General features: G+C 47.1%; 1 protein-coding gene and 1 long non-coding RNA gene across 4 annotated transcripts; one reads left to right on the top strand and one right to left on the bottom strand.

The window, feature by feature from the left end:
* Positions 1-25,018: 25,018 nt before the first annotated feature.
* LOC121137082 lies at positions 25,019-51,577 on the bottom strand. 2 transcript variants are annotated; one of them, XR_005874304.1, is made up of 3 exons: positions 51,499-51,577; positions 44,034-44,096; positions 25,019-25,479 (listed from the first exon to the last, which is right to left on the bottom strand). It is a non-coding gene; the product is annotated as an uncharacterized LOC121137082 (long non-coding RNA). The 2 variants fall into 2 exon arrangements; XR_005874303.1 differs by lacking the exon at positions 51,499-51,577 and having other exon boundaries at positions 44,034-44,569.
* Positions 50,795-101,117, top strand: Lpgat1 (lysophosphatidylglycerol acyltransferase 1). Of its 2 annotated transcripts, none has more exons than XM_040738922.1 (8): positions 50,795-50,893; positions 52,163-52,430; positions 75,374-75,492; positions 79,942-80,037; positions 85,452-85,725; positions 89,012-89,138; positions 93,490-93,596; positions 95,325-101,117. In XM_040738922.1, exons 2-8 carry the CDS (start codon positions 52,193-52,195, stop codon positions 95,474-95,476), a joined length of 1,113 nt encoding a protein of 370 aa, XP_040594856.1. In that variant the 5' UTR covers positions 50,795-50,893; positions 52,163-52,192; the 3' UTR covers positions 95,477-101,117. The 2 variants fall into 2 exon arrangements, with proteins under 2 accessions (XP_040594856.1, XP_005082921.1); XM_005082864.4 differs by lacking the exon at positions 50,795-50,893 and adding an exon at positions 51,180-51,321.
* The last annotated feature ends 36,820 nt before the right edge of the window (positions 101,118-137,937 follow it).

The raw sequence follows: 137,937 nt of genomic DNA, 5'->3' as shown, positions 1-137,937 counted from the left end.
GCTTTAAAAATATTCTCTAAATGTATTTTATGTGTGCGGGTATTCTGTCATCATGTGTGTCTGAGTACCATGTGCATTCAGCGTCTGCAGAGACCAGAAGAAGACACTGGTCCCCTGGACCTTCATCTCAGAGGCTTGTGACTGCCACGTGGGTGCTGGGAACTGAATCTGGGACCTCCGTAAGAACAGCTAGTGCTCTTCACTGCTGGGCCATCTCTCCAGCCTCTTTATGGGTTCCTGAGAGAGGAGTCAGCAGTCACTGGGGTGCTGTGATTTAGAACACAGATTCTCGATTCTAATGAACTGCCTGGGTTAAAATCCCCGCCCGCCACTCACTCACTACGCGGCGCCAGTAAAATTACTCGCTTCCCTATGTCTTAGGTTCCTCACCGGTAAACTGAGGGTCCTGGTATACAGTCAAGGTCAAGTGTTCACGTGAAAACATGCTTGGTGCACGCTGAACACACTCAGCTCTGTACCGACATCCATGTGTTGTTTGTGGTTGTAAGAACGTCCCTCGATCTTAACAGCCTGAAATGCGGTGGCTCTGGTGGTTCTTGTGTTGTTCGAATTTTTTGGTATTAACCATGCCCCGGGGCAGCTGGCAGGCCCCAGGGGCCCTCATTCGCAGGGTGATGCTTGCCTCTGGTCACCTGACATGGGCGAGGCTGAGTGCCCGTCTAGCTGAGTCCTCCGTGTGGGACCCCCTATGTGGCTGCAGGCCTCCTCGCGTGGTGTTTGGGTTCCACGAAGAGTTCCACGGCTGCTTCCACTGTCTTCTGTGGAGCCAAACAAGCTTCAGACCTTGCCCAGATAAAACTGGGGTGGAAGTGTCTCACCCTCCATTGGCAGGGGTGGTAAAGCATGCTGCCATCTGTCATCTGTCACAACTTGTAGAAGTGTGTGTAGGGATGTGTCTACATTTCCTGAGTGTCACAACTTGTAGAAGTGTGTGTAGGGATGTGTCTACATTTCCTGAGTGTCACAACTTGTAGAAGTGTGTGTAGGGATGTGTCTACATTTCCTGAGTGTCACAACTTGTAGAAGTGTGTGTAGGGATGTGTCTACATTTCCTGAGTGTCACAACTTGTAGAAGTGTGTGTAGGGATGTGTCTACATTTCCTGAGTGTCACAACTTGTAGAAGTGTGTGTAGGGATGTGTCTACATTTCCTGAGTGTCACAACTTGTAGAAGTGTGTGTAGGGATGTGTCTACATTTCCTGAGTGTCACAACTTGTAGAAGTGTGTGTAGGGATGTGTCTACATTTCCTGAGTGTCACAACTTGTAGAAGTGTGTGTAGGGATGTGTCTACATTTCCTGAGTGTCACAACTTGTAGAAGTGTGTGTAGGGATGTGTCTACATTTCCTGAGTGTCACAACTTGTAGAAGTGTGTGTAGGGATGTGTCTACATTTCCTGAGTGTCACAACTTGTAGAAGTGTGTGTAGGGATGTGTCTACATTTCCTGAGTGTCACAACTTGTAGAAGTGTGTGTAGGGATGTGTCTACATTTCCTGAGTGTCACAACTTGTAGAAGTGTGTGTAGGGATGTGTCTACATTTCCTGAGTGTCACAACTTGTAGAAGTGTGTGTAGGGATGTGTCTACATTTCCTGAGTGTCACAACTTGTAGAAGTGTGTGTAGGGATGTGTCTACATTTCCTGAGTGTCACAACTTGTAGAAGTGTGTGTAGGGATGTGTCTACATTTCCTGAGTGTCACAACTTGTAGAAGTGTGTGTAGGGATGTGTCTACATTTCCTGAGTGTCACAACTTGTAGAAGTGTGTGTAGGGATGTGTCTACATTTCCTGAGTGTCACAACTTGTAGAAGTGTGTGTAGGGATGTGTCTACATTTCCTGAGTGTCACAACTTGTAGAAGTGTGTGTAGGGATGTGTCTACATTTCCTGAGTGTCACAACTTGTAGAAGTGTGTGTAGGGATGTGTCTACATTTCCTGAGTGTCACAACTTGTAGAAGTGTGTGTAGGGATGTGTCTACATTTCCTGAGTGTCACAACTTGTAGAAGTGTGTGTAGGGATGTGTCTACATTTCCTGAGTGTCACAACTTGTAGAAGTGTGTGTAGGGATGTGTCTACATTTCCTGAGTGTCACAACTTGTAGAAGTGTGTGTAGGGATGTGTCTACATTTCCTGAGTGTCACAACTTGTAGAAGTGTGTGTAGGGATGTGTCTACATTTCCTGAGTGTCACAACTTGTAGAAGTGTGTGTAGGGATGTGTCTACATTTCCTGAGTGTCACAACTTGTAGAAGTGTGTGTAGGGATGTGTCTACATTTCCTGAGTGTCACAACTTGTAGAAGTGTGTGTAGGGATGTGTCTACATTTCCTGAGTGTCACAACTTGTAGAAGTGTGTGTAGGGATGTGTCTACATTTCCTGAGTGTCACAACTTGTAGAAGTGTGTGTAGGGATGTGTCTACATTTCCTGAGTGTCACAACTTGTAGAAGTGTGTGTAGGGATGTGTCTACATTTCCTGAGTGTCACAACTTGTAGAAGTGTGTGTAGGGATGTGTCTACATTTCCTGAGTGTCACAACTTGTAGAAGTGTGTGTAGGGATGTGTCTACATTTCCTGAGTGTCACAACTTGTAGAAGTGTGTGTAGGGATGTGTCTACATTTCCTGAGTGTCACAACTTGTAGAAGTGTGTGTAGGGATGTGTCTACATTTCCTGAGTGTCACAACTTGTAGAAGTGTGTGTAGGGATGTGTCTACATTTCCTGAGTGTCACAACTTGTAGAAGTGTGTGTAGGGATGTGTCTACATTTCCTGAGTGTCACAACTTGTAGAAGTGTGTGTAGGGATGTGTCTACATTTCCTGAGTGTCACAACTTGTAGAAGTGTGTGTAGGGATGTGTCTACATTTCCTGAGTGTCACAACTTGTAGAAGTGTGTGTAGGGATGTGTCTACATTTCCTGAGTGTCACAACTTGTAGAAGTGTGTGTAGGGATGTGTCTACATTTCCTGAGTGTCACAACTTGTAGAAGTGTGTGTAGGGATGTGTCTACATTTCCTGAGTGTCACAACTTGTAGAAGTGTGTGTAGGGATGTGTCTACATTTCCTGAGTGTCACAACTTGTAGAAGTGTGTGTAGGGATGTGTCTACATTTCCTGAGTGTCACAACTTGTAGAAGTGTGTGTAGGGATGTGTCTACATTTCCTGAGTGTCACAACTTGTAGAAGTGTGTGTAGGGATGTGTCTACATTTCCTGAGTGTCACAACTTGTAGAAGTGTGTGTAGGGATGTGTCTACATTTCCTGAGTGTCACAACTTGTAGAAGTGTGTGTAGGGATGTGTCTACATTTCCTGAGTGTCACAACTTGTAGAAGTGTGTGTAGGGATGTGTCTACATTTCCTGAGTGTCACAACTTGTAGAAGTGTGTGTAGGGATGTGTCTACATTTCCTGAGTGTCCATGCTCAGTCTAGTGATTTTCTTATTTTGAAATATTACAAGAAGATTAAAAACTCTTGGGAGGCAGAGGCAGGTAGATCCCTGTGAGTTCCAGGCCAGCCTGGTCTACAGAGTGAGCTCTAGAACAGCCAGGGCTACACAGAGAAACCCTCTTGAAAAAAACGAAAAACCAAAACGACAACAAAAAACAGTATGTTAAGTTTTTTTTTAACTTAAGTGGTAGTTCTACCAAAATAGAAAGAGTGAGTGAGTGAGTGAGAGGGAGACAGAACACACATGTAAATATAATAGGTAAGTGAACCTAAAAAAAAGAGAAGTTGGAGTATTCTATCTAACAGGAAGCAGGAAAGAAAACAGTGACATCGCTGGCGCAGCCCGCTCGCTCCAGATTCTGAATGCCGAGAATCACAGAGGGTGGCAGGACACATCAACACACAAGTGGCTCTGTAAACTGCCTCCCAGGGAGAAGGCTCCAAGGACGGCTGAGACAAAGAGGCTCCACGCAAGGAATACATCCCTGGTTCCATCGCAAGAAGGGCTGCCGCGGGACAGAGGCATGTGTTCTGCTGAAAGGAGAGCGTCTGAGTCACTTCATACAAAGAAATTATAAATCACAATCTAAATTATAAATCAAAGCTGGAGTATGCTTCCCTGAGAGGCCGCAGGTCACCGGAATACCCACGTCTCAGAGATCTGGGCGAGCAGGACCCCACCCCGAGGAGGTCACTGGCCCAGATAGCATTGCCAAGTTCTTTCCAAAGCCCAGGATGTATCACGTTGGCTTATGTGGGTGTAGAAATAAAACACATGGTCATTTGCTTAATGAACCCCTGCCTTTATCTGGCTAAAGGCAGTGACCTGAGCTAAATGAGTTCTTCCTATTCCTTTGACGATTCTACGCTTGGATATTGCCCTTCCGGTGAAGAGCTAATAAATAACAAATGTCCTTGGTAGAACTCTAGGCACACGCGATGTCCTGGGTGTTCACAGCCTTACAGTTTGAGAGCGCAGATATATCCTCACCATATGGATGTGTCCTACTTAGCTTTGCCGACCTGCCACAGCCTGCATTCATCCGATGAGACAGCTGAGGTTGGGGAACTGCCAAGATCAGATTGGCCTGTGGGCATGTATAGGGGAGATTACCCTAACTGTTAATTATGCAGGAGGGCCCAGCCCACTGTGGGCTGCACCATCCATAGGTGGTCGTAAGCCGTACCAGAAAGCTAGCCGGGCATGAGCCTGTGACCGAGCCAGAGAGCGAGCCGGAGGGCAGCATTCCTCCATGGCTCCTTCCCTGACTTCCCTCGCTGGTGGACTGTGACCTGGAAATGTAAGCAGATAAACCCTCTCTTTTCCTAAGTTGCTTTGAGTCGCAGTGTTTTATTACAACAGAAAGAAAACGAGAACAAGACGTAACCTTCCTAGATCCGGTCGTCGCCATGGATGGGCGCCTGTGGATATGGCAAGGCCCCAGAGTGTAAACAGCAGATTCTTGACAGCAATAGCTGGGAAGAAGGTGGGAGTGTGAGCTTTCGGTGTTAAGAGGTGAGAACTGGAGTGATGGGAGGAAGGGGTCGCCCCACACCCCGTTTCTGTGCCCAGCTTGTCTGGGGGACGAGGGCTGAGTGCCAGTCTTAGGAGTTGAGCGTTCCTAAAAATAAATCATATTGTATCTTTACTGGTGACTGTAATAACTGCAATCGTCTCTACCCGGGAACTCCGGGGACCAGGGTCCAGAGATAGGGAGAGCTGTGCCTGATGCCCTGTGCCTTATCTAACCCTGCACCTTGTCCACAGTTCCTAGCGGCTGTCCGTCCAGCACGAACCCTGTTCTCTAGCTCTCAGCTGGGGCAGAGATCACCTAGGAAATTGTGCTCACAGAGAGACCCAGGCTTCCCATGGTATGGGAGCTGTCGTGTGGAAACGGTGTGTGGTATAACTGTGCTGTGACAGAGGTGGGGAGAGGTGAGGGAAAGGAGCAGAGATTGGGAGGGGCACCTTGGCTGGCACTGGTGAGCTGCCCACCGCCCTGGTTTCCATTGTTTCTGGGATCCGACGCCTTCCTGCCCCCTGACATTAAGGGGAAGCCCTGTATCTTTATATTCAGTGGCTCCTTGACAAAGGGGAGCCTGTGTGACTGACTGCACCCAAATTCTCACTAACAGCGTCTAACCTCTGTTCAAGAAGGGGAGGCTTCTGTGTTTGCCGGAAAAGACTGGCTCAGGGCCCTCAGCTCCCTCCTGTCTGCCCTGTGGCAGCTTTGGGGATGTGTCCCCCAGGGGGGTGTGGTGGAAGTTGCTCTCCTTGCCTCTTCAAAGCAGTTTCAGACCCAGTGCTGTGCTGAAGGTGTGTGGAGCCCCCCACCCGCCCCATTCTCTCTCCTCCATAAGAGGGCGGGTGGAGGCCTCTCAGCTGTTCCCACGTTGTCACAGAAGCAGTTCCTTGAACGGCTGGGGCTCAGGCTCTGGCAGTGACCCCAGTCCTGCCTTCTACACCTCAGTCCCCATTACTGCTCTGGGGGCAGAGTCGCCTCACCATCCTCTTCTACAACTCCTCTTGACCTCTGTGCATAGGGTCTCCAGCTGCCAGAATCACCAAGAACCGCCTAACAATGTCTGGGAGAGCCCTTGTGTCATAGACCTTCCTTCGTTTGCTCGGGAGTCTGATCCCATGTCTACCAGAGAGCCTGGACGCCTCTGTTCCCTACCATCGTGGATAGCATGGTTGTTCCTAATAGACTTCTGTGGAATGAGTGACTGAGCGAGCAAGCGAATGATGAAACCAACCCCATTCCCTTCTCAACTCCATTTCCTTTGCTGTTTCTCCAGTCTGACACAGTGAATGCTGGCTTTCTTTAGTAATGTTTGTGGGGAACGAGTGTATGCATGGATGTGGGTGTATGTGTGGGCGCAGGTGTGGACGCAGGTGTGGGCACAGGTGTGGACGCAGGTGTGGGTGCAGGTGTGGGCGCAGGTGTGGGTGCAGGTGTAGGCACAGGTGTGGGCACAGGTGTGGGTGCAGGTGTAGACGCAGGTGTGGGCACAGGTGTAGACGCAGGTGTGGGCACAGGTGTAGACGCAGGTGTGGGTGCAGGTGTGGGCACAGGTGTGGGCACAGGTGTGGGTGCAGGTGTGGGCACAGGTGTGGGCACAGGTGTGGGCACAGGTGTAGGCACAGGTGTGGGCACAGGTGTGGGCACAGGTGTGGGTGCAGGTGTAGGCACAGGTGTGGGTGCAGGTGTGGGCACAGGTGTGGGCACAGGTGTAGGCACAGGTGTGGGCACAGGTGTGGGCACAGGTGTGGGTGCAGGTGTAGACGCAGGTGTGGGTGCAGGTGTGGGCACAGGTGTGGGTGCAGGTGTGGGTGCAGGTGTAGGCACAGGTGTGGGCACAGGTGCACACACTGTGGACATGCATGTGGAAGCCAAAGATTGATCTTATCCTATTGCTTCTTAGCTTTTGAAACAGTCTCTTACTGAGCCTGGAGCTCACAGCTGGTTCAGATTGTCAGGTCAGTGAGCCTGCGGGACTCGCCTGCCTCTGTCCGTTAGCTCCAGAGTTACAGACACCTGTTGCCAAGCTCGGCTTTACACCGGTGCTGGAGATCTGAACTCAGGAGATCTGATTTTTGTCACAAGCACTTTGCCCACTGGGTCATCTCTCCAGCCCCTGGTGTGTCTCTTCCCTCTTTGCATTTTAAATGGTATTTATTGTGTGTTTGAATGATGCGGTATCTTGTGGAGGTCAGAGGACAGTTTCTCTGTTTCTCTCGCTCTGATTTTATGTGTGGTTCAGAGGTCAGACTCCTCAGGCTTCATGGCAAGCGCCTTTATCCACTTAGTCATCTCCCTGACCCCTAACGTTTCTTTTAGGGTCATTGTATCTTTTGCCTTCCTTACGGGGAAGACTATGAAACAAAGGCCTTCCTTTTGAAACCTACTAGCACCACCAGGCTGCACATGCCGGGCGGCCACTCTTAGGTATGTGTAACAGTGTGTAAGTGTGCGTGTACATATATGTGTGTAAGATTATATGTATTGTGACACTGTGTATGTGGGTGAGTGTGTACACTGGTGTTTTTGTGTGTGAATGGGTATAGGAGTGTGTGTGTGTGTGTGTGGAGAGAGAGAGAGAGAGAGAGAGAGAGAGAGAGAGAGAGAGAGAGAGAGAGCTGTTTTGCTCACAAAGCTTTAAATAGCAAACCTCCTTGCATTCCTTCTCCAGCAGGGAATTTCTCAAATGGGGATTACTCTTTGCCCTGTCCTTGTCCCTTCTCTCCTGTGGCCTGTGGTCGCCACCTCCTATCAGGGGACACAGTTCAACACCAGGCTTTAGATTCGACTCAAATGACCTTTGGCTTGGACAATCCAGAGAGGAATTTGCTCAAACGGCAGCTGCACACAGGAAGTCCTCTAGGACACATTCCTGAACTTTCTCACTTGCTGAGAGGAGCAAACGAGGCCTGAAGTGGCTGCTGGGATCTCACCAGTGTCCTGGCCAGTGAGGCAACAGGTGCACTCGGTGCTGTGGTGACCCCTGCCATCGCTGTCTCTGAGGCTGCAGGCTGCTTTTCCTTCCCACAAGGCATTGCGGCTGGGCCCTGGCACCGGACACAAGGCTGTGGAGGATCGAGGGAGGAGGAGAGGGAGTCTGACAGGAGAAGCTATAGAGAGGAGCCCTCCCTGCAGGTTTGTAAGGTCACCACATCACTCAGGGTTCTCCCAGAAACACCACGGGTCGTGTTCCCAGGCAAACCCACACTAAGGTGCTTTCAGGCCGCTGGGCTGTCTGGGCGGCAACAGCCCTGCATGCATCCGGGGCCACATCTCCTCCTTCAGGTGAGTCAGGATGGCTCCCGGAGGGGAACGGATGTGTAGGAAGAGAGTTCACAGGGAGGGGAGTTAACGGGTAAGTGCCCGTGTTAAGTCGGCAGCCCGTCTTTCTCTCCTCCTGTCCTCTCTGTTCTCTCTTGCTGTCCACTAACAAGCATAACTAAGGAATTTCACATACTCTAGACTAGTACTAACCCTCCCTAAACAACCTCCCTCTCTCACGTCTGGTTTGCTGTGGGTTGTTTAATCTCTCAATCTCCCACCCACTCAGCAAGATGTGGGATTGATGGAATATCATCCAGACTTAGAAAAAGGAGGAAATTGTCAGGTGTGGCGGCACACACATTTAGTCCCAGCACTCAGGAGGCAGCAGCAGGTAGATCAAGAGTTCAAGACCAGCCTGGCCTACATAGAGAGTTCCAGGACAGTCAGGGCTGCAGAGAGGAAACCCTGTCATTTGCAATCGCACCTGCCAAGTAAGGCGTACCAGGTGTAGCAGTGCTAACTCTCCGCATGGCTTCTCCTACACGCAGAATTTAAAACACTGGAAAGGTGAAACTCACAGAAGAAGGGTGGAGTCAGGAAGGGCGGGTGATGCCAAGAGGATGCAGACTTACTGCTTGCGAGTAAGCTGTAGATGTGACGTACAGCATGTGATTATAGGAGATGTCTGTCACACTTGAGACTCTCAAAGAAAGTAGTTCAGCTTTCTTTGGTTTTGGTTTTTCAAGACAGGGTTTCTCTGTGTAACCGTCCTGGAACTCTCTTTGTAGACCAGGCTGGCCTCGAACTCGCGGAGATCCGCCTGACTCTGCCTCCCTAGTGCTGGGATGCACCACTACCACCTGGGCAGTAGTTCAGTATTGTTAATAGACAGAGAGAGATAGAGAGAGAGATAAAGATAGAGGGAGGGAGAGGGAGAGAGAGCAAGAGAGAGGAGGCAGGGGAAAGGAACTCTGTGAGAAGGTGATTGTGTTAAGTGTCTGGCTGTGATAAGCATGTCCTAGTGTACACACGTATGGAGAGCCCCCTGTCTGTGTCTGTCCTAGTGTACACACGTATGGAGAGCTCTCTGTCTGTGTCTGTCCTAGTGTACACACGTATGGAGAGCTCTCTGTCTGTGTCTGTCCTAGTGTACACATGTATGGAGAGCTCTCTGTCTGTCCACTGTGCTGAGCTGTAACCTGCCCCCTGTGTCTCCTGTCGCCAGATCAACCTGTTCCCCGCTTTCCTTGTCACACGGACTGTGCCCTCTAGACTATGATCCAAAATGAAACTCTCTCCTTTAAATAGACGTTTAAAATATATCTAATTCTTATTGGTCAGTTAAACCTCCATAAAGCCTTGCGAACACCGACTGTGACGGCACATGGCCATAGTCCCAACTCTTGAGAGGCTGAGGCAAGAGGGTCAGGGATTTGAGACAGCCTCATCTGCACGTTGAGTTTGAGGCTAACCTGGGCTGCATGGCACCCTGCCAAAACACAGAAAGTAAAACAAGAGCAGTAAAACCTCTTCCCCCTTCACCTTGACTCAGTGGATAATAAACATCATAGACAACACAGCAACATTTTAAAATGAAAATAAATACATTGGCTCAATCATTTAAAAATATATGAAGTTGCTTACATTTTGTAGATAAAGCACATGACAGAATTTCTTCTGTTACATTTCTGGTTGTCTCTCTAGCTCTGAGCTTCTGGTGACAAAGTCTCACCCTATTCTCAGAGCTGCAAAAGAACTTGAAACACGAGACAGAAAAGTTGGGGGTGAATAGGACCTGGCGGTCCAGGTCTGTAACCCCGGCTACCAGGGATTTGGGGCAGGAAGACCATAGCATAAAGGCCAACCTGTCCAACCTAGTGGGACCCTGTCTCAAAATAAAGAGTGAACAGCTGGGGTTGCGGCTCAGTGGCAGAGCGCTTGGCCAGCAGGCCCGAAGCTGTGCCCTCCCCACCCCCGCAGCCTGTGGATTAACCAATTAAAAAGGCATTGGGGGATGGATAATCTAGCTCTGACTGATCCATCACACCCCCTTCCCTGCAGTCAGATGTGGTGGACTTCCACTCATGGAATGTGCGTGCATACGAGCGTCGCCTCTTGGCTACATCCTCCTGCCTGTGTCTCCTCCCCAGTCTCCTTCCCCTTCCCACACACTGGGGCTCAGCCGTGGAGGTGGCTCAGCCTTGACTGCATGGAGGAACCACACGTTGGAAGAACTATGGTTCCTTCTGTAACTAGGTCTGACAGAGCACCTCAGGGCCTGGAGGGCTTATCTCGGATGAGCCCGTGAGGAAGAGGTGGCCTTCTTAAGGTGTGGGACTGTTGATGGGACTCTGTCAGAGCCATCAGTCTTACTCTTGTGATTGTGGAAGATCATGGAAATGTTGCTGTTGCTGTTCTACAGTATGTGACATTATCTTAAAGCTGGGAGACGAGAAAACGGGTGATGTTTACGGGAAAGCTGGGGTCATTTTTCTGTGGCAAAAACATTGGCAAGGAAGCCACTTGCAGACAAGTGAAGGACATCTCACTTGCCTGTTACTCTCTTAGCTCTAAAGGAAGCATTTACATAAAAAAACCACATCGTTAATGTGTGCTAGCTGTTCCGGCCAACATTTTTTTTTTTTTTTGGCCAAGGTATCACAGAAAGAGTGCACATTAAAACTGATCAGACTGCAGCATACACAGATAACATATTCAGGATGCAGGTCTCCTAAGGGTTAGACAAGTCAGTTACTTCTATTTCCCTAAACAAGAAATCAACCAGGGCTGCCCAGAGCATTTTCCAAAGGCCACTGAAGCTTCCCAGTCAAACTAACTCTTTAGATAAAGGTGAGACTAAGGGCCTAAGAATTTGCAATGAAACTTGACATTCCAGATGGGGTCCCGACAATCCACTCTTGTGGTAGTTGCTTAAGAACCGGGCCTGTGAGAGACATGGCCTGTTGACTGAAGGCTTTCAAGGGAATTGTGCTGTCAAAGAAATTGTACGTCTCATCAATTTGAAAAAGTCTATACATGTTCAAGCCTTAAGGTGTCTGGGGGACCTTCCCATTGTCACCAGAAAGCAGTGTGAATTCCTCACAACTCCCGGGCACAGGACTCAAAGCTGGCTTTGCATGATGCAAGAGGGGACAGCGGCAGAGGAGGCAGACTGTCGGCCATGGGGGACAGCAGACACACCTCTTCCACGTTCCCCATATCCGCAGTCCCATGACCACTCAGCTGGCCGTGCCGTTAATGCCATTGCTGGCCATTTGTATTCACTGACAGAAAGGTCCCATGCTCCGACTACCGCTGCGTGGACTTCTCGGGCACAGAGGGCTCGGTTCCCTGGGTCTCTTCTGCTGAGTGCAATGATGAGTCACGAGATACTTCCTTCGGAATGCCAGCCCTCCCCCCCCGTTCCTCCTCGACTCTCAGTGCATCCGAAGCCTTGGTTTCAGCCTTGTCCATACTTATCTCCAGATGTTTTGATTCTTTCCAGTCTGTGGCTATCCACTGGTACACAGCTGGAATTGAATTTACACAGTATTACCAATTTGAGCCAAATATCTTTTCAGGCTGTTTATTGGCCACTTGGAATTTCTTTTGTGTGTCATTCAAAGCTTTTGTAGAACTGTTGTTGCATCACTTGATATCATTTTCTTCTCCACGGCTTGTTTTCCTACTGTCTGGTTCCTGGGAGGAGTGCCGCCACACAGCCTAATTAGCTCTATAAATAGCTTCATCAACCCCCCCCCTCGTCTTAAACCCTTCCTGTCAGCAGTTCACGTATGGCCTATGAAAGTGCATCTAGTTGGTTCCAGACACAGGATAGGGACAATGTAGTTGGGTAATACTTTCATATCAAGGAGTTTCCAACATCAAGGCTACCTACAGATGTCTGCACTGGGGTAAATACCAGACTGGCCCTATTGACTATGACTAAGAAAGTCACAAAAGACCAAATGGTGGCAAGAGAAATCAGACAAAACAGATGATACCCAAGCCAAGAGAAGCACTCTTAGATAAAGGGTGTGGCATGTGCACAAAGTTAGATGTTATTAAGCCTTTGCGCAGAGGAAATCCTGTCATTTGTGACAGCACAAATAAGTCTGGAAGACAAGAAAGTGACATCAGAAGGTATAGAAACAAAGCTGTCACATGACCTCATTTAGATGTGGAATTTAAGCTAGCTAAACTCATAGAAATGGAGGAAAACGGTATCATAGCTGGGGTAGGACTGAGGTAATGCTGGGATGGGAGAGAGACAGGAGGGGAAGGGGAGGGAGGGGAGAAGGGAGGAACAAAGCCCTTACTCCCCATTGGGAAAAGAGTATAATCAGCAGAAACTGTGGGCAGTGGCATCATTCCGTCCTGTCATTCCATTCCGGGATGACACTTTTCATCTCAAGTATCTGAATGAAAATACTTAACAGGTATGAGCCACACTACATGGAAATCACAGTTTATTGATTAAGGTGATTGCAAACATCACCAGGAAGCAATAAACTTCAAACTCCGTGAGATCATTCTGATTGGCAGTCCAAAGTCTGGGGAAAGGAGGGTTAGGATGTCCCAAGGTTCACCAAGAGTCCTTAGATCTGATCTGGCAGACGTGAGCATTCCTGTCACTCAGGGAGCTGTTTCCACCCTGACTAGAGATGTGGAACTGGAGTGGGTGGACAGGGAGCAGATGGGAACCTGGGTTGGATCGCAAGCAGAGAAACTCTGAGGGAAAGCCAGAGAACCAGGAAAGACCTGTGCCAGAGCCATGGCCTCATCAACCCAGCAGACATTCCGTGACGGCCTGCTGTGTGCCAGCCACTGTGGTGGAGGCAGAATTGAAGACAGTAGAGAGAAAACCGGGCCCTTCTGGGTGCTGGTCTCCTCTTTAGGCTGAGCTAGCAACACGTCTGGACACCAGTGTTTACAAATGGAACGGACACCTTTTATCCGAAAACATCTAGCCATGTCTGGCTTGTGCATCCCTGATGCACACGGAATGCTGTAGTTTGGGGGCGTTTTGTTCCCCAATAGTTCATGTCAGGAGGCGTTGGTAAGAGTGGTAAAGTCTGGCTGGGCGGTGGTGGCGCACGCCTTTAATCCCAGCACTCAGGAGCGAGTTCCAGGACAGCCTCCAAAACAATACAGAGAAACCCTGTCTCAATAAACAAAACAAAACAAAACAAAAAGAGGGGTAGAGTCTAGTGGTTAGAGTGTCTGTCGTGCAAGGTGCAAGATGGGGACATCATCTTTGGAAGGAATTGTTGTAGTTCTTTTAGGACTCTGAGTATTAGGAAAAAGAAAAGACTGTGATGTGGGAATGATAGGCCTATTTGCCTTGCACTCAAAAGGAAGAACTAGGAGGATCAGGAGTTCAAGGCCAGCTTGGGCTACATGAGACCTTGTCTCAAAACAAAGTCAAAAGGACCATGGTCCAGTGGATAAAATGCTTGGTGCGCAAGTACAAGGACCTGAGTTCAGATCCCTGACACCCGTGTAGAAACCTGGGCATGACTGTGCCCATTTGCAATACCCACGGGACCAAGTCGCTGGGCTATTACAGATGGATTTGGGTTTTTTGTTTGGTTGTTGGTTTGTTTTGTTTTTGGTTTTTCAAGACAGGGTTTCCTGTGTAGCCTCAGCTGTCCTGGAATTCCCTCTGTAGACCAGGCCTCTGCCTTCTAAGTGCTGGCATTAAGGACATGAACCAGCACAGACAGCCAACAGCTGGAGTTTTGAAAAACACAGATGTTGAGGGTGGCTTTGAACTCATCATCTTGCCACCATTTCCCAGGTACTAGGATTGCAGGTGTGTAGTGGTATTCCCTACTTTGGTATCAATATTTCTATCACAGCTTTATTAAAAAGAAAATAGATACACACAAAGGAAGTTATTTCCCGAGGCTATCCAGCCAATCCGTGTGAATCAAGCCTGGCTCTGTAGAGCCTGGATTCTGGAGAGTTGGGCACGGGAAAGCTGGTTCAGGCATAGAGAAAGTCAGTTCCCAGTCAACAGCTCCAAAATGCAGCAGTCCTCTGGCCAGTGCTTGCTCAAAATGTGTTTGCTGTGCGAAGCCTTTTTTCTTATGTCACCTGGGGTCCTTTTGGTTACAAAGTACCTGGAAGCTAAAACCACAATGAAAAAAACCATAATGAAAAAATAAATGCCACCATGTAACAGGAGCGCCAAAGCGGGCATCTCTAGAGTTAATAATCCTGTGGCTCCAGGTCTTCAAGAACTTTGTCACCTCATCTACTCCGCATCTTCAGTTGGTCTCTTCTCACAGCTGTTCTCCCGACGGACAAAACAAACAAACAAACAAACAAACAAACAAAACAGCCGAGCCAGTTCAAGTTCCAGCCAACCCACAAGGAACTGACAACACCCACCGGGAAAAGGCTGGCCGTCTCTGCCATGTCTTTCTTTTATTCATGAAGAAACCTAGAAGACCCACTCCGCATCTTGCTGCCTGCAACTGTATCGCACACCCATCCGCAGCCAGCCACTAGCAAAACCACCAGCAAAAGGAATGGGGTTGCCTGATTGGCTTAGCGCAGTCCACGGCCACCGCGCAGAAGACAACAAACCAACAGTAACAAAGTCAGAGTTCTCTTGGGGACGAGGAAGCTGTGGCGGAGCTTAGACTGGAGCAGCAAGGGCCGAGCAGCGGGCGCGGGAGAGGTTTGGGGTGAGGTCACCCTGTCGAGGGCCGTCCGTCTGTCTGTCCATTTGCTGGCTCCTGCTAGCTGTGTTCTCTGTCACAGCGCCGTCCCCCCCCCGAGGGTAGAATAGTGATGGAGAGGACTCACTCTCTTCGTGTGCTTGGTGGCTTGAGTGAGAGTGGCCACTTTGGGCTCGTATATGTGAAAGCTTATTCACCAGAGAGTGGCATTATTTATTTGAGAGGATTAGGAAGCACGGTCTTACTGGAGTGGGCGTGGTCTTACCGGAGCGGGCGTGGCCTTGTTGACGGAAGCGTGTCGCTGGGGTGGGTTCTTTCTTTCAGCCTGCTGATCAGGGTGGAGCTCTAGGATACTGCTTCAGTTCCCTGCCTGCTGCCATGTTCCCTGCCGCGATGACCGTGAACTAAAAGTTCAGCTCTCTGAAACCTGAAGCAAGCCCCCAGTTAAGTGCTTTTCTTTGTAAAAGTCACCTTGGCCATGGTGTCTCTTCGTCGTAACAGACAGTACAGTGACAAAACAGTGTGTGAGACACAAAGACGTACAGAATTTGTGAACAAACTTGCAGTATATCTATAGCGCCAACATTTCACAGGAGGGCTGGAGAGATGGCTTAGTGGTTAACAGCACCGACTGATCTTCCAGAGGATTGGAGTCTGATTCCCAGCAACCACACGGTGGTTCACAGCTATCCGTAATTCCAGTTTCAGGGGAAACTGACACCCATGACAAAAACGCCAATTCACGTTAAATAAAAATAAATAAAGTTTTTCTCATAGGAAAGTGGTTGCAGAGCAATATCTAAATAAGATCTCTGGAGTCAGGAGAGCTAATGGAAAAAAGAAGGTTAAGGAACTCTGACATACATCCACGCATTTCTCAGGTAGTGGGGTACCAAGCAGACGTGACCTGTGACCTGCACTGCAGGGAGCTGTGCTGAGCTCAGGGCAGCACTCTAAGGACACATAAGAACCACCCTCCGACTACGGTCTCCTCATGGCTCCACGCAGTGTGCCCATGTCCATCCAATGCTCTGTCTCTGTCACTCACCCCGCCGAGTGTGTGGCAGGCGCCAACTGCTAACTCTTCACAAGTGCCCAGGACGCAATGACTGTCTTTCTTCGCCAAGTGACAGGAAGGTCAGCTGTGTCTTGTAGGGAAGGGGTTGAATGGAACTTAGGGGGAAAAAAGAACAAGCCTAGTGTTGAGGATTTCAGCGATGGGAGTCTTTACTTCCCACAGGAGAACAAGACCGTAAGGATGGCTGGAGCCAGCCACGCCGGGACCAAAAGCAGGACACACTGCTTTTTAACTCTTCACCTTTCTTTTTGTTCAAGGCGCAAACATTCCTCTAGTACTGGTTATAAAAGTGCAGGGAGACAAAGAGAACAGTTCAAAACCTAGTGCTAACTTAATTCACTGTAGTTTAAATAGTTATAAGTGCTGAAAGGAAACAGCTTTGTTTGTTAAAAACAAAACAAGATGAACAAACAAAAACTTCTCCAAAGCAGCTTGAACAGTGCGGTCCTGCTTAGTGACACGGAACGAGTGTTTTCTCATCCTCGCACTTGGGGCGCTGTGAATTATCGCCAGGGACACCTGCAACGTGAGGGTTCACTTTGGTGTCACTTCCTCTGGGAGCTTCATCCTGCGAGACAAAATGCTTTCCCCTATTGAGTGAGCGTGTGGCCCCCCTGAGCTCCTGGACTGCGTAGATAAGCCTCGGCTCCGTGGCAAGGTCTGCATTCCGTAGCCCCTCGTGCGTGGGACAGTTCACTTCTAACGTTACGCTTTGCCTTAGCACACTGCTGTTTTCAGAAGACTGACTCCACCTTTTAGATTAGCTGTTTCTGTCAAACGTCACATGGATTCGTCGTGAGGAGACAACACGGCAGGTTTCCTGTGTGTGGGAGCTGACAGGTGATAGTGAGCCTCTTCAGCTGGCACACTGTGCAAGAAGACCGCAGCTAACATCGGGGGGCATCTGGTATTTATGCAGTGATCGGTACGCTGAAGAGCCCCGTGTGCCCGGAGCAGTTAGTTCCCCAAGCTGACATGCTCCAGAGGCTGAAATGGAGACACAACACTGCACCACCAGGTTGCTGTTATTATTAACAAAACCATGGGGACTGAAATCCACGCATTCTAAAACCATGCAAATTGAGGATTGCGTGCATAGAAACAGGCAAATTAGTGTAATAACCACACACACCCTGTCTGTGCCAGACATCCAGCTCCAACCCTCCTGTGTTTCAGTCATTTTTGCAGTCCTCCACCCTCTCCACCCTTCCTATAGTTCAAATCAAACCCCTGGTGTCTCATGTATAAATATATCTGTCCTCAGTTCAAAAACTAGGACCAAACTCAACTCTGTCAAATTTAAGACTCTGAGTTCTTAACATTATGCTCTGTAGCTAGTCAGAAGTGGTAACAAGGTGCCCTGGTGACAATGTACTCTGGTGACAATGTACTCTGGTGACAATGTACTCTGGTGACAATGTACTCTGGTGACAATGTGCTCTGGTGACAATGTACTCTGGTGACAATGTACTCTGGTGACAATGTACTCTGGTGACAATGTGCTCTGGTGACAATGTACTCTGGTGACAATGTACTCTGGTGACAATGTGCTCTGGTGACAATGTACTCTGGTGACAATGTACTCTGGTGACGGGTGTCCAGGTGACAGCTGCATTGACAAGTCTGACAACGACCCTGTAAGTTATTATTGACTCTTTTTTTTTTCAGATGAGGTAACTGAGGCACTAATAGGGCTAAGTGGTTTAATTATGGTCACACAAGAGGAAAATAATTGTTAGAGGCATCAAACTCAGATCTCCAGATTCCACGTCCAGGTGTCTGCTGTAAACGTCACTGCACAGAAGGGGCTTCTTGTCCATTGTTGTCCATTTTGCTTGGCCTGCCCTTGGGCTCCAGCACGTGTGGATCCACCCTTCCCTTCACCCCCAGCCTTTTTTTTTTTTTTTTTTTTTTTTTTTTTTGGTTTTTCGAGACAGGGTTTCTCTGTGGCTTTGGAGGCTGTCCTGGAACTCACTTGGTAGTCCAGGCTGGTCTCGAACTTACAGAGATCCGCCTGCCCCTGCCTCCCGAGTGCTGGGATTAAAGGCGTGCGCCACCAACGCCCGGCTCACCCCCAGCCTTACTACATGGAACGTGCTTTAAAACGAGGGGAAAATGCAAAAGCAAGGACTCGGTACAAATCCTTGCCCGGGTCTTACCTTCTCCCTTACCATGGGGTACTATGGTTCAGAGGAGCTGCCCCACTGTAAGCCCCACCCCAGAAGGCGTCTCTGTGTCACCAGCTCAGAGAAAAGCTCTATTGAGCGGATCATTGCCTTGAAACCTGCCGGGCCTCCGGCTTGGCCCCGGCTTCACTTAGACCAAATTATTCTGCCCCTCTCTGGATGCAGCCTGCAGGGGTGAACATCTGGGCTGAGAAGGAATGTTGCTGCAGAGCAGGGGCACTGTGAAAACAGCAGGAGAGGATGTGCAGCGGGTGGGGATTGGGGGCTGGGGAGAGAGCAGGAGGAAGACCCAGCCTTCCTCTGTGGTATTCCTCTGCATAGCTAGAGGCAGACCTTCTGTGAAAGCCCTTTTTTTCTAGACAGATTCTCAAATAATGAGCGGATTTGTGCATTGGAAGCCGTTGGTGCTGGGGTAGGTCATCTACCTGTCTGGCCTGGATGAGTCTGCTCGCAGAAGCTGTGAATGCATGCAGCAGAGACTTAAGGGTGGAAGTGTGACTTGAGCAGCAGGGAAACAGCAGGGTCCCCACACCTGGAAGAGGGCAGAAGGGATTTATTTACACGCTAAGGTGGACAAAGGTGGATTGGGATCAATTGGAATGTGGCACGGCTTTCCTGCGTCTGTATGAGATACTTGGCTCTGTCAATGACTGTGTTATCCTACAGAGTTTGGAATATGTGCCAGGGTTACCTGATGCCCAAAATGGCAGTATTGGCTGGCAAGATGATTTAGTAGGTGAAGGTACTTGCCACCAAACTGGACAAGCTGAGCTCGGTCCCCAGGACTCTCGTGGTAGAAAGAACCGACTCCCTAAAGCTGCCCTCTCAACTCCACATGGGTGCAATGCCAGCATGTGCATGCACACGTACACGTCTCCTCATGAATGAGCTAAAAATGTGGTTTTGATACGACAGCATAGACATGGTGTGTATGGTTGGCTCAAGCTAGGCCCCTGCTGTGGTAACAGAGTTTGGTGCCATACTCAAAGTTCATGCATTCAAAACAGCTTCTCTTCGGAAGGTGAACCCGAGTCCCTTTCCGTGGCTCACCTTTTCTCTGCAAAACATTTATTGACCTCTAGTGGTCTCCACAGTTTGCTGTTCGTGTCTGTCCTCTAGAAGGGAGCAGCTCAGCGAGGTCAAGGGTTAGGGTTTTGTTCGCTGCTGCCTCATCAGCACCTGCCTGGCCCATGCTGGTTGGCTAGGGCTGAGTCACGCTCGCACACCCGCATCAGGCCGCACCTACTCATCCTCTTAGACCTAGACCTGCTCCGCCCGTCTTCTCCCAAAGGAGACCTCCGGCTACCCCAGTTAGGAAACCTTCTTCCATCCTTTGCTGTTGTTGTTTCTTAGTTTTTCAAGACAGGGCTTCTCCTGTAGCCCTGGCTGTCCTGGAACTCACTCTGTAGACGGGACTGACCTCGAACTCACAGAGATCTGACTGCCTCTGCCTCTCGAGTGCTGGGATTGAAGGCGTGCGCCGCCACCACCCAGCTCTTTCTCCATTCTTTTGCAAGGGTGTTTCCATCACTCTGCTGAGCACACCACAATTCCATAGCGCTTTCTCTCTGTTTCTTGTTCTCCCTCTCATTTTCCCTCCCTCCCTCCCTCCCTCCCTCCCTCCCTCCCTCCCTCCCTCCCTCCCTCCCTCCCTCCCTCCCTCCCTTCCCTCTTTTCCTTTGTGGTGTTGGAGACTGAACCCAGGACCTCATGCATGCTAGACAAGTGATCTACGTTTCCAGCCTGTTATTCTTTGCTATAATGAAATACCAGAGGCTGGGTTGTTCTATAAAGAAAGAGTTGTGTGTTTGTCTCTGAATTCTGGGGGCTTAAGAGCATGGAGCCTGCATTGGCTCAGCTCTGTGAGGGCTTTGGCAGGAACTCATCCCAGCGAGTGGGCCGTGGAAGAGGCAGACCACAGGACAAGACAGGGAGCCAGGTTCCAGGGTCAAGTTTGCGCTTTCGCAAGAACTCTCGCTGTCAAGAAAGCCACTCACTAAGGACCCCACGTGAATATTGGTTCCTCCGGGAAGCATAACCCCAATGACTCCAGAACTTCTCGCTAGGCTCCACCTCTCGAAGGTCCCACTACTTCTTACACTGTCACACCGGTACTGAACTTTAAACACACACAACTTGATGGACAAACCATGGCAACCAGAAACCAGGGAGCAAGTGCAGGGTGTGGATCCTACGTGGCTCCCCGTGATGTAGGCACTGACCTTATTATGAAAGTCCAGTCCACGAGCTGAACTAGCCAGCCATGAGCATGTTGCAGGGAGCCCTACCGCAGGTCCCCTGAGCAGGGCAATGGCCAGCTTGACTCGATACCCGTAAATCAGGGCAGAGACATGCAAAGCCTCTTACAGATGGAAATGAAGGTCTCCTGGACTTGCACAGTGGGAGTGTCACCTGATGGGTATGTGAATACCCTGGACTGTGACGTGGCAACTGTCATTTCAGAAACCCTGCTAGGAAATGGAGGACTGATACCCTCAGAGTGCAAAGTGGCTGGACTTGGGACACAGGCACCAGGCCTTCCGGGGAACAGGCTGATGGCAGGGGAAAGGCCCACTGGGTAGCGGAAGTGCTGTGAGGCAGGTAAAATGGACGCGGGACTCAAATACAACAGACTGATTCAGCTCCAGCCTTTTTCCGTCCCCCGAAGCATGATAGCATTTACATTTTAGAGAGAAAAAGCAGAGGAGAGGCAAAGGATGCCTCTCTTCCAAGGGAAGAGGTCAGGCTCTCTGATTGACGCTTCCCATGCGGAAAGAATGAGGACAGGCTCTGCTTGGAGGCCAGAGCCATGAGCCTTTACGGTTTCATAATCCTGGGGCGGGGGAGGGGCAAAGGATAACATCCTTCCTGTTCGCCCACTCATTCACTGAGACGTTTCTGAGACAAACACTAGATTCTGAGGATGCAAAAGTAAATGTTCACAGACTGTCCAACTGAAAACTGTAGCATCCTGGATCTGTGTAATCCACAATGCAGTTGAACAGTGTTCCCTGGCAGCCTCCCTGGGCAGGAAGTGCTTACGGAAGATGCCAAGGCACAGCCATGGCAAGGCTGACCATGCTGAACCAGAGACTGGGAAGAGAGCAGAGCTCCAGCCATGGGGGCAGTCTGGAACCTCAGCAACACAGGTTCTTGACAGAGACTATTAGAGCGAAAAAATAGCCCCGGTTAGGCTACAGGTGCAGCCAGAATAGTCACTTAGCTGAAGATATCATTGAGCTTAAGCTAGGTAAGACCTCATTAGTCGGACGTCTGAGATGCCCGCAGAGGCGTGAGAAATTGCCTTAGACCACACCTCTCTGGACTATGGACCACTGCCCTCCAGCAGCAGAAAGATGAGCCCAGCCTGAGCCACAAAATTTGGTGTTAAAAATACAAAGTATGGCCGGACGGTAGTGGCGCACGCCTTTAATCCCAGCACTCGGGAGGCAGAGGCAGGCAGATCTATGTGAGTTCAAGACCTGTCTGGTCTGCATGAGCTAGTTCCAGGACAGCCTCCAAAGAACCAGAGAAACCCTGTCTCGGAAACCAAAAAACGAATGAATACCCAAGAGGTAGTGATCCAGGTCAGAGGTAGAGGCCCTAGGTTCAATCCTTAGTAACCATCCCACATACACACAATGGGGACCAGTCCAACATGCTGTACCTTCCCAGGACAACCCTGCTCCTGTGTCTTTGTGCTGATGGCAGCAGCTGAGTACAGGAAAGCCCCTTCCCTCAGTCTCTGCTCACATCCTGCACTGGGACCACAGATCCAGGCCAGAATCTTCCTTCCTCACTAAGTGAGCACTGTTCCCTCAGGGGAGGGGACACCTATGCATCTACTCCATTGAACTACCTCCCATCCCAGGTACACAGCAGGATCCAACCAGTTTCCTAGAGTCCGAGCCTCTTTGGATAGTTGCATCCCCACTTAGATCTCTCTAGTTGATGTTTGCCCAAAGGTGTTGGGATTTGAGCACAAACCGGCCAGAGCCAGCCTTGCCTGGCTTTGCTTCCCACATGCGTCCATTCTTTCAGACACGAGCGTCCATTCTTTCTTTCAGAAGGCAATAGTGAGATGCTGATGACGGCTGCTTTTGAGGGAATTCAGTATCAGCTTTCCATATCTCTGAATGCGACTCTTGACCAACATGCTGTTAATAATTTATACAGCAATATCCCATAAATATCCATAATTGCTACAGCACAAGGTTGCAGTGAGCTCTAAAGATAATTGTGTATCAAGTCCCTGACACATTAGTGATATTTATGAAATAGTGATTACTATTGATGCTGTGAATTTGCTCCAACTCTGGACTCAGACAGCCTGGAGTTGAAGTTGTAGCCCTGGATTTGCGAGACTGAGTAACTCAGGTCAATTACAGGCCCTCAGTGTCCACATCTACAAATGGTAGGAGATGGTTCCAGCCTCTCACTGCTGTGAAGGTCGGCTGTGGTAATGCCGACAGTTATCACTTAGCCCTCTGCCCATCAGAGTGTACGATGGGCAGGCTCTGGTGTCACAATGACTGTTATTCTGGGGCCCTTACCATTATGCTAGTCCTGGATGTCTTGCTAATGTCCTCCACATCCTTTTCTCCCTTTTGAGACATGTACGCTTTTGAAGTTAAGAAGTCTATTTGGGAGAACTCCATTGGATTCCTTCCCTCTGGTCCTCGGCATGTCTACTGATTGCTTTTCATTCCCCTTAAGTTCTCTAGGTCACGGTCTTTGCCGTTACTCTAATTCAGCGCATCCGTGCTGCAGGCCTGTGATGCAGATGCGGGACGCTCAGTGACTTGGAAGCTCTTTGCCCAAGAACAGCCATACCCTTGATTATGGCCGTGATGCTTGAGTCACATCTGCGGTTGTGTTTTCCAGGAGTCCATTCCCTGCTCTGGGGCACTGTTAGTGTCGGTGGCAGGCCACCTACTTCTGCATTCTCTCAACAGCGCCCTTTCGGGTACCTGGTCTCCTCTCCTCTGCCGCCTGTCTGGTCTCTATCTGTTGCCCAAGGGCCCTTTCTTCCGCTGTGTTTCCTCCCTTTCTTTGTAGTTCCCCTTATTTCTGAAGCTGTTATAACATGATTTAAATTTTATACTATTTCTCACACTCCAGTTTCTAAAATAAGACTATGCTAAATGGCATGGCTAGCAGAAATATCTAAGTATATTGTTTATATACAAATACACAATGACTCTGTTTTTATAACCCAGAGATTGATGACCCCCCACCCCCATTTTGCTTTGTTTTTGCTGTTGCTTTACAGGCAGGGACTCGATTTTTAGATCAAGTGGACCTTGAACTTGTGGCCCCTCTGCCTCAGCTTCCCGGGCATGGGGATTACAAGTATGCACCACTATGCCCAGTTTAGTTGAGCTTTCAGAAGTTGTATTTGGCTTCAAATATGCCAGGAGAGTTAACTAGGTCCCATAGTAAACCCCTTTGTAAAAGAGGCTCGCTCACTATCTCTGCTGGTGCATAAAATCGCGAGAGTGTTGACGCATCCGGTTTATAAGCCACTTGGGAGTCTCTCTAGGAAGGGTTTATGAAGGTCAGGACTACAGACTCAAAAGTAAAACAAAAGGAAAGAACTTCCAGGTTTCTGGTCTGCTGGTCATAGTTTTTACAACGGCGATGTAGGTTTATGAACAGTGCTTAAGTCGAAGAGTGCTTGCCTAGCGTGTGTGAGGTCCTGGCGCGTGTGAGGTCCTGGCGTGTGAGGTCCTGGCGTGTGAGGTCCTGGCGTGTGAGGTCCTGGCGCGTGTGAGGTCCTGGCGCGTGTGAGGTCCTGGCGCGTGTGAGGTCCTAGCGTGTGTTGGCGCGTGTGAGGTCCTGGCGCGTGTGAGGTCCTGGCGCGTGTGAGGTCCTAGCGTGTGTTGGCGTGTGTGAGGTCCTGGCGTGTGTGAGGTCCTAGCATGTGTGAGGTCCTAGCATGTGTGAGGTCCTAGTGTGTGTTGGCGTGTGTGAGGTCCTGGCGCGTGTGAGGTCCTAGTGTGTGAGGTCCTAGTGTGTGTTGGCGTGTGTGAGGTCCTGGTGCGTGTGAGGTCCCGGCATGTATGAGGTCCTAGTGTGTGTTGGCGCGTGTGAGGTCCTGGCGCGTGTGAGGTCCTAGTGTGTGTTGGCGCATGTGAGGTCCTGGCGTGTGTCTCTAGCACCACCCACCACACACCCTGAAATGTATAGGTGAAAATATAGGTGACCTTGGGTTTGGTAAAGTATTTTTAAGCACAACATCAAAGCCGTAATTTATGAAATAAATAAATAATTAAAATTTAAAAAGTCTGCTTTCATATAGACGTTATAAAATGAGAAGACATTTGCAGAAAATGTCTGTAGAATGCATTTGTGACTAATGTGCTCTCTATATAGTTGTTGAAAGCATCAAAAATCTTCCAATAAGAAAGTGACAGCCTGACTAGCAAAAGAGCAGCAGACGCTGTGAATGTGAAGAAGACGTGGTCCTTCCTCACCAGGACAGCAATGACAGCAAGCACTGTGACAGCCACGCTGCAGCTGCCATGGAAACACCACCCCCAAATACACACATTCTGGATTTACTGGTATTACAATGGAAATGACATTTACCTTTAGTGGGCTTTAGTTAATGCCTCCCTCTGAGTTTCTTTGAAGCTAATGATAGTAAGTATAAAAGATTATACCTTAAGTTGGTTAGTTATTTATACACAGTATCATCTTGTGAAAAGCTGTTATTAAATAATAATTATCAGACAAATAAGTAATAAAGAGAAAAAAAGAGCAGAAGGCCTGTTGCCAACCTTATCTAAAGGACATACATATAGAAAATATTCACACAAAACTTTTATTAAACACTAGAAATTCACACTCTGTCACTCTAGTTTCAGAATGGCCATTATCCCAAACACTGGTAACACCAAACCCATGGGAGTGTGGAGTAACAGGAACTCCTTACTGGAGCGAGTACAAAGAAAATATCCTATTAGAAGATAGTATGGCCATTTCTTGTGAAACAAAACATATCCTTACCACAAAAATCCAGCAAATAAGTGCCTTGGTATTAACTAAAGTAATTCAAAGTTTATCCCTCCCCCCCAAAAAAACCTGCCCATAGATATTAATAGCAGCGTTACTTATAATTGCTGTAGGCTCACCTGTGCTAACAAATGTGCCACTCCAGGGTGGGGCGTACAGTGTGTGAGAGTTTACTTATTCATATATGTATGGGGCTTTAGTACACGGAGTCCCCAACGTCAGCTTCATCCCATATTTGCTGGGACCTTAAAATTGCCTTTAAAAGACCAGAGAGGAGACTCAGGGTTAAGAGCGCTTTCTGCTCTTGCAAGGAACCAACGTTTCATTCACAGAACCCATGCTAGGTGCATGTGTACAATATATCTTATATTCCGTATCTATGAACATGACTATTGACCACTGATTGCAATGGGAATTATAAAAAAAAAAGTGGCTGGAGCCAGGTGTTGGTGGTGCATGCCTTTAATCCCAGCACTCCGGAGGCAGAGGCAGGCGGATCTCTGTGAGTTCGAGGCCAGCCTGGTCATCGAGTTCTAGGATAGGCTCCAAAACAATACAGAGAAACCCTGTCTCGAAAAACCAAAAAAAAAAAAAAAAAAAAAAAAAAAGAAAAGAAAAGAAAAGTCTAAAATGTTTAAAAAGCAATAGGGTCTAACTTCAGGCCCATTTTGAGATCCTGATGTGCAAACTCCAGGTCCCTTGACCTGTTTGTTAGGAAGTTTTTCCACAATGCTTATCTCAAAAGTTGGAGGTGCCTTCCATTCAATTCTACTTTTCCTAAGAACACATCATAAGCCCAAATGGTTTCATTCAGGAAGAACATTGCAGAATTTATGCCATCTAATAATGAATCTAATATGAAATAGTTTATGACTGTCATATACTACTTGTCATGACTAATATTCATGAAAACAGATGTATTTAGAGATGTGTTTGAACATTCTACATTAGACCAAAGCTTCTTAAACATATGGGATCATATAACTAGTGTGGGGACCAAAAAAATTTGCAACAGTGGAAGGTTCCTGACCATGCAATACCCCCAAATTACTTGAAAATCAAAAGCACAATTAACCTGAGGTGTTTCTGAAGTACTTGTCTCTGTGGGCTCGTGGGGGTTACTGCAGCTCTTGCTCTGAAAGTACATTGTGTGCCCTCTGCACTGAGACCACGTAACACATTGTGTGCCCTCTGCACTGAGACCACGTAACACATTGTGTGCCCTCTGCACTGAGACCACATAACACATTGGCTCACCTTGAGTCTGCTATATGCGATTCCAAAAGCAAAGTTCTTGGCTCTTAGAGAAACAATGGTTTAATTATGGAAAAACCAAGACTTTTATATTTTCCTACTTTTATTCATTAGAATGTATAAAGTTAGTTTATCTTTGTATTGTATTATGTTAGAATGTTTGATTTATTTAAAAAGAAATCTAGAGTTTCTAAGTCAAATTCATTTAATTAATTTTGGCTCAGGTTTAGAACCAAGTTTCCAACAATTTCTGAAATGGCCCTAAATACATTTCTGCCATTTTGTACTATATATTTATGTAAAAAGCAGTGTCCTCAGAATTGATGACATAAAACCAAATACCAATCAACTCTGAAAAAAATAAAGATACTTTGTGTCCTTGTAAGATGAAATATTAGGTCAATATAAAACAAGCACAAGTTTGTCCTGTGGGGTAGGCTTGTAAGTCCAGCTGCTTGGGAGACTGAGGCAGGGAGATCACAGAGATTTCCTTTGAGTGCAGAATGAATTCAAGGCAACTTAGTGAGACCTTGACTCAAAAAGTAAAAGATCTCAATGGCAGAGTGCCTGCCTCTCACACATGAGGCCCTGAATTTAACACCTGGTACCACGACAAATAACTAACAAATACATAAGCACATCTAATTTTGTAGGTAGAGCTTCTTTTGGCTTCAATAAATGATAAAGTTATATGCATACCAAATAATTGTTTAAAATACATTCCTCTATGAGTCACTATAAATAATAACTGTTTGATGTGTATGCCATTATTATGCCCTGGACCTCAGATGGAAAGGGGTCAGGAGGTTTGTCTCAGAAGCCCTGTGTGAGGCAACGAAAACAGAAGAGCTAGAACTCAAAACGCCTGTTCCATGACAACGTCAGGTTGTCTAATGCTGTATTTTGCTACCGTTTGCACGTTTATTTGTATTTTAGTGACATTATTCAGAGTGTAACTGCATGAAAATGGTAGCCCAGGGACAGAAGAGTGAGAAACGGAAGAGGGAATGGAAGGATTTTATCTTTATTTTCAGTGATTTCAAAGAACTCTTAGGAAATGATTTCGGGCTTCCTCCTGAAGGGCTGAAAGGTCTTCAGGTTTCCCAGCCCTCTCGTTAGACCGAGCCTCCCTTCGCCTTCCAGCAGCACGCACGTGAGTCAGTGCAGGTGCCCAAGCCAGCGCGCTGAAACTGAGGAGCCTCACTCTCCCCGCGTTCTCGCAGCTTATCAGTGACACCCAGAGAGGGCTATTTCTAGTTCATCAAGCACCGAGTTAGGCCCTCGTTTCATCAGTTATTTGGTGTCAAGGGGACATTTACTTCTGTCCACTCATCTATAGGGCAGCAGAGTTCTCTGGCTGTTGTGAGGGTATGCACCGCACAGGGACTGAAAGGGAGCTAGAATTCCGTGTGAGTGGTGGCCTCTATGAACGGACAAACGAATAAATGATGAGAGAACCGTACGGTCTGTCATGTAGGAGGGCACCAGGACAGCGCTTAGAACCTTTTTATGGAAAATAATAAAGCGAATCATCAGCTCTAGCTCATGGATACTCTGAAGTATAGGCCAAAAACCGATGAGCCATTCAAGCACCCAAAAGGGAGCTTATGTATCCCTGCAATAACGGTGCAAGACGCAAATCACCTTGTCTCTGCTAACTTTGAAATACCATGAACAGTATGTCACATGACGCAGCTCACAGATGGATGACGTCACAGCACCACAGATGGATGACGTCATAGCAGCGGCAGCTAGAATGTGGTCACCTTCTGAAGCACATAAGCAGCAGGGGGGTAGGTGACCTCACAGACTAGCACAAGACCACACAGTTCCGGAGAATTCCAAGGCCTCACAGGTCACAACGTGTCTAGTCCAATATTTCTCAAAGTAGTCAAGTATTTGCTGAAGCAAGTGGCTGTCATGGCCCCAGGGATGACACTCGGAAAAGGACACGGCATTTACATAGGATTCCAGACAAAATCACACAACCAAAATCTAGTCACAAGACATCAGCCAAACCTGCACTAAGGGATGGGCTATAAAAGAATGGCTTGTATTCTTGTATTTTTTCTTTTTTGAGACAGGGTTTCTCTATGTAACAGTCCTGGCTGACCTGTAATTCGCTCTGTAGGCCAGGAACTCAGAAATCTGCCTGTCTCTGCCTACTGAGCGCTGGGATTAAAGGTGTGTGCTACCACTGCCCATGGTATTCTCTTTTTATAAAAATGCTAATGTCATGAAAGGGACAAAGATAGGTTGAGGCACTGTTCCAGAATGCAGGAGACAAAAGGATGTCACTCTCTGAAGACAGCTCGTGCACCTGGGCTGGACCCCGTTGGGGAGGAGAGGTGCTACAAAGGCATTGTTGAATCTGCTGATAATTACGTATTGTGCGGACATAAAAGTACCGTTTCAATGTTAAACTTCCTGAATAACTTAACAGTAGTCATTCAGGGAGATTATCCTTATTCTTAGGGAACACCAAAGTTTTTAAGGTATAGAGATATGATGTACAATATATTCTCAAATTATACAGAAAAATACTTTGAGACAGAAAAAGAAACGGATAAAGTAATAATTAATACCCCTAATTTGTACTTCTTTTGTAATTTTTCTAGAATGTGATATTATATAAAAATGAAAGCACTCACTATTGAATAAGAAATTCTATCTGGGAAGGGCCTGTGGGCGGGTGATTCAGTGGTGGAGTGCCTGACTAGCATGCACAAGACCTGGGTTCAATACTCAGCACAGCAAAAACCTGGGGAAAAGTCTAGGAGCTTTCATTAAAAATATATCCCTGGCTAGGTGGCCACGCCTTTAATCCCAGCACTCGGGAGGCAGAGGCAGGCGGATCTCTGTGAGTTCAAGGCCAGCCTGGTCTACAGAGCTAATTCCAGGACAGCCAGGGCTACACAGAGAGACCCTGTCTCAAAAAACAACCACAACACTCTCTCTCTCTCTCTCTCTCTCTCTCTCTCTCTCTCTCTCTCTCTCTCTCTCTCTCTCTCTCACACACACACACACACACAGTGGAATGGACTTGAAACTATGCTTACACTTTATTTTAGCGGCTTATACGTCTTCTTAGTAAAGTGACTGCTTTGAAGTCCACCATGACTGGTTAAAATGCATCTTGTAGTTAATGATATTTACTTATTCAGTTCTCACAATAATTTCTGTGATCATGTACTCCTTACAGGAAATATGGGAACAGGAAGATCTAAAAAACCAGCCAACTCCTAGTGAATAAAGGCCACAGCAAGGGCAGGAATTCGAGGACAGACTGACTCTTGGGCCTCTTGGGCTAGAGGACACTGACCCTCTCTAGGAAGCTGTGTGCTGACATCACTGGCTTTGGTTATCATAAACTGCCATGCTGCTTAGCTCATACAATCCATCTTGAGATACGCATTAAGGAAGGAGGTAATTGAGCAGCTGATCCAATGTGCACTGTGATAAGGGGTGGGGTCCCCCTGCTAATCCTTACCCTGGTTACAGAGCCTTGGATCTGTGATGAAGAGAAGGCCACCATCTGTCTTTCCCTCCTGAGCTCTACTGTGATTTTGCTTGTTTTTATGTTTATTTTTATGTGCACGAGTATGTGTCTTGAAAGCATGTCTGTGCACCATGAACATGCCTGGTGCCTGTAGCAGCTAGAATAGGGTGCTGGATCCCGGGCACTGGACTGACAGATGGCTGTGAGCCTCCATCTGGATGCCGCATAGAGCCTCTGCAAGAGCAGCCAGCGCCCTCGACCGCAGAGCTCGCCCTCCAGCCCCTCGACTGCAATTTCCCCATCACAGACCTCTTGATCCCCTTCAGCTTGCAGGATCAAGCTGGGTGAGGTCTGGATGCACTTTCACCCAAGACAGCCCTACCCTGGGCACCAGAGGGTCACCTCTCGGAGGTGGAAGCCAAAGTGTTTTAAATGAGGAAAAGAACTGTCCCTGATAAAAACAAGGAAATTACTTGACTGCAGCTAAGGCACTGCCTTAGGGCACAACTCAGCTAGTTCTGCAGGAAACACTGCTCTTGTGAGGCATCTGCAGAGACAGCCAGTCCACACAGACAGCCTAAAGCTGCATCTCACGGCACTCTGAACAGGAACCCTGGGAAGTAAGCTAGGTAGGCACTGCTCTCAATAATGTCTCTACTACTGCGATTTTATTTGTCTATTCTTACATTTTTATGTGCATGAGTGTTTATCTTGCATGTATGCCTGTACACTGTGTCTATACCTGGTGCCTGCAGAAACCAAAAAAAAGGGCATTGAATCCCTCTTTTGCAATGGGAGTTATAGAAGGTTGTGAGCTGGGACAGAGCTGGGCTGATTTCTTCCAGTTCCCAACGCCAAGATCTTTTGCTTAAGAGGCTGCCTTCGAGTAAAGCACATCAGTACTGATTGTTAGAATTGTAGAACTGTTAGACTTATAATCTGTGTTTACGCCGATTGCTGAGCGTAAGCTTGAAGTAAAAAGTAAAAATGTGTTTTCATTTGTACCCAGGTGAGAGGCAATGTAAAAAATTAGCAATGGTTTTTCCTTGAGAGACCATTCCCTGTGCCAGCTTCCTGCCTGTGCTTTCCGCTTTGCTAGAGATCAAACTTGTGCATTAAGCGAACGTTCTAAACATTTGCTTTTCTCTAGCCCCAGGACTCAGCTGAGTCAAGTTTCTAACGAGGGTAGTCAACAGCTTTCAGCAAGAAACCACACTGTTTTGAAAGGGCCACCTCCAGTGCAACGCTCTGAACACGCCCCCACCCCACCCCGGGCAGCTGTTGTCCTTCTCAAGAACACCCAGGGCACATTTGACACCATTTGATATAGAGAGCAGCCGAGAGAAATGATTAGAAATAGGTGAGTTCGGCAAAGTTGGAGCATAAAAGATTAATATTTTAAAAATCAATTGTAAATAACTGGGTAAACAATTATATTAACAATAGCATAAAGATAAAGTGTTTAGAAGTCACTGGGCAGGGGTGGTACATACCTTTAATTACAGTACTTTGGAGGCAGAGGCAGAGGCAGGTAGATTTATGAGTCTGAGGACAGCCTGGTCTACATACAGCGTGAGTTCCAGGACAGCCAGGGCTACTGGGAGAAACCTTGTCTCATTCATATCTATCTATATGTATCTATATCTATATCTATATCTATCTCAAAAGACATGCATAAGCTTTTCTCTGAATACATAAAATACTACCATCATAATTTCATCTGATTATAAAATCCTTATGGGAATTCAAGATTCATATTCATAAAGGATAGCTAAAACAATCTTGATAAAAATAACACTGGGGGCTGGAGAGGGGCTCAAGGTAAAGGAGCACTGGCTGCCCTTCTAGAGGTCCTGAGTTCAACGCCCAGCACCCACGTGGCAGCTCACAACTGCCTGCAACTCCAGTTCCAAGGGATCTGACACCCTCACTAGACGCACACAGCAATGTGCATAAAATAAAAGCAAATCATTAAAAAATAAAATAGCGTCAGAAGATGCATATGCTCTACTATTAAACATACTGCAAAGTAACAGACATCAAAGCAGCACAGCACTGGCACAGGAAAGACAGAGTTCAGAGCTCCCCTCATAGCTGTGATCCGTTGGCAGATCAGCTTGCTAAGACTATGCAACGGAAAGAGAATGTGTGTTAGCTGAGTATGGTGGCACACATATTTAATCCTAAACTTGAGAGAGAGGCAGGAGGAACTCTGTGAGTTCCAGGCCAGCCTGGTCTACATAGTGTGTTCCAGGACAGCCAAGGCGACACACAGAGAAACACTGTCTCAAAAAGTTTTTGTGATATACCATCAAAAAGTGAAAAATGGCAAAGTGTTGGTAATGTGCAGCTAAAGACAGAAAAAAATTCCGAATGGACATTTTGCCAAAGAAAATATGCAAAGTGCTCATGGGCACATGAAAGGATACTCATCATTAACCGCGAGAGGAACACGGGTCAAAAGGAGGAGCCTATAGTCTCACATCCACTAGGAATGTGTGGTAGTTACTTCTGCATCACTGTGACAAAATAGGAGTAAAAACTGTCCTTGCGTTCATGGTTTTGGAGGCGCCATCCATCATGGTAAGGAAGCATGGTTGAACAGAAAGGGAATACAAGAAGGGTCCGGGAAGACACAGCCCAAGGATATGTCCCTAAGTGGTCTACTCCCTACAACTAGGCCCCGCCTCCTACTGTAACCACCAAAATGCCACCACATTCTGAAACTCCCCTTGGGTTAACTCATTGATTAGTTTAGTGCCCTTGTGTATAACTGTCTCTGGAAACTCCAACCTGATGAGGTGTGCTGCACTAATCCCTTAGGCTTGTCTTAATCCCATCAAGTTGACAGTTAAAAGTCCCCACCCCAGATGCCTGTAACAAGAGAAAGGACATAAGAGTCAGGAGAACCTAAGTCATCACACTTTGCTGGGGGTGTTAAAGAGTTCAGCCACACTCTGTCTTGGAAAACGCTCTCAGTAGGTTAAACACAGCGTCAGCCTGTGACCCACAATTTCACACCTAGGTGTGCATTTAAAAGTATTGAAGACATGGGTCCACAAGCAACTAGTTCACTGATGTCCAGAGTAATGTTTTCATAACAGCTACGAGGTAGAAACAATCCAAACATCTATCAGTTGATTCACACGATGTTGTATAGCCAGACAATGAAATATTTAACGCTACAAGCAGGTGACAGTCCAATGCAAAGGGAAGGGAGCCAAACACAGAAGGCTGTAAATTCTATGATTCAAATTATTTCACATGTCAAAATAGGTCAGTCTTTTTTTTTAAAGATTTATTTATTCATTACATATACACTGTACTACCTACATGCCAGAAGAGGATACCAGATTGAATTGTAGATGGTTGTGAGCCACCATGTGGTTGCTGGGAATTGAACTCAGGACCCCTGGAAGAGCAGTCAGTGCTTTTAACCTCTGAGCCATCTCTCCAGCCCAATAGGTCAGTCTTTAGAGGCAGAAAATAGTAACTTTCCCCCAGCAAAGGAATTCAAAGAAAGATAGTGAATGATCACTAATGGACTCAGGTCTTGTTGGATTGATAACAATACTTTTAAGACTGATTGTGGTGATAATTGCCCAACTCCGTGAACGTACTGAAAAAGCATGTTTTATTTACTTTAAATGAGGGAATCATGTGCGATGTGAATCACATCTCAATAAGGCTGAGATATGTGTTGTATATACTTCCATGTATATTTGGGTTTTAGATATCATATGTAACTATGTCACCATCTTGGTACATCTGTACGATCCAGGTATATATATGTATAATGTACACCATATGTGTATCTATACATATCAGGACTGGGTGTTTCCTCCTTTCCTCTCAGCTGACCAGTAGCTATTCTAGAAATTTGGTAGTATATCTATTTTTTCTTTCTGCTCCTCCTCCTTCTTTTTCTTTGAGACAGGGTCTTGCCTGTGTTGCTCGCTAGCCTGGAACTCACTGTGTAGCCCAGACTAGCCTTCAACTTTCTGTAACCTCCTGTCTCACCCCCAGCCTCAGTGATAGAGTTAGAGTCACGTGCCACCACACACAGCCATCTAACGGGTTCTAGATGGAAACACAAATTGTTTAAAGAGTCTTGAGAAACAGGGACTATCACTTCTTTAGGTGAGGAGAAGCACATAAAGATGGATGTAATGAGATCCTACTTGAGGCTAGGAAGACTGGGGTTTAAAGAGCAGATGCTGTCAACCCATATAGTAACACTATCCTTTGAGTCGGAAACACACGCACTATACTTCACCTGCAGAAAACTGTGGCTTTGGCAACACAGTCATCTGTGGCTGACTAGGGGCACCCTGACTGCCCAGCATCCAGAGCAGCGTACTACACACACTTATCTAGGAAAAAACCAGACTCAGAACCAGAAGCAGTTCCCACCTATGGAACACCCCGTGTCGTGGGTAATGAGATGCTTCCTTCAGCATTCAGGGGAGCATCCTGAAGTCATGTTTCTGTGCTCCAGACAGAAGAATGCGCATGTGTACACAGGGGGGCAGGTGTGTTCCGAGCAGTCAGGTAAACAAAAGCCAAGTCATCCAGCCAGTGGAGTGGGCGATGAAGTCCGGAGGGCGGCTTGGCCCGCTCTATCATCTGACAAGTCTTGCTCTACCATCTCTCTTCAGGCAATCTAGGGTGGTTTCCTTCCTGGAATAGGCACAGGTTTTCTTAGAAAATGCCCTTACCCCAGGGACTGGTGGTGGAGCACACCTTTAATCCCAGCACTTGAGAGGCAGAGGCAGGTATTTCCCTGTGAGTTCGAGACCGGCCTCATCTATAGAGGGAGTTTCAGGACATCCAAGGCTAAACAGAGAAACCCTGTCTCAAAAAACCAAAATAACAAAACAAAACAAAAACATGTCCTTACACACAATTCAGTCTGTGACAATTAGATACAAGAACATGTATAAATGTGTAATTGCTCATAAGGCTGAGAAGCTTACTAGGGGAAAGGGCAACTATACCTTGCAGGTGCTCTTGGGGGTGGGGCAGGGCTTCATGGGAGTTGGCCAGACCCTACCCAACCTGGGTTGCTATTTTTGCATAGAGCCTTGCCCTCCTCTTCCCTGGTCACTGTGACTTTCTTCATACCCAGCTACACCGCTTATTCATCTTCTTCAGCATTCCTGCCATTTTAAACCTAATATTTGTTTTAGCCATAGCGACTTCTGCAACACTGTAAACTTTCTAAGCTAAATCGCTGTAAGTTGAGGGTGTCGAGAAGACATTAAATGTGACGTGAGACACAGGGAGTGAAAAGCTGGTCAGAGAGCTATGAAAGGATCCCCAAGTGACTCAGCGTGCTGGGTGAGCCCGGAGGCCGTGTTGTACCGTGTGTATATGACGCTGAGAGACTTCCTCGGTTTGACCCAAGAGTTTCATGTTGGTACGGTAACTCTGCTGGCGAGGTACAAGATGAGTAGCAAGAAGTGGGCGCTGCATCTTGGGGGACAAAACGAGAGGTGAGAGGAGGCCCCGGAAGTGAAGGGCAGAAGGAAAGGAAGCGAGGGTTCAAAGCCGCGGCGGTGGGGGAGGTGGAAGCTGTGGTCAGAGGCGGCAGCAGAGCTGGGCCTCATGCTCAGAGCTGTGATGGCTGCAACCAGCTCCAAGAGGACTCTGGGTCGTCCGTGTGTGGGTACCACACACCCCTAAATCTGCTTCTAGATACAGAGGCAGCACTTAGGGCATTTTGTTGTTTGTTTTCACTAAGTCAGTTATCCCCAGGGAAGGAAGCAGCATTTATTGCTCTAAAAAGTGGAGAAGCTGGGAATAGTGGCACATGCTTGTAATTCCACAACTAGAGAGGTTGAGGCAGGAGGATTACGTATGGGAAGCCTGGTCTGCAGAGTGAAAGCCTGTCAGAGGACACTGAACCTAAGACCCGGGCAGAGCGCACAGGCCTGCACACCCTCCCTTCTTGTGCCAGCATTTGATTCCCAGTCACCGGAACTTACCCTAGTCAAATCCAGGCCTTTCTGTATTCCATCGTAGTATTTTATAACAAGTCAATGAATTCAGGTTAGAAACATTAAATGCTACAAGGGTGTAATTAGGCCCTCCTACAATAAAAATAGTAATATTATACAAAGAAAGCATGTACACTTTAAGATTTTCTCAGTAGGTGTTCACTGTGCTGTGCTGACATTCATAAAAACAACTTCTTTTAAGTATGTCACATATTTTTTTTACCACATTTACACCCCTAGACTAGCCCTTTCTCCCTCCTTCCTCTTCTCTACATTCTTGTACTTTATTGCTAGTCTGCTTATAATTTATTGGTCAAAAACAAAACATAAAAAAATTGAAAGTTCCCAGAAGGTTATTAGAGACTTTAAATATAACCAGAGAAAAACAAGGCACAAAGGGATTACATGTGCCTTTTGATTTTTTTTTCCAAGACAGGGTTTCTCTGTGTAGCCCTGGCTGTCCTAGAACTCACTTAACTAGGAAAGTGGACTGTTTTACGAAGGATGTTAATGTGATCACAAACAACACTGACAATCCTAAGTAGGTGACAGTTTCCTTAACTGTCTTCAACACATGAGTTCTGAAGCATGACGGAAACAAGCAATTAGTTTGAAGCACGGCTCTCCAAACAATAAACCTTAGGTGAGGAACTCAGAAACCACTGAAGCACTTTCTGGTGGGAGGAGGGGCCTAGTGTGGATGGATCCGGGCTAGAGAGTTCTTGGCTTCGTTTCCAGTGAATCTGCTTCGGTTAGGTGTAGGGTCAGGCTATAAAGATCATTTTCCTTCTGGGACACACTGATCTGAGGTGGTTTAAATGACCCTTGCCCAAGGCAGTCGTTAGACAACCATAATTATTTCCTTTATGGCCTTTGACTCTTAAGCCTGGGTACTAAGATAGTTTATGATTTGCCTGGAATCACCCCTCAAGTTTTGATGATCATGATAATATCGAGTAGCCCCGTATGGTGGATACAGACTTCATTCCCATGTTTCAGTTTCTCCATGTGGCCTTGGGAGTGCCTTCTCCCACCTCTCATCGTGTCCTGCCCACCTTTACGTCCCAAATTTCTGTCCATCTTCTCAGCTCCTCTGTCCCCATCCCAGCAGGAGCTGCTGTGTCCTCCCATTCTCTCAGCCGGATGCTCCTAGAAAATCTAGACGGTCTATGTCTCACTAACTGCACCCCTGCCTTCATGCTGTCAGTCCTCACCAGTCGTGGGGGAGGGGGTGCTAGGAACAGAGAGCAGGGACAGCGTGATGGGACAGACCTGCAGAGGTGGCAACAGACAGAATCTCCGCACTCTGAAGGCAGAACCCACGGATCCTTCGCTTGAGGCTCGCACTAGTTCCACAACAAGATGTCGACTACCCCAGTCTGGCTCAAGCTCCCTGTCATGCTTGGATACAGCCCTCCTACTGGTCTTTCAGGCCCCCAGGGTGTGCCTCTTGCCCACCCCTCCAGGCTGTTCTTGCTCTCACAACTCTGGTCTATCCTAGTGGAAGAAGTGTACATTCTGTCTCCCTTCACTTACTTAACTCATCCTCCGTGAGCTGGCTTCATTCCACCCCAGGAGGTTAGATTCCTGATAGAGCTTCTCAGAACATGATGCCCTTTCTCTTAAGGGCATTTATTCAATTTGCCATTACATTGCTACTCATCAGTAGTTTAACTTCTAAGCCAAGTGTTTGGTTAGGATTTCTGTTGCTGTGATAAAATGCCATGGCCAAAAGCAACTTGGGGAGGAAAGGGTTTATTTCATCTAGCTGACCGTCTGCTATCCAGGGAAGTCAGGGCAGGAGTTCAAGGCAGGAACCCGAAATGAGGGGAGCTGCTTACTCACATGCTCCTCAGGGCAATGAGGGGAGCTGCTCACTCACATGCTCCTCAGGGCAATGAGGGGAGCTGCTCACTCACATGCTCCTCAGGGCAATGAGGGGAGCTGCTCACTCACATGCTCCTCAGGGCTTGTCCAGCCTGCGTTCTCATAGCAAGCATTCAGGACTAACAGTTCAGGGATGACATCGTCCACAGTCATCGGGGCCCTCCCACAACAGTCATCAGTCAAGAAAATGCACCTCAGGCCAATAGAGTGGGGACATTTGAGGGTCCCTCTTCTCAAATGACTCTGACTTGTGTCAGGTGGACATAATACTAGCCAGTACACCAGGCCATGGACTCTACATGACTTTTTTGTGTGACACCACTTAGCAACACGCCCATCTCCTGTCAACTCAGTGTAAGAGTCAAGCACGCTCTTGTTAATCACTGTGGATACAAGTCCTAGAATGTGCCTGGAGTACAAGGGGCTAAATTAGCACCTCTGTTGGTTCTACTTCAAATGCCATTCACTGTGTGAATACCGTGTATAAACCATAAACAAGAGCGCTCACTCCTCACTTGTTCCCTGAGAGCAGACAAGGATTTAGTGAGATTAATAATGCACGAGGACCATAGGGCTTGTAGGAGAGCACCCAGGGTGCTTTTTAGCTTTAGAACCTGAACCCAGGTAAATCAGCTTACAGAAAGAAAAGGTTGGCTTTGCTCTGCAGTTCTGAAGCTTTTGGCCCACGGTCTTGTTACTGTGGTGAGATCATGACGAGCTGAAGCTGGGAAAAGCTACTCGTTACATGATCGGGATAGGACGCTTAAGAGAAGACGAGGAAAGCGCACCACCTGTGATTCAAGGGCCTCCTGCGTGGGCTGCATCTCTTTCCCCATAACGCTACATGTTAGGGGCCTTGGGGGAACATGTACCATAAACTATAGCAATATCTAATGACATGTTTTATTAGTTTGAATTATGTTTGCCTGTGCATGGCAGAAAAGCCCAAAATGCAGCATTAATGGCTTAAGTAAATTGCAGGCCATTCATGGTCTCTCTCACTGTAAGGGCCTGAGTTAGGTACCTGGTCGTTAGGGACAAGACATGTATAATTTTCTTCCTTAGTTTGTAACTTCCACCTTGAAGTCCAAGATGCCTACCTGGACCCCAATAATGCTCAACCTGTCAGCCATGGCCAAGCCATCTTGTAAAGCTCCCCTGTGTTGGCCAAACAATGACAATTCCCTAAACTAAAGTAACTTAGTTCCCAGAACTAAAGCAACTTGTTTTTCTAGTTCTTGCCCTCCTGCCCTATTGATCCCCTGTAATAGCTGGCCAGGAGAGATGCTTATCAGTCACCTGGCATTACCTATCAGTTACCGTATTTCCCTAACTACACTTACCAATGGCCAACCAAAGGCCCAAAAGGAAAATTTTAGTAGCTTTCTCACTCCCCACCCCGCCCTGCCCTTCATCACTATAACTACACCACTCTGAGCAGGTCCAGGACTGGAGGGTCCTCTGCAGGCCTCCTCCTGACTTGAGCCTGTGAGGTCATGAATAGCTTGTCCCTTTGCCTTCACACTGACCTTACAGCTTCTGCTTCATTAACAGGAGGGACAGGCACCAGCAAAGGCATGTCTCCATGCTCCAGAGCTACCTGAGAGAAGTCACAGGGCTCTGCTTGCAGGTCCCGGGCAGGGACACTATCACATTGTTCCACCTCACCACTGGAGAGGCTGGAAATGTAGTCTGCGTTTTGTTTTGTTTTAAATTTTTTGCTGACGATTCCTTTCCTTGGTGTTTTGCTTGCATGTGTGTCTGTGTGAAGCTGTCGGATCTCCTGGAACTGGACAGACAGCTGTGAGCCGCCGTGTGGGTACTGGGAATTGAACCCAGGTCCTCTAGGAGAGCAACCAATACTCTTAACCCCTGAGTCATCTCTCTAGCCTCAAGTCTGTGCTTTTGTAAGCTAGGAGCCCCAGGATTGATTGATTGATTGATTATTTATTTATTTATTTATGAGACAGGGTTTCATAACCCATGGTTTTTGTTTTGTCTTCTTATTTCAAGAAAAAAAGAGGAAGAAGGGATGTTGGTGAAACAGTCAGCATCTGCTAACCCTCATCAAGCCTCTGTTACTGCACGGTGAACTTTTCTGCTTGTGCAGAAACCTGACTTTCAGAACTATCTACAACTCAGCTACATCCTACATAACCTTCCAGTTATCTAGCCCTGGTCACATTAAACTTTGCCACAGACAAATCAAGATCACCCCTTCTCTTCCACGGAGGCTCTTTGAACTATTCCAGTTAGCTTCTTCCTTAAAACCCAGCTGTAGGCCAGACCTGGTGGAGAGCACACCTTTAACCCAGCTACAAACTTCAGAGAGCCAGAGGCAGAGGGGCATTTCATTAGCTCTCTGTGTTAGCTTTCTGTCCCCCATTGGAATGGGAGCAGAGACATCTAGATACATAGCAAACACCTACTAAGCACTTACTGGTTAATGTGTAAAGCCTCTTCTACTGCTTGTCAATCTATTTGTTCTGGAGATTCTGTCAACACAAGTTAGTCCACACTGTGGGACCTCTACACTCCCTCTCATACAAAAATACACTCATCTAACAGTATTTATCTAGTGCTTGTTACAAGCTCCATGAAAGAGGCTTCCTCTAGGTTAGCTGTACACCTTTCACTTGGTCTCACTAGAGTGGCTCTGAGCTTTAGAAATAACTCACTTGGGGCTACAGTGAGGCTCAGTGGGTAAGAATGCCTACTGCTCATTTGGTCTCAGCACCCACGATGGGTGGCTCACAACCACGTGTAATTCCAGCTCCAGGGAATCCTCTAGTCTCTGAGGGTATGTGAAAATGAGACAGACAGAAGGATGATGGATAGACAGACAGGCAGACACACACACACACACACACACACACACACACACACTTAAACTTAAAAACTAAGTGCCTGGTATGGTGGTTCATTCTAGCACCTAGGAAACAGGCAAGTGAATCTCTATGAGTCTGAGGACAGCCTGGTCTACATAGTGACATATTTTCTAAACAAATAATTTTTTTAAAGTCCACACTTGAATTCCATACTTTAAGACCTTTCTTTTACCCAGAACTTAATTCTTAGCACTTAAAATAGGAGCTAACCTAGGGTACCTCAATTCCAACAGGTGGCTTCTCAAGGTTTTTGGGCTGCCAGTGGCTGATTTAAATAATTTAGATCTCTACTTTAGTTGATGTTTTGAAGAGAAATAAAGTATTTGGAAATCTGTTTCCTAAACTATTTCCACAAGGCATCTCAAGAGCAAACCACCTCTGCCGTCATCTCTCCTTCCCTTTCTTCTTTTCACCAGCAAACACTTACCAACTATTAGCACCCAGCAAAATTGTATGTGTGCAAATGAGATTTGCTGCTTGCAAAGCTCTGGAGAAACTCAATGTGAAGTGAGAGTTATGATGACGGCCTCTCCACAGGCTCAGCCCCTACCACGATAAACACTCCTTAGGCAGAGCTGAGGCGGGACCAGAAGGACGCATCTGTCTGTAGAGGAGAACCTCAGAAGTCACATTGCACTCCACAGGGCTTGGATTGCAGGGAAGTGCAACCCAGATAGGGACAACAGCTCCAGAGGAGCCTCAAGTTGCTTGCTAGCCGTGGTGTATCAGATCCTCAGACAGCAGTGTGGGAGGGGGAGGGGGCACAGAGAAAGGCTGGACTTCTGTAGCCTGTTCAGGAGCTGCACAAACACCTATGTCAACTTGACAGGAGCTGGGGTTGTCTGAGAGGAGAAACTAAGAAAATGCCTCTGTAAGATCCAGCTGTAAGGCATTTTCTAATTATCTATTGGTGGGGGAGGGCCCAGCCCATTATGGATAGTGCCATCCTGGGTTCTGTTAGAAAGCAGACTGACTAAGGGGTCAAGGACACCACAAGAATACCCACAGAATCAACTAACCAGGGCTGACAGGGACTCCCAGAGACTGAACCTACAGCCAGGGAGCCTGCATCAGACTGACCTCTAGGCACTCTGCATACATGTGACAGCTGTGTAGCTTGGTCCTCTTGTGGGACTTCTGGCAGTGGAAGCAGGAGCTGTCTCTGACTCTTTTACTGGTTTTTGAACCCCTCTCCTTATACTGGGTCTCCTTGTCCAGCCTTAGTACATGGGGAGGTGCTTAGACTTATTGCAACTTGTTATGCCATGTTTGGTTGGTACTGATGAGAGACCTGTTCTTTCCTGAACAGAAATGGAGGAGGGGTGGATGTGGAGATGGGAACAGAGTGGGGATGGGGAAGAGGGACTGGGAGGAGAGGAGGATGGGGAACTGTAGCCAGAATGAGGGGGGAGGGGGAGGGGGAGGGGGAGGGAGGGAGGGGGAAGGAAGGAAGGAAGGAAGGAAGGAAGGAAGGAAGGAAGGAAGGAAGGAGGAAGGAAAGCAGGAGTTGAGTAAGCCATGAGGGACAATACAGGAAGCAGCTCCCTCACCACCACCACGGCCTCTGCATCAGCTCCTGTCTCCAGCTTCCTGCCCTGAACGAGTTCCTGCTTCACGCTTTTGATGATGAACTGTGAGCTTTTGATTTGGAACTGTCCTCCCCAAGTTGCTTTTGGCCACGATGTTTCATCACAGCAAGAGTAAGCTTAACTGTGACAGGCCATAGGAGGTGACCGTTTCCTGGATTTGAGACTAACCCTGTAAAGGTCAGAGTAAAGTAGGGTGTGTCATTCACTTTAAGATCACTCTGTCCAGTTCTGATACATTCTGTGATGATCTAGCCCCCAATGTCTCCACATCTGAATCCCCCATTCGTAAGTGGAATTATTATATATTCTGATACATTCTGTGATGATCTAGCCCCCAATGTCTCCACATCTGAATCCCCCATTCGTAAGTGGAATTATTATATAACCCAGGTATGCTGACGGAGGCTTGTCATCTTAACAGTGGACAGGCAGAGGCAGGAGAATCAAGAGTCCAGACCAGCTGGCTTCGTGGTGCAATCCTTTAATCTCAGCACTCAGGGGGCAGAGATAGTGGAACTCTGTGAGTTCAAGGCCAGCCTGGTCAACAGAATGAGACCCTGTCTCAAAGAGTCAAAATAAAAAAAGAGTTCCAGGCCAGCCTAGGTTACATAGGGAGACCCTGTACTCCCACCAAATTAGAATTACCGTGTGCATTCCTTTAGTTTAGAATTTATTTCTATCATTAAATATCACTAAATTCTTACACTTGAATACCAGAATAAGGGTGGTCTGGTATGTTTTTTCATCTTTGTAATAAACTTGGAGACATGGGGGATACCTGTAAATAAAGAGCTTCAGAAGCTAGGGGGTCATTTGTGCTGGACTTGCTGCTGTGAGAGGAAGCCTTAGATGACACTCTGAGTCTTTTGGAGGAACGCAGGTCGAAGTAAGGGAAATAAGGAGGGCATAAATTAGTTCAAATCCAGTCAAGGAACTATTTATAGAAAGAAGTCTGCTTTGGAAACTTCTGTGGCCAGAGTTCAGGGACATTACCAAGTTGGAATTTAGGTGACTCTGAACAAACTCAAGAGAGCCCGGGAACTTGACAAAAACCAGCTTTCCCAGAGGCTAGAGGGACCAAGCAAGATTTGGCTTTAAGCAGGAAGATGGAGTGTAGGACAGAAGACAATGACTGGATGGATCAAGGCTCTGAACAGCCGTTAGACAGAGAAGCCAGACGGGGAAAGAGGGCAAGAAATAATATGACCATGGGCCAAGACGGGAGACTGTGGAGGAGAAAGCACACTAGCAAAGGAGCTGGAGAGGAGGAGAGGCCACCGAGGAGAAGGGTGACAGCACAAACGTTCTATAACCCCACACCGGGCGGTGGTGGCACACAACTTTAATCCCAGCACTCAGGAGGCAGAGGCAGGGGGATTCTGAGAGTTTGAGACCAGCCTGGTCTACAGAATGAGTTCCAGGACAGGCTCCAAAGCTACACAGAGAAATCATGTCTCAAAAACCAAAATACAAAAAAATAAATGATATATCTTAATGAAACCCAGTGTTTGGTACGCTGACTCCAAGGGCAAGGCCACTTGCCATCAAGTCCAGTGATGGAGCGCCATCCCTCAGACCCGCGTGGAGAAGGAGAACCGACTCCTCTAGCTGTTCTCTGACCTACACATACACAGGTACACACAGATAAATAAATACATAATAGTAGATGAAAGACATTTTAAAAAGTGAATTACCTGAAGAGTGCAGCATGGGGGAGCTGGGCCAGATGTAGTGATGAACCCGTGTAATCCCCAGCACTGGGAAGCAAAGGCAGAAAGACCTTATATAGCAAAATCCTGTCTCGAAAAAAATCCAAAACAAAACAAAGACGGGGAAGCTGGAATCTGTTTGCAGCCTGAGTAGAGCGCTGTGAAGCTATGTGTCCTGGGTGGCTTTTGGTCGCCTTGAGTAAGTAGAGTTATCTGGGAAAGGATCCTCAGTTGAGAAATTACCTCCATCCAGATTGCCTGTAGGCAAGTCTATGGGGCATTTTCTTTATTAATGGTTGATGGGAGGATAGCAAGTTGAGTGAGTGAGACCATTCCTCCATGGTCTCTGTGTCAGTTTCTGCCTCTAGACTCCTGCCTCGGGCTTCTGCAACGGCTTCCCTTCATGAAATCCCTTTCTTCCCCAAGTGGCTTTTGGCCGTTGTCTTAGGGTGCCTGTTGCTGTGAAGAGACACCAGGACCATGACCACCAGCAACTCTTATAAAGGAAAACATTTAGTTGGGGCTGGCTTAAGGTTTCAGAGGTTTAGTCCATTATCATCACATCTCCCAGCATGGCGGTGTGCAGGCAGACGTGGTGCTGGAGAAGGAGCTGAGAGTTCCACATCTTGATCTGCAGTCAGCAGCAGGAGACTGACACACTGGGCATAGCTTGAGCATATGAGACCTCAAGTCCCGCCTCCACAGTGATGCACTTCCTCCAACGAGGCCACACCTCCTAGCAGTGCCCCTCCCTATGGGCCAAGCGTTCGCACACATGAGTCTATGGGGGCCACGCCTGTTCAGCCACCACAGCCACGGAGTCTATCACAGCAGGACACACCCTAACTCAGACACCATGCACTTGGAGCGTCTCAAACATGTGTCGGATTATAGGTGACAGGTTTGCTGTAGCTGTAGGTTACAGGAAACACCAGAAGGAATGTGGGAAGAATCAGTGAGGCGAGGGAAACTTGGCGCTCTGTGTGAATGCAGTAGCTGGTTAGGAAGGACGTGGGTCCTGACGAGGAGACAGGCTTTCTCTGGTGTTCAAAATACAGTCAGGAAGAAAGAGGGTGGCATCCCAAGTGAGGTTTTTTATAAGCAGAGCTTCAGGAATGTACCTGTCAGACGAAGGGGCTGGTTGTGGAGTAAGAATTAAAGTAGAAACTGGCAGTGACCTCCAGTGACTTCATGGTGCTCACTAGAATGGTAACACTAGATTGTCAGGGGTTGAGATAAACTTCTAAAGATATATGAGCATCATGACTGCTCCTGGCCACATACTGGAAGTCACTGTTTAATATGCCCAACTGCTAATGCTAGGAAGTGGAAACAAATACTTAAAGTAAACTAAATAAACAATGAATTTTTAAAAAAATCTATTTCTTATTCCCATACAACAGTGGTTCTCAACCTTCCTAATGCTTCGACCCTTTAATACAGCTCCTCAAGCTGTGGTGACCTCAACCATAAAATGATTTTCATTGCTACTTCATAACTCTAATTTTGCTACTGTTATGAATTGTGTGTGTGTGTGTGTAAGAGAGAGAGAGAGAGAGAGACAGAGAGACAGAGAGAGAGAGAGAGAGAGAGAGAGAGAGAGAGAGAGAGAGAGAGAGAGAGAGAGTGCCAGCAGTTCCCAGAGGAGCTAAATGTTGTCGGGAGCATTGCCATGGATTGGAGGCAGGGAACTGAGAATTCAATTCAGACTCCTCCCCTTCCTAAGTGACCTAGGGCAAATTGCTTAATCTCCCCATTTGTAAAATGTGGGTAACAATGAACCTTACAAAGTTGTTATGAGATTGGAATGCTAAATGCGGGGTGTGGTGTGGTGATGTACACCTGTAATACCAAGCATTCCAGGTTTGAAGTTTGTGAATTCCAGGCCAGCCTGGGCTACACAGTGGGAAGTTACCCCAACAAAAATAAGTATCCAAGGAAATAAATGCTGAAAGAATGAGGGTCAGTGAAATGGCTTATTGGGCAAGCCTGAGTGTAATCCCCGGAGCCCTCTTCAAGGGGAAGCAAAGAACAACTCCACAGAGAGGTCCTCTGAACTCCACACACGCGCGTGCACGCACTGCGGCCCTCAGCCTCACCCCCACCGTTTGCACAACAATAAACGGACAGCACAGCACCGGGAAGGTGACTTGGAGGGACTGCAGAGTGCTCAGTCAGTGCCAGGGCCAACACAGTGCTCTTTCGTTTCCTGCCTCAGGAAAACACACTTTTAAATTTGCATTTGCTTTATTCACAGCTATACTATGCACTTTTGTGGGTTCTGGAAGACAAAGATCTTGGTGAATTTTTTTTTCTGGAATACCTTACCCACTGTAGCCCCTAAGAAGCCACCTGGAGAAATAGTCTGCAGCTTTGGGGTTGTAGGAGATCTCTTAGAAAACGTTAACACTGCAGATACGGGGAACACGTTCACAGACAGAAGCTATGCGTTGCTTTACCGCAGGAGGCAGGACAGAGACGTGAGGCTGGGCAGAAGATCCTAGTTTAGGATGCTGTCTGTCGGTGGGACCATGTTCTTAGATGGATAGGAAAGGAGCCCAGAGAAGACAGCCATGCTTGTCATAACATTGTTTAGGGACAATCCTGATGAAATGTTTGCAGCCTAGACTTGAGGGTGTGACCCTCCTCGTCCAGAGGTTTTATGTGAAACACTATGGATATCTTTCTGTCCCATCTGAGGTTGAAGCTGACAGCAATCATAATGCCAGATCCTCTGGGGCGGCCGACTTATAGGCTGCTGCCGCCATTTCCTAGGGATCCAGGCCTGTGCCAAGTCACTGCACAGACGCAAAAACTGCTGGTGGGTTCCCCCAGGGAGGAAATAGTTCATTGGAGTCTCACTGCAGAAACCAGCACAGGTAGGTAAAATGTTTTTATAATTGCCACTAGGAAAACAGAGAGGACCCAGGGGGAATCTTCTGCCCAAGGGGCCCCTCTCTAGTTATAACCTAATTTGTTGTGCGTATGTGGATCATGTGGGTGGAATTTATCCTTCCCAGGTATTAGGTTAGATTGTTTTCATAATGTGTGGAGACTCCAAGAAATGGAAGTTATTGCATTTTCCCGCCATGCTATGTGGTTCAGATGGAAACTGACCCCTGTCACTGTAAGGTGCGGTGTGTGTCCTCTTTTCACTGCTGGGGCTGTACACGAAGGCTCTGCAATTCTGGAATTGAAAAACGGGACTGGAAGCTGCTTGTCACTGAAGAAGCTGATCTTCCTGTGAGGGTCATTCTGGGAATGTATGCTCACTTGCATGTGGTAGACCACTGCAAACAAACCACAGGAAACCCTCAGGAAGTTACCCATGGTGTTAAAAGGTGTCAAGGCAAAAGAGTTTTCTGGCAAGAGGAAGGTATTATATGCAGGGTGGGGAAAAATGAATCCAACATGTATAACTAAAATGAACTTTGAAATACAAGAAATAGGTATAAACACCATTTGAAATGGTTTCCTGGGATCCGGCCAAACACTATTTCTCATGCTTTATGGGGTTTAATTAACTTGAGTAAGATTTTGCAGTCAGAAAGCTAAATAAGACTCTGCCATGCATCGCTGGCATACTTGTACCTGCAGTATGGGGTGCTGCATGGTTTGTTGCATTTCAAGAAAAGTTTAAGGGCAGGCTGGGGTATAGCTAGAGTTGTAAAGAGCCTGCTTAGCAGGTACAAGGCCCTAGGTTCAAATCCAGAAATTCCCCACTAAACAACAAACAAAAAAGTCGTCCTGGGGTTGAAATTAGTTAGCAGAAATGTCTGAGATGAGTAAGGAGATTGGGGCTTCTGGGTCCTTTGCAGGGGGAGCTAGTAAAAATGACAATGTTTGCAGGGTAAAGAATGGGCTGATATGGTTCAACTGCACCCCAAAAATGCACACAGTGAAGCTCAACCCCGCTTCTTCAGAGTGCAAACAGGCACAGGGCCTTTAAAGAGATAACTGTCTTGAAATGCAGCCATCTGTATGGGCCCCAATCCAATCAGACTGGTTATCTTATAAGAAGTTTGGCTGGGTGTGGTGGCACATGCCTCTAATCTCAGCATTTGGAAATCGGATACTCCAGTAGAGCATAGTCTGGGCCGAATAATGAGTTGAAGGCTGGCCTGCTGGGTTCTATAGAAACCCTGTCTCTCAGTAGTGTGAACCAGCAGTAACGGAAGAGCTCTGGGCCGAGCTGGAGAGAGGAAGCAGCCGAGAGTCATGACTGCGTGAGCACTGGGTAAAGGGTGACTGTCTGCAGGCAAGGGGGCCGACCAGGAGGAGCCACACCTGTCCACACACCGTCATCTTCAGCTTTCCTCTCCAGAGGCTGATGAGAACTAGTGTCTGTTATTTGGGCAGCAGTCTGGCATTTTGTACAGTGAACAGATGTGGTCCCATAGGGGCCTGCAGTTAACAGGGTCTAGAAAAGGTTGTGATCATCCCAGGGTACTCATAAGATTCAGGTTTCCTGAGGTCTATAAACTATCAGCTTCAGAGTCTCTTAGAATTTTTGTTTGTCTGGGTGATTGCTTGGCTTTTGAGGAAGGGTCTCTCTCTCTCTCCATGGCTGTCTTAGAACTCATTGCAGAGTCCAGGCTGGCCTCTGACTCACAGAGATCCAGCAGCCACTGCCTCTGCCTCTGAGTACTAGGACTAAAGCTGTGCTCCGCCATGCCTAACATTCCTATAATGCTTTGAAAAATGCTGGTCCCCAGGATCTAGTGATGCTGTGTTCTCTGCATCTGGGTTCTTGTTGTGGTGAAATGCCCCAGATGATGCTTTGGAGAACCGGAGCCTGAGTCCCAGTGCTTGGCCATCGAGTGCTAACTATCCCGAGAGCTGGTGTATCCAGTGTTCAGATAGACGTTCTGCCATCTGGGAAGCACACATAAACCTCACCGCTAGTCGTCAGCGTCTGTGGGTACCGCAGCTTGTGGGAAAGCTGAATGGGGTGTAACCAATAGAACCCCTGAAGGAATTTACATTCGATTCTGTAAATGGGCTCCTCACCATCTTCCTTAAGAGTATCATGATGGGGTCTCTCTGTGTAACAGTCCTGGCTGTCCTAGAACTCGCTCTGTAGACCAGGCTGGCATCGAACTCACTGAGAACTGCCTGCCCTAGTGCTGGGATTAAAGGCGTGGCCACCACCACCCGGCTGCTGTGCTTTGATCCATACTCTGAGCCTTGAAACTGCAAGTGAGCTGCATCCCTAGCATGCCCTGTCAAGTAGCGTGTTTGTGAAATAGATCAATGATAATAGCAGCTAGAAAGGCTAAACATTCATGGAAAGAATAAATATCCCACACGGGTTCTGTGCAGAATGGAAATAAAAAAGTTCCGTCTGACAGAAGGCAGATTTTCTTACTTTCGTTTCTGGGTCAAAGAGGGAAGGAGAAGGGAGGAGGGCTGATGAAGCAAGAACATTTTTTTGGTTTGATTTCTTTTTTTTAGGACAAGTCTGATTATGTAGCCCTGGCTGGCCCGGGACTCCAGCTTCTCCTGCCATAGCCTCTAGGGCTGGGATTACAGACGTGTACCACACCGGGTTACACACTTTCAAAGTAGGTAAAATAAATGATACTCCTTAGAGAGGTGGAAATTGCCATCCTCGCCGGGCACTGTGGTTCAAACCTATAATCCCGGGACTGGAGAGGCGGGAAGGTTGCTGTGTGCCTGAGCTATGCTGTGAATTCCACATCAGCCAGGACTCAGAAAGCAAGGCCTGGTCTTCAGAAGGAACAAACTGCTGCCCTATTCACAAGGTTTTACTTATTATAGACGGGGTCTCGCTCTGCAGCCTAGAGTGTTCGGGAACTTGTGTGGGAACTCATTCCGTATCCCAGGCTAGCCCCTCAAGGGTGGAGATTACAGACATGAGCTACCACACCCAACAAGAGACACGGGGTCTGTAAGGACTCTTGGTTTTTTTGGTGGTTTGTTTTAGGAATTTGTCCTAAAACAGAACTTGAGGCACACCATCGGGCTGCTCTCCTTATGGCATCCAGCCTCTGAATCCAACTCAGCTAAGGTCCTAGTAGTGACCAGGCCTGGCTAGGAGTTCCTACGGCCATTGTACTCGGTACAGGGCTAATTGGTTGTTTTTTTTCTTCCTAGATTAACCCAGTTCAGTTTCTCTGTGCAGCCCACTGGGTTCTCAGTGGGCGGTGTCCCCACTGTGCGTGTGTGTGTGTGTGTGTGTGTGTGTGTGTGTGTGTGTGTGTCCGCGTGTAGCGGGATTGAAAACCTTGTCATTCAGGTTCCAGGTGCTTTCCAGAAACCAGACTTCTGGCATTTAAAAGAATTGATTTAAAACGCCAGACCGTAATACCTCGGGGAGGTTCTGAAGCAAAGCCCTGAGCGCAAGCGCGTTTCTTTAGGAATGAAAGGGAGAAAGCGTGCCAGCCCGGGGCGGGCGGCGGCGGAGCCTCAACAATGCAGCTCCGGGGGACCCTTTGGCTGAGCGGGGTCCAGGCGGGCCGGTGCGCTCGGAGGGCCGGCCTTCTTTCCAGACCTTTCGGTGCAGCCTTCCGCCCGGCTCGGGGCTCGCACAGCGAGGTCCGGGCCTAGGCCGGGCGGCCCGGGCGCCCTGAACGGCGGCGGACTCGGGGGTCGGCGGAGCGGGCGGCGCCGCGCCTTCGTTAGAGGGCGCTCGGGGGCGCCGCCGCTTCCTCCCGCCGCCCCTCCCCGCCGGCCGGGGCGCACGCAGCCGCCGGGCCCTGGGGACCGAGTCTCCACGCCGCCCGGGACCCGGAGCGGGGAGGGCCGCGCCGCCGCCGCCTCCTTCCGCTGGCCATGCAGTCTTCCGGCTCCCGCGGCCCCGGCCCGGCCCCGGCCTGCCCCAGGTAACCCGGGGCGCGGCGGCCGGGCCGGGGTCGGGCCGAGTCGGGCCCGGGAGGCGCTGGGGGGGTGGTGGTGGTGGTGGCGGGGAAGGTGCCGTTGGTCGCGTGGCCTGCGAAGGAGGAGGAGGCGGCGGCGTCCCGAGGGCCGAGGGCGCGGTAGGCCCCGGGGAGGAGGCGGGGGCGCGGGGCATCGCCCGCCTCCCCGGGACCCGCCCCGGTGACAGGTCCGGCCTCTGAGTCCCCGCCGCGCCTCTGTCCGCAGGCAGCCGCGAGGGGACTAGGGCGCCCGCGCGCCCGCTCGCGCCGCGCCTCGGGCCGCCTGGGCCGCCGCTGCCGCGTCCATGACCGCGACCCCCGGGCCGGGGACTCCTGCCGCCGCCGCCACCACCGGCCCTCGGCCCTGTCGCCGCTCGCCGCCCGCGCCCATTGAGGTGAGCTCGCCGAGGAGATTCGGCTGAGGGAACCGGGATGAGGGGAGCCCGGGCTGAGGAGACTCGGCGCCGCCTGAGGGGTGAGGGCTGCGGGGAACGGGCTGAGGGGAGCCCCCCGGGCTGAGGAGACTCAGCTGCGGCGACCCCGAGGCCGCTCAGCCCCCTCCCCATCCTCACCTGGCGAAACCGCTGCCGGAGCCTCAGCTGGGCGTCGCGCGGGCGGGCGCCCTCCGCATCCCTCGCCCCCGGGGCTTCACCTTCTGGGTCCCGCTCCCCTCCCCCTCCCGCTGGCTTCCTCTCACCTTCCTCCTCCTTCCTGGGCCCCTGTGCTCTCTCCTCTCCTCTCTCCCCTTAGAGACGAGGGGAAGCACACCCCTCGCTGCTGCGGGCGAGCCGCCTCCCCCCCCACTCACACACCCCGGGGGGCGAGCAGGAGCGGCGGCCGCGGGAGGGACCCCGTGCTCCGGCCGGCAGACGCGGTGCGGGGCCGCTTAGCGGGACGGCTTCGCGGTGGCTAAATATACTCCGCCGTGGCCCGGGCCCCGCGGAGCGGCTCCCTTGACCTTGTGCGCCTCCTCCTCCTCCTCCTCCTCCTCTCTGTCCCCCTCGCTCCGTCCCCCTCTGGAATTTGACCTCGAGATCGCCGCACCGGGCGGGCGCTGCACCGGGAGGGAAGGAGGGAGCCTTAGACACCCCCACCCCGCACCCCCCGAGTTTTCCTATTCTGTGTGTGTGTGCGCGCCGGGAGGAGACGGCTGTGCTGCCTGCCAACCGCGCTGTGGATGTGTTGCATCCATTTTGCCTTTTGAGACGAGGATCTCCCCTCCCTTTTCGTCCCCAGAAAGACGGGACCGACGCCGGTGTGGTGACAATGGCCGTGACCGTGGAGGGAGCTCCGTGGCTGGGCTGGACGGTCGCGAAGGCGCTGATGAGGTTTGCCTTCATGGTGGCCAACAACCTGGTGGCCATCCCGTCCTACATCTGCTATGTGATCATGCTGCAGCCCCTCCGCGTGCTGGACAGGAAGCGCTTCTGGTACATCGAAGGACTCATGTACAAATGGCTCTTAGGGATGGTGGCTTCCTGGGGATGGTATGCCGGGTACACAGGTAAGAGCGGCCAGCGCTGACCACTAGCCAGGGGCGGTGATTTGCATCTGTGCCTGGGTTGGGGTTTGGGGTTGAGGTTGCTTTGGCTATGGGGAGCAGCCGCCACAATAAATAAATAAATAAGTCTTGTTGGGTTTCTCATGAGAACCTCAGCCAGGACGGACGCCTGATGCTTTTCACAAGTTTAATCTTATAAGTAAATATTGTTGATAGCTTCCTTGGAGAGTGTGTTTTTAATGCGACTGACACTGGCTTGTCAGCCACGGCCGCAAAGGCTCTCCTAGAGGGATGGGAGTGCTTCACGCAGGGCTTTGAGGGCTAGGAGGTGAAGATGTGAGACACTCAGCGGCGAGGAAGGCCAGAGGGCCGGATTTCTGCTAAGACAATTCAGCGAGTTTTTTCCATGGAATATGATGCTTCAGGGTTACTATTTTAAGACAAGCCTCCCCCCCACCTCTGTTATGTTTCTTTTTTTCTAGAATTTACATTTTATCTCATAAATCTGGCGTTATTAAAATTTTAAAAATTGGTATGTGTGTTAATTTGCCGTGAGTATCTTTAAGTGGATTTCTATGTTTGCTTTTTACCCTGCACTTTAGGGAGAAGGAGTAACACTATGCTGGAGTGGGCTTTTAGAGTAGTAATGAGATGTGTTTGTCTTCTGCTGTAAACCTTACATAGTAGAGAACTTCCATTTCTGCCCCACATGCTGTGTCCTTTTCCTCCCTCTCGGTTAAAGCGGTGCAGGAGAGGTGGGGTTCCTAGCTCTTGAGACACGTTATGGACATATAAAACTGGTGGCCAGGTTCCCCGGCAGCTCTGCTGCAGTTGACAGCTAAGAAGAGTAGAGGGTACCGGAAGGGTCAGGGAGCAGGCCGGTTCTCCATTCTAAATGGTCTCACCCTCCTGCCTGCACAGCCTGCATCCGCAGGGTTTCCCCGTGCACACAGAAAAGGACCCGCAGCACACGGGGGTCTGGCAGACCTCGGCTGTGTGAGAAAGTGTTCTCTGTTGCCCCTCCCGTCAGTGTGGTCTACTACCCTGTGAGCCCCTGGGGTAGTATATGTGTTGCTTCTTTGTAATGAGCTGTTGAGAGTCCAGCTTTCTGGGGCACAGTGGTGAGCACCTCCTCCTCCTCAGCGCCGGGTAGCGACAGTAGAGGTAGAGGGAAGCGAAGGTCCTGCCGTGATGTTGAATCTCATCTTAATTGCATCGCTGGGTTACAGGTGCCTTTGCTTAATGTCCTTGGCTTCCCCAAATACGCCACTTATTGGGATTTATTGTTTGCACAGCACACTTAGGTTTGCTTGTTTTAAACGACGAGCCTGTAGGCCTTCAGAAACAGCTATCTTCATACTTAATGAAATAGCTGAAATATTTGTACTTGTGTATAACGCACATCTGTGTCAGGCTGGTGACCTTGAGAGAGTGACAGATACAGCACTGCTGCTGAACTTAGTCACCTACGGACACAGCTTGGCAGCGGCAGTGTCCTGTTTGTTTTTTCCTGAGAGAAGGTTGTGTTTCTGTATCCGAGGCCACCCCTAAACTCAGCCTCCCAAGTGCTGGGATCTCTGTGCCTGCCTCCAGTGTGCTTAAGCAAAGCTTCTTGGGGCATCTTCTTTACAGATGTATGAGTTTATTTGGCATCCAGCTTGGTGGTCATGGTGTGACCTCTGTATTTGAGTCCCTTTGAGACATTTGCTCTTCTTCAGGCTACTGAATGTTGGCAATTTGTCAGTTTCTCATCAGATTTTAGTTTGCGTGTTTTCATTGAGTTTTCTTAACTTGATTATGGAGAGTCTGGCCACAGTCTGATCGTAACAGAACAGCTAAGAAGTCAACCAAAGTAAGGATGACTTTTGTTGAAAGCCTGAGTAAGGCTTAAGGAAGCTAACCTACATAGGAGCCAGTGAACATGTTTCTTTGCATTATGTATCTCATCTCTCCCCTTTCTATCAAGAGGACAGTAGGCATTTCCTTTTCCTCTCTCCATGCTTAAGTTTCACAGATGGAAAACTGAACAATGTCAAAGGAGTTCTCAGGCGATCTGCTCAGTAGCTTGGTATTGGAACACTTGCCTAACAAGCATACATTTCTGGCACTGCAAACAAACAAAAATAAGGTTCCTTGTTAGTATATGGGAAGATTTATTGGAACTCCTTGAAGAGGCAAACATCATAAAACAAATCCTTCAACACCTGTGATTCTCTCCCCTTCCTGTCTTTGGTTTCCTTGGAGGTCGTTTGGTTAGTCACCTGCTCATCAACTCCCGTGCAGGTCAGCTTCTTTAAGCTTGATGTGGTGTCTCAGAGGTCATTCCTACACTGTTCTCCTGACTGTCCTGCTATGATACCAGCAAGTCTAGTGTGTTCATGTTTCAGAATAAAAATGGCCAAAATTCTGTTGAAAACCCACTTAGAAGGAAGTTTTAAGTATCAGATAGCTGAAAAGTGAACACTGGTCTAGAATAACAAATGTTCAAATTGTGGCATTTCAGTGTCAGGCAAGATGACTGTCCAGCAGAGGACTGTGCTGACGATGTAGCCTACCCTGCCCTCTGTGGTGACAGCTAGCTGTGTGTGAATACTTAAACCAACATCAGATTGAGATTCACTTTGGTTACTAAGGGGCTCCTGACTGACTGGTGCAGACACAGCACTGTCATCACAGAAAATCCACTGGACAGACTCAGTACGTAGCCCTTGTGCCTTTCCCCTTCCTTAGGAAAACTATGTCCTATTTTTATCAGAGAACATCTTTTTCTTGATCTGACAGGCTTCTGGGCTGGGCACATGGCAGAGTACTTGCAGCACGTGTCAGTAAACAGGTTCCTTTGGGATACACAGGAAGATCCATTACAGTTCTGTGAAGAGGCGAACAAAATGAACCCTTCAAACACACCTGTGGTTCTTGGATGAGGAATGATAAGACCCATAAGCCAGGAACCTTTATTGTGATTGTTGATTGGTTTTTGAGACGGGGTCTCATGTTGGCATGTAACCCGGAACTCACTATACGTACGTAGTCCAAGCTGGCCTTGAACTCATGGCCATCTTCCAGCTACAGCCTCTGGCATGCAAGCTGGATTACAAGCATAAACGACCATGCCTGGCTTCCCAGAATTTTGTATTTAGTTTCTCTTCTCAGAGATGGAGAACTACTTATAGACACAAAAGATAGCAAGGGCCTTTTCCGCTCTGTCCACCTGTTTCTGACTGTCCTGTCAGATGAACACATTTATTGAAGGGACTAGTTTGTGCAGGCTCACTTGGTAACAGGCAGTAATGAAAATTGCTACCACTAGCTCAAATGATGTATACACATTTCATCCTGGGGACAAGTGTCATGCTGTTTTGCCCCGATACTTTGAAGGCAGTCTGAAAATGATACTAGCTTAACTAGTGGTCTTCTGTGTGCATTACTTGGACCTATAAGTCAACCTATCTCTCCTCTTAATTTAAGTGAAGATTGTGGCAAATTTCAGAGACAGCGTATTTGTAAAAATAAAATATGCTTATTTAAGGTCATTTGTTTTGACTTTCATACACTTATTTTGGTAAAGTTATCACTATCCAAACACATTTAATTAAAGTCTCAGTACATTAGACAATTTAATTTAACAGATATTCATTGTAAGTGGAAGCCCCAGAGTTCCTACAAGAGTCTGGCTGGTAGGAGTGTGGGGACTTGCTGCCAGGCTGGCTTTGCTTAGCAAATGCTGTTTTCCTTAGGTGGATTTTACTTACCTGTGTTGGCTTTAGGGAAAACTGATGCAGATGAGGCATAGTTAGCTTCCTCCTGAGCCAGGCCTTGTGGCTCTATGTGCTCATCTTCTGGTTTTTGACTGTTTGGTTTGTTGGCTGAGCTGTGCTAAGAACGTGTGGAGTATTTTGTTGTTGTTATTTTAATTTTATTTTATTATTTCACTGTGAGTGCAGATAGTATCTGGACAGCATTCTTCTGATGGGAATGAGCTCAGGACTCTTGAGTCAGTGATAATGATCCATCTCACCTCACTGGTGGGGTAAGATGCTTGCCTGTGTCTTACCCACAGGGTCTTCATTATAATCCTAGAGCCTGGTTCATTGCCTAATGTTGGTGGGGTGCTTGGTAAGTGTGTTTGTATGTATATTTGAGGTAGGGTCTTGTGTTCCAGGCTAGCCCAATTCACTGTGTGGGTGAGGTTGGCCTTAAACTTCTGACTCTACTGTCTGCTAAGATTATAGGTTTAAGCCACTCCATGACTCCACGGGCACTGGCTTTTGGTTTTGGTTTTTGTTTTTTTTGTTTTTGTTTTTGTTGTTTTTTTTAGGAGATGGAAGCTAGGACCATATGCATTCGACTTTGAAGCCCTGTAGCCTAGAATTACACCCCCGTCCAGCTCTCTTAAGTAACGTCTTTCCTTTTTTTTCTGAAGAAAAAAATAATCCTTTACTGATTGCCTTCCTGCTATCAAGGGGACTATAGTCTACAAAATATGAACCCCAAACAAGATCATATGAAATTAGTACTTTTTATTTAATATGTTTGTTTTTAAACAGTGTGTTGCTCTGTAGCTTTGCCTGGCCTGGAACTCACCGTGTAGATGTGCCTGCCTCTGCTTCCCAGGTGTCTGGGATTAAAGGTGTATACCACCATGCCCCACCTCATGTAATGTTTTTATTGAGCTTGTACCTGTGTGTAGGAACAGGTGCCTGGAAGTGTTTGGATAAATCAGGCATGATTGGTGGCTTTCAGGACGGCTCAGCAGCACTGGTAGGAGATAATGAGCAAAGAGGACATGCACTGATGATGGCCTCTCATGGGGATGTCCTGCTGCCTGGTGAGTGGCAGCGAGAGGGCCTGAAGGAGAGAGGTTCCACTTTCCTGCTTTGGGGGCTTACCACTGTCCTGCTAGGGAAGTCTTTCTCTATAGAGTTTTCCCCTAATTCTATCATCAGCACTTAGAATAAATTTAAAATATTTGGATAATTTGTCAGGTTGAAGTTTGTTATTTTTGTGGCAACGAAATGGTATTAGTTAATACTTAGTGAAGCATAAGCTGAACATTCCGTTTAATGAGTTTACCATTTGATTTCATCACTTCCCTATTGAGTCATTTCAAACTGACAGCAGTTGTATTAGTTTGGTATTATGTTTTAATTTATTAATTTTTATATGCACTGGTTCTTTGCCATGGATGTCAGGTCCTCTGGAACTAGAATTACAGACAGCTGTGAGCCGCCGTGTGGGTGCTGGGAATTGAACCCAGGTCCTCTGGAAGAGCAGTCAGTGCTCTTAACCGCTGAACTGTCTCTCCAGCCCCTGTTTGGTACTATTATTATCCCCTCTCCTTTTGTTATTGATGTTGAAGTAGAAATAAAGGTCTTACAGTTACAGCATTACCCGAATTGATGTTTGCCACAGTTTATTTTTATATTCAAAGATCCAATATTGATCTTAAGATCATGTTCCTAGAGTGTTTCTTAGTTTACTATCCTCTGTGCCCTTGGTTTCAGAGGTGTGAGCTCTCCAAAATAACATCTGAAAGCAAAGCCACAACTGTGGATTTCTGTAAAAAGCCAAAGCACTGCTACTTTATAATGTATTAGACATTTATAAAATCGCACTTCCTCTCTGTTTTACGATTTTGTTGTTGTTCAGATATTTAAGAAGCTTTGTATTTTTGTTTTATTTCTTTACATCATATTTTTAGTTTGGAGAAAAGTAGCGTTCTTTCCAGCCCTCCTCCTTCTCCTCTCCCATCTCCATCACTGGTTTCAGTCATTTTCTGCACAGCAGGATACAGGATACAGAATACACATTTGTGCTCTGTGTGCACTTGTATTTACTCTGACTCGTGAGCTTCAGGGCTGAGACATTCAGGAATCCCTCTTCAATTGTAAGGAGTGTTATGGCCTGTAGTTTGTTTTATTTTATCAATCTTATCTTTATCTGTTTTTGTCTTTTTTTAAAGGTTCATTTATTTATTATGTCTAAAGTGTTCTGCCTGCATGTATGCCTGCACCAGATCTCATTTCAGATGGTTGTGAGCCACCATGTGGTTGCTAGGAATTGAACTCAGGACCTCTGGAAGACCAGCCAGTGCTCTTAACCTCTGAGTCTCTCTCCAGCCTCTCTGTTTTGTCTTTTCTCTTAATTTACTGTAATGGTCTTCCAGGTGTTTGAGGGATTCCCATAATCCCTTGGTTGATGGAAACTCATCCTATAGTAAGTAGTAGCTTTCTAAATCTAAAAATCCAAAATCTGAAATGTCCTAAGACTCAAAACTTTACACATGATGCCACAGAGGAAAGTTTTTCATTTGACCTCCTGTGACCAGTCTTGTACAGAAAGTTTGGCGACTGAAACAGTGTAAAACTACCTTCTTGCCAGGCTGTGGTGGGGCACACCTCCTTTCATCCCAGCACCCGGGAGGCAAAGGCAGGTGGATCTCTTTGAGTTGGAGGCCAGCCTGACCTACAGAGTGAGGTCCAGGATTGCAAGGTTACACAGAGAAACCCTATCTTGTCAAAACAAAACAAAACACCCCCCCCTCAAAAAAACTACCTTCTTATCTTCAGGCTATGTGTGTAAGGAATATATGAAAAATGAGTGACTTTCCTGTTTAGACATAGGCCCCTTTCCTCCTGAATCTCATTGTATATATATAAATATTTTTTAAACAAACAGACCAGTAAACTGAACTCTTGACTACTTTTGACTTCAGTCGTTTCCAGTAGGTTATGACCAACTTGTTGTTTCTCACTGAGGAATTATGGGAACAAGATAAGGGTATTTTCTTACACCATTTTCATAATTTCCTTTATGTTACTTTGCCCTTACAGGACAGCTTTGCCAGGTTATAAAATCCCTGGCTTACACTTGGGCATAGTGAATTGTACAAATACTGTGCAAGTGCCTCTGCCATTAAATGACACTGCAGAGATGCTGGGCACTAACTTGAGTTTTCTCTCATTATTACTGATTTTTTTCCTTTTGGTTTATATGCCCAATGGATTCTTTACTTATCTTTGATAAGCGGTGACTTTACTAGGATACATGGTTGTTGAACTCTGTTTTTCCTGATACATGTGTGATCTTTATAGATTCTTTTTCCTCCATGACACAGTGTCTCACTATGTAGCTCTGACTGGCTTGGAACTCACTATGTCGACCAGGCTGGCCGCAAACTCACAGAAATCTGCCTGCCTCTACCTCCCAGGTTCTGTGATTAAAGGCATATGCCACTATGCCTGGGATAGATTCAAATATTTTATTTCAAATTTATATCTTTAAGTGTTTATTGCATTTCATTGTTTTTTTAAAAAATATTTTATTTATTGTGTATACAGTCTTCTGCCTGCATGCCAGTGGAGGGCACCAGATCTCATTCAAGGTGGTTGTGAGCCACCATGTGGTTGCTGGGAATTGAACTCAGGCCCTCTGGGAGAATAGTCAGTGCTCTTAACCTCTGAGCCATCTCTCCAGCCCGCATTTCATTGTTTTTGTTTTCTGCAAATTCTTTTTGTATGTCTTTTAGTTATTTTCTACTTAATTATCTTTAATTATTATATAATTTGTGTGTGCACACGTGTGTGCTATAGTGTATGTGTGAAGCTCAGAAAACAGTCTCAAGGAATTGGTTCTTTCCTTTTGCCACATGGGTCCTGGGGATCAAACTCAGGGGGTTAGTCTTGGCAGCAAGTGCTTTACCCACTGTGCTGTCTCCCAAGCCCTTTTCTGCTAACTCTTTTCTGTTGTTATTTGAAACAGAGTCTCATGTCGCCCAGACTGGCTTTGGACTCTATGGATCTGAGGGTGACCGTGGGCTCCTGGTCCTCACAGTGCCGCATCACACGTCACAGTCTGCTTTACCCTTTGACTCGGACACTCCTTCATTTGTTTATTTCCGTCTTTAATGTCTGTTGTCTGCAATGTCTTTTCTTTGTCCTCCTTTATATTTCTCCTTCACTTCTATGATTTAAGTTTTTCTATGTCTTCCCTGAATTCTGCCAGCCCATGCAACCCTTACTCCTGCAACCTGGACATCCTCCCTTGAGTTCTTGTTTTTGTTTTGATGGTTGTGGGTTTTATTTTTTTGTTTTTTGTTTTTTTTTTTGGTCGTTTTATTCATAGTAGTAGTTTTTTTCTTTAAGCCTTGCAAATTCATGCAAGAATATTTAGTCACAAGTTTTACTTTCTGTGTTATAATTATCCTAGTAAATGTTCTTTGATAGTCGTATTTGGTTGCTCATTTCTATAGTTTTTCTCAGTTAGTGCAATGACAGGCACTTTTTTATTCCATAGAATGTAATTGCTTAGATTTTCTGGAGTTGCTATTGTAGAAGGTTTGGATGAAACCGGATAGATTTCTAGATTTCATCTTCACATTGCACGTACAGTACCTGGATGTATTTGTCTGCACTGCCATAAAGCTTATTTCTTTCTAAGTCAGATTGAGTCTGGGAAGACTTATATGGCCAGTTATGGACTTTACTCTCATTTCCTTGCAGCTGTGACTGGACTGACATAGCCCTTACAGAACAGAGTCAACCCCCCTTCCTCGGGAAGTGCACTGCTAGCCCTTCCTTCCTTCCTTCCTTCCTTCCTTCCTTCCTTCCTTCCTTCCTTCCTTCCCTCCCTCCTTCCTTCCTTCCTTCCCTCCCTGCCTCTCTTTTCTTTCTTTCTTACACATACAACACACACACACACACACAAATCAGTTGCCAAATTTAAAATGTATGTGTATTCCATAAACCAGCTGACTGCTCTTGGAAATTGAGACATTGAGCAAAGCTCTCTTGTCTGGAGCTGTGTAGCCTGTTTCCTTTAGGTGACACCAGGCCTACATTTGCTTATTCAAGCAATCACTTCCTTAGACTACTTTAGTCATTTGCATTACCTGCATGTGTAGCACGAGTTCTAATAGGTCTTCTTTTTTGTTTGATTGTTTGTTTGTTTGTTTTTTCAAGACAGGGTTTCTCTGTGTTGTTTTGGAGGCTGTCCTGGAGCTCGCTCTGTAGACCAGGCTGGCCTCGAACTCAGAGCTCCGCCTGCCTCTGCCTCCCAAGTGCTGGGATTAAAGGCATGTACCACCAATGCCTGGCCTAATAGGTCTTAATAGTAAAAACCCGGAGTCAGATATTGAGGTTAAAGCTGAAGATCAGAGAAGCAGAGCAGCTGGCCACTAGAGAGTTCTCACCTCTACCAAAGGGGCCGTCCTGTCCTCAGACTGACTGCCTAGACTGCATGCAGACTCCATGAGCTCCTGTCTCCTTATACTCCTCCTGTCCACCTTATACCCCTCTCTGTCCAGCTATATCCCTTCAGTCTCCACCTCCCTAGTGCTGGAATTAAAGGCGTGTCACTCCAAGTGCTGGGATCACCTTTGTGTGAGCCCTGTTTCTCTTTTAGACTGGATCAACTTCATGTAGCCTTGAACTATCAGAGATCGTCTGCCTCTGTCACCCGAGTGCTAGGATTAAAGGCATGTCCACCACTTCCTGGCCTCTGTGGCTAACTAGTGTGACTAGCTTTGCACTCTGATCTTCAGGCAAGCTTTATTTGTTAGATTATAAAGAAAATATCACGACGTGCATGAATCCTGAGACTGTAGTTCTAACTATCTGCTTCTGTTGGAGAAGTGATAGTTGCTTTGTATTTATGTGCCGTAATATAATATTAGTGCCTGAAACCAGCAGACTCTGATTTGCAGTAGTTGTCAGTAGGCTCGCCTGCTCGTTTCATGGAGGAGAGTCATTCAGGGAAGGGCCAGTAGCAAGGGTTGTGACCAGTTTTTCAGCATACTGGTGTGTCAATCACCAGTATGCTGACTGTTTACTGCTATCTGTGTAGTCATTAGTAATCATACATTTCCTTTTCTGTGCATTGATGTTTCGCCTGTATATCTGCAGTGCCACAGAGGCTAAACTAGGGTGTCAGGTCCCCAGGGTCACAGATGGTGATGAGCTATCCTGAGGGTGCTGTGAATTGAATCTGGGTGGCCTGGGGCCGCCGCCAGTGCTCTTAAGTACTGAGGCATCCCTCCAGCCCTCTTATTTCTTTTGTATAAGTTAAGTGATATCTAGATCATCAAAACTTAGTGATTTCTCACGGGGTGTGATGGTGCAAGCCTTTGATCCCAGCCCTCGGGAGGCAGAGGCCAGAGGACCTCTGAGTTTAAGGCCACTTTAGTCTACAGAGCAAGTTCCCAGATAGCCAGGGCTACACAGAGAAACCCTGTCTCGAAAAACCAAACCAAACAAACAAACAAAATTCTCTTCAGTGTTTCTTTTTATTTTAATTTTAAATAAAAATTTCCTCTTTGACCAATTTTATGCATATGTAGTGTGTTTTGACCCCCATCACCCTGTCTCATTCTTCTAAATGACACCTTCCTCCCAGCAAATCCCTTTTGACTTTTGTGTCTTCTTTTTGTTGAGCTGATGAGGGTTGTTTACACAGGTGTGTTGGTAACGTTCCAGTGGCGACACCATTGAAGAAAATGACCAATCCCCACCCAACAGCCATTAGCTCCAGTTAGCTGAGCCTCGTCGCTCCTCCACTACACGGGGTAGATAGAAGGCTGACTGGCCAAGTCTTGTGCAGGGAACCACAACTGCCGTGACCTCGTGAGTGCCGTGGCCATCCCACATGCAGATGAGTGCTCCACAGCACTCCTCCTCATCTCCAGGCCCTTACTCTCTTTCCATCCCTTTCCTGAAATGTTCCCTGAGACTGAGGGTTGCCATAGATGTCAGTTTAGGGCAGAGAGCTCACAGGATCCTCTGCATGTACCCGGGGAGGCCAGTGAAGATGAGATGAAGGAGAGGTTAGTTATGTTACATTTCCTGCCAAGGGTTAGTAGACTTGATAAGACTCTGTTATCAAATACTTTCCCAAACTTTAAAAACTTCATTAACCACTAATAACCTAATGAAGGGGCCTGAGGAGATGATTCAGTGGGAAAAGCAGGGACATGAATGCAGAGGATCCCCTGAACAAGCTAGCTAGTTAGCTACACTAGCCAAAAGGTGAGGTTGGGCCTCAGTGAGAGATGCTGCCCCAATGTATAAGGCAGAACATCAAGGAAGCCTTGGGCACACACATGTGCGTTCATGTGCATTGTATCCCCGTACAGGTGTTCATACATGTGCAAACATACTTGGTATTGTTAGAAATTTGCTTTGTTGCTGTTTTGTTTTTCCAGACAGGTTTTCTCTGTAGCCTTGGAGACTGTCCTGGAACTTGCTCCGTAGACCATGCTAGACCCGAACTCACAGAGATCTGCCTGCTTCTGCCTCCAGAGTGCTGGGATTAAAGGTGTGCTCTGGTTAGAAGTTTGCTAATGCTTTAAGTTGAAGCTTATATTATTTGATAGTTTAGGGAACAAAATGTTTGTAATTTAAATACATCAAGATATTTCTAGGAAGGTAAAATTCAAGAGGTGAAAGCATGAAGGTTATGAGTTTGAGACAAGACTGGACTATGTAGTGAGATAGATCCTCTCACCAAACAAAGACAAAAATACATAAACTCATCATTTTAAATTATGCGATTCAGTGGTATGGTATTTGAATGAGAATGTCCCTCATAGGCTCATGTATTTGATTGTTTGGTTCGCAGTTGATGGACAGTTTAGGAAGCACGAGGAGGTTGTCCTTGTGGAGGAGGTTCAGAAATCCATGGCATTCGCACTTGCTCCCTGACTCATCTCTCCCGTCATGACGGTCATGGACTCACCTTCTGAACTGTGAGCCAGCCTCCAGTTAAATGCTTTGTTTCATAAGTTGTCTTGGTCATAGTGTTTCTTCACAGCAGTAGAATAGTAACTAAGACAAGTGGTGTCAGTATAATCACATGGTTATTATTCATAACCAGTGTCTAACTCCAGAACGTTTCCTAACTCACAAAGAAAAATTCCAAACCCATTAGCTCTTACTCACCATTCCTGCCCCCTCTTAGCAGCCATTAATCTATGTTTGTCTCTGTGGATTTTCTTATTTGGAACACCTCATAAATGGAATCACATGATACATGATCGTTATTATCTAGCTTCTTATATTTACCATACTGTTCTCATGTCCACCTCTATGATAACATGTGCCCGTCCTTATGTATAGCTGAGTAATACTCCATTATACAGATGGGCAGCATCCTGTTTATGCACTTACGAGGTGATAAATGTTTGCCTGGTGTCCATGGCTTAGTTATTCAGAATACTACTACTGTGAGCATTCAAGTGCAGTTTTGTATTGACATTGTCTTCAGTTCTCTTGTACCCAGGAGTCAGATTTCTGGGTCGTATGATAATTCTGTTTAACATTTAAGAAACTGCCAAAATGTTTTTCATAACAGCTTTACCATTGTACATTTTCATCAGCAATGTAGAGGTTTCAGTTTCTTTCCTCCTTGCTTATACTTATTATCTGGAGTTTTGTTGTTTGTTTTGGTTTTAGTTCTCACCATTCAGGTGGATATGAAGTGGAGATCTCCTGTGGTTTAGAGTTGCATTTCTTACTAATGATATTTTCATGTACTGGTGGCCATTTGTGTTTCTTCTCTGGAGAAATCTCCCTTTCTATCTTCTGCCATTTTTTTTAAGTTAGATTGCTTATCTTTTGAAGGTAAAATGTTGCTTTGCCTTGGGTGTTGTTTGGGAGCCTGGGCCCCAGAGCTGGTGTTGGAGATGGTGTGGTTTTTAAGAGACGGTTCAGAGTGAAGGCCATGGGTGTCCGTGGGTAAGTCTGGGCAAGCCCCAGGGAGAAGCTGGTATTTATTCTGAGACTAGTCATTCTCTTGAAAGGGTAATTTTGAAAGCCCGAGGCTGGCTCTCCAGTCTCTCTCACACTCCTGTTTGCTGAGGTGTTGCATGCTCCTGCTCTTGCAGTCTGCCATGAGGTAGCACAGGGAAGGTGGAGAGAGAGCCTGCCTGTGCAGTGACATCTGGATCCTCAGCCTCCAAAGTGGTGAACTTTTTTTTTATAAAGTTAGCCTGCCTCTGGCATTTTGTCTTATTAATGCAAAAGTGACTAATACAGGTTATAAGGATTCTTGTGCCAGGCGTAGTGGCCACACGCTTTTAATCCCAGCACATGGGAGGCAGAAGCAGACATCTCTGTGAGCCAGCCTGGTCTACATAGCAAGTTCCAGACCAGAGCTATGCAATGAGACCCTGTATCAAAACGTACGTGTGTGTGTGTGTGTGTGTGTGTGTGTGTGTGTGTGTGTGTGTGTGTGTGTGTGTGTGTGTGTGTGTGTGTGTGTGTGTAATGTAAGGTTTTTCTCGGCCTGGCTAGGTCCCGCTGCCCTTCTCTGCCCCAAAGAAACACACAGATGCTATTTTAGTTATAAATACTGTTGGCCTTTGTCTAACTTTTTCTTATTTGCTAGCTCAGTCTTAACCATTCACCCATTTTCTAATAATTCATGTATTTCCTTGTGGCCTATCTTACCGGAGAAAAGGTCCAGACCTCTTACACCCTTTTCGACTCCTAGTCCCACCTGTCTTGCTTCCCTGTTGGCCAACAGTGCTTTATTCATCAACCAATAAGACAAGCATATACATAGAATACTCCCCCATCATACTTTAATCTTTACATTGGTTTACTGTGTTTTTCATATTGTAACCCAATTCAAGGTCATGAAAATTCATACTAGTTTTTTCTATAAAGAATTTAGCTCTTATATTTAGTTTTGTGATCCATTTTGAGTTAATTTTTTTCTATGCAATGAGGTAAGGGAACTTTTTTACTGTCTATCTTGATTTTATATGTGTGGTATGCGTGTGTGATTGGGTGTTTGTATGTGGTGGGTGCTTATGCAGGTCAGAGGTTGACTTCAGGTGTCTTCTTGTTTTTGTTTTTGTTTTTTTACTTTACTGATGTAGAGTCAGCTGTTGAACATGGAACTGAATGATTCAATGAGTCTAGCTAGCCAGCTTGTCCCAGGGATTCCTCTGTCTCCAGCTCCCAAGAGTGCTAGAATTACAGGTGGGCCACCACACCTGCGACCTTTTCTGTGGGTGCTGGGGTACCTGAACTCCTGTCTTCATGCTTGCATGGCAACTCCCGAAACCTCATCATTTATCTGGTTGCCCTCTCATCATTTTGTGAGACTACTTTTCCCCCTAGGATGAATGATCTTGGCGTCCTGTGAAAAATGAGTTGATCATAGGGTTATGATTTATTTTTGTATTCTCAGTTACCACCTGTGACTCTGCACTCAGTATATGCTGCTGTGCCTTGGTTGCTGAAGCTGTGTGGTTAAGTTTGAAATGTTAGTTTTTTGCTGTTGTTTTGGTTTGGTTTTTGAAACGGTGTTAGTTTTGTGGAGTATCCACCAAATAAGATTACTTGGGCAGGGGTTGAAGCCAGTATTTATTAGCTGACTGGTGACTACACTGGGTGTTCAGGATCCCAGCCCTGAGCCTTTCTCTAGATGAGTTTTTAAGCACAAAAACCATGTCCTGAATTGGCATACTTCATTAACAAGAACAGTTAGCCTGAAGCAGAACTACAGAAGCAACTCCTTACACATTAGTGTGGGAGACACCAACAGTTAAAACATAACCAGTTAGTCACAGCTATGCAAAGTGCCCCAAAGAAAAGCAGATGGTCTGTGTTTGTGTCCTAGAGGACATAATCTGAGACTTTCTTGACAAAGTAGCGTTGAGATTCTTCTCTGGATGGTGCACAGACTATGTTGGTGGGATAGGATTTCTGTGGAGTAAGTAAGTAGAGGCGGGAGCATTGACGCCAGGAGGAAGGGCATGTCCATAGGCAGAGAGGTTTTTGTTGGTGGAAAGGGAGACCAGGCTGCTGCACTATGGAGGGGGAGTGTGAGGGGCACTGGAGGGCGGGAAGCTGGAGAAGCCAACTCTTGGAGGCCTTGCTGTGCCTAGAAGTTTGTAAATTTTTCTAGAAGGATTTAAGGGAGTGATGAATTGGATTCTTACTTGATATACTATATGATGGAAGTGACAGCCGATTGCTTGGTGATGGCGGTGGAGCTGGAAACTAGGGAACTAACTGGGGAGTGTTACAGGAGGGGTCGTCAGAACACCAGGGTGTGCACACGGGGCGTGAGGTGCAGCCATGCCTGTGCGGTTTCTAGTGGAGCCAGCTGTGTGTGTAGCTGGGGACTCCCAGAGAAGGAGAAACTGAGACGGAGGTAGAGGAAGGGCATCCAGTGGAGGGGGGCCGGAGATGTGGGGGTGCACAGGTGTGGGGGTGCATCGGTGTGGGGTGTAGATGTGGGGGTGCACACACATGGGGTGCATAGATGTGGGGGTGCACACACATGGGGGCAGAGATGTGGGGGTGTATATGTGGGGGTACACACATGGGGGCAGAGATGTGGGGGTGTATATGTGGGGGTACACACATGTGGGGGCCGGAGATGTAGGAGTGCACAGGTGTGGGGGTGCACACACATGGGGGGCAGAGATGTGGGGGTGCACATACGTGGGGGGCACTGGAACTCCAGAAGAAATGTGAGCCAGCTAGGGACGTTTAGGGACTTGCCAGTGGTATTTAAACTTGTGGCGCTGGGGTCAGCACACCTCAACCTTCCTAACGCTGTGACCCTTTGTGCAATTCCTTGTGCTGTGGTGACCTCCAACCATAAGGTTGTTTTCCTAGATATTTTATAACTATAATTTTGCTGCTGTTATGAACTGTAATATAAATGTCTGATATGCAGGATATCTGATATGGGACCTCTGTAAAAGAGGCCATGACCCATGGGTTGAGAACCACTGACCAAGGGAGGAAGGGCCTGAGGCCATGTCTCAGGATGTGTTAGTGCCTAGAGCAGCAGCAGAAGGAATGAGTCCAGGGCCACAGACAGCAGTGCAGGGGTGGGCTTGGGAGCCGTGAGTGCTTCTGCAGTTTCTGTTTGTAAGATGAGCCCTAGCATCTTTACTGCGTTTGGCAAGAACAGTTTCATTGAGGAGTAGAATTGGAGAGTACATTGAACTGCATTGGAGATGAGTGAGGAATGGGAAGGGACCAAACAGAATCAAGCTTGGCTGTGGTGACAGCTGTAGAAGGTGATAGTCGGGGTCAGGAGAAGGCTCCTGTAGCCTCTCTTTTTTCCCCTCATTTTTAAAATGGAAAATGCTATATTCCAACCCACTTTGGGTTATACCTGATAGAGGATACCCGTACATGGAGAGCACTGCCTTGGTTGCAGAGACAGCTGTCTGGAGCTTTGTGGAGTGGTCCTGCTAAAACAGAAAGGTGGTAAAGCTCCTCCCCGACAGCGCCCGCCCTGTGCCCCCTCAGGTGCGGCCTCCACGGCGCCCCCTCAGGTGCAGTCTCCACTACCTAGTGTCTCTTCTAGCTACACCACACTCTTTCTTTCCCGGTGTTCCAGCTCCCACTGTCACCTGCTTTCTGAGCCTCGTTGGCGTCTTCTCAGGAGCTGTGACTCCTGACCATTGGCCTGCGTCTCTGCAGTGTACAGAGGGTCAGGGCGCTGTGCCCACATTAAGTAATGGCCTTGAAAATGTGTGCTCCTGTTTCCTTGCTATGTGTAGCTGCTTAACAAAATCTTTTAGGGCTGGAAAGATGACTCAGCAGTTAAGAGTGGTTGCTCTTCCAGAGCTAGGGTTCAGTCCCCAGCACCCACAGCAGCTCATAACTGTCTGTAATCTAACACCCTGTTCTTGGGCCTCAGGCACACATGGTGTTACGTAGACATCCAGGCAAAACACCCATACACATAAAAAAGAAATAAAATTAATTTTTTTTCTTTTCCGTTTTTGGTTTTCCAAGACAGGCTTTCTCTGTGTAGTCCTGGGTGTCCTGAAACTCACTCTGTAGACCAGGCTGGCCTTGAACTCAGAAGTCCACCTGCACCTTCCCAGTGCTGGGATCAAAGGCGTGCGCCATCACCACCCAGTTTAAAAGCATTATAGACTGAAGTTGAATCGTGCGTGCGTGCGTGCGTGTGTGCGTGCGTGCGTGCGTGTGTGTGTGTGTGTGTGTGTGTGTGTGTGTGTGTTGTGGAGGCTGTAGGCCAGCACTGGGTACTTTCCTTGACTCCTCGTCACTATTTTTTGCAGGTCTCTCACTGAGCTTGTGGGCCAGTCCAGCTCAACTGTCCAGCCACAGACTGGCCTGCCGCTGCGGAAGCTTTGCTTTCATTGGTGCTGGAAGTCTAACTCAGGTCCAGACCTGCTTTTCTCTGGCACTGGGAAGGGTCCGTGCGCGGTAGTTAGGAGTACCCGCTGTACTGAGCACAGGCTCTGCCTCTTACCCTCCCCTGCACTGGTGTTCCTGTCTCCTTAGAACTTGTCAGTTGCTTCAGGGCAGAGATTTGTGGGTCTTTCTTCTACATGAGAGGAAGGTTGGAAGGCTGTAGGCCTTGGTCTAAATCCAGCTCTCTGTTTTAAAACACTGTTTTGTAAGTGCCCTCTAGCTAAGAAATTTTACTGCTGAACATCTGTAATCAATCTGATAATTCAAAAACACTTTAAAGTATAATTAAATACAATATTCTTGCCCAAGAAAGAGTTCCATTCTTTTCATTAGTAGGATTGTATCACGAGAAGTTGGGTTCAGGTATGGTTTTTTTTTTTAGTTTTTTGCCAATAAAAATTCTGCAAAATATTTTTTAAAATAAGTACCTGTGCAGTCAGTCTCCTCAGGCTTGCCAGCTCTGTTTGTCAGTGGACGCTCACAGCTCTGCTTTGTGTTGGTTACTGTTGTATTGTATTGTACTGCTGCGGAACTGAAGCCTCAGACGTGTCTGCTCTTGACAGTGTGGAGACCAGCAGCTCAGACACGGGCTCAGAAGGCAAACGCTGCACCTCATGCCCCAGCTCTGTCTCTTCCAGCTTCCGGCTCCCACCCTCTTCCTCCAGGGTTACACTGCCATCTCCCCTGCCTCCCTCCCTCCCTCCCTCCCTCCCTCCCTCCCTCCCTCCCTCCCTCCCTCCCTCCCTCCCTCCCTCCCTCCCTCCCTCCCCTCCTTCTCTCCCTCCCCTCCCTTCCCTTTCCTTCCCTTTCTTTTAATGCACGGGTGTGTAGGCTCACATGTTGTGGGATATGTTTGCGCATGCTTGTGTGTGTGTGTGTGTGTGTGTGTGTGTGTGTGTGTGTGTGTGTGTGTGTGTGTGTGTGAAGGTGTGGTTCCTTAGACATTGTCCCCTACTCCCCAGCTTCAGGGTCTCTTACTGGCCTAGAGCTCATGACTTAAGATAGACAGGCTGGCCAACAAGGCCCAGAATCCTCTTTTCTCCCCTCCCCAGCATGGGGCTTATAAATGTGTACCAAGCTATCTGGTATCTTTATGTGCCTTCTGGGGATCAGATTCAGGTTTATGCTAGTGAGCACTTTACTCACTGGGGTACCTCCTAGCTCCCTCCTCATCCTCCATCCTCCTTTTTTAAAAGGATTTTTTGTTTTTGTTTGTTTTTGTTTTTTGAGACATGGTCTCTCTAAATAGACCTGGCTGACCTTGAACTCATAGAGATCCACCTGCCTCTGGCACCCAATCAAAAGGCTGGATTAAAAGGTGTGCACCACCACACCCTACTTCCCTGTTTCTTAAAAGGACAAGTGTGACTGGATTTAAGGTCTACCTGGATAATCCATGTGGCATCTACAGAGTCCGGGAGTTTCCCTGGACAGGAAGGAGAGGGGAAACTTCCTGCAGAACCTGTTTAGGGTTCCCAGGGACCACATGTCTCCCAGGTCCCTGTACATATCCCGTGGACTCTAGGTTTGCTCAGTGCTGTGCCCTTGGTATGTTTTAGGTATGTGATCTCCTTTGTCTCGCTTGTCTCTGTCATGTTCATCTCTTAGGATTAGTCTTGAAATGACATTTTCCTTCTTGTGACCATAGTTTTTTCAATTTATAGTTTGCTCTTTACATCACTTTATCTGATATTGTTAGGCACTGATAGTCTTCTGTTAAGACTTACTTTTAAAAGAAAAAAAATTTCTTCCATCTTGCAATTAGGTGAGTAACCTAAGATCTCATTATAGGTGGTTGTGAGCCTCCATGTGGTTGCTGGGAATTGAACTCATGACCCCTGGAAGAGCAGCCAGTGCTCTGAACCACTGAGCCATCTCTCCAGCTCCGTGCTTTGCTCTTTATTTGGTCATATTCTAGCTATGTTCTTTCCCTTTTCCATATTTGAAACTGGGACTGTGGTCAAAGCCTCAAACCAGAAACTGCATTAACCCCAATTATGACTTTCTTTGGATCTCTTGGGTGTTTAGCTGGTGTGACTGCTCACGTTTGGTTTCAGCTCTTTGTTAGGCTTCCCTAATTTGTCTAATTCAGAAGTTCTACTCTCCCTAGTCCCAGCACCTTCATGTCCTCTCTCCTGCTGTCTCTTTATCTGTTGGCTTTCAGTGCCTCATAAACTTAATGTTGGATGACCACGCCCAAGGCTGTGCTGCTGCAGCGTGGAGCATCTCCCCGTCAGAGCCACTGACTTCTTGTCTTCAGAAGCCTTCCTTGTCATAACTCTCTTTTCTTTCGCTTTTATAAACTCTTAACCTTCCTAATGCTGCGGCCCTGACTTAGGGGATACAGGTTTGCCCAAGTTCACTTTATGTTCATACAAGGACAAAACTGTCAGACAAAAAACGTTTCAAAGAACTTTTCCATCAATAAGCAACCCATATTACTATTAGATATTTAAGAGTTTCTGGCTATTATGAATAAAGCTGCTATGATCATAGTTGAGCAATGTCCTTGTGGTGTGAATGTGCCTCCTGTGGGTATATGCCCAACAGTGGCATTACTGGGTCTTGAAGTAGATTGATTCCCAGTTTTCTGAGAAACCGCCATACTGATTTCCAAAGCAGCTATACAAATTCACACTCCCACCAGCGTGGAGGAGTGTTCCCCCTTTTCCACATCCTCTCCAGCATAAGCTATCATTAGAGTTTTTGATCTTGACCATTCTGACAGGTGTAACATGGTAACTCAGAGTGATTTTGATTTACATTTCCCTGAGGACTAAGGATGTTGAGCATTTCCTTACGAGTCTTTCCACCATTTGAGATAGTTCTGTTGAGAATTCTGTTTATATCTGTACCCCATTTTTTAATTGGATTATTTGGTAGTTTAATGTGTAGTTTCTTGAGTTCTTTGTACATTTTGGAGATCAACCCTCTGTCAGATGTGGAGTTGGTGAAGATCTTTTCCCATTCTGTAGGGAGCCGTTTTGTCTTGTTGACCGTGTCCTTTGCTTTACAGAAGCTTCTCAGTTTCAGGAGGCCCCATTTATTCATTGTTGCTCTCAGTGTCTGTGCTACTGGTGTTATGTTCAGGAAGTGATCTCCTGTGCCAGTGCATTCAAGGGCACCTCCCACTTTTCTCTTCTAAGCGGTTCAGTGTAGATGGATTGATGTTGAGGTCTTTGATGCATTTGGACTTGAGTTTTATGCATGGTGATAGGTAGATATGGCTCTGTCTACAGCCTTTTACACGCCAACATCCAGTTATGCCAGCACCATTTGTTGAAGATGCTTTCTTTTACCCACTTTATAGTTTTGACAATTTGGTACAATTGTTGCCATGCAGGAAGCTTAGACGCAATAAACACCGTGTAAACTAGGCATGTGATGCATGTCTACAATCCTAGCCCCAGAGATGGGAGTAGGAGGATGACTATTTCAAGGTCATCTCTGAGCACCCAGAAAATTAAAGGCGAACCTGGGAGTGGGGTGGGGTGGTGGATGTTTTCATTTGGGGGAGTTGTGGGGCTGTTCCCTGTCACAGTGTGGTGGTTATGGAAAGCTACAGGATGTACACTAGGAAAACATAGAAGACAAAATTTTTTAGAAATGTTTTCAATCCAGTTGAAAGATTTTTAGATGTATATAAATTATAGAGTGATATAATACCAAAGAATGCATGGTGGTGAAATAGCAGAAGTGAGCTACATTGGTGACATGAAAAACAGAAAAATAATCAATAAAAAAGAGTGACAGTTTACAAAACTAACTTCAAATAAAGCTAATGAAGAACCAATTTAAGTCACCTATGTCAGGGACAAAAGGGAAACTGTTATGGCTGATACCAAGGACTTACCAGTAAAACAACAACAACAAAAACCCCAAAATACTTGAAGACTTTACAGATTTGACAGGTTAGGTTAAATAGGCCAATCCTTTAAAAATTGTAGCAAAATCTAAAATGAAATGGAACAATTTGTTTCTGTTAAATAAAACCATTTTATACAAAAGAACTTTCTTTAAAATTTTTTTGAATGGTTCAGAGATGGTCCTAAATAACCCTACTAAACATTTGTTTTGTATAGGGTGAGCAACAAGGATCTAGTTCATTCTCCTACTGTAGCTATCCAGTTTAACCAACACCATTTTTTTGAAAATTCTATTCAACTACATTTCTTTTTGTGAACCTACTCTTCCTTAGAATGTACAAGTAGTTTTTGGTGCAGTAGTTTTCCACCCAGGTGTTTTAAGCTAATCTAATTCATTTTCTTCCTTAAAAATGAAAACATATAGTTTTGAAATATTCAGATAATTTCTGGTACAGTAAAAATGAAAGACTCTAGGAGTCATCTAATGATAACTGGTGTTAATAAGTCTGGAATTCAATGTGTTAAGACACACAATCTTACTCCTCAATCTCAAGGAGCTGGGGAATGTAGCTCAATGCACTCCCTAACATACAGAAAGCCTGGGGTCCATTCCCAGAGCTGTCAAACATCTTTAACTTGGTTTTTCATTAATCACCTTTAATGCCTGATAGGTGAAACCAGCTGGGGTTCCCTAATTCAAGTTCCAGTGCCCGTTACTTGGAGATAGCGTCAGATCTCATGGCTCAAGCTATCAGTTAATCCCCAAGACTCCTTGCCTCCATAGGTCCCTTCACACTTGTTTTTAACCTGTGTTTCTGACCGGTTGCTCAAAATCAGGGTCCCACAGCCATCTTCTCGGGGTCAGTTAATATGCTCAAGTGAGTCACAGAGCTCAGGGAAACACACTTGCCAGTTTATTATGGAGAACACTACAAAGGACACAGATGGAAAGATACACAGGGCAAGGTCTGGAGGAAATTGCTCGAGCCCTCCGAGAATTTACCTGTCTCCAGCTCGCATGCTGAGTCCTTTCGCAACTCTGAAGAGACTTTATTGGGTACCAGATGTTAACAAGATGGGTATTAAAACCTGGCGAGGTTTGTCTTTGCACATTCCTTCCTCTAGGTATGTGCCAAGATTTCTTCTGAAGTGCCTATTGTATACCAGACAAGGAAGGCACAGGAAAGGCGAGGAGGATTAGTGTTTCTGTGACCAGCCACAAGAATGACATGTTTTAGTTTCTGCCACCTGCCCTAGAAATGCAGGTTCTGAGTGACAGCTTACAAAATAATTAAAATGGATATACCATATATCACAGTTGGTAGTATAATTTAGAATAAGTAGACATACTCTGAATTTTTTTTCCCATGAATGTTTTATCTTCTCATAATTTTCTTTGTTCCTGTTTCCTTTCTTTCCTTTTCTTCTTCTTCTTTCTTTCTTCCTGGTTTTTCGAGGCAGGTTTCTCTGTGTACTCTTGTCTGTCCTGGATCTCATTTGTAGACTAGGCTGACCTCAAACTCACAGAGATCCACCTGCCTCTGCCTCCCAAGTGCTAGGAATAAAGATAATGTGCCACCACCATAGGCTTATCACAATTTTCTTATCTATTTTCCTGATGGTAAACACCCAAGTTGTAATAAACATCTTTTATACCTATAATTTTAACTATTTGGATAATGTAGGGTAAGTGAAAATATTATCATTTTATATTTTAAGGGATATTTTGGGACTCTCAAATGATGTCAACATTGTGACTTTTATAGAAAATCAACCCAGTTCCAAACTTTCAAAAGACATCATTAATGTCTACCATTTTTTTCTAATAAGAGATTTTTAGTCACATGAAAATGTTTACAATGACCATTTGAAATGTTCTGTTCTGCAGTGATGGAATGGGGGGAAGATGTTAAAGCAATCTCTAATGACGAAGCAGTGATGTTGGTGAACCACCAGGCAACAGGAGACGTGTGCACGCTGATGATGTGCCTGCAGGACAAAGGACCAGTAAGTGCTCGGTGCCTCAGGCAGACAGCCTGCAGGGTGGGCTCAGACATGAAAAACAGAGTTTTCAGTCACCCCAGGAAAGGGACTTAAAGACTTAAAAGATAATGATGATGGTGTCTAGTGTTGAACTGTTGATTTTGCATTACTTATGTTAATAATTAAAAGTAATCAGCAAATCAAGTACATTTAAAGTACGTTTGCCTTTAATCACTCAAAGAATTATCACCTGGGAATTATGTTCCTAGAAAGCTAAATTAATAGTATATAAACTATTGGAGTTTTTATTAGGCCTTCAACTAAGTAAACCAGTAATAGATGTTCACTGATTACTTAACATTTATGATGAGTAACTGTAAGAAGTAAAGGACTTGACAGCAAATGTGGTGGCTAAAGCCTTTAGTCTTAGCAATAGGGAGACAGAGGCAGGTGGATCTCTGTGAGTTTGAGGCCAGCCTGGTCTACATAATAAAATTCAGGGCAGCAAGGTCTATGTAAAGAGATCCTGTCTCAAAACAAAACAACAAACAATAAAGACTCCATCTCTCCAGGAGCCAGCAGTCCATTATCAGGTGGGAGATGAGATCATAACAATATATAATTGCAAAACGAAAAGCCTGTATTTGAGGGTGAGCTCACCATGTGCCCGTTGACATAGGCCACTTTGCAGAGGAGAGTGCTCATATTCTTGTCCTTCAGGGTTAGGCAGAATTTAGCTAGGCTGCCTCTAGTAAAATGGTTTTGGCAAAACCTGAGGTAAGGTAAGTTTAAAGAGTTTTGAATCACCAGATAAGATCAGAAAATGAGGTAAAATCAAAAGAAAGTAAGTTTAGGTATTACATGATCTGTGTTTCTTATCTGAAAAGCAGGGATGTAATCTTGGTGGAGTGTGAAATAAATTTAGTCCTTCCTTATAATCATATTCTCAGATTATTAAAGAAAAACTGCTACTGTGTAGATGCATTTGTTCATACAATAAAATGAATTGTTTTCCCTTGAAATTCATAATGTAAAACTGTGTGTGTGTGTGTGTGTGTGTGTGTGTGTGTGTGTGTGTGTGTGTGTGTGTAGGGGGGAACCCTATTTGGCTTTCTGTAGAGGCAAATACCCAATTGCCAACATTTTTTAGTCTCACTGATAATGGTAATTACATTTATAACGATTACTCTGAAAGCATGCAATGTGCTTAAGTGGTCTTAAGTCTCAAAGAATGATTCAGATGATCAGTGTAAAATGTGCCTGTGTCCCATTCCAGTTTGTTGAGGATGATAACTGCATATTAACTTAATGTTAGGTAGTCATGGGAACCAAAGAAAGGCTGGTTTGTTGCCTTTGGTAAAATTTGAATTAATATGGTTAGACTTAATTGCCTGTCCTGAGAAATTGTTTACATTTGTTTTATTTTATTTGTATAATTATGTGTCTGTGTATGTCACATGTGTGTAGGTGCCTTGGATGCCAGAAGAGGGTGTCTGGTCCCCTGGAGCTGATGAGGGTGCTGGGAATCTCTCTCTACAAGAGCAGCAAATGCTCTAAGCCACTAAGCCATCTCTCCAGCCTGCCCTGAGTAATTTTGTATAATTCTATGATATTATCAAATAATTGAAATCTAGACATATTTTAAAACTAATTTCTACCCTTAGAGTTTTAATTTGTTTCCTCTTGCTTTATGAGCATGAGTCAGTATTAATTTATATTGACAAATAGAAATATTTATTTGATTGATTATTTACTCCATAGTCATTCAAAGGTTGAATGTCAAATTATATACCCATTTAAAATTCCTCTTGGGGCTGATGAGATGGCTCAGTGAGTAAAGACATTTGCTGCCAAACCTGATGTCTCAGGGTTTCTCTTGCTGTGAAGAGACACCATGACCATGGCAGCTTTTGTAAAGAAAACATTTAACTGGGGCTGGCTGACAGTTACAGAGGCTTGGTCCATTATCTTCATGTCAGCGTGCAGGCAGACATGGTGCTGGAGAAGGAGCTGAGAGCTCTGTATTTTGATCTTCAGGCAACAGAAGCAACTGTGCGCCATATTGAGTGTAGCTTGAACATGGGAGACTTCAAAACCCAACCCACAGTGACACACCTCCTCCAACAAGGCCACACCTCCTCCAACAAGGCCACACCTCCTCCAACAAGGCCACACCTCCTCCAACAAGGCCACACCTCCTCCAACAAGGCCACACCTCCTCCAACAAGGCCACACCTCCTAACAGTGCCACTCCCTATGGGGACCATTTTCTTTCACACCGCCACACCTGATAACCTGTGTTCAATCCCCAGAACCCACATGTTAGGAGGAGAGAATTGACACCTAAAAATTATCCTCTGACCTCCACATGTATGCATGTACACACATGCATGCACGCACAGATGGGGAAGGGAGGGAGGGAGGGAGGGAGGGAGGGAGAGAGAGAGAGAGAGAGAGAGAGAGAGAGAGAGAGAGAGAGAGAGAGAGAGAGAGAGAGAGAGAGAGACACGTTCTGTCTTACTCATTAGCCCTCCACTTTACTTTTTGAGACAGGGTCTCTCACTGAACCTGGAGTTCACAAATTTGGCTAGACCAGTGACCAGCAAGCCCTAGGGATCGTCTTGTCTCTACTCCTCAGCACCTGAGATTATAAGCACCTTCCACACTTGGCATTTACATGAGTGCTGAGAACCAAAATCAAGTCTTCATGCTTGCATGGTGTCTTGTCACTGCTCTGTTGCTATAAAGAGATACCACAACCAAGGCAACTTTCATAAGAGACAGCATTTAATTGGGACTTGCTTACAGTTAAGACGTGTGGTCCATTATCATCATTGGGGGTGCAGCATGGGGGCATGCAGTCAGGTGCTGTAGCTCAGAGTTGTACCCCGGAACCATAAGCATAGAGAGAGCACTGGCAAGGGCCACCCCCAGTGACACACTCCCTTAATCCTTCTAATCCTTTCAAACAGTGTCTCTTCCTGATGATTAAGCATTCACATATATGAGCCTGTGGGGGCCGTTGTTACTCAGACCACCACACATGGGAGGCGCTCTACCAGTGAGCCGTCCCTCAGTCCTGTACTCATGTGTGTGCACTTTCTCTTCTTAAAGCAGGTCAGTCTGATAAAGGTGGTGAAAAACCAAGGCAGGAGATACAATGTTTTTTTTTGAACCTTTATTGCCTTTTGTTTTGTTTTTCAAGACAGGGTTTTTCTGTGTAGCCCTGACTGTCCTGGATCCAGGCTGGCCTTGAACTTATAGAGATCCTCCTGCCTCAGTCTCTCTTGAGTGCTGGGATTAAAAACATGTGCCACCACCACCTAACTTCAGTTTCATTTTTTATGTATACTTATGACTTAGTGTTCTAATACTAGGAATGAAGACCAATAATTTTTTAAGATTTATTTATTTACTTATTATATACAGTATTCTGCCTGTATGTGTGCCTGCAGGCCAAAAGAGAGCACCAGATCCCATTATAGATGGCTGTGAGGCACCATGTGGTTGCTGGGAATTGAACTCAGGACCTCTGGAAGAGCAGCTAGTGTTCTTAACCTCTGAGCCATCTCTCCAGCCCAAGAGCTATAATTTTTTCATGTAAACTCTATTAGTAACTGTGCTGTATTTGCAGAAATATCACTAGATTTAAAATATTTACAACACTAGATGGACTTAGCAGACTGAATATATATATTTGTATGTGTATATATGTGGCGATATCTCTTTTTTATTAATTCATTTTTTACATTCCAATGTGGTGATATCTTGCTTGTATAAATAAAGCCTGGCTGAGGGTTGGAGAATGGAGCTTGCCACTAGCTAACCATAGAGGTTTGCAGGTCTGTACAGACAGACAGGAAGTGAGCTACCTGGGCAGAAATAAGATATAAGCAGGGAGAAACAGGAACTGGCTCTCTTGTCTGGGGAAACACTAAGGAGGTTAAGGTGTGGTCATGACTTGCTCCTTCTCTCTGATCTCTCAGCATGTTCCTCTATATCTGACTCTGGGTTTGGATTACTTAGATCAATTAAGAACTCCATTTATGGGGCTGGAGAGATGCCTCAGTGGTTAAGAGCACTTACTGCTCTTCCAAAGGTCCTGAGTTCAATTCCCAAAACCCACATGTCAGCTCACAACTGTCTGGTACCCTATTCTGGCATGCAGATGTACATGCAGACAAAGTATCCATATACATAAATAAATAAATCTTTAAAAAAAAAGAACTCCATTTATGTATATATGTGTAATAATAACTAAAGAACAAGTCATGAAATTGAGAGGAAGTTGGGGGGGTAGAAATGATATAATTGTAAAATTCATAAGAATTTGTCAAAAGAATAAAAAATATATTTAGTCACTAATTGAAAATATACTTGAATGATCATGTTGAAAATATGGAGACTTCACCAGATTCTACAGTGTGCTGTTGCCAGCACTGCCTTACCCACGTCTTGCATTTAATATTTCAGGCTGTTGCTCAGATGATGTGGCTGATGGATCACATCTTCAAGTACACAAACTTTGGAATTGTTTCCCTGATTCATGGGGACTTCTTTATCAGACAGGTGAGTGATGAGCATTGCTCTTTCAGTGTGCAGACGCTGGGACTGAGTGTTGATTATAAAACGGCAACATGACAAGCTGGTTGAGCTAGGTAGACCCTGTTCTGTCTTGGGAGCTCCTCCTCTGAATCTGCTCAGGCTCACTTTGGATATGGGTGATCCAGCACCTGCCACACCCGCTCTTCAGATTATTAGCTTATTTTTCACATCAAAGCAATAGATAATCTCCCACAAATAGTTTTGGGGATTAAGTGAAGTAAACATGTAAAGCCCTCAGAACAGTGCCTCCCAGCCTTACCATGCACACACTGTCATTACCTACCTTCTCCCATTGCTGTTATTTGCAATACCCTGTTGTGCGGTACCAGGGGGTGATTTTTTTTTCCTTTTTTGTTTTTCAAGACAGGGTTTCTCTGTGTGACAGCTTCTGGCTGTCCTGAAACTCATTCTGTAGACCAGGCTGGCCTCAGACTCAGAGATCCACCTGCCTATTGAGTGCTGTTATTGTTCACTGTCCCACCTGGCTGGAGATTATTAATAAATAAATATGATAATAATGATGACAATAATAGGAAATGTTGAGGGAATTCATAGTTAAGACAAGTGAGTACATCAGATGTCTGTGAATCCAGAAAATGCTTAGAGAAGAACATAATAGTTGGCGTATGGATCGGTTGAATGGAGGCTAGGTGGGAAGGGTTGTAATTGCGAGGTATAGTCTGATGTAGGCAAGAGAACTGTGACTCTTCCCAAGTCAGCATGCCTTGCATCGCAGCGTTTCTTATGTGTAAGCACGTCTGCAGATAGCAAGGTCATGTGTGCTTGTACTTAACAACTCTACTTTTGATTACATGGTCCCATGCACGAGTCCTTGATGAACACCTGACAGATAAAATGAATCCTGTTCTGAGGACCCACAAGTTAGGACATCGGCCAGAAGTAAGTGGAAAGCACAGAGGCCAGCAGCAGAGAGCTCAGCAGCCGGTCCCCTCAGCCTCACAAGGCAAAGCCTGAGGAGTGTGACATTTGATGTTAATGGTGGGCCTCAAGCATCAAGAGTCTAAATTCTCAGTGTCCTCCAGAATCTTTTCCATTTGATGGCAGTCAAAGTTTCAGAATGTTTTAGAATAACTGAAAATTAATTTCTAAAAAAACATCATTTTCCCCTCAGATTAGCAGTAAAGATTCTATAACATGGGAATGAATAGTACAGAAAAGGTGTTAGTTTAGCGAAGTGTGTTGGTGCAGCCTCTGATCCTAGCACTTAGAGAAAGACATGGAAGAACAGGGAATTCAAGGTCATTCTAAATGGCAAATTCAAGGCCAGTCTGGAACATATGAGATGCCTCCTCAAAAGAAAGAAAAAAAAGTTGTTAATTTTTTTTTTTAATTTTGCTTGGGACTTTGTTACTAGGCTACTTTTAAGAAAATCTCTGGGGGCTGGAGAGATGGCTCAGAGGTTAAGAGCACTCCCTGTTCTTCCAGAGGGTCCTGAGTTTGATTCCCAGCAACCACATGGTGGCTCACAACCATCTGTAATGAGATCTGGTGCCCTCTTCTGGGCTGCAGGAACACATGTAGACAGAACACTGTGTACATAATAAATAAATATTTTTTAAAAATCTCCAACAGTTATCAATAGTCTCCCAACCAAAAAAAGCCCAGGCCCAGAAAGAAGGTCTCAGCACAGAATTCTACCAGATGTTCAAAGAAGAACTAATACCAACACTCCTCAAATTATTCCACACAATAGAAACAGAAGGAACATTACCAAACTCTTTTTATCAGGCTACAGTTACCCTGATACCCAAACCACACAAAGATACAACAAAGAAAGAGAATTACAGACCAATTACTCTCATGAACATAGATGCAAAAATACTCAATAATAAAATACTGGCAAACTGAATCCAAGAACACATCAGAAAAATTATCCACCATCCACCAAGTAGGATTCATCCCATAGATGCAGGGATGTTTCAACATACCAAAATCCATCAATGTAACCTACAATATAAACAAACTGAAAGAAATAAAACACATGATATCTCATTAGATACTGCAAAAGCCTTCAACAAAATTCAACACCCCTTCGTGATAAAGGTGTTGAAGAGAATAGGGATACAAGGAACATACCTAACATAATAAAGGCAATATACAGTAACCCAACAGCCAACATCAAACTAAATGGAAAGAAACTTAGAGCGATCCCACTGAAATCAGGAACAAGTCAATGTTGTATACTCTCCCCATACTTATTCATTATAGTACTTGAAGTTCTAACTAGAACAGTAAGACAACAAAAGGAGATCAAGGAGGTACAAATTGGGAAAGAAGAAGTCAAACTCTTAGATATGATAGTATGCATAAGTGATCCCCAAAATTCTACCACTGATAATCACCTTCATTAATGTAGCAGGATACAAGATTAACTAAAAAACAAAAACAAACAAACAAAAAAAACAGTAGCCTATATACAGATGATAAACGGGCTGAGAAAGAAATCAGAAACGTCATCCTTCACATTAGCCACAAACAAACAACATAAAATATCTTGGGGTAACTCTAACCAAACAAGTGAAATACCTGTATGACAAGTCTTTAAAGAAAGTAATTAAAGAAGATAGCAGAAAATGGAAATATCTCCCATGCTCTTGGATAGGTAGGATCATCATAATAAAAATGACAATCTTACCAAAAATAATCAACAGATTCAATGAAATCCCTATCAAAATCTCAACACAATTCTTCACAGACCTGGAAAGAGCAATACTCAACTACAAATGGAAAAAAAAAAACCCCAGGATAGCCAAAACAATCATCTGGGGGCATCACCATCCCTGACTTCAAACTCTACTTAGAGCTATAGTAATGAAAACAGCTTGGTATTGGCATAAAAAGACAGGTGGACCAATAGAAGCAAATTTGAAGACCCTGATATCAACCCACACACCTATGAACACCTAATTTTTGACAAGGTAAAAATATAAAATGGAAGAAAGATAGCACCTTCAGCAAATGGTGCTGGTATAACTGGCTGTCAACATGTAGAAGAATGCAAATAGATCTATATCTATCATCACGCACAAAACTCAAGTTTAAGTGAATCACAGACCTCAATATAAATCTTATCTACACTGAATCTCTTAGAAGGGAAAGTGGGAAATACCCTTGAACTCATTTGCACATGACACCACTTCATAAATACAACACCAGTAGCACAGACACTGAGAGCAACAATTAATAAATGGGACCTCTAGAAACTGAGAAGCTTCTGTAAAGCAAGAACATGGTGAACAAGACAAAAACGGCTCCTTACAGAATGGGAAAAGATCTTCACCAACCCAACATCTGATAGAGGGCTGATCTCCAAAATATACAAAGAACTCAAGAAACTAGACATTAAACTACCAAATAATCCAAATAAAAAATGGGGTATAGATCTAACAGAGAATTCTCAGCAGAACAATCTCAAATGGTAGATTCTTAGTCATCAGGGAAATGCAAATTAAAACCACTATGAGATACCATCTTACATCATCAGAATGTCTAAGATCAAAAACACTAATGACAGCATATGCTGGAGAGGATGTGGAGTAAGGGGAACACTTCTCCACTGCTGGTGAGAGTACAAACTTATACAGCCGCTGTGGAAATCAGTATGATGATTTCTCAGAAAATTAGGAATCTGTCTACCTCAAGACCCTGCAATACCACTTTTGAACATATCCCCAAGGGATGCACATTCACACGACAGTATTCATAATTGCCAGAAACTGAAACCATCCTAGATGCCCTTCAGCTGAAGAATGGATAAAGAAAATGTGGTGCATTTACACAATGGAGTACTACTCAATGGTAAGAAACAATGATATCCTAAAATTTGCAGGCAAATGGACATAGAAAAAAACATCCTGATTGAGGTAACCCAAAACCAGAAAAACAAATATAGGATATACTTACTTATAATTGGATACCAGACATAAAGCAAAAGATACCCAGCCTACAATCCACAACCCCAGAGAAGCTAGAACCCTCTTCCAGAAACAGATGAAAGCAGAAGCAGAAATCCACAACTAACCAATGGGCCAAGCTCCTGGAGTACAATCAAAGTGAGAGAGGAATGATAATATGAACAGAGGAGTTAAGACCATGATGGAAAACCCACAGAATCAGCTGACCCAAGCTAGTGAGAGATCACTGACTCAGGTCTGACAAACTGGGAACCTACATAAGACTGAACTAGACTTCCTTAATGTAGGTGACAATGGTGTGGCTGGGACAATATATGAAACCATTGGCAGCATGTACAAGGTCTAACTCTAATGCACAAACTGACTTAATGAAGCCCATTCTATGTGGAGAGATACCTTACTCAGGCTAGTCACAGGGGTGTGTGGGGGTGGGGAGGTGTTGTGATCCTGCCTTAAGGAGATGATGGGACAGACTTAGTAGACTTCCTAGGGGAGACCTTATCCTCTCAGAGGAGCAGATGGGAGGTGGGGGGAGAATTAGGGGGAATAAGAGGAGAGGGGGATTAAGATTGGAATGTAAAGAATAAATTAATAAAAAAATGTTTAAAAAACATTTTCTGTTTGGTCCCCTCTAATCTTGTCACATTGGCTAGGGCACTGTTCTTCCTTGTTTTATTTTTGGGGGGAGGTGAGGGGATTCGAGACAGGGTTTCTCTGTGGCCATGACTGTCCTGGAACTCACTCTGTAGCCCATGCTGGCCTCAAATTCACAGAGATCCGAATGCCTCTGCTCTGCCTTCAGTCTGCTGGGCTTAAAGGCATGTGCCACCACTTCCTGGCCTCTTTGTCTTTAAGGCATGGTCTCACTGTGTAGTCCTGGCTTGAAACTCACTATGTAAACCAGGAGAGTCTTGAACTCATTGAGATCACCTGAGTCTGCCTACCAGTGCTGGGATTAAAGATGTGTGCCCGCACACCAGGCCCCAACATGTCAAGCATGTTCCCACCTTGGGCTGTATCTTTGTCTTGTCACCTGGAGTCCTCTGCCTTCCTCTTCAGGGTCTATTTCCTCATGTTGTCTCCTGCTCGCCTGCATCAGCATGCCTTGCTCCTCCTGCTCCTCTATCTTTAGTGTTCTTTTCTTCCTCAAGCACAGCACCAGTGGAGTTCACACCCCACACTCAGCACTTTCCCAGGGGATCTCCTGTTTATACCCTGTTTCTGGTGTTGGGATTGTATTTGACAAATAGTAGACACTTACTATAGGGCCACCAAAGTGGTGAGTTGCTTTTTCTTCAGGAAGAAGTTCTTTGTATAAGTTTGAGTGATCCCTTCCCCTTTACCACTACAATAAAAAAGAAATGACGGGAAAACCACTGTTCTGTCCTATGGTTGGATTTCAAATTGAAGCAGTTGTTTTAATTTCAACTCCGTGTCCTCCAGGGAAGATCCTACCGTGACCAACAGCTGCTGGTTCTCAAGAAGCACCTAGAACAGAATTACAGAAGCAGAGATCGAAAGTGGATTGTTTTATTTCCTGAAGGGGGCTTCCTCAGGAAGAGGAGAGAAACAAGCCAGGCATTTGCCAAGAAAAATAACTTGCCATTTCTTACACATGTCACTTTGCCGAGGTTTGGGGCAACAAACATTATCCTGAATGCCCTTGTAGCAAGGCAGGAAAATGGAAGCCCAGCAGGAGGAGATGCTAGAGGGTTAGGTAAGTGAGTGCCTTAGAGCTAATTTCTTGCCTTGTTTAACTGAAGTGTTTTCTACAGTTCCTGTCCTTTTTTGTTTTTGTTTTGGGTTTTTGTTTGTTTTTTTGGGTTGGGTTTTTTTTGTTTTTTGTCTTGAGACGATGTCTTTACATGTACTCTTGAGCTGTCCTGAAACTGTAAACCAGGATGGTCTCAAATGCAGAGATCCACTTGCCTCTGCCTTTTGAGTGCTATGATTAAAGTTTTCACCACCGTGCCTGTCCCAATTCTTTTTAAATAACTTTTGACAGCTGTAATTAACAGTCACGAGAGGATGAAGTTATTATCTCTTCATATTTCTCTTTAAAAGTAGTTGATGCTCACAACAGTGCACTAAAATAAGTACAAGTACAAAGTCAGAGATGTCTTTCCTGCCTGCCTGTTGTTACTCAGGATGATTTCTAACAATAATGATACAAGTAACTTTTTACTTATTAAATTGAGAAGATATTGTTTGCTTTTAATAGACAACATAGTTAATGTAACTTGTCGGTGTTTATTAAGACCCTTAAGGTATCAATAAATGACTCAGTCATCCTACTACATAATTATCCAAAAGAAACAATCTTAGTCGGGCTTGTTGACTCGTGCCAGTGAGTCTAGTACTGGCGAGTTGTCATCGTCGGAGGAGGAGGAGGAGGAGGAGGATCGCCTCAAATTCAAGGCCAATATAGGCTGCAAAATGAGACTTTGCATCAAAAAGAAATAATAATATGAATATAGGTAATGAAAAAGTCACAATTTTATTTATAATAAACCAGACAGAGGGCCGGGCGGTGGTGGTGCATGCCTTTAATCCCAGCACTCAGGAGGCAGAGGCAGGCGGATCTCTGTGAGTTCGAGGCCAGGCTGGACTGACAGCCTCCAAAACAATACAGAGAAACCCTGTCTTGTAAAACCTAAATAAATAAATAAATAAATAAATAAATAAATAAATAAATAAATAAACCAGGCAGAGGAAGACTGGGTGAGCAGATCTTCACTTGTCCATATAGTACAGCCATATGATGCTTATGGAGAAGTACAGCCATATGATGCTTATGGAGAGTGTGGGTTGCCTGGCAAAGTACTTACGCTACATTGGGGGTGTGTGTGGGAGGGACAACATACAAGCCTTGTGAAAATAATGTGAGCTCTGGACTAAACCACCAGACAGCAGGAGTGAGTGACAGGAAAGACGCCATGGTGTTAGCAGAGATCCTCCATGAGCTGTAACAGTGTGGCTCATTCTCCGAGATCTAAAATAATAAACACATGCCATTTTAATAGCCAGGAAAGAGTAAGCAGTGTTCAGTGATGCAGCTCCCTGGGAACAGCCCAGCAAGCCGTGAAGTTTCACAGAAGCTGTGTTTGCACTAGTAGCAAGAGCAGCTTCACCCAAGCTTCACCCAAGCCACTACTACAAAAGCTTCCTGGATAAACAGCTCAGAGAGACTCACAAGGCTGGTTTCTTTGATAGTATTTTTAATTCTCTTAGTATTATTTAAATCCGTGTTGAAACAACTGACTCTCAGAAACACTTCAGATTGTGTACAGCACAGATGCAGAAGTAACGCCCATGAGATTGCTCAGCGTCTTCCCTTTCGTTTGCTTTTTTCAAGCGGCTACTTGGCAGTCGGCTTCCTTAATCATTCATCATCTATTAAAAAGGCAAATTGAAAGAGTCTTTTAATAGAAAAGGAAAGTTCAGAGTAGCTTCACTGCTGGAGAGACACTGTGGCAATGTCAGGCAGGCCAAAGTTGGAAGCAAAGGTCTTCCATAGAGGGCTAGGCCGCTGTTTGCACAGTCCACCCAGGCACTAGCATTTTATCCTCTGGACATAAACTCTACCTTTGTGTTGGTAACGTGTGCACCAGGCCCATATCAGAGTTCTTTTCTGCCTGGTGACCTTTAAAGGCATCAGGATCTTTTGCTTTTGCTTGTATATTGTATGATAACTCTTCCTGAACTGAACTTTGCTGGGCTTTTATACTCCCTTTCATCCTGAAAATGTCTGAACATGAAATTCAAAGACCTTACAGTGACTGTCCATGAGCTGCAGAGTGCACTCTAAATTTTTTAGCAATTTTTTGTCACATCTCCCTCTGCACTTCTTTCTGACTGTTAGTTCATTTTGTTTTGATTGGTTTTTTTTGTTTTGTTTTGTTTTGTTGGGTTTTTTTTTTGGTTTTTTTTTTTTTTTTTTTTTTGGTTTTTGGTTTTTGGATATAGGGTTTCTCTATGGCTTTGGAGGCTGTCCTGGAACTAGCTCTTGTAGACCAGTCTGGCCTCGAACTCACAGAGATCCGCCTGCCTCTGCCTCCCGAGTGCTGGGATTAAAGGCGTGCGCACCAACGCCCGGCTGTTTTGATTGTTTTTTTGGTTTTTGGTGCAAAGTTATGTAACCCAGCTGGCTTGAACCACTCACCCTCCTGTTCTGCTGTGATCTCCGAGTGCTGGGTTTACAGGTATGTGTCACCATGCTCAGAGAAAAAATGTCCTTTCTTACAAATTGTTCCCACTTTAGAGTGGTGTTCTAAAACCTTTTAAGGAATTTAAAGCTGGTTTAATTTCTAAGAAGGAAAAGTAATACATCATTGGCTCCTACTACAATGTAGACTGGAAGATGGTGTAGAAGCTTCACTCACAGAGCAGGTAATGTAGATTCTAAGCACTGACAGCCAGTGCTCTCTGTGAGGAACCCCCCTTTCCTGCTCAGCTTTGTATTCGTGGGTGAGGAGAAAACAGTGTATGAATGCCCTGACTGATGGAACGTCCCATCTCCTCTGCTCACTCCTGCTAAAATGCTCGATTTTATCTCCATTTTCTATATTTGTTCATGTCCCCTAAGTATTAGTGTCATGACTTTTGTTTACATTTACTGATTTGGTTTTGAAGTCTGCTTTTCATTTTTATGATGTTTTCTTTACCCTCTGACCTCATAGACTGCTCTGTGTAGGAGTGATGATGTGTAATAAGACCTTGATTGTGCATCATTTACTTAAGATTTGAATGAGGCATGTTTAATAAATAATAGTGTCCTATTGTTTGTTTAATAAATAATAGTGTCCTATTGTTTGTTTTGATGTAATCTGCTTTATAGTAAGAGTGCCTTAATTTTATGCTAAGTGCAGTGTAGAACAGCAGGGACAGAGTCCACCTTTTATCTCACAGCACAGGCACATTGGGAAGCTCCAGCTATCTGTGAGTTCTGTACTGCATGGGCAGAAAATCTCTCCCAACTCAAGTCACTTTTCCTTTATTTTCAGATTGCAAACCAAGAGGCCTCCAGTGGATAATAGATACAACCATAGCTTATCCCAATGCTGAGCCAATAGATATTCAGACCTGGATCCTTGGGTACAGAAAACCAACAGTCACTCATGTCCATTACAGGTCAGTACGGTGACTCAGTGTGTCTACCAGAGCTACCTCAGGACACTTTGAGTATTTTAACATTTAACTTAACCACACAGTAGAAATATTCACATGGCCATGTTTATAAGAAAGGAAAAATCATCCTTATGCTGAATTTTTAATATGAGAATTCATTTGAAGTAGTTATTTTCACTGATGATAAAGATTTCCAAAACCTGCATTCCATGGTGCTGTGATTAATCCGTTGCCTGGTATTCTTAAGTAAAGAGTGAGCATCGGGGCTGGAGAGATGGCTCAGAGGTTAAGAGCACTGACTGCTCTTCCAGGGGTCCTGAGTTCAATTCCCAGCAACCACATGGTGGTTCACAACCATCTATAATGAGATCTGGTGTCCTCTTCTGATATGCAGGAAGAACACTGTATACATAATAAATAAATAAATAAATCTTAAAAAAAAAAGAAAAAGAGTGAGCATCAAGGATAAATGCCCTCTCAAGGGGCTAAGCAGACATTCATGAACAGAAATGAAATTTTTGCAAAATCATTAATAATAATATTTCTGAATGTTTTTCTTAATAACTCAGGCATATTGCACCTATAAATTTTTAAATTTTATTTTTAAAGTTTTGTGTGTGTGTGTACAATGAGTGCAGGTGCTGTGATAGGTCAGAGGTGTGTCTGTCAGTGGTTGTGAGCTGCACCCAGTGCTGGTGTTGAGAGTGGAACCCAGGTCTTCTGCAAGAGTAAACGTCTCCAGCCCCTACATTTTAAACTTATCATGCTGATGCCTATTGCATAAATAACAGCAGAAACATTTAGTGGGTATTTTGTGCTAGCTTCTTAATATTATTAATATAAACTTTTTGAAGGAGTTTCATGTAAACGCATGATGATGTTTGCCTGGCGTTGATGACCCATATATAGATTAGGCCACTTCATCAGTCACTTGACTTTGCTTGTCAGAGACTAGACATGGGAGGCAGCAGCCTCAGGAAGAGCTCAGCTGCACAAAGCCCTCAGAGCAAGAGGAAAGCGGCTCAAATGTATTTGCATATGTGCTCTGGGTCATTGCATCAGCGTTCTTCAAATACAGATGGAAAAACTTGAAACTTATATTTCGCAACTAAAATGTGATGCCTGTGCTAGGTCATCACTCTACTCCTGAGCTGTATCCTCAGCCCTGAACAAAGAGATTTTTGTTTGTTCAGTCTTTTGAGACAGGGTTTCACTGTGTAGCCTTGGCTGCCCTGGAACTCACTCTATAGACCAGGCTGGCCTCAAACTCACAGAGATCCACCTGCCTCTGTGTCCTGAGTGCTGGGATTAAAGGTGTGCGCCCCCCACTGCGTGATTGACCAAGATTTCTTTTTCTTTTTTTTTAAACAGTGACTAAGACACTATTTTTATTTATGTATATCTCCCTGTGTATATTCCACTTGTATGTAGATAACCATGGAGGCCAGAAAGGACATCAGATTCTCTGGAACTGGAGTTACAGAAAGTTATGAGCTTCCCCTTCATGGGTGCTGGGACCTAAACACAGGTCCTCTGCAAATGCAGATGTGCTCTTAACCATTGAGCCATCTGTCCAGTCCCCTACCCTCCCCACCCCACCCCCCCAGAGATATTTAAAGTAGAAAATAGCAACTAAAGGCTCTCAGTTAGCTCAGTGTGGTGGCTCATGCCAGTACCCAGCTCTCCAGAAACTGAGGCAGGAGGATTATCTCTAACTCAAGGGCAGCCTGGGTGCAGTGAGGTCCAGATCAGTATAGACAGTGGGGGTAATACTCTTTATAAACACACAACACAGACTGCCATTTAGTGTGGACATGGTCAGCGGGGTTTCTCTACTAGCCCCTATTAGTTCTCAGGGATCCACCCATGAGTCCTCTTAGTGTTTAGTAATCTTGTACTTTCATCTTAACATTAATCATAACAAAAATATTCAGAATAATGACAATCATAATTGAGTAGTATTATATGATTCTGGTGTCCACATTGCAATCACTGTGATACCATTTTATTGCTGTAAAAGTAAAAGGCTAGAGAAGTAAACAGAGCATACTTCAGAGAAAAGGATACTTTAAGATGCTTTTGGCCAGAATGCCTTATCACAGTGACAAAAGGGAACTGAGTATTTTAATCCCATGGTAACCTAACAGCCAGAGTAAAGGAGGAGACTGCTCTTGGGTCTGCCCGCCTGGCATGTTCTAGTCATGAGAATGTGCAGGCAGCTCTGGATACACCAGTATCTTGTTCCAACTTTATGTCTTACAACTTCCCTCTGTATTCTGTTATAGATTACTCAGTGCTTGCTGTGTGTGCTCTATTTCACAGTCACATCACACAGGATGCCCATCACCTACCCGTCCCATTTCTCCCTATCTGAATTCTACCCTTGTCCTTAAGACCCAGCACAAATCAGTTACAAAGCGTTCCCTAGTCTAAGAAGGCCACACATCCAGTGACTATTATGGAATACATACTCTCTGGAAAAGAGATTAAATACTGTTGACTCACACCAGCTAACACTTGCAGTATGTACTATATCATATAATATTAATTTAATTTTTGTTAACTTAAAATCAGGCCTGATTGAGGATGATTTAGCAGGAACCATAAGGTCAAAGAAGATCTTAAGTAGTCTATATCTTTATGTACAGAAAGCCAACACTGAATCTAAGACTGAGTTAAAAGCAGGAGTTTGGGTTTAACAGGTGAATTCTTGAAGGAGTAGTGTGATTGTTGGGCTAAATGGGGATCAGCGTGGAGAGCAGGGCAGTGTTTGCACTGGGTCTCCATCCCCCACCATCTGCCCAGAGCTGCCTGGACATCCTCCTGACGAGAACACAGTCAGGAGGGCAACCCAGTGCCCACTCCCAAGAGCAGTCTCCCTCTTTGCTCTGGTTGTTAGGTTACCACAGGGTTAAGATATTAAAATGAGTAATCCTCTAATCCTGCAAGGGATCAAATGCACTGAGTACCAGTTCTCCTGAGCCAAACAAGAAGAGTTCTTAGACCTATAAGGTAGATAAGCCTTTACAGTCCCAATAGCTACCCAAGTGAGAAACAAGTGCCTCATTTTTAAACAATGGAAGTCTTATTATCAGCAATCTAGAATGTACATGTAAATAAAAAGTATTTCCCCTAATCCATAAAATTCTGTCTTAGAATACTCCATGGAATTTCACTTTTAAAAAAGACATAAAAAAAAAAAGCTCAGCTTAGTAGGCGGCAGTCTGCTGATGTAGTGGTTTGGGTGTATTTGGTCTCCATAAGCTCACAGGGTGTGATAGTAGGAGGTATGGCTTTGTTGGAGTGGATATGGCCTTGTTAGAGGAAATGTGTCCCTGTGGGGGCAGGCTTTGAGGTTTCCTCTGCTCGGGATACTATCCAGTGACTCAGTGCACTTCCTGTTGCGTGCAAGCTGTAGCCAGCGCCATGTCTGCCTGCATGCCACCATGTTCCCCACCATGATGATAATGGCTGAGCCTCTGAACTGTAAGGAAAATTACATTTTCTTTATTAGAGTTGCCGTGATCATGGTATCTTGTCACAGCAATAAAAACCCTAACTAAAACACCTGGAAACGCCCAGAGAGACAGAACAGATTATAATCTGCAGTCTGTGATGTCTAGAGGTGCGTGTGAAGACTGCGGTGATGACTTGGCACTCTGAAGACCTTGGGCTTGATCTCCTGTGTCACAACACTAGAGAAGGCTGGGGAGATGGCCGCCTCATCAATTAAGAATGACTGATTGTTCTAGCAGAGGATCCAGCACTCACTCACATGATAGCTTACAACTGTCCATAATTCCAATCCAGGGGACCCTGTGCCCTCTTCTGACCTCCCCAGGCACCAGGCACTCACATGGTGCAAAAACAGACTCATACACATAAAATAAAACAAATATTTTAACATTTTTTCTCTGTTCATAAAGCCCGTATTTTGATATACTTAATAAGAAACTAAGTTTGGGCAAATTTTGTCTGGTTCTTACTTTCTCATAAAGTAACATTCCTAAGGTACATTCTTTGCCTAGCATTTAAATTGTGTGTGTGTGTGTGTGTGTGTGTGTGTGTGAGTGCACGCACGTACGCGCGCACACATGTGCATGTACGATTCTTTTTTTTTTTTTTTTTTTTTTTACGAGACAGGGTTTCTCTGTATTGTTTTGGAGGCTGTTGGTCCAGCCTGGCCTCGAACTCACAAAGATCCACCTGCCTCTGCCTCCCGAGTGCTGGGATTAAAGGCGTGCACCACCAACGCCCGGCGCATGTATGATTCTTTAATGAAGCTAAGTTAGGGTTCTGAGTGGTTTTCACTTCTGCATTAAGTAGCTCTTTTTGTTTTTGTAAATCTTAATAGGATGTTTCCAATTAAAGATGTGCCCCTGGAGACTGATGGCCTTGCCAGTTGGCTCTACCAGCGGTTTATCGAAAAGGAGGCCCTCTTGTCACATTTCTACAAAACAGGTACAAAATACCCCATTCACACTTGTGAAGTTATCAAAGGTACTAACATGTGCTTTAGAGGATATAAACATCTTCCAATTATTTATTTTTTTCTGTTTTATTGTTTCTGATTATGTGTAGGGGTGTGTGGGGGTATGTGTACATGAGTACAGGTGCCGGAGAAGGCCCCAGGCTTCAGAATCTCTGGAGCTGGAGCTACAGATGTTGTGAGTCACGTCATATGGGTGCTGGGAACAGAGCTCAGGTCATCTGAGGAGCAGCAGACGCTCTTGACCTCTGAGCTCTCTCTCCAGACCTTCTTCAGGTGTTTATATTAGAAATCAGTCATTCAGTATGTAAGCATTTCAACGTAGAATTTATGGAAAGAAAGTTTATGTTGATGTGTTTAGGTTCTTACTTCATCAGCCCTTACACAGGATGGAGCGATGAGCGTGTCACACAGTGTCATAGCTCAAGTGCAGAGGAATACAGACAGCTTCGGGAGAGCGGTGGCTACTGGATGGGGGTGAAGCGACAGTCATGCTTCGACATTGTACTTCTGTCTTAATACACACTGTAGTCATCTGAAGCTGCACTTTTACGTGCTTCTCCCTCCTTCCAAGGAGACATGTATTCTCTTGCCTGCTGTTAGTTCACAGTTACTCGGCCCCATTGCTTTGGGGCTGTGTCACAGCAGAAGGTGGCAGATGTCCTTCTCTCAGCAGAAAGCACAGAGTCAGGGTTTTACAAGAAAGGATATAGTTTACTATTTTCAAGGTGAGCGTCAGTTAGTTCTCCTTGGGGGGATAGGAGCCATTCTTACCTCTTGTATTCTCAGCATTCTGTAGAGCCTGTGATAGCTACAGTGAAGCTGGCCATGATAGCATAGGGGTAGTTAGTGCCTGGAGAGCGGAGGAGCTGGGCAGGGAAGGGCAGGTTAATTCAAGGCTCAGCTGGTGACTCAGGTGGTGAGAGAATAGTCCCTAACCTCCCACCCTTCGTCTCTTGCCTTCTGACATTGCCAAAGTTGTATCAACAATGGTGAGCCTCTTGAAAAAGGCCACTTGCATACCAGACCTTGAGACTGGAAACGGCCCTGTGAGCTGCTTGTGAGCAGCAAATCTTTTATGAGCCAGCTTACCCGGGGATTATCATCAGGGACAAAGACTGGAATGCAAGAATGGCAGATGATCTTGGTAACACCACACCGAAGCTTTCCTTTCCAGAAAAAATAATTAGACGTGCTTACTTTGTATTCTCTTTCTTATTGTGAAGATACTGTATTTTGAGAATATCAGTGTTGTTTATAACTACTTTTGTGGCAAAAAAAATGCTACTTCAGAAATTATTAGATGCCAGTTTCACAGATGCTGTGTCTGACCACTGTGGAAATGTAGCTAGCTGTCCAGTAGGGAGCCAGGCAGCCTGAGTGCCTGCTCGCACAGGTTTGATTCCAGTGGAGCTGCACAGCAGGTAGACCTGCAGAAGGAAAGCAAATAGACCTTGCAGATTGGGAGACAGGACGGCGGAAGGAGGGTGGCGTTGCTTCTGATCTGGGATGGACACTGGTGCCTCAGTCAGTCACCCAGTGAGTTGCTGGACAGCTGGTTAGCTTAACAGTTGTGTGTAGAGGAAATCTCTGCAAAGTAGGTCAATTCACAGAAAAACCTAACTGTGGGTGAACACTTAGCTTTATTTCAGGAGACGTGTACTGCAGGGAAACACCTCCCTCTCTGTCTTGTCTTCCAGGAGCCTTTCCTCCTGCCCAGGGCCAGAAGGAGGCTGTTTCCAGGGAGATGGCCCTCAGCAACATGTGGATATTCCTCATCCAGTCCTTCGCGTTTTTGTCAGGCTATCTGTGGTACCACATCATCCAGTATTTTTACCATTGCCTATTTTAGGAACTGACTTGGACTTGCCACATAGGAGTTCAGACTTCATACATGTGCGTTATTTTACATGTGCAAATCTAAATATACAAATCAAAATATATAAAAAGCAAAGGAAATTCAGATGGATGGATTACTGTTTGTCCCCCTTTGGGATATTTTAAAACTGCTTCAAAGAGGATCAGTAATGCAATGATGTGCTAATATATTTTAAGAACTTTTTGTGTTTTAAAGAGATACACTCTACCATATGTTTCTGCAAGCATCACACTGGGAGAAGAGGAAATCATAAAATCATCCTAGAAGACTCCAAAAGAAACTGTCACCACCAGATGCCCTTGGTCACGCCCCATCCAGAAGCTGTGTTCCTCTTTACTAGGGCAGAGTGTCACAACATTGATGTGCCCACCCACCACGCTGAGGTACTGCTCTCCTTGGAGAGCTGGCGCGCGGGCCTGAGGAGTGGTCTCCTTACCTAGCAAGCTGCAGTCCTCAACCCTGACTGAGGTGTGGTGTTGGCTTTCTGTGAGGAGCGTGTCCACTGTCCACTGGCAGCACTGTGTCCCTGGAAAGGCCAGAGTAGCCCAGCACCGTGTTTACATGTGCTAGTGCTTTCCCTTCTGTCGGGAAAGGGAAAACACCACTTTCTTTTTCTGTATAGAAGGCGCATCATAGAATGGTAATTGTATTTTATAAAATGCACTTTTATCAGATGCAAACATAGCAAGGATAGCAGAGTAGTCTGAAACAAGGGAAGCCCACCGTGGGCAGGCTCCCAGGACGCTTCCTGTCTGTCTGCTCGCCGTGATGTGCTCCAGCACCACCTTCAGTGGTCACCGCCCCCTGTTCTGACATAGGACCACCAAATGCATTTGGGGGTAGTTAATGTAAGCATTTAAATGACCAGCTTAAGGGAAATAGACTAGCTTATTAGGAAATAAAAGGTAGAACCAGACATTGGCTTGCAGTATTGACAAAGCCTCCTGTGGCCCCCAGAATCTGTGCAGACATCAGTTTGTTCTGTCATTATGTCAAGTGGCTGCCCTTCTCAGGGTGGCAGGACCAGGAGACAGCAGCTCACTACGCTTCCCAGTCTCTCCCAGTTGTTTTTGAAGAGGACAAAGTCAAGCAAGTTTTTCTTCATTTCTAGAAAACTTTAAACAATTGTCATTGTGTTCATGTGATTACCTCATAGGAGAACCAAATGTTGTAAGAGGTACAGGCACCGCATCAGTACTGGCACAGTAAAATTCCCAAGCTGGGGTATGTCAACAGTAGTTTTCTGTGGCATGAACACTGTAGATTCCCCTGTTGTTACTAACAACACAAATAACAATTCTGAGAAATAGACAGTAAAACAAAAATTAAAGTCTCTTTTCTGTTTTCAAATAAACCAAAAAAAGGAAAAGATGTGGATTTTCCCCAGTTGTACAGGAAAGGTTGACCAACACCAAATAAAAGCCCATAGCAGCTTCATCTTTAGCAAACCCAGAGCATGTGTGGAAGAGAATGGCATGTTACTGACATACCTCACTAGTACCCACTGCTGCTAAGCTGCAGAGGACACTGGGTTTGCTAGCAGTTGTTATGAAACACAGCTGTCTTGGGACCTAAGCATTTACTCTGGTTTGCAGGGATAGTGAATGGTGAAGAGAGCAGTCTCAACCGAGAAACGATGGGCAGCCAGGGAGAAGCCATTCGGTGCCTCTGCTTGAGGCTCAGGAAAAACTATTCCGGTGCAGGATGGATTGAATTGAGACGTTAATTGGCCTTGTAGGGAGAAGTTGCTCACTGTCCAGTGTAGCATGCGGTCCTAGCTAGCAGACCATTTCCTCATTGCAAAGCAAGCCAGTTCCCACATGGGTCTTTATATATCCCTACACACAGGCAGAAATGTACCATACTGTGCTCCAAAGTAATGTGATCGCTGAGTATACTGTACATGTCAACCCACTCCCCTAAGATGTGTTACTTCCAAATGCAGTTTCATTTCCACCGTCTCCAGAGTGACAAATGGCTATAGATTTGTGAGCTAACTTTTGGTAATAGACGTGAGCTGTAAATAGACATGTACTTGATCTGTCCTACACTCTTCAGCTCTTTCAACATGTCTTCTGCGTGCAGACTGTGTTTGAGAGTATTGACAGCGCTCCCTTATCAGTAACTGGGGTCCACCTGCTTGTCCTAGGAGTGTGAGGAGAGAGTAACTGTTCTTCATGGCAGCCTGGGGAAGCCGCAGTATGCCACTGTAGAGGACTGAATGAAATTCCCCGTTTGTACTGAGTATGTAAGGTGGGATCGAGGAAGCCAATGTGTTAAGTCAGGGAAGAGATTACAGCTATGGCAGTTGACACCGACTTTTTCCCTCAGCTGGACTGCCTGGCTTCCTGCAAATAGGCTCGGCGACTCACTGCTATAGTCCTTGGACCACAAGGAAGACCAGGCAGTTCACCCCACCCAGCTTCAGAAATACGCACACGACAGAGAAGCCTGTAAGCAGTGGAAGCCAAGAACAGCCAGGACGGAATGAAGCTTGAATGGATATACAAGTTAGAGGAGAATTTAATAAAGTATGAAAAGGATAGCTGTAGATTCATCTGCCATGTTTTAGTTTTTGGTATTACGACTCTTAAAATTCCTACAGCAAGAAACTAGGGATTGCTGAATAGGTAGTCGATTACAGGGTAGTTAATCCAGTATTAAGTCATAGGAAGCCAAAAATTAAATCTTGTGTGGGAATTTCAGACAGTCAACAGGGAGGGGACGCACCGAAACCAGCATGGCCATGGCTGCAAGGGCAGCCCCGAGCAAGACGGTTGGCGCAGCACGGGCTGCTCCAGAGATGGAGCCCTCAGTCACCAGGGCTGCCCTCTGATGTGGTCGGAATGCCGCTTCATTCATGGCCGTGGGTGGTGCTCCCTTCTCTTTAACTTGTCTTAGTGATGTGTTTTGACAATCGGTAGACTAAAGACTCCTTATCAGCTTGGTCCTGGGTATAGTCACAGAAAGTAGTCTTTGATTGTAGGCAGTCTTCTGTATCCCGTTTATATTTTGTTTGCACTACTGAATGGGAGGGGTTAACTGACGTTTTTGTGGTTTTTCATCCTTTTCTGTGAAGTTCCTGCACAATAGTAAACGCAGATTTCTCTCCAGAGTTATTACAAAAAGTGTATCAGCGCTGTCCACAAAGGGTGGGTGATAACAGTGTCTTCTATGGGATTTTTGCCCTGCGAGTGCTGTGAGCCTTCTGTCTGCAGGCAGGAGGGTCAAAGGAGCTCTGGGCCACAGGTATGCTAGCTCATGTCGTGATGGGTAGAGACTAGTGTGTTTGGGACCAAAACCACCTAAGTTGGAAATTTCTGGATCACAAAGGAGCCTGGCATACTCTGAAGCAGTCACTGGTTGGTGCTGTCTGGCAGCCATGTTGCGTCAGCCCTCCGTAATCACGAAGTAGGCTCTGAGAATATGCTGCGGGTTCTGAGCTGGAGGGGACAATGGCCACAGTCAGGTGAAAGATACAGTCTGAGGCTTTCTGCAGAAATCCCATCCGAGGGTTTTTACATTTAATATTTTTTTTAAAGTCTAAGGAGCAAAAAATGTATGTGTATTATAGTTGCAAAGTGTGCAAACGCTTTGGATGACTCAGTGTGTAAACTGTTGAACACGACCGGGGTGCGCACTCCTTACAAGCAAGGAGACCGTGCACTTCACGCTACCCTCGCGATTCGGTAATGAGACAGTTCTACATCCAACTGCCATTATTTGTGTTAAGTGCTTTCTCTTTCTTTCCAATTATTACCAAGTTGTATTTATTTTCTACGGATGGATTTTTGTTTTCATGATGCTGTAATGTTTCCTTCAGCTTGTTGAGCTTTTCTGCATGTCACAGTGTGTGTTTTAAGGATGACTGTAAAGGCTGTGGCAACTGTCATTCACTTTTGTAAAGGGCTGGTCACACATGGATCTGGTTTCTGATGCATTGGATGATTTTACCAGATCACCTTTTCAGAAATTTAGACATTGTGAATACCAAAAGAAACATTTTCTCAGCAAAAATTAATAGCTGGTTCTATTTTTTTTAATGTAGAGAAAATAAAGTTGATTTTTTTTCCCAAAACAATGCTTTAATTCTTAATAGTGGGATGGGTGTCTGTGCTGTCCTGGAGTCCCCAGCACTTAATGCTGCAGCGGGTGCCTGGAGCTCAGCGTTGAGTGACCGGTGAGAAAGCCGTCGGTTCCTTCCAGGACTGCGGTGGTCCGTCCTCAGTCTTCTCATTTCTGCGTGTGTGCTGCCAAAGGGTTGGCAGTCCTCTCTCTTGGAAAAAATTGTGCAAGTGCACACACATATGTGATACATTTTGCTGATGACAGATATGTAAAGCAATTAGCAAATGATAAAATGTAAATATTTGATTTTTATAATTGTCATTGTTGAACCCTCAGAGCCAGCCTGATTATATCAACCATGATTTGATTGATGGCATTATGTCCTGATATACTAACCATCTCCACATACATACACTATCATTTAGTCTAGTGTACGACTTACTGCTAAACTCTTACCCTTGTAGCTTCAGCATTAATTGGGAGTTTAGATAATTTATGTTTAATTATATCAGCACCATAAAATGAAATGATCAGAAGCCAGGTGGTGGTGGCACACACCTTTAATCCCAACACTTGGGAGGCAGAGGCAGGCAGATCTCTGTGAGCGCAAGGCCAGCGTGGTCTACAGAGTGAGTTCCAGGACAGCCAGGACTTTTACACAGAGAAACCTGTCTCAAAAAGACCAAAGACAAAAGCAAATGAAATGATCAGCTCTTGGAGGCAAGTCTGAGCTACCTTCATCACACCACTGTCCTGGTCTTTTGATGTTTGGATTTGATTTAGCTATTAGCATTGAATAAAATTCATAGAGGTGATTTTCTCATTGGTCCAAGAAAAATCCTATCATTGACCCTTGCAGGTTTCAAAGTATGGGGAAGAGGCCGGAAATTAGCTTTAGATTGTGGGGAGTCTGCTGACAGCAGGGTTTTCAGGGAGCACAGTGGCCAGGTCTCTTTGTTTCCCAGAGCTGTGGAAATGTGGTCTGCCTGTCCCAAGAAATGTTTTTTTCTTTTCTTTTCTTTTCTTTTCTTTTCTTTTCTTTTCTTTTTAACATTAAGAGCATTGATGGTTTAGTTTCTTGTTTGTGAAATACCTTCGACCCCATTGAAAACTTTTAATGTGTTAAAATATCTCGCACAATCCTACCAAATAAGTTAAATAGTTATGGTTCAGTCTACCTCTTCTTTTCCTGGCTGGATTTAGGCTGCTGGTTGGGTGGGGCTACAGTTTTATTTCCCCTCTGAAGTACTTTACGTGGAAGACAACAGATTAGGGGGCTGAGGCCTGAAAGCAGATTAGAGGCTCTTTGAGATCTGTTGCTGACCAGCCCTGTTCCTCATGAGTTGGGGGGAAAGCCATTGTTTTTAATTCCCACTTAATATGAAAATGTTTGTTTTAAAAAAATTGTTTCTTGCTGGTGAAAAATGTATTTTTAAAAGGAAAAACCAAATCCTCTTTTGGTCTGAGGATTCAGCTGTATGAGCAGGTGTGACCGTATCATAACATGCTGATGTCATAGAAATCAATAAATTTTTACCTCTCAGGAGTCGGGTGACCTTGTTCTTAACGCTCAAAGGCCCACGGTCCAGGATGCACAGGAACAAACACACAAATGCAACGTGGGGGTAGGGAGGGCCCCTTTCACAGTCAGACAACACTTCAGTGAGTAGATTAAGCCCGGGTACAAGGGAGAAACTGGAACCAGGGAGGTGCTATGGTTCTCACCCCCGGAAGATGCTCTGGAGGGTAGGGATAGGCACTTGTTTGGTTGAAGCAAGGGAATTTCCTGTTTTTAATGTGTGCGGGTGCTTTTTACCTACATGTGTGACTGTGTGCCATGTTCCTACTTGGTGGCCCCTGAGGCCAGAGGAGGCATCTGGTCCCCTGGGACTGGAGTTACAGTTTTAAGTTGCCATGTGGGTGCTAGGAATCAAACTTGGGTCCTCTGAAAGAGAAGTCAGTCAGTGCTCTTAACCACGGAGCCATCCGTCCAGCCCTGCTTGGTGGTTGTAGGAAAATGTGAAACTGAGTACGAGACCCTAAAGTTAACCAGTTGCTGATTTGTATTCCTCAAAGTTAACCAGTTGCTGGTTTGTATTCCCCTAAAGTTAACCAGTTACTGGTTTGTATTCCCCTAAAGTTAACCAGTTACTGGTTTGTATTCCCCTAAAGTTAACCAGTTACTGGTTTGTATTCCCCTAAAGTTAACCAGTTACTGGTTTGTATTCCTCAAAGTTAACCAGTTGCTGGTTTGTATTCCCCTAAAGTTAACCAGTTACTGGTTTGTATTCCTCAAAGTTAACCAGTTACTGGTTTGTATTCCTCAAAGTTAACCAGTTACTGGTTTGTATTCCCCTAAAGTTAACCAGTTACTGGTTTGTATTCCTCAAAGTTAACCAGTTACTGGTTTGTATTCCCCTAAATTTAACCAGTTGCTGGTTTGTATTCCTCAAAGTTAACCAGTTACTGGTTTGTTTTCCTCTGTTTCACTTTGGGTCCCAAAACTGCCAAGTCTCTTCTGCAGTTTTCTGTCAGTTGGTACTGTATCAGGACCAGCTGGTAGTCAGTTGAGGGTGCAGAAAATAGGTACCCAAAAAAGGAGCAGTCAGAAGAACTGTGGTGTTGAGAAGAGGAACCCATTGGTTGACAAGGAAGGCCAGGTGCCCTGTCCACGGCAGGTGTGCATACTCCAGATACACAGGCTGCTGTGAGGGTCAGTGCTAGAGAGTCAGCTCCCATACCACCTCCATGTCTGTTCACGTACACCTGCCTCCCATTCCAGGCGACTGTCCCCGGAGCAGGAGCAAGGCATGCTTAAGTCACCGGGACTCGCTCTCAGGAATTCTAACAAAGGGATGGTTCACAATGCTGGTGACTCCAGCCCTTCCTATAACCAGAGCACCTAAGTTCACAATAAAGCTCCTTCTCTACCGTGGTATGTACATGTTCCAGCCAGGACAAAGGGGGGCACCAGTGTTTGGATCCATCTTGGACACCTTGAATCCTGATGTAAGACAATGGGCAATGGCAAGTCAGGGCTCCCAGAAGCACAATCAGAAGCCAACAAGACCATCCCAGGAGCAGCACTGCTTACACCAACCAGTGACTGCTTCAGAGTATGCCAGTTAGTGTAGGTTCAGGGTGGGAGGGTCTAAAAATCTGCCTTCCCATGCAGAATCTGTGCCGGAAGGAGTCAGAAGTCATCTCTGAAAGTCAACTATGGAGTACAACATTCCTCGGCTATTTAATGAAGGGTATTAATTAGGTCTGGGAGAGTTCTCACGTTGCAAATCGCCAGCAATAGCAGTTGGAAATGCTTTGAGTCCCCAAATACAGGAGGGTTAAATCTGTCATACCGCCACTCATTTGTGTAAGTCATGTTAATCGAATGAATGAGCACTTAACAAAAAAGGTTTTGGCTCATGCCTAGCACGCACAAGCCCTGGGTTCAGTCCTCAGAACCACAGAAATAACAGGATTGTTTTTGCCAAGCATCGTGGGGCAACTGTGATCCTAGCAACTCAGGAGGTGGCCGAAGCTGGGAGATGCCAAGCTGAAGCCCAGGCTGCAATACATAGTGGTGAGTTGGAGACCAGCCTAGGCTAGAGCAAGGCTCCGCTCAGAAGAGAGGTTTTGTTGACCGGTCTGCACGGTGTGTGGTCAGCACACAGCACACTGGCCTCTGACGTTTCAGAGTTCGAATTTCCTTCTTTGGGGATGGTGGGTTTCCTTGTGCAGTTTCAACCCATCGCCAGCTGCTTAGAGAGCTGAGAACCTAACAGTCTCTCGGTCCCCAGAGAGAAAGTTGGCTTCTGTGGGTGCCTCTGGTTTAGTAAATTAAAAAATGTCAGAGCTGGAGAGATGGCTACTAGAGCAGACAAGAGCACATACTGTTCTTGCAGAGGACCCAAGTTCAATTCCCAGCACTCTTGTTGGGCAGCTCACAACCGCCTGTATCTCCCAGGCCAGGGAATTAGACATGCTCTTCTGAACCCAGTGATACCCACACTCGGCCCATACAGATACAGACATTATTTCAAGTAGTCTCATTTGTACAGAATGCTGAGGGTTACATGTTGAAACGCTGGTGGATTTCAAAGTTCCACAGTTTGATTCTGAACTTTGAAGTGAGCATGATAGCCCCAAACTCTAAAGGATGATTTCTTGGAATATCTGCTGAGCTCTGGCACAGTCACCGTTAACCACTTAAAAAAACGTTTGTAGTCTGGCTTGGTCTTTTTCCATGTGGAGGTGATGTGTTTTGCTGTGTTGGGTGGGAGAGGGAGAGGATGCCTTCATTTCACGCTGAAGGGAGTAGGACTCCAATCCCACAATGCTTCTGTTCTGAATTCTAGGTCTGAAACTGGCAGAGAGCAACTGGTAGCACCTGGTGCCGTGTGTCAGGGCCCAGAGAGGACCAGGATGTGAGACTCTGCCCTGGAGTTGAACCCCAGCTCCGCCCATTGGCCAATTTCTTTTTTCCCCCCGCTTCTCTCCCTGTGTGTCACACAGGGAGACCATCAAGAGGCTACTTTCCGAATTTAAGGAAACACTGTGCATGAGGCACAGAGGATGGGTGTGCTATGTATTGAAGGCTCGGGGTGCACTGCCCCAGTTAGGCTCAGTGGAGGATGGTGAAGACTTTCCGTCCTAAACCTTCACTCCCGATGCCCCCTCTTGTGCACAAAGGCTATCGATGCCCACCGGCGTATTTTCCAGAGCCTGGAGTTCCATGAGTTTCTAACAGACAAGCCGCTGACCCTACACAGACTATCCAATGCTGGGAAGAGCTTTGAGATTGGAGACACAATTAGGAAGGCGGGGAGACGGGAGTATAAGGAGGAAACCGGATCTGGGGGACAGAAGACATCACATACTCTTAAGAGAAAGCCTGCTTTTGCTTCTGAGACATGATGTCACCTGTGGTACAGGGAAAGAAATACAATTTCTGGTCTTGGGAAGCAGTTTTCTCGCCATGGTCCTCTCTGCGTAGCTATTAGAATGGTAAACATGGCATTGAGAGCCCCTGAAGCTTCAAGGAGGTCAGTGAAGTCTTGAGAACCATTCTGCTGTCTAGTTCCACCAGTCCCCGAGCCTGCCTTGAAATCTGACACTTTCCACTGTGTAGTGCTATGCTGGGTGCTCAGCGCTGAGAAGCTGAGGCACCACGGGATGCAGGCGAGGGCATGGCTGATGTTTACTGGGGGAGGGCAGATGGGGCAGCCGGTGCTGGGCCGCAGGATGAAGAGGTGGCCTTTGTAGCGGCTCTCACAAGTTGAATGGGTGTAGAGCTCATGTTTTGGCTGACCCCGTTTCCTCTAGTGTGGGGCTGTGGTAAACACCACATGGTCCTTGAAGCTCCTGCGCCCTCTCCCTTTTTCACAGCCAACTCAGCCCCTTCCCTCCCGTGACTGACTTTGCTGGCTGACAGTTTGGAGCAGCTGTTACTGCCTTTGCTTTGTAGTTTCTGCATTTATGCCCTTGGGCAACTTCAGAGGGAGGCTCTGGGACCCAGCTGGGTCCTTCCACCTTTATGCAGATGTCTACACACATGTGAAAATCCACTCTGACTCCTGTCATCTTAGGACATCTGAGAAAAAGGCACTTAGGATTGGGGGGACCGTGGGGCGGGGGTGAGCACAGGAATAGAAGCGACTTCTCTTGTGCCCAGGGAAGACTCCAGATAAGGTGAGAAGCCCGGGTGCCTCAAAGAGAAGATGTCTGTTCTGGCAGGCCTGATGGTTCTCTCTGAGAATGCCCACCATCCGCATAGAGGAGGGAACCCTGGAAGAACGCTTGAATGGAGTCCACAGGGACAGGCACTCTCTTGTCACTGGAAGACTTGTCACACAGAGGCCCAGCGGGTTGGTGCCAGGGTGAGCATGGGTGGGAGACTTCAGCTGGGGAGGGTGGGAAGAGCTGGTCCCATTCCCTGCCCCCACCGCCCCGTACCCTCGTCACAGGGAGCCTGATAAAGGCCTCCACTGTGCTCGGCCGAACCCTAGCTCTCATCACTGTAGAGGCCTCTTCCAGCTCAGCCCACCAGGATCACCCATTATCGGTGTGACCCGGCACAAAGTAAAATTGCCGAGGTCCTGGTTCAAAGCATTGAGTTATGACAGTGTTCAGAACACTAAAGCAAAGGGAGGTCACACTCTCAAAATGTCATCCCTCAGGGTACCGGCATTGAAAGGTGATGGAGACACAGCCCCCACCCCACCCCAGCCTAGAAGCTGTTTGCAACTGAAACCTAGCAAAGGGGCAGTCAGTAGATATACCAAACCTACTGCAGGGCAGACCCCGTGTCCAGAAGCAGCTGGCCAACACAAAGCAAACTCAACATTGTTGGGGTTTGGGGGGCAGAATTTTTGTTTCATTTTGTCAATTTTTTTGTCTTGTTGGGGTTTTGTTTTGACTTTCATTGATTTTATTTTTTTTGAGAAACAGAACATGAAGTTGGATAGAGCACATGGAGATGGAGAGAATCTGGGGAGTGTTGGGAGGGGAAAACATGATCAAAATGTATCATATGAAAAAATTAATTAAAAAGAATACAGATGTAGAGATGTCAGCCCTGCACCAAGGAGAAAATTTGGTGCCCAGGTGAGGAGTCAGACCCCTGAAGTGGGGAGCCCAGTCTCCAGGGAGGCAAGAGGAGGGCTTGGCGATCACTTGAGGAGACCTCAATGTTTGCTCTCTGACGCTCCTCCAGTGCCATGAACTATGTGCCCCGGACAGCATGGTCAGGAACAGAACAATCAAGTGTAGAGGCCCCAGAACTGCCCCAAGACACAGGGCACCCAGTCAGCTTCTGACTGCCCCCAAATGGGTACAGACTGTTCCCCTGGCACGGCAGCAGCTTCAAGGTCCAAAGCCCACGTGCTGAGATGGAAAACTGCCCAAGGTGACTCCCCAGGAGGCTGCCACCAAAGCGGGGACCCACAGCCAAGGGAATATGGCAGCACCAAGACGCCTGTACCAGGGAATATGGCAGCACCAAGACGCCTGTACCAGGGAATATGGCAGCACCAAGACGCCTGTACCAGGGCCTCCCTGGTTATCCTGGGTTTAGCCTCCCAACAGAATGTGGACTAGAGCACCAGATCCCTTTCTCCCATCCCTACATTTTGAGGACCGACACAGAGCCGAAGAGTGGAGCAGAGCAGTGGGGCGGGACCAGCAAGCTGTTGTATACCTGGTATGTTTACTGAAAAGAGACAAAATAGGGGCAGGCTATGTATGCCAGCATTACAGTTGCAAGGACAGCACAGATGACATTGTTACTATCTAGGGATCGCTGCCAATTAAAAGGCAGGAAAAACCTCATACATAGCAGGTAGCAACAAGTAACAAACTTTGTCACAGGTGAAGAAGCTTGCACTGGTGCTCACATGCACTCACACACAGAGAACAAGACACACACACACACACACACACACACACCAAGAGAGGGGGGCGCAACGTGCACAGAAAGACTCCCCAGGGCAGAGCGTCTATTTCCCCCTGGAAGGCTGGGGTGTGTTGGGTGGCTTGGAATTTCCCCTAATTTTGGACAATCAGCTTAAGCAAAAGAAGGGAAGCTAATGTGTCCTCCATGGCTCCTTGTAAAAGTGTTCAGGGTTAGCCTTGAACATACTGACCAGCCTTGAGCAGTCAGCTTGAGTGTGGGGTGGGGGCTGTTGGTGGGAGAAAAACCCTGCCAGGCCTTCATCTCGGGTCAGGAAGAAGAGGAAACCAGAAATCTGCCATCTTGCTTGTTTTGCTTTTCAAGGCAGGGTTTCTCTGTGCAGCCCTGGCTATCCTGAAACTCACTCTGTGGACCAGGCTGGCCTCGAACTCAGAGATCCACCCGCCTCTCCCACCCAAGTGCTAGAACTAAAGGCGTGCGCCACCCCCACCCAGCACCGTCTTTTTTATCCGTACGTCTGCCTGTCATGATCTGTCTAGCTCCGAATCAGACCCTCCTCAGTGGGGTGAAGCACCGGGGGAGGGGTCACCCTCGGAGGCTTCCTAGAGAGAGAGAGAGAGAGAGAAGCTGCAGGGAAGGATCCAGGGCTTCGGGTTGGCAGAAGGTCAGCTCTTCTTGAAGCATCCTTCCCTCAGGCTCCTCTCTGCGCCTGGCCTGCACCCAGCAGCCTGCTTCCACAGCAGGCGCCAAGCTCTCCCTCCTCAAGCCTTTCTCCCTTGGCCACGTTTCCTAGAAAACACTTCCTATGCCCCGGTTGCTTCTGGCATTGTTCTGAGGAACTGGCTGGCTAGTTGCCCAGCGCAGAGCCCAGCAGCCTGCCTGAGAGCGCCCGTTATCTAGGAGGAAAGGACCAGAGCTAAGGAGACAGGCACGCTGGGATACAACCCTGTGTCCTAGACTCGGGCCTCCACACTTGCAGGTTCACCTCATGGATGAGGCGAGGCCTACGCGAAGAGATCAGCCTGAAGTGCAGATCCCCCCACAGCTAAATCAGCCTGAAGTGCAGACCCCCCACTCCTCCGCCTATGCCTAACCCCCCCCCCCCCCGGCTCTCCTCCTGGAACACTCACACTGTTTCTTGGAGCCTGTTAGGTTGGCAAACTGTCTGGGATCTGGCCTGCTGGAATGAGGTGGTTCTGAGCGGTAGGGACACTTGACCCCGGGTCACGGGCAGGGATTCTCCTTCATGTCCACATCCTATGAGCACCAAGGCCTGGGGAAGATGCTTGGGTTTTCTGACCTTGTCGCTTACCTGGTAGGAGTTACTGTGCCTGCTGGGCTCTCACGGGGTCATCTAGTCGGGGATGCCTGCACACGGGTGAGTCCGAGGGTCACCAGTAGCGTAAGATACTCATCAGAAGAACAGTCTTTCTCCCTGGGTTTAGTGTCATCTACCCATCCCGCAGGCCTGGTGTGGGCTTGCGTCTCCGACAAGATGCTGAGATGTTTTCTAGGACATCTGAGAGTCAGAGAATGCATAGCCAGGTGACGCGTAGGGAAGCCCCGCTCCCAGCCCCCAGCCCCCTCCAACCCTGCCCTCCAGTATGCACATTGGAAAATCCATCTGGGTTAGCAATGTGGAGAGGTGGGACCTTGATGGGGTCAGGAGGGAGCTGCCCTTGAAAGGGGTAAATGCTGGTCACAGGGCTCAGTCACTGTGCCAGTGGGCTCCTGAAAGAGATTGGGCTCCTTTCCCCTTGCTCTTGCGTGTGTGTTACGACGATACCTGTTGTAGCAGAGGCTAGCCTAGAATTCACTAGGAGCTCCCCACCACCAGCCACCTCCCAAGTAGTCTGCAACCTCCAAGGCCAGGCCTTGTCGTGATTCACCCAAGCTTCGTGGCGTCTACTCAAAGTTTCCAACTGATGGGAGATGTCATTCTGTAAATCTGTCTCTTATTGGTTGTTGAATAAAGCACTGTTGGCCAATAGGGAAGCAAGATAGGTGGGACTAGGGGTTGAGGAGGATTCTGGGAAAGAGAAACACAGGCAGTCATGATGTAGCCGCCAGAGGAGTAAGAGGTCCGGACGCTTTCTCCAGTAAGAGAAATACTTAGATTAACAATTATAGGTTAAATACTTAAACCAGAGCTAGCCAGTAAGAAACCAAGCAAACGGCCAACAGCTTCATAATTAATATAGTGTCTTGTGTGTTTTTTGGGGACTGCAACTGTGGCAGGGCCTAGGCAGCTGGCGGGGAAGACTACACTCTACATATGATTTTCAGGAATGGGATTGAATTTCCACGTAGAATATCAAAAGATTTAAAGGGATTTTAGAAACAAAAGAACAGAGAGAAGCACAGCTTCTTGGTAGCATAATTTTTCTCAGGTGGGCTCTGTTTTGCTAGAGACAAGCAGAAACTCACACAGCTCACTTAAGGGAGTCTTCCTGAGTCAGCATAAGCAGAAAAAAGAAAACCAGCCGCCGGGCAGTGGTGGCACACGCCTTTAATCCCAGCACTCCGGAGGCAGAGGCAGGCAGATCTCTGGGAGCTCGAGGCCAGGCTGGACCGACAGCCTCCAAAACAATACAGAGAAACCCTGTCTCGTAAAACCAAAAAAAAAAGAAGAAGAAGAAAGAAAGAAAACCATCAAAGTTCTTTTAAGAGACTCTGCTAACAATTGAATGGTGTGCACGAGCATCTGGCAGTGGCAGTGACCACATCTCCAAGCCAGCACCATGCTGCTGGATGTCAGCATAGACTAAGGCCGTGAGCTGGAGTCACACTTATGCCCACTATGTTGGAAAGCCAATGGCTGTTTCCACTTTAATTTTAGCAATGTTCTTTAGCCTATATAAGACACATGGCAGAAAAACATAAAGTATTACAGTAAAGTCAGATTCAGATGAAGAAAAACATAGGTAGACTTGGAAGAGTAAAAGAAACAAGATATTGGAAAACATAAAAATAAAGAAAGTAGCTGGGTGTGGTAGCACACACGCCTTTAATCCCAGCACTCCTGAGGCAGAGGCAGGTCGATTTCCAAAGAGATACCCTGTCTCAGAGAAAAAATAAATAAAAGTAAAAGAAATAGAGTAATATAAGCCACATAAAGATGGAAAATACACAGAGAGTCTGGATACTGTATGCTATTGTATTTTTCAGTTGTTCAATTGCTAAAGAAGGAACAACTGTTAAAGTACATTTGACTAGCAATGCTGTTGAATTAATCCAACCTGTATCTTTTGAAAATGCTTTGACTTCAAAATTTAAATATAAGGACAGGTTACTTGGGAAAAGAGATTCCATTTGTGTTTCCACAGAAAATGAAAAGTCGTGGATTCCTTCCAGACTAGTATTGTTTGATGAAGCAAGATTCCCCCCCAAGCAATGTCCCAGGCAGTTCAACCTCTAAAACACTTGACATGATACAGCCTTAAGGACTACAAAAAACAAGGAATTGGCCAGGCAGGTTTCTGAGTTTTGTCATGATCCCCATGGTATGGACAGCGGGGCGCTATCAGCAGGAAGCAATTTGGAATGAGCAACATCCAAATTCCCAAATATTGTTTATAAATCTTTGTTTTCATTTGAATGGGGTTGCTTATAATTGGCTAAGGATCACAACCAATCTCTCTTTAAATGTAAAAGAGGAATATGGTGTGGAAATGAATACTTTGTATTGGTATGGTTTTTCATTTATTGATACAAATTCAAGGTCATTTTTGTGACGTGTATATTTCTCCTCTTGTTTAAGTATTGTGATTATACTGATCTTTTAAAATGTAATGCATAATTAAATACAGATTATAGATAGTTACTTATAGTAGAATTTATAGTTAGGTTAGTTAGATTTTCTAGATTAGAGATATATTTGAGATAGACACTTTTCAAACCTTTCAAAGACCTTCAGAAAATGGCATTTAAAATGGTTTAGGGTCTTTCTTGACAATGAGAAATGTCTGCTTTTGGCAGCACCAATTACATCTAAGAGGAAGATGGGCATCAAAGAAACTCGTTATGGAGTTTGCTTTCAACATGGCAAGATTAGCCATTTGGGCAAGAAACTGCTCTTGGCTAGACTGTTTGACTGTTGCTGTATAAACTGGACATGCAGGACCCACAGGAAAGTGACTGCTGAACTCAAATAGTCCTTCAGGGTTCCTGCTTCATGGAAGAGTCTACAAGACTTTCTACAGGACACAGAAAAATTAATGACAGACTGCCAATGCAGATGAACAGTTTGAAATTTCCTGCTTTGCTGAGAAGTGTCCCAGACACACTGTGGCCTATGGGCTGAAGATGGATGCCCCAACATTACAGAGAAACTTCAGGTGACTGTCCAGGCAACAAGATGTCTTTATCATTTCTAGTGTTTATGTATTATCCTTCTGTGGTCTTTGATGGAGTTGAAGATAAATAGTTGTTGTTATAGTTTTCCTTAGTTATGATAAAAGATAAGCTACATATAAGACTTTAGACTCACAAAGATAGGATAGATGATATTTTCTTTAAATCTTACTAAATGTAATGGACAAAATATTGTAACTATGTTCTTACTTGATAACTGTTCTGTTATATATAATTTGACTGTGTTAAAGTTAAAACCTTTCTTTTTATTTAGACAGAAAAGAGGAGATGATGGGAGATGTCATTCTGTAAATCTGTCTCTTTTATTGGTTGTTGAATAAAGCATTGTTGGCCAATAGGGAAGCAAGATAGGTGGGACTAGGAGGCAAGGAAGATTCTGGGAAAGAGAGGCAGAGGGGTCCGGACCCTTTCTCCGGTAAGAGAAATACCTAGATTAACAATTATGAGTTAAATACTTAAGCCAGAGCTAGCCAGTAAGAAACCAAGCAAATGGCCAACAGCTTCATAATTAATATAGTGTCCTGTGTGTTATTTGGGGACTGCAACTGTGGCAGGGCCTAGGCGGATGGCAAGGAAGACTATACTCTACACCCAACCATGTTATTTCTCTTATGTAAGACTTTTGCTACCGTGCTTGTACATCTAGTGAGGAGACCAAAGCTGCGGCTGGACTAGGGATGGTGGGCTTTCAGAGCCGGCTGTGGTCTTCTTAGACAGGAACAAGGACAGCAGGACAACATCACACATTGCACTAGCAGTAGCCATGCCCAGGAAGACAAGGACAGGGTGGTGCACTGACTGTTTTTACCACTTGGTCTTTGACCCAAGCTCAGCCACTGACAGCTGCACCTGCTCTGGATGTGTAGAAGAGGAACCAGCACACAGAGCACCACCGGCATGCTTGGAGCAATTGCCAGCGTAGAGGCGAGTGCCTGATACACAGTAGTAGCCGTAGCAGGTGCGGAGCTCTTGTTGACTTCTGGCTGTGTGTTCGCTGAGGACCCAGGGGCTTCAGAGAGAGCACACGTGCTCAGGGATGGAGTGACGGTTGGTTGGACTCTCACACCACGATTTTGCTGTCGGGAAATGCCTCCCCAGCAATCCTGTGTGGAGGGGCACAGCCTAACTTTCCCAAGTGCAAGAACATAACCGGGACAGATAGATCCTTGCACACAATGTTAGTTCTGTGCCATTGCTGTGCTGGGTTTTATTTATTTATTTTTTTAAATCTCAGCTTACCCAATATATTCATCTCCTGGGGCTGCCATAGTCAACATAGTCCAAACAGGGCTGCTTCAAACAACAGAAACGTGTCAACACAGATTGGGAAGCCAGAAGTCCTGCATCACGGTGTTATCGAGGCTGGCTCTTCCCCCTTCCCCCCTGCTTCTGGTGGCTCACAGAGGTCCTGCTGCGCCACTGTCTGCTTCTCCTCCAGGTGCCTTTCTTCCCGAGTCTCTCCGCATCCTCTCTTCCTGGGACAATGCTCATTGGATGAAGAGTCCTGGACACAGGATGGATTCATATGAGGACACTGGGAGAGCTCTGTCTTCTGAGGTAACAAACCAACCGTGGCGGCGCAGGCCTGCAATCCCAGCCCTAGGGAGGACCGGAAGGTCATAGTTATCTTCAGCTGCATAATGAGTTCAAGGCCAGCCTGGGCTATATTGAAAAATTGTCTCAAAGAAGAAAATTTTTTTATATATCCTGGTTAGTTAGCCTTAACTGTCAACTGGACAAAACCTAGAATTACCTGGAAAGAGAATTCAGTCAAGAAATGTCGCCTCTCAGAATGTGAGTCTGGGGGCAAGGATTGGCTTGACTGTTAACTGAAGTAGAAGGGCCCAGCCCACCGGGGCGGCACGTTCTCCAGGCAGGTGCTCCTCCTATGCTCCTACACTGTATAAGGTAGCTGAGCCTAACCCTGGCGGCCAGCCAGCATCCCCTCCATGGTTGGTGGTGTCACTTTGTGAAGGGAGTTTGCGTTGGTGAGAGGCAATGCTGTGTGGGATTGTCAGGGTCCTCCGGCCATCAACCAGGTATGGCTGGCTGCCTCACGTACTCATAAGAAAAGATGTGACTCGACCCTCATAGAGAGTACGTGACTCTGGACCACCCTGCTACCTGCCAAATTCCAGAAATAGACCTGCAGCTCATCTAGGGCATAGGCTTAAACAATAGAAGGTGGGATGTGAAAGATAAAGTTAGAGTCTGCAGTCAGGTTACCAGAGGACACAGGATGACCTACCCATCCCACTGACCTTCGCTCCGCCAGGTTCATCACAGCTGCAGCACACCCCCCATTCCTTCCCCTCCTCCCTTCCCCTATATAAATCCCTTTGGGATGAATAAAGTTGTCGCCTTCATCAGACTCTTGTCTTGGCGTCCGTCCTTGTATCCCCTGCCCCCCATCTTTCTCCTAGGTGTCCACCAAACCCATGTCGAATGTCCTGCGGGCCGGGACATGGGATAGCCGTTCTTCAGGCCCCTACCCTGACTTCCCTCAATGAGGGACTCTGAACTGGATGTGTAACCCAAGTAAACCCTTTCTTTCCCAAAGTTGCTTGGTTAGGATATTTTATCACAGAAACAGAAACGCCGCTGGAAGACCGTCCTGTTGCCCCAAATCCCAGCTGCTTTTTCCCTTCCTCCTCCTATACACCCTCTAAACCGACTCCTAACCCGGAGCCTCCAGTCCCGCCTCCTTCCCCAGCTGGATGTTTTCCCTGGTACCTCACTTAGTTGGGCGGCCATGCCGGAAACTATGGGTCTGTGTCCCTGATGAGCCAGAGCTGAGCCCCTGCTCCTTTGTTGGCCTCGCCGGACTAGGGCACGCTTGGCCCAGAGAAGGTGTGTGCACCAGCTTTGTGTGAGCAGGGGGCTCCCAGTGTGCCTCTCGTGGGGGCGTTTTGGGTCCAGTCGGGGCCGTGGACAGCGGGAGACGAGGAGCAAGCTGTGAACCTTGATCTCCCAAGGAGGGAAAGCACAGTGGTGACTGGAAGGGCAAAGAGACTCCGAAGCCTACTGTGTGGCCCCTGTGTAGACCGGGGGGGGGGGGGGGCAGAGACGTAGTGGGGAGGGGCGCCTGAGCTTCGCTCATCCAGCATCCCTCGGGCTCTCGGGCGGGCTACACAGGCCACTGTATCCACAGCTCCCAGACCTCTGGCGTGTTTTGCTCGCTTATCCTCCGGCTCTCCCCAATGGGGACTCATCGCTGGTTTATTCCGCCTTCCAGGTCATTGGCCTTCAGCTAGGTCGGCTCTCCCAGGGTGCTGGCCAGAGTCCAAGGTAACCCTTGAGATCGTTCCGTGTGCTACTGGTAACCGACCCAGGAGATAGGGTTACCCCGGATAATGTTCGCTACCGTTGTTCAGGGCCATTCGATGCTGCAGAGGGAGGGGCACGGGTATGAATTATTGAGGAAATCTCAGGTTCTCACCAATTCCCTAGTGATTCTGATATGCCCCGAAACCCAAGAGGACCTGACGCTTGGGTGCTGCAGCTGGGATTGAACAGGACTCAGAGCTTGCCACAGATTGAGACCCGGAGTCTAGAGGTTCATCGCGGCCCAGTGTGGAAAGCCCTGTCCAGGGTTCCCGAAAGATCTGCAGAGAGTAAGGGATAACCTATGGATAGAAACAGAGCTGAGAAATCCCTCTAGCTCTAACTCTAAAAAGATATTTAGTCTGCTGTGGGAGGTCTGATCCTGCCCTCAGGGAGCTCCTGGCCAGACTGAACACAGACACACACACACACACACACACACACACACACACACACACACAGTGAGAAGAGAGAGCAGTATCCACACACATATCCCGTCACTGTAATTGATGGCAATGATACCAAGGTCCAGGCCAGACACAGACCCTGAACAGGAGGCTGACACTGGGGCCCACTCCCCTGAGGCCTCTCTCTACTCCAGTGCGGAGCCTTGCAAAGCGTTCTGGGACCTAACTTGATGTCCTCACTGCGCCCTGGAGTTGCCGTGAAAAGCAATGGCTTCAGGGTCTTGCCTGCCTGATGCCGTAAGTCCTGGGCTGCCATCTGTGACGAGGCAGAAGGAAGAGAGATGAGTGGCCCTTTGTCAGTTTCCCTGCTTCCTTTGACTCTGCTTGTCTGGAAGCAGCTCACACGTTTGCTCTGGGCTCCAGCCACCTGCTCTTTGGCTTGCACTGCTACAGACAGCTGTGTTGCAAATGCGTGTGTGTGTGTGTGTGTGTGTGTGTGTGTGTGCGCGTGCGCGCGCGTGTGTGCGTGTGTGTTTGCAGGTGTACCCACCAGGTCTGAGGTGCAACTATACAAGCCTTGGTACTCACACACTGATACATCTGCAGGGGCCATGGCCACTTGTGATAACTCCTGTGTTTGCCCAGGTGGTCCCTGCACATATGACCTGGTGCTGTGTTCGTGCTCTGGACCCCAGCAACCACCCTGAATGTTTACTCTCCAGGGTTAAAGTCCAGAGCTTGATGACATCAGCTAACTACACCGGTCATTGGACCAAGTATAACCACCTCCCTGGCTTTGTCCCGAGCTAATGTAGGCATCCTGCTGTCCAAATCCCCCTCTTTCCTTATTAGTAGGCCACATATCACTGAAGAACTGTGTGTGTGTGTGTGTGTGTGATCTTTCCACCTGTAGGATTGCATGTTCATACATGCAGAGGTCAGAGGCCAGCCAAGAAAAGCCATCTACGTCTTTGTTGTTGTTGAGATACAGTCTCTCATTGGTCTGGAGTTTTCCCAGGAGGTTAGGTTGGCTGGTCAGAGAGCTGCAGGGATCCACTCTGCCCACCTCCCTGTGCTGGAGTTATGTAAGTGTACACCACACCTCGATGTCATCCCTTTCAACTCCTGCATGGTGCGACAAAGTCTTTCCCAGCAGGAGTGGTGGTGACTTCTCTTCTGCTTGTCCATCCTCTCAACAGCCATGTGTCTCCCAAGCCACCCTGGGTTAAGAAGCAGATGAGTAAGACGCGGCTTCTGCCTTCATGAAATGCACACTTGTCATGGAGAAGGCCTGGGATCTGCTCGGCTGCTCAGAGGCAGACTCTGATGAACCACAGGGGCACAGCCAGAGAGGGCAGCGGCACAGCCAGAGAGGGCAGGGGCACAGCCAGAGAGGGCAGGAGCACAGCCAGAGAGGGAGGTGTCCCCTCCACAGGAGCACAGTCAGAGAGGGCAGCATCCCCTCCACAGGGACACAGCCAGAGAGGGAGGTGTCCCCTCCACAGGGACACAGCCAGAGAGGACAGGGGCACAGCCAGAGAGGGTGGTGTCCTCTCTAGGAACTTGGAGAGCCTTCTTTGGGAGCACACTTCTGGCTCCAAAACTAGGAGAGAAACTAGGCCTGATTCTTAGGCCACCAAGTTTGTGGAATTTGTCTCAATGGCTACAGGAGATAAATGTAGCAATGTACAACCCAGTGTTTACAAAGGTTCGAGCGCAATTCCGTGCAGAAGGCTGCAGGCAAATAGGGAGGGGCAGGGGGCACACTCGCAGATACATACACACACATATACTCTTCCACAGCTTTCGACATATACAAAACAAACTCAAAATGGGTCAAACCCGAAACCTAATCAGGGTAGCAGCAAAGGCCTTTAACTCTGACCCTTAGGCGGCAGACAGGAGATTAATAAATTCGAGGTCATCTGTGGGCTATATAGCTAGCCCCTGTCACATGTAAATAAACAAGCAAACAACGCAAAACAGAGGGAAAACAGTGAATGCGAAGCCAAAGCTGGGGCTGGGCCTGGAGGTGCACACCTGTAACCCAGGCAGAGGGGAGGTTTAAGCAGGAGGGTCACAGAGAGTTCAAGACCAGCATGGGCTACCATGTGAATACCATGTCAGCCACTATGCAAACCAGAAAAAAAGCAAAACAAAACACTAAGCATAAAAACAAAGCAGGTTTAACTCCAAAACTCAGGCAGCAGAAGCAGGCAGATCTCTGTGAGCTTGAAGCCAGCCTGGTCTACCATGTAAGTTCTGGGACAGCTAAGACTACCCAGAGAAAACCTGTCTTGGAAAAAAAAAAGCCATGAAAAATTTTGCAGAACTGTTGGTGGTCGTGTCACAGGAGTAACAGGTGGCAGCTGAAGTCAGGAGATGGGCCCTCCAGCGTGCAAGGCCCTGCTGGGTGAGTCTCAGATAGGCGAGACTCTGAGAGTCTCAGTCCCAGAACGTCTCCTGATGCTTTACCAGCCCGGAACCTTGCAAAAAAACCTGGTTCCTTCCTGTTGAGACAGATTTTCTTTGTTATGGTGGCAAAGCAGGAGCCGTGCAATTTGAAACCTTAACAACCTGACTTCAGAAAATTAAAAGTCTCTGTTTGGGGAGAAGGGAAAGCGGGAGCCAGAGGGACCATGGACACCACAGAGTCAGCTAACAGGGGCTCATAGGGGCTCCCAGCCAGGCAGCCTGCATGGGATTGACCTAGACACTCTGCATATATGCTGCAATTGTGTAGCTTTGGCCTCTTGGGGGACTCCTAACTGTGGAAACTTGGGCTGTCTCTGACTCTTTTAGGAGCTTTTGGGAACCTGTTCCTCACACTGGGTCGCCTTGCCCAGCCTTAATACATAGGAGGTGCTTGGCCTTACCAAAACTTGGTAGGCCATGTTTGTTGATATCCATGGGAGACTCCGTTTTCTGAGCAGAAATGGAGGAGGAGTGGACGTGGGAGCAGAGGGAAGGGAGGGAAGGGGGAAATGGGAGGAGAAACTGCAGTTGGGATGTAAAATAAATTAAATAATTTCCAAAAATTCTCACTTTTGTGAGTCTCTGCTGAGAGAATGAAAGTGCAGTTCATGGCTGGGGAGGTGGAATGAAGAGGTTCACTAAATAAGACAAGCTACAAAAAGCCTGCACAGAAGCTCACATCGTGAGGGGAATGCAAGTCAAAACCACGGGGCACTAATACACCCCAATTAGAACATCCATGTCGAAGCCAGCAGGAGGGATGCTGAGTCTGGCAGGGGGCACAGAGCACCCCGATCTCTGAAAACCAATGGCTTTCAACCTCATTCCTGCCCCTCTCTGCCACCCTTCCCAGGAAAGCAATATTCCACATACAGCACATGGGAAACACAACCCCGTCTCTCAGCAGTGAGAATGAGAAATCCACCTAAGAGACGCTGTAACAGAGGAAGTTTTTAGACCCTCCGTCAATCTCCCCTGTGGGTTGTGGGCACCTTTGCCGCAGAAGGTGATGCTGTGGGTGTGGTCAACACGAGATGACATCATTGTGCGATGGCTGACGTCATCGCAGGAGCAATAACACAAAAAACAAAACAGTGTGAGGGCAGAAAGCCTCCAAGGGAAATCCTAACGCAGCCAGTCTGCGGAGGCTGCGGTGGCTGCTGCCCCCGGCATCGAGATGGCTCATCTGGCTTGTCAGTTTGGCTACACCTGCAGTCAGCTAAAAAAAACAAGCGGCTCTGCACACCTGCGAGGGATTTCCTTAATTAGATTATTTGAAGCAGGAAGACGTGCCCTAATCTGACCCGCTGGGGCAGCCCAGATAAAAGGACACAGAAGGAGGCTTTGCTTCGGGCCTGCTTGTCCCCGGCTCTCACTGGCAAGTTTGTGTGTCCTGTGCTGTGGCCAGTGATAAACCCAATTTCTTCAGGGTTCCAGTGCAAACCAGCAGATCTTCAGGAATCCTTCGGGGATAGGGTTCCAGCTCCAGACACCCAACCCAGCCTCGTTGATGAGCTATCAGGCTCTCAGACTTACTGTCAGGTCACAGCCATTGTTGGGCCATCCAGATTGTATCCTGCGAGCCAAGCTTGTAAATCCCATGGATTTATATATAATACATGTATACAATATATATGTGTATACATACATACATACATACACACACACACACACACAATCTATGGATGCTCTTCCAGCTAGTAACCCCATTCCCGGGAAGGGAGGGAGGCTTACACCTACCTCGAGGCGCACATAGGCAAGGGTGGAAAGTTTGACTGGATCGTCTTCAATGTGTACAGACCAAACAGTCACACCTACCAGACGGCCCAGCTATTGCGCACTGAAGGGTTTGTCCCAGGGAGGTGAGCCCATGGCCTTTCAAAGACTACAGACACAAACAGAGAGGCTTTATCCAGAATGGCACCAAACACCAACAGTCTGCACGTCCACCTTCATTGAGAGGATAAGCCCGCTAACACAGCGGGAGAATATGCAGGCAAGCATCGCCTGTCTGAATCTCAGAATAATCACAGGCCAGCCCAAAAAAAAAAAAAAAAAAAAAAGGGACTGTTGTAGCAAGCCACTGGTGTTCGTGGCTACGATGCTACAACACTTCACAACAATCCAAGCAATCCCAGGTGAAGGGCTAAGGATGTGAATGAGCACGAAGACAGCGGCTCATTCTTACAAGGAGAATGGTGTTTATTTTAACAAGAGTGGAGTCTCATATACCAGTGGCAGGCATGGTGGAAAATCACCACGGTCAGAAGCCTACATTCCCAGGACCCTCCAGCAAAGGGTGGGCCAAAAACAGGAATTAGCAGTTAGACAATAAGGATGGACAGAAAACAGGAACTTGCATGCAGGCCTTACTGGGAAGAGGGGACGAGAAGTGTTTTGCTAGAAGCTCCTAGTCACAAGCAGGTCAACAGACCCCCACGGGGGAAGGGGGCAACAAATCCCCCTTTTTATATAATTAAAAAATGAGCATCTGGCTTAGGTTGCCTGGGACGTTAACATCTATCTTACCAGTCAATGAGAAGTCTGCCCAGGCCTCACAAACCCCCTGTCTTAGGTTAAGAGATGGCCCCCAGGACGGACCTGTCATTGATTACTCATTTGTCTTGCTGGCTCAACCAGGCCTGCACCAGGTGTTATCTGTTGCCAAGGAAAGGATGACCTGCTTTGTATGAAAATGTCGAAGGGCTAGTGGCCTTTCCATGAGGCAAAGGCAAACTAGGGCTAAGACTGTGTTGCCCAGGGTCGTAATCCCGAGAGCTAGCGACCCACTCCATTTCTTAAATAATAGACCTGTCTGTTGCAGACAAAAAGGGAGGCACACTGGTCTCAGTTAGAATAGTCAATTAAGTCCATTTGTTAATTAAGATTTAAAGTGCCCAGTTGTAATTAATATAAATTTGGGAACTTAAGGTAGAGGCATCCTTAGCAACTGGCTAAGAGATAGGGAAGCCATAAACTTCAGCCTGTGGATGTCAAAGTCTCTCCTGTGTCGAGTGAGGACGAGTTGTTTCTCTCCTGAGTGTTCCACTGGAATAGGCATGACACCTAGAACACGGACCACCAAGGCTGACATTTCACCATCCCAACAGCTTCTCAAGCGGCATTCCTGGAGGAAATAATTAAGCATTTCTCCCAAGGGAGTGGTATTGAATATATCAAATGTCTAAGCAGGCAAATCCATCCTGAGAAGGTTGGCGTGACCCAGCTCAAAAGAGGATCAATTAAGCGGGTCCTGCCAACACCTAGGGTTAGGCAAAAAAGAGCGTGATTTTTATGCCAATAACAGAGGCATAGGAAACAATCAGCAATGGATGAATTGCTTAAAACTATGCGGCCCAGTACCTAGAAATACCTGACTCTGAAGACCCAGCAGCATCAGGACAGGCGGGTTCATCATTAAAGCCTAATGAGTCTATTGGTGGCTGATGTGTATCAGCAGGAACAGAGCACACACAATGCTCCAGAACCCAAATTGGGGACTCACCATCCTGTGGGAAGACACAAACAGACCCCCGGGTCCCTACCAAAACCGGATCTGGTCCTTTCCAAAGACCCGAGGTTAGGTCTTTCCATTTAATCAGAGGTTTTTGCTGTACAGTGGACCGCCAATGACGGTATGCTGCAGAGTTGCCAGAAGCATCCACAATTAAAAATTTTAAGATATAAAGGATAAATGATAGAGTAGAGTGAGGGGAGCCAAGGTGACCCCCCAAATCCCCCTTCTTTACTTTAGCTAAATAGGTTTTTAGAGTGCGATGAGCACATTCCACAATAGCCTGCCCTTGGGGGATGTAAGGAATTTTAGTTTTGGGGGAAATATCAAAATCTAGACAAAAGTGATTGAAACCTCTGCTGACATAGGCGAGGCCATTATCGGTCTTAATTTCTTTTGGGACCCCCATGTAAACAAAGGCCTGTAAACAGTGGCTCTTAACATCTTTCACTTTTCCACCAGAGTGGGCAGAGGCAAATATCAGGTGGGAAAGAGTATCTACAGAAACATGGACAAATTGTGATTTGCCAAAAGATGGCACATGTGTTACATCTGTTTGCCAAATGCGGTTGGGCAAAAGTCCTCGAGGTATAACTTCCAAGTGAGGCACAGGAAGACTTCTACACAAAGAGGGCAATCCTTAACTATTAGAACAGCCTGTTCTTAGGTAATCCCAGCATGAAAGCACAAAGACCCTGCGCTGAGATGAAAGCGCTTGTGCAGGGATTGTGCTTTATTGAGCCCTTGTAAAACCACACCAATATGAGCATACCTGTCAGCTGTACAATTTCCTTCACTGAGGGGCCCACGAATATAGGTTCACTCCATTGTACCTGTAATAAACTTTCTTGTATCCTAGAGATGGGAGTGACATAGGCAGCAGTCTCCAAGGGTTGGAATGTTTCTGTGGGGAAAAGTTGTAGAGCCAAGGCCAGGGCTGAAGTTGCAGGAACCCTGGCTGTCTTAATGATCGGATAAGACACGACTACAGTTGTACCCTCAGAGTAACCATCTGTGAAAACTACTCAGCCGTTAGAAATAGGCTGGGAGACTACAATTTTTGGGAAAATCAAAGGATGCATTTTTAAAAAGGAAACCAAATTGTTGGGTGGGTAATGATTATCAAAATAACTCTGGGTAGCAGAGAGAAAAATGGCCCAGTCACAATTATCATTTTGTAGCAATTGTATTTGTTGACAGGACAAAGGCTCAACAACCCTATCCGGCTCCCCACCAAAGGCCCGCAAAGGCAATCCTCCAAACAGGAGAGCAGCTACAGACTGGGGGTAGGACACCACAGATTCACAAGGGGAGACTCGAGAATGAACCCAAAGAATGGGACTCTCCTTCCAAAAAACTCCCGGAGGAGCATGAGCAGTTTGTACCTTCTCCAGTGTCACCTGCAAGCCAGCCAATCCCAAGGTGTGGCCAGCAGCCATTGAGGTCTGCGTACAAACGTCTGGGTCATAAAGAACCTGTTGGTCCAGAGCCGCATAGGCTCCCGTGCCAGAAAACACCTCCAAATTCCCACCAGGGAAATCGCCAGCCGTGCCACGCCATGCTGTCTGGCCACACGGTTCCCGGCACTCACACCTCCAGGCCAAACAACCCCCGCCTCCCCGCAGCGCAGCATGATATAATCGCTGCCAAATATCGGGGGCCCAAGCTAAAGCTGCAAAGGATCCAAAAACGGCCAGATTGAAAAGGGCAAGGGGCCCACACGCCACATCTGCCTTAGGATTACAGGCAGGGGGATGCGGCTTAAGGGAGCTTTTTTTTTTTTTTTTTTTTTTTTTGGTTTTTAGGGTTTCTCTGTATTGTTTTGGAGGCTGTCAGTCCAGCCCGGCCTCGAACTCACAGAGATCCGCCTGCCTCTGCCTCCCCAGTGCTGGGATTAAAGGTGTGCACCACCACCTCCCGGCAAGGGAGCATTTTTTAAGCTTGTTTTTTTAGCTTGAGGATGCCCTTCTCAAGTTAAGGCTTTTTGTGTTTGTTCCTCAGTCTCATCCTCCAAAGAAGAGGGGGAGGACTCAGAAGAGGAAGTATTGAAAGCTTGAACTGATCTAATAGACTCTAGGTCTTGGGCCTCTGTGAAGGCATCTTTAGTTTTTTTTGTTTTTTTTTTTGACCTGCTCTTTCATTACTGTATTATCACTAGTAAGCGCGTCCTTAACAAGATGCCACAGAGAAAAGGCAACAATTGGTATGGCGTTTGGCCCTTCTTTATGTAAAGCTCTTTGTAGGTCCACTCTAACCTGGTTCCAATCAAGGGAATTAAGATCACCAGAGACCAAAAACCAAGGGCTAACTTTATGTATAGTATTCATGAAGTCTTTAGCTGTCTTATGTCTGATAATTGTGCCCTGACATTTTAACAATTGGATCAAGCCTGGCATTTGTGGCACACACCTTTAATCCCAGCACTCGCAGAGGCAGGCGGATCTCTGTGAGTTCGAGGCCAACCTGGTCTACAGAGCGAGTTCCAGGACAGCCTCCAAGACAATACAGAGAAACCCTGACTCTAAAAACAACAACAACAAAATTGGATCAAATGGTCCTCCAAAAGAGGGTAGGGACCAGTAGCGCCTATACTTAATACACTCCTAACGGTAATGAGAATGCTGGCTGGCTTTCTGTGGGGCTGGGCTCTCAGGAATTCCCTGGCAATCTTGACCCCAATGGGTCAAGCCAGGGCTGGAGCCTAACTTTAAACCACCCCTCTACAGGGGCTGACTCACCATCTGGGGCCTGACTCGGTACCCTTAACTTGGTACCCCTATCCAAATACACCCTCCTACCTTACTTGCTGGCCAGCATTCGAGTGTAATTCTTTAGCAGTTTTTCTTTCCCGATCTCAGTGGGACATCCATCAGTATGGAACTGCCGGTGTTCGTGGCTACAGGGCTACAAACACTTCACAACGATCCAAGCCATCCAATCAAAGGGCTAAGGATTTTAATGATCACGAAGACAGCAGCTCGTTCTTACAAGGAGAATGGCGTTTATTTTAACAAGAGTAGAGCCTTATATACCAATGGTAGAAAATCACCAAGGTCAGAAGCCTACGTTCCCAGGGCTCTCCAGCTCAGGGTAGGCCAAAAACAGGAATTAGCATTTAGACAATAAGAATGGACAAAAACCAGGAACTTGCATGCAGGCCTTACTGGGAAGAGGGGACAAGAAGTGTTTTGCTAGAAGCTCCTAGTCACAAGCCGCCAACAGACCCCCATGGGGGAAGGGTGCCACAGACCGTCCTGTATCACTGCTTAGGTGTGGCATTCTATAGGATGAGTCTCACTTATCAGAAGGCAGATCAGTGGCCTGAAGTTATGAGTCAGGGCTGAGGAGGAGGAAGGGGTCACAGAGAGGCCTTGGAGGGAGGAGGGCAGATTCTCTGTCATGTGCCAGCTTCGAGTGTTCAGAAGTCAAGACTTGTCGAAGCATGCGTCTTAAATACGTACTGCTTACTGCTTGCTCATCCTGTATCAGTCACAGCTCAAGAGTCACAAAAGGGGAAGCTAAAATGAAAACGAAGACTTCAGTGTTCCCAGTGTTGGTGTGGTGGCCCTGCACACTGGTGGCGGTGGGTGGGCCCAGTCAGCTCTAGAACCCCGGCTGCAACCAGCTCTAGAACCTCCCATCTACACAAAGCTCTAGGCCCCTGTCTGCACCCAGCTCTAGAACCCCAATCTGCAACCAGATCTAGAACTCCATCCAGCTCTAGAACCCCGTCTGCACCCAGCTCTAGAACCCCCGTCTGCACCCACCCTGAGGCCTGGATGGACCCACAGGCTCCATCCTATGCCCACCTGTGGTTCTGCCTTTTCCTGGGGGATTTCTGGCTGCATTGGGCCATGAGGGTGGAGGGAGCAGAATCAGGGAACAGGGCTTGGATAGCTGTGGGTACAGCAAAGACAACCCTCCAGAAGACAGCTTCGGTTAATCTCAGCTTTATTCCAGAGTATAGGAAATATATAGGACTGGGGGGGGGCTGGGGACAATCCCTAATTTGCACTAAGTGACAAGGTCCTATCATAAGTCTTCATATGTGGTGGCAGGGTCCTACCTAGCACAAGTTTTAGTTTCCATGTGTGCAGCAGTGGAGGCTTCCAGCAGGAATCTGTGCCAAGGGTCACCCTAGAGATAAATCAGGCACCGAGGCTTAGATACAGCTTCCAGATAAGGTCAGTCCTCAAGCCCCAGGGTCATTGTCCAGATAAGGGAGGCAGAGAGCAGGAAGGTTTACTAGGAGGGAGGGAGTCCCATGTCATCAAGCTTTGGAAAAAGCTGCCAGGCCATGATAGACTGCAATCCCTGGCCAGCCAGCGAAGCCTCCCAGCACCCCACCTGCCTCTGCCCTTTGGTGTCTCAGCTCTGGAGGAAGCTCTGGGCTTGCCTTCCAGGCATCTGTGAAGGGATTACTGAGGACATGGCTGCAGAGTCTCTTGAGAAAAAACCCAGATTCTCAGTGCGGATGGCAGAGAGCATAAGGTGCAGGGAAACAGTCTCCTTCCCTTGGGTTTTAGGGTTTTTATTGCTGTGGTGAAACACTTAAAGGCAATTTGGGGAGGGAGAGAGAGTTGACTTCAGATTGCACAAGTCCCGCTCCATCACTGAGGGAAGCCGGGGCAGAAACGGGACCTGAGGCAATGACCCTGGAGCAGGGCTGCTCGATGGCTTGCTCCTGTGACCTGCTCAGACTGCTTCCTCGTACAGCTCAGGGAGCCTAACCAGGGCGGCCCTGTCCACAGTGATCTGGGCCCTCCCTCATCAACCATTAATCAAGGCAGTGCTCCACAAGGGTGCTCACAGACCAGTCCCACAGACACATTTCTCAAGAGTCCCTTCCTAGATGTCTAGGTTTGTGTCAAGTTGACAAAAATAAACCAGCACGCTTGACCCCTTCAACTCGACACACAGACACACACTTACTGAGCGACGACCCTTGACCCTTTTTGTTCATGCCCAAGACAGTGTAGTATTAGTATTGATGTCACAATAAAAAAATTCCAGCTTTTTCGAGTCTTTAAAAGTTCAAACACTTTAAAAGTTCAGTATCGCTGGGCAGTGGTGGCACAGGCACTTAATCCCAGCACTCGGGAGGCAGAGGCAGGCAGATCTCTGTGAGTTCAAGACCAGCCTGGTCTACAAGAGCTAGTTCCAGAACAGCCTCCAAAGCAATACAGAGAAACCGTGTCTCGATAAACAAACGAGAGAGAGAGAGAGAGAGAGAGAGAGAGAGAGAGAGAGAGAGAGAGAGAGAGAGAGAGAGAGAGAGAGAGAGAGGTTCAGTATCTTTAAGGCATCTAAGATCTCTCTAAGATTCCAAAGTCTCTGCATCTGGGCTCTTCAGGATCAAAAATAAGTTACTTACTTTCTGATTCTAAGAGGGAAAAACCAGTGCCCAGTTACTTTCAAATCAGAGCTAAACTGAAACCAAAGCCAACCGTGTAAGGCTAAGTCACAGTCTTCTAGGCTCTCAAGAGCTTGCCATGACACTTAGAGCACGTCTCCAGGCTCAGGCCAGTGCCCACTCCACAGCTGCAGCTGGGGATGGCACTGTATCCTTACCCCCAGCCACTGCCAGGGACTCTAACGCTCCCACACAGGGGCAAGCCTCAGCTACTCTCCATGGCCCCTTGGAGCCTTCAAACCCAGAAGCACCTGGGTGACTCTCACACATGAGCAAATCCCCAAAGCCTGTCATAATTGCACCCTTTTCTGCTCTCAACGTGGGAGACAGTCATCTGACTCACTGAACCCTTGCTGGCACTTGAGGGGCAAGGGATAGGGCCTCTGCGGAAGGAGCAACAAGGGGTGGTGACCAAGAGGGACTAGGATGCTAAGAGGAGGGCACACCCATCCTCTCCCTCCGTGGTACAGGAAGAAAGAGTTGTCTCCAGGTGGCATCTGACCCCTCTCCCAACAGGTACAGCGGGTGTTTCTGGGGCTGCACATACAGGCTGACACATGGTCAACACCCTAACTTCCCGAGAGTCTTAGCTGTGGCTGGGCCCTGGCATGCCATCGATGATCTCCTCCGCAAGGTCACCTTCACACCCTAAGTTCACACTTCAAGACGCAGGCCAAACCACCATTCGGGAAACCTGCCTTCTTCCTAAGAGCTTCAGCCGGCCAGAGTAACTGGCTAAAGGAAACTTCCGCAGAGATGGAAGCTATCCTTCCCCTACGCTTGGCCCACCTCCTGTGGGGATGCCAGTCTTCTCACTCACGTGGGGAGCGCTAAGTGGGGAGGTCAGGGAATGTGCAGGAAGCCCTGCTGGTTACCCGTGGAAGGATCCAGAGCCCCCTACACGGGGGAGCCTGTCTAAACCCAACCAGGAAAGCTGGCCCAGGACCTGAGGAAGACGACTCCATCCCTTCCTGGCCAGGACCTCATCCTGGAATGCAGGGTCCACACTGGCTGTGTCTCCCTGTGGGACAGCTTGGCTCTGACACATGGGCCAGTGACTCAGCTGCCTCTTCCCCCGGGGGAATTCTTGGAAGGAGGTGAGGAAATCCAGCTTACACATCCTCTGTGAAGGCTGTGCTTGGCTGTTGTGTAGGAGGAGGTTCTGCGGACTGACTGCTGGTGCAGACTGCCCTCCCCGCCCCCACCACTCACCTCCTGGGAAGTCTTAATGACAGGTGCGGCTCCCTCCAGTACCACCTCCTAAATTTACTGACAGAGGAGTTGGTCAGGACACACACACACACACACACACACACACACACACACACACACACACACACACACACGTTCTGGAAATGAGCTCACTGGGTCTGCAAATCTCCCTTGGCCTGTCTGACCGGCTGGGGCAGTTGTCTGCTGCAGTGGCCAGGCTGATTCAAGCTCAGGCTTCCTTACTTTTTATTTGGACGGACAAGTTGGGATGCTTACGGGGACAGTCAGTGAGCCGGCAGGGAGCATTCAGATGACATTCACGCCTCTTTCACAGGCACCTGTCCGCCACCTCACCCTGAGAGTCCCTCTCCTCCCACCTTGCCCACACCCTCCTCCTTGTTCAGGGAAGGCAGGAACAACCATGTTCCTGGCGCCTGATGGCCCATAGCCCGCACTATTTAATTCACAGGCTCCTAGACCAAGTTGAAGTCCAGATTCCTGACAACCTTTGCCCCATAAACCCTCACGTCCAGAACACCGGGAGTCAGGGAGCATTTGGCCTGGCAAATTCTGCTCCGTGTGCAAAGTCCAACTTCCCCAGGAGCCGTGAGCTCTGGAGCTCCTGATGCTGCAGATAGGGAGGGAAGGTCACTCATTCAAAACAAATAAATAAATAAAAGCCTGTCGTAGCTAGCTGGTGTTTGTGGTTCTTGCTCCAAGGCCGCAGCACCTGACTTGCTTTTCCAAATGTCGTCCCCACAATCTTTAGACGTCACTACCGAGATTTGGGGCTATTTTTACCCCGTTATTTAAGAGAACCAAGCCCCAGTAAGCCAGAGGCTAATTCTCAAACACGACTGCTTGTCCCAGGCCCGTGCTTCTGACCGTTAATGTTCTCGGGCTCCAGGGCTGTCTTCCTCCCCAGGAGGGGGCGCAGAAGCTGAACCCTGGACAGGGCCCCGGTGCTCCTGATTCAGCACGTCTGGATATGGTCAGAGCCTGCAACCCTCACAAGCTCCCTTGCACGCCTGCCGCTCCGGGGGCCCAGCCCCTGTGTACACTACCCTGCACAGCACATGGGACCCCGAACCTCCAGCAGACTGCCCGGGCCTCTCACTTCTCGATACGGACATTTCTCAGTCTTAATCCAGGAAACCAAGCCAGCACAGCCAGGGAGCGCTCTACAGGAGGCAGACATTGATGCCCATGGTCACATCCAATGAACTGCTCCCAGGACAACACACTCTTAACGGTATGTAAAGTCCCTGGGGGGTCAGGGCTCACCCAGCATGGCACCTTCACCCAGCATGGCAGCTCTTGTTGTCACCTATGCTAGTTTCTAGACGGCTTCTGCTCCCACCTCTAAACCAGGCTCTTCCTTGTCTGTTTCAGTCCCCTAATGTGTGCCTAACACCTGGAATAGTGGCCAGCATGTGTGAGGGGGACAGAGGGAGGGACAGACAAAGAAGAGATGAGCAGCACTCGGGAGGCAGAGGCAGGAGGGTCTCTCCAAGTTCTAGGCCAGCCAGGTCTACAGAGTGAGTTCCAGGACAGCCTGCAAGACACAGAGAAACCCCACCTCGAAACAAACAAACAAAAACCAAAGAAGAGGAGGAGGAAAAGGAGGAGGGGGAGGGTAGGTAGCTGGGGAGAGACGAGGAGACTGGTTGGTTGACTAGCGGGGGATGATTTGGCTCCCCGGAAACCCTGCCTCCCTCCCTTGCATTCTAAAATCCAACCCCTCTGAGCAAGGGACAGGTGTGGCCCTCGGGTCCCAACCTCAAGCTCATCAGCTGGAGGCTTTCGGCTGTCTGCTGGGTTCCTCTAACAGCACTGCAGGTGTGGGCGGGGCGGGGCCGTTACAGACAGAATCGGGGCCTGCAGGGCCGACAAGGGCAGTGAGGGAGAATCCTAGACTTCTCCCTAGCCTGCAGTGGTGGCAAATATTGACTGTCAACGTGGCAGAATCTTGGATCACGCAGGAGACAAACCTCCGGGCTTGTCTGCGGACTGACTCAGTGGGGGGGGTGAGCCTGGGTGTGGACGGCATTCCGTGGGCAGAGGTGAAGGAGAGCTGAGCACCCGCGTCCGCCTCTCTCTGTCCCTCTGTCCTGCCTCTCTGTCCCTCTGTCATGCCTCCCTGTCCCTCTGTCCTGCCTCCCTGTCCCTCTGTCCTGCCTCCCTGTCCCTCTGTCCTGCCTCCCTGTCCCTCTGTCGTGCCTCCCCCACTGCTACGGACTGAACTCTCAAACTGTGAGCCGGACGAAACCTTCCATACTTAAAGCCAATTTTGTCAGGCATATTTTGGCCGCACAGAAATATTCCCTACACCTGGCCTGTGGCTACGTCACCCCCATCTCGTCTTCCCATGTGTTCCTTCTCCGGGTGACCATTCCTGAAAGGCAACTCGACTTCCTCTGACTAAACACACCTGCAGTCGCCCGGTTCTGAGTCAGGCTGCGTGCTGACCTGGGGTCAGGGCCCCGCCAGCCGATAAGTCTTTTTCTGTTGACAAGACTTTACACCTAGGAGGAAGATACGTTGGAAGCCAGTGAGGGGAGGACCCGGGGAGGTCTCCAGAGACCGGTGGTCCCCTCAGACTGGGGGAGGAAGAAGCCAGGTGTCCCTGCCAGTGGGCTTCTTGGGAGCGGAAAGCTGAGGGTCAACAGGACTGGAGTGAAGGCCCCCAGGCTGGTGCCACAGGTAGGAGGGCCCAGTCCTGGGGGAGGTTGATGGTCCCCGAATGCTGCACCCCCGGCAAAAGCAAAAGCAAAAGCAGCCAGGGAAAGAAGCCATGCTCAAATATCCAGACTTCCTTTTCTGGAACTTTCTGTTGTGGGTAAGATTACAACACTCTTGCCACCTCCTTCCTGAGGCACAGGAAGAAAGAGGGTCATTCTGGGGAAGGTCTTCCTGGGCCTGGCTGGGCAGTTGCCATCACTCCGGGGCCTGGTAAGTTCCTGTCCTTCATTTTCTTTTACCTTTATTTCTTTCCATTTAACAAAAGGATTTGTTTGTTTGTTTGCTTGTTTAATATATATGACTGTCCTACTTAAACATAGGTGTTTACCATGTGCCTGCAATGCCCACAGAGGCCAGAAGAGGGTGTTAGATCCACTGAAACCTAAGTTACATCCGGCTTCTGTGTCTGGGTACCCGAGCCTGGGGTCCTCTAACAGACGCAGCCAGGGCTCTTAACCGCTGAGTCATTTCTCCAGGTTTTAGGAATGCTCATGAGTTTTCATTTTGTTTTTGCTTTGAGACGAGGTCTATGGAGCCCAGCTGGCCTCCAGTTCGCTATTTGACCTGGAATAGTTTATCCGTCACCTCTGCCTCCCAAGTGCTGGGATTTCAGGCCTGTGCCACCAGGCCTGGTTTGGGTGATGCTGGGCTTCGTGCATGTCAGGCAAGTCCTCGGCCAACCCAGCCAGGAACTCTCATTTGAGGTTCTTTCTCGATTCACCCTCTTCCCCGGGCCACCTCAGGTGGGTTGGCTCTAACCTCCATCTAAGCCTTTCAGGCCCAGACGGTGACCTCCAAGAAGGGACCATAAATCTCTGTAAAACACCTGAACCTGATGCCTGCCTGCCTGAGCCCCCTGCCTGCCCGTTGCTGGAGTTTCTTGTCCCGCTAGGTCCTGCCACGCTTCTCAGCCCCAAATGACACACAGACGCTTTATTAATTTATAAACTGTTGGCCAATAGCTTAGGCTTCTTATTGGCTAGCTCTCTTTTAATTATTGACCCATTTCCATGTGGTCTTATCTGACCGGAGAAGGTTCCAGACCTGCTACTCCCTCCTCTGCTACAGTCTCTTCGCGGGGTCTCAGTCTCTCTCAGTCTCTCTCGGTCTCTCTCGGTCTCTCTCGGTCTCTCTCTCTCTCTCTCTCTCTCTCTCTCTCTCTCTCTCTCTCTCTCTCTCTCTCTCTCTCTCCTTCTCTCTCCTTCTCTCTTTCTCTCTCCCCGCCTACCTTTCCCAGAATTATTCTCCTCTTCCCCTAATCCCGCCTATCTTTCTGCCTCTATTGTCCAAACAGTGTTTTATCCATCAACCAATAAGAGAAACACATGTACAGAAGGACATCCCCCATCACCTGCCTCATGTTGGGATCTGAACACGGGAACAGGATAAGGTGTCCAGAGGGGACAAGGGAGTTCTGGTCTCCCGTCCCTTCCTGCCCGTGCCTCTGTTCCACCTACCTCTGTGTGATTACACCCTTGATAGTGAGACAGAGAGCCCGGGTCAGGCCCCTTTGATCTGTGAACTGCCCTACCCGCCCACGGAGGGAAGCCCCGTCTTCAGCTGGCTGTCAAGACACTAGGCCTGGACTTTTTCACAGCATCAGAAGGGCATCTTGTACATGAGGCTTGACGAAACCTGCCATCCGTGGGGTTTTAAAAAAATTTCCAACCCCTACCACAGTCCTGAGGTCACAAACCAGGCAATGGATTTATCTCCCACCTGCTTTTTTTTTTTTTTTTTTTTTTTTTTTTTTTGGTTTTTTGAGACAGGGTTTCTCTGTATTGTTTTGGTGGCTGTCCTGGAACTCACTCACTCTGTAGACCAGCCCGGCCTCGAACTCACAGAGATCCGCCTGCCTCTGCCTCCCGAGTGCTGGGATTAAAGGCATGCGCCACCAACGCCCGGCTTCCCACCTGCTTTTTAATCAAAACAAAACAAACAAATTTTCACAGTCTGGTAAAGTCAGGTCCTCCCTGCTGAATCTCAGACCCCACCATTCTCTGCCTGTGCCCTCAGACACTCAGCCACAGGGTTTGGGGAGCCGGCCTCTCAGACCAATGAAGCCTGCTTTCAACGTTTTGAGACCAAACTGGGTCTGTAACTTCATTTTCCTCCCCTGACTTATTCCTTACAACTCCTACTTGACCTTCAAAACCCAACTGAAGGCTCACCTCCCAGGATGCCTTCCCTGACTGCTAAGGCAGGTAGGAGTTGCTTACTGCTCCCCTAACTCTATCCAAGCACTTAAGATAATCAGACAGGGTCTCACTCTGGAGCCCAGGCTGGAATTCATGGTGATCCTCCTGCCTCAGCCTCATGAGTGCTGGGACTGCAGTTATGAGTCACCATGCCCAGCTGAGATCTGTTAATTCTCAGTGGGAAAATGATAGGTGTTGTGTGAGCTACATGGAAGCGGCCGGACTTGTGTGGAAGGTAAATGCCACGGAGGAGACAGAGTAGGACACATCGGGCAGTGTGGGTTGTCACTCCTGTCGTGAACCAGGCCCAGATGAGGGGACCCATGTGTTCCTGTTTCCTCTGCCGCAGTGTCCGAAGCAGGAGCCAAATGTGGCCCCTGGCCTCGTACCTTCCAGCCTCCAGAACTGTGAACCAAGGGAACTGTGTTGCTAGTAAGTTTGTTTGTTTGTTTGTTTTTCTCCCAGACAGGGTTTCTCCGTGTAGCTCTGCAGACCAGGCTGGCCTTGAACTCACAGAGATCTACCTGCCTCTGCCTCCCGAGTGCTGGGATTAAAGGTGTGCACCACCGCCCGACAGGTTCTGTTGCTAGTAATTTGTACAGACTGTGGCATTCTGTTACAGCCTCAGAAAGTAGACTAAGGCAAACCATTAACTGAGCATGAGATCTGGTAGACTTAACTAGGTTAAATACTTGTGTGTAAATGTGTGTGTGTGTGTTGGGGGAAGTCCTGTGCATTTGTCAATAAAGTACTGTTGAGCCTATAGGGAACCAAGATAGGAGGGACTAGGAGTCCAGGAGAACTCTGCGAAGGAGAAACACAGGGAGTCGAGATGTAACGCCATTGGGGTAGGAAGCCCGGAAACCTCTCCGGTAAGAGACATACTTAGATTAACAATTATGGGTTAATTACTTAAGTCAGAGCTAGCCAGTAAGAAACAAGCAAGGCCAACAGCTTCATAATTAATACAACGTCTTGTGTGTTTATTTGGGGACTACAATGCGGCAGAGCCCAGGCAGCTGGCGGGGGATAAACCAAAGCGGCTAGCAAAGAAAAAGCTTCTCTTAACATGTGTGTGTGTGTGTGTGTGTGTGTGTGTGTGTGTGTGTGTGTTGGGGGAAGGGCTTATTCCACAGTGTGTGTGAGGAGGTCAGAGGAGAACTAGCCTGTATTCAGCTCTCTTTCCACTGTGAGGATCCTGGGAACTGAACTCAGGTCATCAGATTTGGCCACAATGCCTGTACTCACTGAACCATCTCACGGACAGGGATCTGTTACATTTGATAATTGAAGACCACAGCAAAATTTCTGCTAAAAAGGAAATGAACTAGCTGGGTTTAATCCTGCGTCTTCACAGGCTGAGACAGACGTGAGTCGCGTAGGGCCTGGTATATGGTATTCTAATTCCCTAGAGCTGGGTCCATTTGCTTTTGGGGGATACCTGGCCCCTCCACCAAGGGAGAATGCAAAGGGGTCTTTCCCAACTTTCGCCTGGCTCAGGCCCCTGATAAGAGTGGGTGGCCTGCGTGGTTCTCCGTCAGGGCATGTGGTGCGCAGTGACACACACCCCTCAGAAAACTGTGGCTTTGTGAGCTAGGGAACATCTCAGAGGCCAGCTGGGCCAGCTCAAGGCCCAGGGAGAGAACTGAGGCGGACAGACAGCCTGGGTTAGGAGGAAGGGCTCATGACTTTCCCCACTCTCTCAGCCTGGGGCCTCCCTGAGCTGTCCGCCTTCCTTAGGAGAACCCCCTTCCACCTGAAGTGATGTGGGGTCACTGCTAGCCCTCCTCTAAGCTCTGGTAAACTCCTAAGAGCACAGTGAGGAATGCTACAGTGTGTCTGGGGGGACCTTCAAGCATGAGACTCCCCTGACCCTGGGCTCCAGCTTCACATCTATGGGCTCATCTCAAAGTCAGTGGGTGAAGGGAGGAAAATGGACGAGCGTGCTCTCGGTACACGCCCTCCCAGCTAATCCATCGTACGCCTATCAGAGCCCTTCTGGGACGTCTCTGTCCAAGAACGGCAGCATTAGCAGACTGCTCCGGAAATGGGGTCAGCCTTTCTATATTCAAACCCTGGGCAGCAGCCTCCCAGCCTCCTGAGGGCTTTTCCCTCTGCAGGGTTTCATAATCCATAATCTCCTTCCCACATCCATGCAAACATGCGTGCATGCGCTCTCTCTCTCTCTCTCTCTCTCTCTCTCTCTCTCTCTCTCTCTCTCTCTCTCTCTCTCACACACACACACACACACACACACAGTGTGTCAGCCCACTGAAAGATCTCTGAACCATTTCCAATCTCCTCCTTCGGTGCCTGGAAGATGCAGGCACCCCCATGGGATCACACAGAAAGCAGTCTGCCTGACCAGGGACACAAGGTCCTCTCCTCTGTTGATGGCCTTGTCCCTGGATGTTCATCAGACCCACCAAAGGGGGTCTCCCCAAGTTACAGAAGCCCAGACATCACCATTGGCCCCAAATGAGGAGGTGGCTCACATAGCCCAGGCTCCCCCACACACATCCTGCCCTCAGATCTAAGCTCAGGGCTATCTCTGGAGTAGAGGTTCGCTGTTGCGGGGAGGGGTTCAAGAGGGTCTCTCTGTGTAGCCCCGGCTGTCCTGGAACTCATGCTATAAACCAGGTTGGTCTCAGACTCAGAGATCTTGCCTACCTCTGTCTCCTGAGTGCTGGGATTAAAGGCGTGCTCCACCACCGCCCCGCAGAAATAACTTTTAGGAAATAATGCTGCAGCAGGGACCCCTGCCACCCGTTTGTCTCTTTAGTGTGCGGCACGCCTGATGTTCTTATCTAAGACCCTTTCCTGGCACTCGTGGCCAGGAAGGGCCATGTGGCAGCATTGCCTGGCGCTCTCCAAACCCGCTGCCCCCAGGGGCATCCCCACAACCGAGGCTGGCGTCTTTCCCACAGCCGGGACAGCTTCCAACTGGCCTTCCCAAACACCAAATGTTAGAGAGGGGTGAGTTTGAAAGAAAGGAGGTTTGTTTTGGCTCACAGTGCTGGGCCAAGCTGAGGGAGCAGCGTGAAGTGGCAGCCTTCGGGCTGGCACAGCCCCAAGACAGGCCAAGCTGAAGGAGAAATCCCTTAGAAGTGTGTCTCAAGAGAAGATGGTGTCCACATTGGGTACGTTGGCAGGAAGCCACCCCTCCAGGGTGACTGATGGGTAAGGGTTTCCCTGGGACCATGCTGAGGGCCAGACTTTGGTGGAGGACAGCCAGGGCAGGCCCCGGCCGCATTTCTGACAGGGGCCTGCCCAGAACACTGGGGCTGCTGAAGGGGTGAAGCACCATCTGCCCTCAGACACGCCAGCTTGGTGTATTGGCCATGTCAGGTTGAAGCACTTGGACAACTCCACTCACAGAAAGGCCTGGCTGGGCTGCTCTTTCTGCATGAGGCAAGCCATGACTATCCCAGTGGGAAGCTCACTGCCCAAGCCAGCAGGGGACTTGGCTCCCTCCCACCCAGTCACACCCTCCACTGAGCTCCCAGGACTCCTGAGGCAAGGGTTGTCCCCAGCTTGGACTCTGTGGCCCTGTTCTTCCTTGTTAAGATTTACTTTTATTTCTGTACGTGTGTGTGTGCGTGTGTATGTGTGTGTGTGAGAGAGAGAGAGTGTGTGTGTATGTGTGTGTGTGAGAGAGAGAGAGAGAGTGTGTGTGTGTGTGTGTGTGAGAGAGAGAGAGAGAGAGAGAGAGAGAGAGAGAGAGAGAGAGAGAGAGAGAGAGAGAGAGAGAGAGAGCGCATCTGTGGAGGCCAGAGGAGGATGCCAGATCCCTGGGAACTGGAGTTGCTGGCAGTTATAGACTTCCTGATATGATACAGTCAGGAGGACTCAAGCCCTCTGGAAGGGCAGTGCGTGCTCTTGTACACCGAGCTGTTTCTCCAGCCCTTCATATCTCTTAACACAATTTGCCATCTGTGGTGGAACCAATAAAACTCTTCTGTTTGTTTTTCTGGTTTTCCCTCACTTCTAAGGATCTTCATGCATTTATAAAAAGCATATTTGATTTTATGTGTATAAATGTTTTGCCTGCATCCAAACTGGATGATGGACGGCTGTGAGCCGCCATGCGGCCGCTGAGAACCAAACCCAGGTCCCCTACAAGAGTAACAACTGTTCTTACCTGCTGAGCCATGTCTCCGAACCCCTCATATTCGTTAATGCGTGTATTTCTCCTGCTAATCTGTTTTGTGTCAATCTGGGTCCTTGGTCCAGCTCAGGGTGTTGAGGACAGAGCTGGAGTGGTGTGTGCTCCTGTTATCCTAGACCCTGACTTCAAGGCCAGCCTGGACAATAGAGCAAGACTCTATCTGGAAACCACGACCCAAATGGAGCACTGGGTGAGCCTTAAAGAAAAGGGTTAATTTGGGTCTTACTTCTGATACAAAAAAGACCATCAGCCTCAACTGGTGACTGCTGCCTTGCTTCCAGAGTTCCAAGGCAGGGCAGGGTATCATGTGAGGAAAAAAATAGGTAGGTGTGTGTGTGTGTGTGTGTGTGTGTGTGTGTGTGTGTGTGTGTACACGTGCTCGTGCTCCTGCTCATGTGCAAGCCTGTGCCATGAACATGTGACCTCTGGTCAGTCTGTCCACCTTGATGACCTCGCTAAATCTTGGTCATCACCCAAACTGTTGCTGCCCCCAGCAAACATGGATTAAATTTCCACCTTCTGAATATACTTTGTACCTAGAGTTTAGTTAACTTTTCAGAGGAAACAAAGCATATTCAGGTCCCAGAAAGGGCTGAGGTGGGCAGGTGCGATTGTTAGCCTTCTCTCCCGGGACCACATGGGAGCTGGCACAGCTCAGACCAGCACTGCTCCCCCCGTGACAGGGTCAGGAGCTCACACAGCAGAATCTCTCTTTTTGCCCGGGCCTCCGGGGTTTCCTGAAATGCAAACTTCTAGCGTGGTAATATGGAGCAGTCGCGGGCAAAGCGGAATGCTTGCTCACTGTGCATTAACCATGTCCCGGTGAGGTAAAGTCTTGAAGCAGACGGCTGGGAAAGTTTCAAAGGTGCTTATGAGGTTCAATTTCTGCTAGTCTGGAGAAAGTGCTTTCAAAGCACCCGGGGCAGCCGGACCAGCATCGTGGACACGCGCTTTCAAAGGACACGCACTTTCAAACCAATGAGGGCAGTCAGACCAAGTCCATGCGATACGATGTACTTTCAAAGGGACAAAGGCCCGTGGACTGATTCTTGGCTGACTAAAGTGGGGTTTTAGTTGGAGAGCTGGGACCTGAGTGAGAAAAAAGGGCTGGAATGTTCTGGAGACGGGGCA

Source organism: Mesocricetus auratus, unplaced genomic scaffold, assembly GCF_017639785.1.
Source record: "Mesocricetus auratus isolate SY011 unplaced genomic scaffold, BCM_Maur_2.0 Super-Scaffold_100676, whole genome shotgun sequence".
Taxonomy (NCBI): Eukaryota; Metazoa; Chordata; class Mammalia; order Rodentia; family Cricetidae; genus Mesocricetus; species Mesocricetus auratus.
This window is presented reverse-complemented; position numbering and strand designations above follow the sequence as displayed.

Excerpts from the sequence above, each read along its gene's own strand:
- Lpgat1 (XM_005082864.4), top strand. The coding sequence starts at position 51,232 with ATGACCGCGACCCCCGGGCCGGGGACTCCTGCCGCCGCCGCCACCACC. Across the intron at positions 52,431-75,373 it reads ATGGTATGCCGGGTACACAG|TGATGGAATGGGGGGAAGAT; the intron begins GTAAGAGCGGCC and ends TCTGTTCTGCAG. Across the intron at positions 80,038-85,451 it reads GGGACTTCTTTATCAGACAG|GGAAGATCCTACCGTGACCA; the intron begins GTGAGTGATGAG and ends CGTGTCCTCCAG.